General features: G+C 53.3%; 3 protein-coding genes across 3 annotated transcripts in view; 1 reads left to right on the forward strand and 2 right to left on the reverse strand.

Moving 5' to 3' along the window:
• The window catches only part of LOC119091484 (putative chitinase 10), a 6597-nt gene extending 3885 nt beyond the window's left edge, over positions 1 to 2712 (reverse strand). The window contains exons 1-4 of the mRNA XM_037214284.1: positions 2620 to 2712; positions 2296 to 2421; positions 1647 to 1798; positions 531 to 676 (exon numbers count right to left, since the gene is read on the reverse strand). Of these exons, the coding sequence (XP_037070179.1) occupies positions 531 to 676; positions 1647 to 1798; positions 2296 to 2421; positions 2620 to 2712 (517 nt within the window). The remainder of the gene's footprint in view (positions 1 to 530; positions 677 to 1646; positions 1799 to 2295; positions 2422 to 2619) is intronic.
• Positions 2502 to 4620, reverse strand: LOC119092607 (acidic mammalian chitinase). The gene is made up of 3 exons (XM_037215562.1): positions 4505 to 4620; positions 3425 to 3555; positions 2502 to 2983 (listed from the first exon to the last, which is right to left on the reverse strand). The coding sequence occupies exons 1-3, from the start codon at positions 4605 to 4607 to the stop codon at positions 2771 to 2773; spliced, it is 447 nt and encodes a 148-aa protein (XP_037071457.1). The 5' UTR covers positions 4608 to 4620; the 3' UTR covers positions 2502 to 2770.
• A 52356-nt stretch (positions 4621 to 56976) lies between these two features.
• LOC119091485 (uncharacterized) lies at positions 56977 to 104125 on the forward strand. The gene is made up of 10 exons (XM_037214286.1): positions 56977 to 56986; positions 57558 to 57695; positions 61977 to 62092; positions 62138 to 62189; positions 71025 to 71177; positions 73153 to 73251; positions 78784 to 78938; positions 88298 to 88451; positions 99857 to 99966; positions 101005 to 104125. Exons 1-10 carry the CDS (start codon positions 56977 to 56979, stop codon positions 102145 to 102147), a joined length of 2130 nt encoding a protein of 709 aa, XP_037070181.1. The 3' UTR covers positions 102148 to 104125.
• Positions 104126 to 143832: the final 39707 nt, after the last annotated feature.

Consider the following 143832-nt stretch of genomic DNA (forward strand, 5'->3'; position numbering starts at 1 on the left):
CTCGGGGTCAAAGACAGCGCGCAGGGCTGGGAGTTCAAGACAGTGGCGCATGACTCAGTGTCAGGAACAGCGGCGCAGGGCTCGGGGTACGAGACTGTAGCTCAGAGATCGCGTTCGAAAGTGCGGGCTAGGGCGCGGGAACACAACACCGGGCTAATTATTGACGCGTAAAACTGCTGGTACAATTGAGAATGTCGCCAGCCCCGGTGAGCACCAGGACCACTTAAAGGTTCCTATGACTGAGCCCAGATCTTTCAGTCATTGTCCCAAGGCCCTTAATACTCAGACACAGGTGCCCTCGCAATACGATTGGTCGGAATCATGCATACCGGCTAGGATGTGGATCCATACCGTGCACAATATCCGCAGCACGGGAATCGTTCAAATGCATCTGCTGGATCCCGTGACGAAAAGACCTCAGACTGCAGACCTTTGTGCTACCTTGGTCTTGCTGCTTACGACATTGTGTTCAAGCTGGTATGCAAGAGCACACAATATATACGCGACGCAGGAGTGCCGCCGCTACTTACAGGTGGCGGTAGGTCGGGCGGTGGTGACGGGTTTGGAGGTGGTGACCGGCCGGCCGGTGACACCGCTCGTCGTGCCTTCGCCGGCGGTATCCAGGTTGGCGTTGATCGCCGCCAGCAGCGGCCATCGTCCTCCGCCGCACACGCCTCTGCCGTCACGGCAAAACAAGCACGGACCGTTGCGATCAAGAGGAGCCAATGTTTGCTGGCAGGCGCAACGTAGAGCAATATCGTAGGATATTCAAACATTCTAGAACACGAATTTGGATACCTTTTCGGCATACGCTCAGTATTAGAATGCTAAGGAGAACTATTGTAATGATGGTTATCGCACCAACGAGAGCCGTTACATTTCCAATGCCAATTTTTTGCCTACAGATTTCAAAATGAAATTCGATGCCATGCCATGACCGCCTTGTTGACCTATATGCACATGCCTGCTTGCGGATTGAAGCATCAGATGAATGTGTAAAAGGTGTGAGGCCAAATCTACTGCTTGACTTTCCGCTGTAAATGACCTTTATGTAAAATAGTTGAGGGGCGGTAATCGCGTTGCTTACTGTGACGGAACAACAATTTCATTTGTTACACAACGTGTTTGCCTGTGATGCAGATTTTCAGTGGATTAGTTGGACATCGCTGACTTGCTGTTATTTGTCCCGAACGATGATATTTAAGAGACACACTGTGAATACCTTTGTGCCAATTTTTACCGTGTTTACCGCATGCACCCGCCCAATAATCACCTGCACCTGCCCGTAATATCACCACCTATTCGAGATCACAACACATGACACAATAAACACAACACGTAACAGGCCACGACTATAAACAATGACGACGCTGGCTTGTGCGGAACCCTGTCCACTTCCACGGTCACTTGTCGAGCTCCGTGCAATCCACCGCTCTCGTTTGGCCGCTGCCCGCTCGGACTGCCCGTGACTCGGGCAGTCCGAGTCAGCCTGTGAATCGAGCTGTTCGAGTCAGCCCATGACTCGAGCCGTCCGAGCTAGCCCGTGACTCGAGCCGCCCGAGTCAGCTCTTGACTCGACCCATCTGGGTCAGCCCTTGACTCGAGCCGTCCGAGTCAGCCGTGACTCCGACCGTTCGCCGACTCACCTGACGTCCTCCGAGCCGACGTCCCAGACCATGACGCCGCCGAGCCCGCGTCCCACGGCGTAGCGGGTCTTCTCCGCGGCCATGTCCGGGTCGTCGTAGCCGACCCACTGCTCGCCGGAGTAGGCGTACGGGCCGATCTTGGCACTCGGGTCCTGCGGCAAACAGGCGCGGATGGGGAGGTCAGACGGCCAGTTGCGGGTGCTGGGCAGGGTCTGGTGAGCGCGGGTCACAGCATTGCCGTGCATAGAGGGTGATGGTTCCCCATTTCAGCGGCCAAAACGGGCAGTTTGATTGGGAGGTCAGTTGTATTAGTTGTATAGTTGTATTGATAGTTAGTAGATTAGTTGGCGAGGGAGATGTAATTGGGAGATGGTAAGTTTAATTTAACTTTGTGTATTTTCTGTGCGTTCCATTTAAAGAAGACTATCAACAGTTGCCAGTTACAATAATACAATAGACTTGTCATATGATCATGAGCTATCATGATGCAGTGCCGACAGCCCAAACAACAAAAAAGTCCTATTATTACTGCTAACATCAACAACGCGGATTGTTAATTGAAACACTGTTTCTACTAATTACACAAATTATGATATAAACTGTAATGCTGCTATCGGCGTGGTGCTTTCGCACCCTATCTGCGCCTCACCGGTACTGAGGTCCAGCCGTCGGCGACCTTCTCGCAGATCTCCAGGTAGGTGAGCGTGCCGGCCTCGCCGCTGTAGGGGCCAGCCCGACCGCTGCCGGCCGCCGTCGCTGGCGGCCGCTTGCTCGGCCCCGGCACGCGCCACGAGCGGCCGTACGCCGGCACGCCCAGCGCCAGTTTGGCCGCCGGCGCGCCGCGCTGCAGCCAGTGCTCCACGGTGCTGCGCACGTCCAGGCCGCGGCCAGCGTCGGAGGCGCGCGGCCGCAGCGGCGCGTGGTGGTCGGCCGTACCCCACTCCCAGCTGCCGTGCAGGTCGTACGCCATTACGTGGATCATGTCGATGTCGGCGGCGATGGCCGGCACGTCGAAGCCCGCGTCGATCTTATCGCGCGTGGCCGGCGTCGCCGTGGAGAGCCACATGCCGTGCGGCCGGAAGGCCCGCTTCAGCTCGGCGACGAGCTGTGCGAAGTACGGCCGGTCAGGCGGCCGTCGGGTACTCGTAGTCCAGGTCCAGGCCGTCGAACCCGTGCTCGCGGAGGAAGGCGACGGCGCGCCGCACGAAGCGCGCTCGCTTGGACGCGCTGGAGAGCATGCTGGAGTACTTGGGTCCCGAGTCGTTGTAGCCACCGAGCGCCAGCAGCGTCCGCAGACGCGAGTTGCGCTTCTTCATCGCCACGAACTTCTCATAGCCCTGCCGGGATGGATGGGTGGTGCGTCGTCCCAAGTGTGTGGCTGCGTGATCATTGAGGCGGCCAAGTTCGTTATTGATGGCAGGCATTGATGGTTGATATAAAATTTTGACTGCAGATACAGCAGGTAGCAACAGGCACAGTGCCAGCACTATGTATACACAATTTATTGCAATGGGCCAGCGAGGCGTGGTGGGGTATCAATATATAAAGCAAAGAACCAATTACGTGGCCATTAAAGGTGATCGAGTCGAATTTGAACTGTAACATTAGGTGTAATAATGGTAAATGCAAAGTTTTACCCACACCCAAAAATTTATATAATTCGTTTTTTCATACCTTCCACCAGCAGGTTGTAGGGCACAGAACAATAATTACCCCCAAGTCAACTTCAGGTTTGGTCAAACATAGTGAAATTCAGCGAGGAACAGGCCGTATCGGACCTTCTTGTCGATGTCCAGGCTGGTGTCGAAAGGCTTCATGGTCAGCGTGTTCTCGTCCAGTGTTGCGAAGGCGTAGATGTAGATGGAGCATTTACTGGGATCTAGGTCATCTACAGTGACTTTGCCGTTTCCTGTTGGCGGAGCGCGATTTCAGACCTCGGCAAAACATCACAACATTTCGCCAACTTGACACAAACAGGCACACGAAGCCAATTTACTTCCGAAGCTCAACGTTTCCGGCCCTACGCAGGAACGTAACCAGTAAACACACATCAAAAGCACTGAAGTCCGAATCTGCTTTCAGGGTTGCTGTGTTGCCAAAACACGTAGATGGGCGATGCTGCCCAAGAGTTACTAGTGTTCAGCTCCAGATCTGCTGGCCGATGCTTTACTTACTTTCGTGCCTTCATGCAGAGCGTGCAAAAGGCGACAAATGGTACTACCTGTTCACTGCAATGCGCAATGTTACTGATTCGATTACGCGCTGCAGTTTAAGATGTTACCCGACATAGGCTAGGCTCGTGACCGGAAAGGTTCAGAAGCAGAGGTCAGAATGTAAACGGCCGTGTCAAGCTTTTGTGGCGGAACAGATGCGTGAGATGAGGTGTAACATGGAAAAAGTTTGCGACGGATATGGTTTCTATGTAAAGACATCTGTAACGGATAGGGTGTGGAGACCGAGACCAATTTCCAAGTGTTAGGTGTGAAACCTTATAGCGAGCTCCTTATGCCAGGAGCAAAGCTATTGTTTATTAACCGCATTAACAACTTTCTAACGTGGCCATTTTCCTTGTTACTTGTTCATTCCTTGCACCGCAATATATCTGCGAAGTTGTGTTTTTTAATGAGACCTAAGGGATGAGACAAAGTGTCACAGTCATACTTGAAAAAATCAAATAATACATCACAGTTATCTCCGATTGTAGCACAAATTAAGTCGGAATCGTTTTGATTGGGCTAACAGCTTCAAGCCAGATAATTCTCTCGGATTTCCCAACTTGGAGCGGCGCCTCTGCAGCCGAGCGGACGAGCGGACGAGCGGACGCGTCCTCTAGCTCCGTCAGGTCACCCGCCACTCACCGGTCCTGTATGAGGTCCAGGAGGCCCAGTAGCAGATGACCTCGGTGGCCAGGGCGCCCCCGAGCAGACCCAGCAGGACGGCGGCGGCTCCCAGGCACCGCATCGTGTCCTCTCCGGCGGGCTGTGACGCTGCGGGCGCCGGCGCGTCGCTTTTATGGTCCCCCTCCCCGGCGGAGCGCCGCAGGCGTACAGAGGCGCCGCACATTTGGGGCGCAGCCCGATTGACCTCGGCTCAAAGGCCGCCGGAGGTGGCGTGCTTGCTCGGCTGAGACGTGCGGTGGAGAGGACCCCGAAACACAGGGATCGTGGTCACCGCGGTTACCTCCAGGGCCGTTGGAGGTCGCCGACGTGGCGTACGATTCGAGCAGATCGCAGATGATTCGAATTAGTGGTCTTCACGGGCACATGTACCGGAACCATCCATTACCAACAGGCCGTCGCCTTACCCACCCGCTACCCAGTTCTGATCAGCTTGCAACAACCCATTACCCACCAGTTTTCATTCTTGTTCGGGCATTTTAGTTCTAAATTGTGCGAGAGTTTAAGGAATACTTACAACCAAACTACGTTTTTGCGTTGTCAGTAGTAGAAAGAGTGAATGGAGTCAATTATGACTAAACTAAACACAAACAGTAAAATTGTGAAGCAGTTTTTTAAGTTTTATCCTAGATTTCATGCACCCATACCCACATCTATACCCGTAGTTTTTCTGAAGCCTATACTCAGTCCGTCACGTGACCCATCCTTTGTGGGCACTCATTGCTTACCTAACCCATGAAGCCCTCAATTTCAATTGCACCAGAAGCATATGGACGGTAGTAGCTAGTATGTTCACGTATTCGTCTCCGTGAAAGGTGAGGAAAGCCGTCATACACGCCTACGCATTGAATCTACGCATATAGGCATACTTGTCGGGGGTGTCGAAAGTGTAGTGGTTAAGCTGGGTGTCGGGAAAATCAGGGGTGCGAGGCTTGATTCCTCGCGGTGCTCGCCTTCTCCTGCCAGGTTGAGAGGCAGACGAACGCCATAGCCTCAGCAGCATAGCCTCGGCATAGCCTCGGCAGCAGCCCAGCGCGTCGTTATGTCTCAATGGCACGCATGCGCATCGAAGATGTTTATCAGCGACTGATTCAATGACAGTTCATTATCTGATGGGTACATTTCAACAGTGCACCTCTATAGATTTTGATGAAACAGCGTGCAAGGGGAAATGTGGCCGTACAGCCGGTCCGGCAAGTTTCGGTGCGATCCGTGCATTGGGTCACAGACCGCGGCTTGACAGAATTTGCGAAGCTGTACAGAATTTTGCGACCACCGCAGTGGAAATTGTGATAAGATCAATGAACTGTTGCATGTAGACCATATCTGGTGAATGGGCACATCGGGCGCACCTTTGTGCGAAGCTCGCACAGCAAAGGCTGTGCAACTTTTCTGTCCTCATCTGCGATTTTTATTACGGCCCTTTCATAACTTGCTTCAGCACTAGCTTTGTCTTGGCTTACCATCCATTTCCACAGACCTCTTCTTCATCACAACCCACTTCCCTCTGTTCTTCTGGTCTTCAATCTGTTCTGACGTGTCTTGCCTCACATGTATTCAATCTGTCTTGATGCGTCCTGTCTTACATGTCATCAATTTGTCCTGATGTATCCTGTCTCACATGTATTCAATCTGTCTTGATGTGCCCTGTCTCACATGTCATCAATCTGTTCTGATGTGTCCTGTCTCACATCTCTTCAATCTGTTCAGTTCTGAAGTGTGTTGGGCGGGTTTTCATCTCGCGGCACGTAAGGACAATGCAGATCCGAGCAACTGCCGAGTGCTTCGGGCATGACGGGCAGATGCCAGATCTGGTCAAAACATCCTGGCGATATCTGGTGATGAATGGTAGAGATCTTTCATAAAGCATTTCTTCTGATAAGCTTTCTTCTCCACCATTGTCTTGCTGGGGATCAGCAGTGACGGTGGAAGACTCTAAAGGCTGTCTTGACTCGTCGCTGACCACACCATTATTTTTCGACGAAAGCAGGATCGCGAACAATCCATTCAAGAGTTTATTGGCATTGCTTGGAGTCTTCACATTGTCTGAAATATGGTGCCGAACAGCTCCAAGTTGTGTGAATGGCCGAATTAAAGCAACCCTCGTCGTCAGTTATAAACCTGATGTCCTGCTGTAGTCCCTGAAAAGTCCGGTTTGGGTTATATACGTGGGATCTGGCTCACTTGTCTCACTCTGGGAAGTGCTGGGGGTCTTCTGCTCCTTTCAGAAATTTTTGCTTACCCTATTTGATGACTAGCAACATATCGCCGACTAATTCGATATTTTCTGTCCGCCTGGGAGTGCTCACTCCCACCTTGGTCACATTTGCCCACGGTCGCTTACCAAAGAACATGTTCGTGGGAATTCGGTTGCGGGCAACTTTTTGTTTCGTGCTGTTTCGTGGTTCTACGCCAATTATCACACAACGAACAGTTCTTCAGCTCACTTCCATTTCCAAGGAAAAAGGAGCAGCGTATGCCTTTCCGATGTACTTTAAATGATCGTAAAAGGTTGCAATGCTTGCAGATACATATGCATCTTTGAACAATCCATGACTAACATATCAAAATAAAATGTAATAAGTCATAAACATAAACGCGCTTTTTCTACAAGACTTCTAACGAGACCGAAATAAGGGTGGCATGCGTTCCTTCCTTATAGCAATGCACTTGCGAACTTTGCCTCTTTTTATAACTGATCCCTTATCTAGGTAATGTGGAGTGATATGACGTTCCCGAACAATTCATTGCAGAGTTAAATTATGATATCTTGTACGAATGTCAGATTACATCTGACATCAGCGTACGGCTCACTAGTGGTGGCCCAATCGTGAGATCTCACCGAATTTGTTCAACAAAAGTACCGACCAGGTTTTGAAACCAGCACGTTCTCAAATGGCTCGTTTTGACGTAAGAGAAGTTTCAGATCTTAACGGGTTTGTATCGTTCTGCTGTGAACAAAGGTCATGGACACTGGTACAGCGCCCGTCGTAATTACGGCTGGACAGAAGTAAAAAAAAATGCTTGGTCTGCCACATACAATATAAAATGCCTGGCCTGACAAGTTGTGGATCGACCGAGGGTGCTTGATGCTGACAGCGCCATTAGTATGTACATTGGCATCATGCAGAGCAAGGCGGGCTTTGAGGAACACTGTATTTAAATATCATTCATTGCAACCTGGCCTAAGTAAGTAAGCTTTGTTACTGCTGCATACCTATTAACAGTGATACATACAGGCTATAGGAGTCTCAGTGATAGTACAGTAATCTCAGGTGTGATTGTACATAGTTGCGTACATACGAACACGCCAGACGGGGACTATAGCCGAAAATTTTTTCATATGTGATATGGGAACCTGTTTTGTCGCGTCTCAGAAAGGAATGCCACCGAACCTGTTCAAAATTTATTAAGCTTTCTGTGGAAAGAGATCTGAAACCTAAACTGCTTGCACACTTATGATCTTGGTCATAACCACTTGCTCATGATCATTGCTCATAACCAAACCCCAAATTTGTCAACATTTCTGTCTCAACACGCGCCCGGATGGCCGGTTGAATTTCCTTTGCTTGTAGGGGTATCTTAGATCCAAAAAACTAAGAGGTCAACATTCACGTAATTCACAGGATGTGTTGGCATCATTTACGTAAACTCACTTGTGTCAAAATTTGGGATTCCTACGTCATGAACTTTCGCTCAAATAAGGTCAAAAATGTCCACCTTCAGATTGATGTCCAAAGTGCCTATAGACCTTCTCAAGCAACCGCCGCGAACCGAGACACCTGTTCTAAGCAAAACGTCACTGGCGCTCATTCAAGATCGATGGCCTTGGTTGACCTTTCGAAGGTCATGGGGACCAAATTCATACCAGAATGTTTCGATTTCTGCATTTGAATAAGCGTCAAAGATTACGCAAGGCGGCAATGCCGCTAAAAATGAATTGTTGACCAGGGTCATTGTAAGTCAGTGACCTACTCTGATCTTTAAAAGTCCGTGGACAATTCAAGATGTGGTTCTTGCTACCAACAAATTAGAAATGATCACCAGAAGCTACACCATAAGGCAAGTTCAAGAGTTATAAAAACAGACATGGTTTTGACCTTGGTCTGAGCTTCATACTTGACCCTAGGTCAATGAATATGTTAACGTAATTGTTGGATTGCGTAAGAAACTCTCTCAGAGATGTATGGCTTCGTCTAACTCCGTTGTTGCATCAGATTGGATGCTTCCTTAGAAATGGTTTTTGCTGAATTTATGGCCTGATTTTGACCTGCCGTAGGTCAATGACCTTGCAGAGTACGTCTAATTTTGTCAAACAAACGATCCGCTGCTCAATTGTCTCCAATTATGCGACATTTGGCGCGGCTATGCCGCGCCGTAGCACCGCACCAGCGGGTGTTTAAATTTTTTAAATCCTTGCAAGGCATTTTTATCCTAACATCTACCATGCAAGTTATGTCTTTAAAAAATGACCTATAAACACTTTTTGAAATGTTTTAGAGAGTTGCAATCCTCCGTGAAAACGGCTTTTCTTTGTGGGTGAGTTTCGGCTAAATATTTCTAGCAGAGATTTAAACATGTTTGCAAAGGCTATATGTTGATAACATTGCGGTTTGTTGGCTACAAGCATGATACAGGCTTGTGAGATAATGCTAGATCTCATCCTACTGTAACTTTCCGAAACTTTTCTTAGGGATTCTATAGCATGTTTGACGCAAACGACAAAACAGGCTCCTTTATCCTGGCTGCGTCCCTAAATAGGCTCCTTTATCCTGAGGCGTGTTTCACTCAGGCTCAGTATACCGTTAACTATGATCAGCACAGATAAATGTTACTGACTTTCGACGAAGTAGCACCGCAATCCCTTGATGAATTGAGGACTAAAAGGCTAAGGGACGGTGACACAGAACTGTGTACAGTGAGCACGTCCTAGCAGTACAGTGAGCACGTCCAGATCTGCACTCCTTCGGGTGCAGATCTGGAGGCGTTCTGTCATGTCCCTGTAGAAGCTGCGGTATCCTTCCCATGAATGCGGACAATGGACCACGTATTTTGTAAAGGAAAAAAAACATCATAAGTTAAGCTTACGTTGCAGACTTTGAGACAAAACTCTATCCGTTAAAATTCCTCAAATGAATTTCAAAATCTCAGAGTGCAGAATCAGTTCCTCTTGATGATTTCAGATTAAATCAACTCCACGGAAATAAGGTGAACAATGCCATGGTCTTCTGAGAAAGAAAGGCATTCCAATGTTTCTAGGAGTCCAAAATAGTTAAAGATCTCGTAACCGCGTTGAGCCGTCACGGTGGTTATTCCATTTAGAATGGATAGTGAGTTCCAAGATCTCCAGAGCTCTGGCGCAATGAGGCTCCCAGTACAGTCAAGGGACCTCTAGCCTCTCTGCACCTTCGGGCCACGAGACGTCCTGAGACTTACAAGATGATCAGGGTGTTTCAAATGTTTTTACACTTCTTTCAAAAGAATGCTGTGTTTGGGCTTTTGAAGCAGTAAGGTTCCTGCGCTGTTCCGTTGTTCGCGAGCCAAGTCGCATAGAGAAGATCAATTAAGAGAAGAGGTAGCGGGCTGGCTTTACATGGCAGCGTGTCGAGCGAAAATGCGCATGGCGTCCGTGAAGTGCTTGCAAGATAGGTAGGTGCATTTGTATGTGTATCGGCTTATGGTGACAAATTCCGGTAATCCCCCTGTAATCCTCTGTTTCATTCGGAATGTTGTTTTTTCATTTGTGCACGTTGCTGGGCACGCGGCATGCTCACTTGGATCTCAATGGTTCGTAAACAATAAGTTCTACAAAAAATATCGCTGACTGCTATTTTCAAATGAAGTGCATGAGTTGCTACAATGAAATATTTGGAAAACGCGTACTTATGGAAACGTTTGAATAAAAGAGAAGAAATGGAGGAACCGAAAAACGTTCGCTCAGCTAGTGACGTAGAAAGCCTGACAATGCCTTTCCCACATGGTGTTTTTGCCTATTCCCTGCCCCTTACTCTTTATGTTGAAATATTTCTTGCAGAGTCTTGAAAGTTGTATTGGAAGCCAGTGCCCTATACCCACACTCACTCTAGGGTTGGACGTATGGCGGTAATGAAATTGGCATTGTGGCCCCTTGAACCAAAACCGAATGTGCATAAGTGCTGATACCTCAGCTAGCTCGACTTTTTCAGGAACTGTGTTTTAATGTCACAATTTTTGGTCCTGAGAAAGCGTTTTCGTTGGGTAAAATCCTTCAAAAAAAAAATGGCATGGGTTCATCGCGTTGGAAAGGCACACTATAGTGGTATGGTTGCGAGCCAGGCCGCAGCCAAACGCTTCGTATTTGATAAGTGAATAGATTCCTCCATGAGTTCCTGAGGGGCGAGGGAGCGGACCGTGGAACTGAAACAACTGTTGATCGACGGGCGCAGGTGGTCCCGAGTTCTCGACTGCAGACCATGAGTTCGCCCGCTCGGAGCCGTCTTAAAGACTGATGCCAGATGTGGGCAACTACAGCAGACGAAGGCGTTGTACATTCGACGTTGCAACGTCATACTCGTGTCGTTGTTTAAGGTTCGGCACCACCTCAGCCCCGATATCTGGACGCTTCTCGTCCGTGCACACGTCTTCCCAAACATGCAGGACTGTCTGCCCCGGTGGGGAGGCGCTGCCGACTGCCATCAGAGCTGGGTCCAAAAGGTCATCCACTTTGCCGCTAGTCTGGTGACCAGCATCCGCCGCTGCGACCATGTTACGCCTGTGTCAGAAACACTGAGATGGTACGGCGTGGCGGAGATGGTGCGCCGGCGTGACTGTGTCAACGTGTAGCGTGCATTGCGTGTCAGCGAGGCGCCCGCCGCTGCCCATCCACTTCTCTGTACGCGAGCGGAGGCCTCCTAACGCCATACCCGGGCCGTGGTCCGTAGTGACAGTTCGCTGCACCTCTGGCGCGTCAGATTAACTGCCACTCTGCGGTGGTTTCCGTACCGGGCGCCCGGTACGGAAACGCTCTGTTCCACGCTCTGGCTGTGTTATTCCAAAGGGCTATTGATGGTACGATATGAAGAACTACATTTGCCGTAATCCATTTCAGCTTGCTAACCGAGTGATGGCACCCGCAGTCACAGTGTGACGTATCGTAACATGTGATAAAGGAACACGCGACGCAAAGTTCGCCTCAAAACAAGTGAAACACACGTCTGGCTTTCATATGAGCCCTAACTGATGTTGCTATGGTAATTTATTGATGAGCTAGCGGTTTTGGCCATTTCTGAACTCGAAGTAACACAGTGTGCGCAGGCGGCTGCCGCGTGGAAATCCTTCACTCTTGCGGCCGCCAACGCTGCATCACCACGTGCGTTCTTGTCTGTTTTGAGACTGATTTTGTGACTGAGCAGTGTGGCTCTGTGTGTGCATGTGCTCTTATACCGACCTCAGAAATGCACTTCTCGCGTACTTTTGTATTTTGGTGTCCCTGTATAAAGCCGACTGAGTGCAAGATACCCACCACGTGGAAGCCACCCTACCCCCCTTAACAGACGAACTATGAACTATGAACTATGAATTATGGACAATGAACAATGAACTATGAACTATGAACTATGATTTATGAGCTATGAGCAAGATTTATTGATTTATGAGCCATGATTTATGGGCTATGAACAAGGGACTGTGACCTACGAAGGTGTGAGACCAATCGTGTGGGGAATGCAAATATGTTACCTTCAAACCACCGAGCGCTCTCCGTATGGCCGACCCATACGTACAACAGTAACCGACTCTGAAAACGGTCCGCGGTACCTTCCTTTTCCGAAGCCTGAAACTTTTATGAAACTTTTTTCCTGGTACACAACATGTTGCGGCTGTCCTCAACTTAAAGATATTAGCCTTGGAAAGTCTCCAGGTGAACAGTGCAGGTCACGCTGTCCGGAACCCGCCGACATGTTGCGTGTTGCCACAGGCAGACAGGCAACACAGCGCAAATGGTTAGTCAACTTTGTCGACTGTAGTGTCAAACAAACTAGTGTCAAAAAACCACTACATCAGCCAACCACTGGATGCCAAGCTCTCATGACGAGGCGACTGTCCAATGTACCAGTCGGACTCATTGTTATGGGTTCCGGAAGACCTCAGGCGCCATTAGCCCAGGCCTTTATTACATTTGCGTTAGTTCCACTAGCTTACATGACCATTAATCACAACTCTACCGCGTAACCACCTTACACATCCCACGTCGCGCAAGGCATCTCGCTGGTAACCACATACCAACCATTGATTTTAAGTGAATGTATCCTGTCGATCGGAGCAGGATTCCCACAGCAACGTGGTAATGCGTGGTACACAGTGGTACGCAAATCCCCTGCAATGCTGGGTGTGGCCGGCTCACCGACCGCAAAGGTCGACGGAAGCCGCGCGCTCAGAGTCTGGACGACGCCCATGCGTCTGCCCGGTCCTCTCTCCGTGCTGCAGCCAGGCTTCCGCGAGGGGCCTGCGTCTGTCCGGTCCTCTCTCCGTGCTGCAGCCAGGCTTTCGTGAGAGGCCTGCGTCTGTCTGGCCCTCTCTCCGTGCTGCAGCCAGTCTTCTGTGAGGGGCCTGCGTCTGTCCGGTCCTCTCTCCGTGCTGCAGCTAGGCTTCCGTCAGGGGCCTGCGTCAGCCCGGTCCTCTCTCCGTGCTGCAGCCGGGCCTCCGTGAGGGCGTGAAGCTCAGTAATGAATCCCCCGATCGGAATCCGAAGTCCTGTAACCAAGGTGCTCCGCGAGTCAATATCTATCTTACAATTTCTGAGAGATCTTCTGTAGGATATTGAACACACTCTGGACTTTTCCGGAGTTTCCACTACAATGCAAGAAGATTATTGGCGTACGTTGTTCTATAGCGTGGTTTTTTCTGAATGGCGTTCTCACACCTAGGCTTTTGAATTTAAGAAAAAGATATCTTTTGCATCCAGGATCAATTACTTAATTTCGGAATCCATCGTCTTGGATGAAATACATATTTCTAATTTTTACGGAAGATTCCTTGGGATCCAGAATCCAGTTTCGGGACTCATGCGTATGCATTCGTACGCATAAATGTTTGCGTGTTTGACCGTCCCGTCTGGTGTCACGCCCTCGACAGCCTCAGGTTACGCACGGGCAAGCCAGCGGACGTGACGACGTGGGACCTACCCTCGTGCCATGATGTCTATGATTTCCTGCATTCTACGTGTCCACACAGCACGGCGGATCCGCCTGAGAAACAGTGTTAATCGTTGCGTCTGAAGCGTGGCCGAGGTCACTCGTCAGTGGCGCATCAGATAAATGGGGGTGAGGAGGGGGAGGGGGCTGCCGTGCGCTTCCGGCCGAGTCATCCAGGATTTTTTTCCAGTCATTCGCTGTTGTGTCCAACCGCGAAACGACACATCTCGACCCCGTCACTCAGCCGGAAGGCAGGCGGACCACCGCTGGTGTCTCCTCTATGCCAGGTCAGCCGTGATCGTGCCATGGGCTGAGACTACGGCGTGGCGTTCCGGTTGTGTCCACATCGGCTCGAATCAAGTTACCTCAATTTTGTCATTTTCACCATAATTTTAATATACAGCACACTTGTTCGAGCACCTTTATCGCATCAAACTTCTTCGGCATTCTCCGCCCGTGGATCGCATGCGCGCTACGTTCGAGGCATTCAAGGGACGAACCTCGTGGCATTTAACATGGGATATTTCCGTTTACGGAAGTTTTTAGCTTCCCCCAAATACAGTATCCTGATTAATTATATGGCTGCTAATAATACGACTGTATTAATTATGTGACCTACCTCACCTGATTCATTGCGGCATGCGCGCTGGCGAGGGCCGTATCGCGGTAACGAGCGGAGCCCTCTATTACGTCACGTGGTATGAATGACGTCATCAAAGATGACTACTCGGAGGTGCGACTGCTCCCGCCGGCAGGGGGTGCTTCCCGCCGTAATGTGCTCGCGCCTGCCTTGGCCGCAACCGACAGGCCATTACATGCCCCCCGCAACGGTGAATGCACGTGGTTTACGGGTGACGGCCTCCTCAAGGTCACTGGTGCAGCACCACTCATGAGCGAACGCGGCGCGCGATCAAGTGGCGCGGCGGAAACAACGCACGGCGCCCAGCGGCGTCTGCCCGTCAGAGTGCTGTCACTCGGCCAGAGGGATCTGGGGTTGGGGGGGGGGGGGGGGGCTGGCGTGGCAGAGGGAACGCTCGCCGTTAGAGGGCTGTTACTCGACCAGAGGGATGCTGGGGCGGGGGGGGGGGGCTGGCGTGGCAGAGGAACGCTCGCCGTTAGAGGGCTGTTACTCGACCAGAGGGATGCTGGGTGGGGGGGGGGGGAGGGGGGGGGGGCGGGGAGGGGGCTGGGCGTGGCAGAGGGAACGCTCGCCGTTAGAGGGCTGTTACTCGACCAGAGGCATGATGGGGCGGGGGGGGGCTGGCGTGGCAGAGGGAACGCTCGCCGTTAGAGGGCTGTACTCGGCCAGAGGGATCTGGGGTGGGGGGGGGGGGGGGGGGGGGCTGGCGTGGCAGAGGGAACGCTCGCCGTTAGAGGGCTGTTACTCGGCCAGAGGCATGCTGGGGCGGGGGGGGGGGCTGGCGTGGCAGAGGGAACGCTCGCCGTTAGAGGGCTGTTACTCGACCAGAGGGATGCTGGGTTGAGGGGCTGGCGTGGCAGAGGAAACAACGCACGGTAGCCAGCGGCGTCTGCTCGCCGTCAGTGGTCACTCGGCCAGAGGGATCTGGGGTGGGGGCTGGCGTGGCAGAGGAGCTGCTGGCGAACAGTGCGAGCGATTTTCCTCAAAATGAAGGGTGCACAAATGGCAAGTGGTGGCAATGCAACGCTGTTATTCTTGTCTAGAATAGGCAAAAATGCATAGTCCAAACGTAATTTTGAACCTAAGCAGTCCCGAACATCCGAAATCTTGCCAGTTTTGCACAAGGTGTGCGGCCGTAACGCTGGTGACTACAGTTCTGCGACAAAGTTGGTTTCACTAAGTGGTATTGGGTTGAAAGGACACTAACCACGCGCCTCATGGTATATTATAGATCGGGGACAAAAGCAGGGTGTAAGTTTCGTCAGTGTCAGGCGCTTCACGAATGAACGCTGGTTGAACCTCAAAGGTAAAAGTTTGTTCTCCTTTCGGCCCGGATTTACAATTCACCACGACGTCTTAGGTTAGCATGATAACATTAACTATGACATTCAGTCATAGATTTTCGCTACAAATATGATGCTCTCCTTGCAATGACCTGAGTTAAAGCCAGAAACATGCAAAAATATCACAGTGTAAGGTGGAAACTGTCACCGAAATAGAAAATACGAATGGATAGGGAAGTATCGCGCAATCGTTTATAAGTTAATCTCATGTTTCAACGCACCACGCCCTTTCTTCTTGCCACAATGTGGCTATGGATGTCCTCCCTATATGCCCAAAACTAGTCACGCTCCGAGTACTTCAAATAACGTCTTCGGGTTTCGCTTGCTGCTTTGTGTACAGACGTCAGCCAGCATTTATAGGAAATGAAGCGATACGTCCTTGGGCTGAGTTCAGCTCATTCTGCAGCGACAGTATCTGGTGCTACGGCTGACTCAAGCCCCTGTCCTTCCCATTCCATTTGGATTCGCACACATATGCTTTGCCTGGATACCTGATTGTTTATTTAATTGCGTGCTTCTGTTTATCTAATTGCATGCTACCTGCCCTTCTGTTAGGCAATCATTCGGGACATGTCCGCGCTCGAGACAGGGAAGACGATGCATTGACCAGATACGCTTGATGCAGAGCAGATCTCAAATGACGTATCGCTCGCTGGCCATTGTGGTTCGGTCATTCATATCCATTTTCCAGTAAAAAATTCCTAACAAAGCTATCATAGCCTAGACGATCCCCGATGTCCGTGTTGTGAAGTCACCGCACCTAACGCACTACACGCCCCGCAAAGGACACGTCAACACCTACCCCATCTGGCTGTCAGGGCGGGCCCGCGTTACGCTGGGCGCGCAGAGAAACCCCAAGCCGAGGTGGCTGAGCGGCTATCCTGTCACACTTGGTCACCCACGCATGACACGCGACGACGTGAAGGCAGTTAGTCACAGGCTGGCCAGACCTGTGCGTGACTCCCAACACCAAATCACGTCTGCTACGTTTAACATGCACCTCGCATTGCGCAGCCTTGGGACATCGTCGATGAAAATATAATAATAATATTAATAAAAACATGTCCCGACAGCCATCGCATATGGACCGTGCAGGAATATTCAGCTGTCATCGAGTCAGGGGAGATTTTGAGGACGTGACCTCCAACCCCCCCCCCCTCCCGTTCCTCGGGGTAGTTGACCCCGTGGGAGTTCAAAGGGCAGCTTGTCTTTCGACATACCGGCAGATGCTTCCGCGGCAGAATCACTGTCGTCATACAAAATTATCGTCATTTATGTTAGTCTGGTCGAATCATGGACAGGGTAGTTTCTTCTGAGGGATCTTATTACCGAATCAACAGTCGTCGGGATCTCCCATCGTCATGCCCGTTCACTGAGAGGTAGCTGCCGGGGCGCGTGGGCTCGACCTCACGAGCCGCAATCGCTCCCAGATCCGTGGAAAGTCAGGCCATCGGACAGCTCACCACACTCGCTGTGGATGCTTCAACGTGCCATGCGAGGCCATGACATCGTGGCCTATCTTGGGGTATGAGTTATGGGAAACGACAGGGAATTATCTCCCGGCACTTTCTGGGAGAGATCGTGGGTACGCCACTTGTGTCAATCTGATTTTAATGACAATATTTTACCGAAAGTGACATAAAAACGCGAGTCCTCAAAAACCACCTGAGTGTATAAATCACACTGAACTTTAGGTATTCTCATCGAAGTTCCAGGTGGCCGATTCTCATTCCGTGTTGCGCCATAATGAACCAGCCACTTTATTCACATGCAATGATCTTTCACTTACTCGCCCAGTTTACATGAGTTCGTCAACTTCAACCGTAAATTTACGACTCAAATCATCAGCGGAAGTGGCGACAATTCGACACATTTGTATGAGCCAATCGCTAGATCAATCGTAAATTTATGATGAGCACCCGGCGTAAGGGACTTAATATATGCGATTTGTTTCCGTAAGTTCTACCCTTCTGGCGCAAGTGCGATGAAGAACGACGCAGTCAACCTCAAAAGAAACCGAGCGCTTAGGCGCCAGTCAGAGGGTTATGGAGACCAAGCTGAACTGAGAAACAAGATTGTACATGGTTCAAGCCGTACTTTTGGTATGGTTGTGTGGCAGATATCTGGTGGAATGTGAAAGAGCTGCTCATGTCACTGATGGAATGAATGGAAGTGGCGTAGGCTCTCACACAAACACAACTGAGGAGAAGACGCCATATCGTGAACTGCGCTCTGAACTAGTTCAGAGCCCGCAAGCTGTGGTTCCAACAAGAAGAAATGCAGGGCTGTTTATGTGCTGAGAGCTATCTACATGAATGTTCTTCCTGTCTGACTTAATGATGAAGTACTTCCAAAGACATACAAGTCCGAAACCTGTGGTGAAACGGCCGAAACTAGCGATGAGCCATGCACAAGTTTTGAAACGCAGTTTCTACTCAGAATGGTTCAGGTAAATAATTACCCAGTTCACATGAGTCGGTGAACTACAACCGTAAATGTACGATTCGAATCGTTCACGAAAATAACGGTAATTCGACACGTTTACATAGCGTCATCACAAACTTAATCGTAAATTTACGATGAACGCTAAGTGTGTTATCCTGGAATTATGCGGATGAATTCTGAATAACTAAGTCTGTCTTACTTTAGTGAACTTATTAGTCTATTAATATCTTATGTTGCCATTTATTCAAATCAGGCCTTAAAAGGAGTGTTCCACATCTAGGTGGGGTTTTGAACTGAAAAATCCATCTTGAAAACCTTTCGGTGCTGTTCGTAATCCTGCCATTCTGAAGACCTAAGCCCGTCTAGTTTCTTAGCTGCACGCCCGCGAAAATGGGGAAAGGTTTATCGGGGAAAGTATTTCAAAGTCACTTTGAGATTAATGACGTCAAAATAACGTCATTCAAATCCTGCCATTCCATTAGCCCTGTGGCGATCAAGACCAAGAACAATATAACTGTCTAGGCGTTTAATCTGGCGTTCGTGAGGGCGATTTACAGATATAACGGCCATCAATTGGCTCTCAATCAGTTTTTGCAATGTATGGTGATATAATCAAACCATGACGCAATCAGGAGCATATTTACTAAACAGCTGCGTAGAGCAGCTTTTCTACTCTAAAACTATACCAATATTTATAAATGAGCTTGCTTCACCTTATTTGATGCTTGATTCCATATATTTAAATGTGAAACATTCCCTTTCACAAATATCCTGAAAAAATCATGATGTGACAGCCTATACGTGCCGCAGTTTGTGAGAGCTTTACGCGAATTGTACATTCCCCACTTCCACCATCGTAGATTTGCGAAACAATATCTGATTGTTGTGGAGATGCTAACACCCTTGCATGAGCACAAAATGTTTATTTTTGGTAGCCGTTGCACATCCGTCAGTTTTGCCGACCCAAGAAATGGACAAGTGTTATTTTTTTAAAAAGTAATAATCAAACACACGCTAGTAATAAGAGGTCACCTGCATGAGCCGCGTCTATCAACGATTTTCTGTGGGCATCGGTGCAGGCATTGGAACGCAAAACCACACATTTTTAAAGACAAGATTCTTGGAGAGATAGTGGTGTGGACACCCCGAGCGAGACAAGGATGACGATACTGGCTAGCTGCACAGATGCCTGCACGTCGCCCAGGATGTCATACTAGGAACAACATTGGTCTGGTTTAATACCAATAACCTTTAAAATGCACCTGAGGTTTGGCATGCTTCCATATGCTGATATGTGATTTTGCTTTCAAAACCTTTACTTCAAAAATTCATATATACTAAACCTATGATGAGCCTGTTCATGAATCAGTTTTGAATCCCTTATATCAGTGAATGTATGGGAGCTGCATATAGAACGTAGACGTTGTGAGAAATATCCCCCGACGTTTAGTTAAGACCAGGGTGTATTGAAGTCCCCACGATAAGAAAGCTGTGGAGCAAATAATGGAATAAGGAGCTCTAGAATAGAGCTCGGGGTTCGGATCTACAGAAATTCGAATGCATTCGAACACACTTGGATCTCGCGAATCCCCGAATTCTGGAAACGGGTTTTCGAGCCATGACTATTACGATTTTGATTCTAAACACCAATATCGGGTCCCGAAACCCACGAGTTCAATATGCAATTAAATGCATTGCAATATGGTCTAGGCCCAAATTTTCTTCAAATAAGCAAGATGCTGTAAACAGATGTCACTACAAGTTCCGTGTCTCAAGGTCGCACCCTGCAAGTTCCGTGTTTAAAGTTGGTACCCTGGAAGTCCCGTGTCTCAAGTTCGTACCCTGCACGTTCCGTGTTTAAAGTTGGTACCCTGGAAGTCCCGTGTCTCAAGTTCGTACCCTGCACGTTCCGTGTTTAAAGTTGGTACCCTGGAAGTCCCGTGTCTCAAGTTCGTACCCTGCAAGTTCCGTGTCTCAAGTTCGTACCCTGCACGTTCCGTGTTTAAAGTTGGTACCCTGGAAGTCCCGTGTCTCAAGTTCGCACCCTGCAAGCTCCGTGTTCAAAATTTGTACCCTGCAAGTTCCGTGTCTCAAGTTCATACCTTGTAGGTTTCGTATCAATGGCTCTGACGATTTGTGAGATTGTAGGCAGAGGGAGGGGAGAATTTGACACCCCCAACCCCTCTTCAACGAATGTTTGTCACCACGGGATCTCGAATACGACGTTACAAGGTAGGAATATCAAATAACGGCGGCTCTCAGCCTAGTTTATAACCTTTCGAGACAATGGCACGATTGTGACGTGATCGTACGCCCAAAGCTTATAATAGAAACTACAAAACACTGATGCAAAACAAAACAGTCCGCCACTAAATGCGACTTTAATTAGGGGATTATGCAGAGGCTTCGTCAGAGTAGAGCTGCTTTGGCTTCCAGAGATCATTTTGAGCTGCAATATCAAGGGAGATGTGAGGTAATGGTGCGGCCGTTCCAACTCAGCTCAGACCCCGCGGCGTCTCCCACGGAAACCCGCCCTCCCAGGCAGTGCAGGAAGGGATGTGCAGATGCTCGGGCGGGGCCTGGGGGCCGGGGCCTTTCTCTCCTAGTGAAGGCCGCGTCAGAAGCCTGGAGCGGCGAAGCGTTCTACGATGCAAGACCACGCGCGAGGAGACTCCATGCAACGCTAGTATTTTTCAAACGTTTTAGTTGATCCCATAACATTTTATTATTTAAGCACTTCGAAGGTTGTTGACGTTGTTTAAACAGAACAAGCGACAAATGGAAACAGCCATCCGATGGGTTTCCGGAAAACTCCACCTCGGATGCTTGTGGATTTTAGTCTGCTGCCATCTATCGATGAGTGTAACACACGAAGCTTTTGTCGCTCAAACCAATGCTTGTAGGGGCGTTCACATATCGCATGCCCCAGGCTCAGGCATGACTGCATTGTCAGTAGGAAGCAAACTCTCCAGTGCATTAGTGATAGGTGACTACATTCACAATCACACATGGGTGTATTATGAACACATATGAGCACGCATGGGTGCATTATGATGCACATGAATGATTTCTGTTACAGGAATCATTCATACTCCCCTGTACAGCACAGGGATGTGTAAACCATGAAAAACTGAGAAAATGGCAATATCTGAATAATGTTTTTACCGTGGAGCACCACGCAACGCGAAAACGACGAAAGTAAATACATGCTTGGTTGGTAATTTTAGATCTAGGATCGAAGGGTCCTGCCTCATCCTCATGACATAAGGTCCTGCCATCTATCGGGAGACAGACAAGCGGAGCTTTTGTGAGTAGCCGAGCATACAATCTGTCGGCTTTAAGTCCCGCCGCGGTGGGTGCTGTGGGCGCAGCCAGAGCCAGAGGTGAGGTTTTTTACTGACTAGGTGGCGGGAAAAGGCTCTAACTCCCCGTCTCTTCAGCTTCGATAAGAATATGGTCCAAATCCGGAAATAAGTATATTTGATGGCTATTTTGAGGGCATCTTTCGTCATTTTTCACTGATCACCCTTCACATATAATGTTGAGAAACTACACCCATGGGTGAAACATCGTGCATCATGTAGACGGGCATAACTAATGGCAACGATTAAGCTTTATACCTTTCTGTGCACGTGTTGGCTCCACACAAGCGTAAGAAGCAAAAAACATTGGTTTTGAAGCCTTGCATGCGGTCTTCTTGCGTCGCCTTCTCGTTGGCTAATGCCAGATTCCTTCAAGAATAGAGGCAAACTGTAAGTTTTCCAACATTGCTCCCCATCGGTTCCCTGTCCGATAATACCCATCGGCACAATTTGCTCTTGCCATCGCCATCCACGTGTCGTTGCCATCTGACACCCCGTGTCATCGCCGTGCCATGACTTCTCGATAGACATCATAGGCGACGATCGCAACCAACAAGGCTGAATGCATGTCTTATGCTGTCACCGTTTGAGATGGTGGCGAAGTTTGTAACAGCTGACCTTCCGAAGTTATGTCTCCCGACTCTCACCCGTGAGATGCTGCCGGTACCGTCAATAACGCTTACAGATGACATCAGTAAACTGTAAACCATTCGTGATATGGGTGTGGACCGTTCTGTGATTATGACCAGTGTCATCATCTTGTTGGTGCTGGGCACATTAAGCCTTTCTTGATGATTTGTACAGATGAAGTACGCAGAGTTTTCGGTATCTAGGAGGGCATAGATGGTCACAGTTCTGTCTCGCGTCGCGGCTAGGAGCATATTAACCGGCACCGCACTCACGTGGCCACCGCCGCCCTCTTTATTGGCATGAGCGTGAAGACTAGGTCTCCCGTCGTTCGAGGCTGCATCGGTTTTTTTCTTTTCCATCTTAACAGAGAAGCATGGTGCGCCTTTTCTCGCAAATCCTGCAATCCTACCCCACGCGACAGTGGTGAGCCACAGGAGTTATACAGCCACAGCAGATTCTATCAACGTATGCAATTCTGTTTCTCGCCAGTCTCCTGGCTCAAAACTTCGCGGCACGTCGTGGCCTTCGCAGCGCAGACTATGACGCTCGTCGTCGCATTCTGACCTCTTGCGGCGGTGCTGGAGTCAGCAGTATTGCTGAAGCCAGACATACTTCTGCCGGCACTGCAGCTAGACTGGCTGCTAAAGTCCGATTGTCCTCCGTGGCAGCCTCAGCAGCCGTCTCCAGGCCTGACCTCAGACCTCCGAGGCATGCTTGTCGCGCTTCCTCGTGTCCCATTATTTCAGATAAAAAACAGGATCGCTGCTATGACCGCTTCTTCTATGAAATTCGCCGGGTCCTCGGAGCTGGCCTGTCTTCAGTCCTGCTCGACTACGCTGAAGGTCGTTCGATGCCACCAGTCTTGTGTGGCGGGCTGCACATGATTGGTCACTATTTGCATGCTCTGCAAGTCTTCCAGCTCGCGAAACCTCGGCGTGGCATGCGTGGCGCCCTTGCACGCCTTCAGACTTTTTCCAGAGCCTAAGTGGCGAACTGTCAGAGTCTCCCTCGCTTTCTCCAGACACGAGGTCGCCAAGGACGTTGCGCCGCCATGCCGGGCTTATAGCAGCTTTCGGGCTTCAGCGTGGCCACTGTCAACGGGCATACGGCCTCTTTGAATTTCATTTTGATTCACTTTCTGTTAATTGTTCCAGAAAATCCGGGTGCTCGTCGCCATCGCTCGTGCGGCTTACATTTTTGGTTGAAAGGAACGCATAGCTGCGTGATACTCAACGCGGTTCGCGCCAAAACCTGTAACACGTGCTGAGGAACGCAGCGTCCGTCTGATCTATTTTGCTGTCTGATCCATGCATTCGGTGTCCGTTCGAGTCGTTTGGTTCGTGTTGGCGCCTGGTGTGAGACTGACCGGTCGTTTGCCGTTGTCACAGCTGGCTACACTCGGTGGACGTGTTTTCTGGTAGCAACAGAGCGGTCGCGGCCACTTGCCTGAATGAAAATAGCACACTGCGCTGAGTACAGGGTGAGGGAAGTCACGCTGGGGAGACAGCCTGATCTTTAACCAAAAGTCTATTTCTTCCCGGATTTTGAACCCTTTTTGCTGGGATCTAGATCGATCGGCCGATGGTTTCAGTTCAGCACCTCTGTATGATTCCTACGTTTAAGAAGCAACCAGTTGGGGATGGCTTAAATTGCATTACAAGCCCATCGCCGAAAAGCTTGGAATTTCGGCTCTTTCTCAGACTCTTATGGCTCCCACTAAGCTCCCCACAAATCTGATTCCAATCAACTGTAGGTTGTAAACAAATCAGGAGGCAATCCGCCAAACTCCGTTCTCAGTGGTGACGTGTATAGCACTTCCTCCCGCAGCTGAGGTGAAAAGACTGCCTGTCTGAGTCGACTGGCCGCCTTGGCCGCTACCTGCGGTGGGCTGGCCGTCACGGTTGCTGCCGGAGGTGCTCGATATGCCGCCCTGTCTGAGCGACGTCATGATATTTTCGGCGGCGGCTGGCCCGGGCTCCCTGTGCCAATTTGGCGCCCGTCTGTCAGCGCAAGAGTTCGCCGCACTGGTTTGCCGCGGTGACCCTAAGGGTGCGCGGACCCTTAGACCCTGCGCACTTCCTGGAGGGCTGCCCACCGAACTAAGCACTCACTTATCGGAGGGTCGCTCCGTGTTTCCTATTCCCACGCTTGTCACAGGGGCTGTTTCTCTCCAGATCTACACAATCTAGTCGTCGTCCTTGTGGTCTTAGCCATCCACCCGCTACTCATTTATTATCGGTCTTAGCCACACACGTTACCCACCCGTTTGGACCACATCCAGAGGAGATTGAGTGAGCTTTGCATCTCAATTTTTATTTTCGTGCCTTACAGGTTGCGTAAATTCAGCCTGTGTATAACTATACAAAAGTGTTTGAAGTAAGACGGTGCAGCGTTGCATGCACTATTTAGCAAGCATTTCTTGTATATGCTGACTCCCTCTCACACGACCAGATTGCAGGCGAATTCCAGCGGTCATGACGGCCATGCAGTCTGGCTAGCGTGTTCAAACGCAACACTGCAGATTTAGGATTGGCTAACACGTGCCGGACTACGTAAGGCGCAGCCCAAGATATACCATAAAAGGCATAAGATAGCATCAGAATTTGTCTCCGTCTGTTGCGTCAGGCATCTTGAACAGGCTTTGTTTCGTAAATGTGGAGCTGACGGTTAGAGTCATGACAGCCCTGCGTGCATCAGATAGACTTATCAGGCGACCTCGTGTCGGGTGCATGCTATCTTTTTGTAGCGTATTACTCTTGGGACACCTTACACGCAGGTTTTAGCAAGCCGAACTCTTCTGCGTGTAACCCCGACAGTTTGAAGTTCAGGAATTTTGCATTTCACTTCGATTTACAGCCCGTTTGTGGGCTGCGAACTTTCGGTAAGGGGTGAGTTACTTCCATGTCTGACGTTGCAATGCCATGCCATGATCTATAACTAGTCATAGCTGAAGAAAATATCGAAGTCGGTTCAGCTGAATTGTATGACAATCCCAGATGCACCGAATCAACCCTGAGAAGACAGTGAGGCGACATTGCGGCATCGCATGCAACTCGGTTATCTAGAACCCAGTGCTTCCTCTTAACATTTAACGATGGGTACAGGACATACAATTTTAGGAGGCGTTCTGGAACTGGTGAAAGCTGGCCACTATCTGAACATTGCGAGCGTCTTCCTTCAAAACTTGCTGAGTCTTGCTGATGCGGCTATTTTTGTTGCATCATTGTTTGTAATCAGTGGCGGTTTTCGGAAACGATGTCGCAAACCGCTGGAGACTGCAAGCAGGCGGCTCTAGTTTGTCTCTGCGTTGTTTCATCCAAAGCAGATAGGTCGGAACCTTCCGTGAAAAACTGGCATGGACATATGCCTGCACTCCATTTTGGGCTATCCCGTTTGGTTCAGTCCCGTGAACTTTTGAGTATCAAAACTATTAGCTGCACAGCTATTTTTTACCTTCATGTGCAAATCACTACAGGTGTATGACAATAGCTGTACAGACTCGTCAGCAGATGCATCATTACAAATAAAGTTTATTTTTGGACATTTGGAGGACAGCGTAGTCGGCTTTTCGGCATTGAGTTTTGCTCTTGAATGCATGAACGTTTTTGCTCTTTTCCGGGCGATTTCTGATACATTCTGAATAAATTTGCCACTTCCTTGTAGACCACAATTTCATCCCAACTCGTTGTCCCCATTAAGTTAATCGCTCCAATTTGCTTCCTTGATGTCACCCCGTATCTGACTCCCGCGTCTCGAGCAACGGAATCTGATTGATTTCATTGGTCTTCATTGAACTTCAATGTCATGCTTTGAACACACTACCGAACCAGTTGTGATTATGCCAAGACGTCCTGAAAACGGTATTTTGATAATTTTGATATTGATGAAGGATGGTTTCTTATTTTGGACGTGACCTTTTGTATAGCATGCGGCTGATGTCAACATTTAAAACGTGTCCGATTCATGTTTCGTCCTGCAAAAGTGACAAGCCCGGTGAGAGGCTTCGCCCTGCATTACGCAAGGCTGTATTTGAGCTCCAAGTTATCACATCATAGGTGTAGGTGGGTCACTATTTCGCAGTGCTCATGAATCTGAGACGTCCTCGCCGGTAGCCACGGAAACTTTCTTTGGAAATTGTGGTATTGGTTGTTTTGGGAAATATCTTTGGAGCAAATTGACCAGGGTGTGCATTATAATGTTCAAAAATGATATCCTTTGTAAATAATAAGTACCATTCTTTGCTGAAGTTACGTTTAGTTGAGAAGTCGGTAACGTTTGCCAAGCGCACATGCCAGACAACAGTTTTCAGTAACCATGACGACGCGCTCACGTAATAGTAGATGAATTAGGTCATGTGCCCAAGTTTTCGGCTATCCGTTGTTCCCATCATAATGCACAACATTTTCAGCCACAGCTCAGACGTAGTGTATGATATTACCTCATAATCACAGGGGCGTAGCAAGCGGGGTACGGGTCACGCCCCCGCCCTGGATCGATGGGTTTACGCCAGATGTTGACCGATTGCTCAGGGGTTCTCTCCAAATTTCCCCGGGCTTGGGAAAATGTTGATATTTGACGCTGAGAAGACTTTTGATTGTTTGCCAACCTAGGGATACATACTGTCATTATCTAAAAACACTGATAGGTTTGTATATGAATAGACAAAAACTCCCACATGCTGCCTTAACTTTTTGCAACCAAGTAGTCCATACGACCGTACGCGTGGTATTAAAAGGACTAAGTGTGTAAACATGCGCAACATTTGCCACAAAGGAAAATGTCCCGGCCTGTCTGCCGCAGCGGCCGGCCGGGGCGGCGGCGCGGGCCCCGGCGTCGCTCGCGGGTACCAATCAGCCGTCGGTTTATCTCGCCTTATCCTTATCTCGTCTCAGCCTTCCGCACGCCGGGCGACTGGAAGGCGAGGGTAGGATGGGACGCGCTATGATGCCCAATTTGGATAAATGTGCCACGCGAAGACTTTCAGCGTGATTTACGGAGTGGTGTGGTGTGGTGCCGTGAAGAGGGGCAGGGTGAACGACGGACCAGAGAGCGGGGACGCTAACAGGTGGTAGATTTATCGTTTAGTGGAGCAGCCTCGATGGCGCACAGCCCACTCGCCCGAAGACGCTACTGTAGACCAAGCAGTGCTGCGCGAATCAGTGCCGTTTGAGGTTGCGGGAGATGTAGCATCACGCAATTGGGCGCAACCTGACCTCAGCAGTCGGCGCGCTTAAAAACCTTAATTAACAACAAGGGGCAAGGGCACGAGCTTCAGAGATTAGATACGGCCTTAGCAAATCTTCCGCTGCCAGTTCGGAAGAACTGGGTGAAGTTTGGTCACCGCCAAGGTCGTCTCCGTCAGATGGCTGACAAATTCATCGACATAAAGCAATCTGTTCGAGAGAAATAAGAGCTTTGAGGACGATCACTCAACGTCAGCAGGCGCTCAAACCGACCCTATCATAATTCTCTGCGCTAAGCAAGTAATCAGAATGCTATAGATCTATGGACGTCGCCAGTACAATGAATGTGAAAAGCTGGTAGGACGTGCAAGTCCACGAACACGAAACGAAAATGCACGGGATTTTACCTTCACTGCAAAAGAAGCACATGTGTTTCCTAATCCAACAGAAAATGTTCGCATGACATCGATGTAAAAAGGGGATTAGCGGTTACTCCAGATTGCGCTATGACACTGACAATTGATATTCCATACGACATGTCTGCAGAAGTGGAGCTGCTAATTGGTCCGCAGCATAACCCATGAAGCGGCCCACGTCAAAAGACACCCATCTCACGATCACGTGTTCGAATTGTGGGACGTTGCTTCTCTCTGGGATTGGCATGCACTGAGAGCTAGGGCCACGCCCTGCTGTTAAACTTAGTGGATGACAGCTGCAGAAGAAAGCTTTTCAGTGCTACGGAAGATCAAGGGCGAGGCCCTGTTGCAAGATTTAGAGGATGGTATGTGTAGAAGGCTATGGCGTGCAAATGAAGATCTCCTCCTCCCACCGGCCGTGATCCCCGATCATGGACTCACCACGCCAACTGCGCATGACTTCGACATCCACTGCTGTCCCTGCGGACTATCTCTATCGGTCAGCTGTCCGTCAAGTGGGAAGCAGATGACGAAACCAAGCAGCCTATCGCCAGAAAGAAGCAACGAACCTGCAGCTGAGAGAGTTATCTTCCCTTCCACAGAATGCGGAATCCAGTATCTTCTAACCAAAATATGGCTAAGGGTACGCCCCCTCCCAAAGTCCTTTGATAATCCCCAGGCGGGCAAGCAGGAGCACGACCAAGCTTGGCATGGATGCAGGCATCAATTTAACACAATTTATGGCAGAATAAGTTTCAAGTGAGGTCACAGAGGTCACAGAAGGTATGACATCACACCAATGTTAGGGTTCGCTAAATCTGACCCGCTAGTATGAGTTTCCTTCGAGCATTTTGAATGTTTTGAACGTATAGTTTTACTTAAATAACTTCCATGCCACTACCACTAAATTGTATGCCTCGTTTTCCCGCATCGAATGAGAAGTCAAACGGTCTTTGGTCAAGGTTATGCAAAGGTCACGCCAAGCCAAACCAGGGCAGTCGTTAGGCGAATTTGTTGCATTCAGCGACCCATAAATGGATTCGGTACAGAGGCCTGGCATGACAAAGTCGCTTTTAAGTAAAATTGAACAGGAACTTTTTCAGTGACGACTTCCCCAAACTGCAATCGTAATCCGGTATCATAATCCACAATAACGTCAAGACCGAACCGTAACCGAACCACCTCAGGTAACGTATGCGTATTTTCATGGTAAAGTGTCGGAAATGGTGTGGTGATTAAGCACTGAAAAGTTTATGTTAAACAGCTTAACTGATCAGTTGGCCCGTTTAAACTATATGGCACAAAACGCTTTCCAGAACGCCATGTGCAAATCTGCTAGAGCGTTTCTGTCCACTGCGCAATGTGGTCGAAGCGAAAATTAGCTTGAAGACATTAAGCACATGTGCTCTACGGAACATATGCGTGCCTGTAAGCCACATACTCATAAACCGCACATTTTATGCTTTGGTGAGCGATGTTATGATTGTGCGAGGCGTTCTCCCAGCCGAGGTCATTTGGCTTACTTTCCAGAGATGTGCATTTGAGGCAGAGGTTTTGCAACGTCTCCACGGCTTTAAACTGACATCCTTTCGAGAAAAACGAGAATCAAATCGCTGCACAGCTCTAAAAGCAACGAATCGAGCTACTTCAGGTGAGTAGTGTTTTGTAAGTGGTGCTTCAATACTACAATAAGTAGTGTTACTTCTTATGGCACTTCTTAGTACTACAATACGAAGTGTTTTATAACTAATCGTGACGTGGCCATCAATGTGTGGTATATATCTTTAGGAATGCTCAAAAGTAGAAAATGCATTATTTCCGCTGGAGGTAAAAGAACCCATGCCACTCAAAAGCGGACACATACACGAGGGCGGTGCAGAAGTGGGGGGGGGGGGGGGGAGGGACGGGTTATGGAGCAATTACCACCCTCCCTGCAGGAAGGAGTGGTAAGAGTGTGTTCCTACTCCCACAATGTTTTTGGGAGACCCATTTTCCCAAACAAAATGTTTTGCAGATGGATAACCATTAATATACCATAACCATAATCATGTTAACCATAATCATGGATAACCATTGTTCCGATCAGCGAGGCACGGTAACTGAGCCAGAGAGTAAGAAATGAGAAGCAGAAGGTTTTTTCTGCATCAGGAGACCGATTTTCTGGACCATGAGTCCCCCTTTTTGAATAAGCTCCTTAATTTAAATAGCTCCTGAAAGAACAAGAAGACCGCTTTCATGCATCGGATGGCCGCGGCTCCGGAGCAGGGTTTCCTGCTTGGGAATAATGAGACCTCTTGGTTGGTCTGGAGGTCCCATTTTGAAGCGGAAGGATCCTGTTTAGGATTATGGGGTTGATCTATGCATCAGGAGGCTCTGTTGTTCAACAGGATGCCCTGTTTTGTGATAGTGATGAGGCCCTTTGGCCCCGGTGTGGCATAGGTAGACCCTTTCCTAGCCCCTTTAGATTTTTCCACTGCCGACGTTTATTTACATGGATATGATGCCGGCAGCAATTTGATAAGGAGCTCGTGCCCCCGGTGCCCTCCTTCCCCCGAACACGACACTGCCCAGGAGCCCCCTGTGAGAAGACCCCCTTTTTCCAGCAGGACCCCTAAAAAATCCTGTCCCGCAACTCGAAATATGTGGCGCCACCATTGCACATACACTGGTTGTGCCGTTTGTGCACCGGATCTCCTCCTCTCCGGTGCTTTGTTCTGCCGTCGCTGCCAGCCTGGGTTTCCAATGCGTGGGCCCACTTTAAACATGTCTTCTGGGCGATATCCAAGCTACAAAATGTGCTTAAAGGAGTTGTGCTACCTTTTGGACATATTTCAAAAAACTATAATCTCGTCATACCTTAGGACCAGTTTGTCTAATTATGCCAATGGTAAATGTGGCACTGCAACACCAAAGGTGTAGTAAGAAACTTGATTTCAATGCCTTTAGAGTTCAAGTTAAGTAGCTAACGTTCGGCATAACGTTATGCTTCGCTTTCTTTGCTCACCTCAAATCTCCTTTTTCAAATGGACCATCTTGGGACGTCGAAGACATTCATGTGTGATATTTATCGAAGCCTTTGCGACTGTGCTTGGTGACTGCAGTCGATCGCGTTCCAAATCGGCATGACAATTGGCATAGTAGAGACAAAAGGCTACCTGGGAACGCCAGCCACCAGGCTCTTGGTACACCTGAGTGCTGAGATCCGAGTTCCCTACGCCAATTTTGGGTATGTATGACATCAGGATAGATGAACGTTTGTAATTGGTACAGTGGACTGCATCAGCCACTCAGCCAGCGTGATAAAATTCATCTAGTCGGATGCAAAGGAGGTACAAATGAGTTTGTACTATCAGGCTCCTGTATCCCCCGCCACCTCCACCCTCACCATGCTTCATTGCCCTTTAACCCCGAACCCTTACATTGTGAACTGTCCGCCCCATTTGCCTTGCCCGGGGCGCATAGAAGTTGGGTTGGCCGCCATCCAGATTCGTGCTGATTGGTTGATTCTGGGCGAGGGGGAGGAGCAACAGACTGTTCAGGCACGTGCACATTCACATCTTAGCAACCAAGTGACTGAACTTTATCACACTGCACTTAGCAAGAAGTGCATGTGCGCCATAAGACTGCGTGCCACGTCGCTGCTGTATGTCTGCTTTGTAAACCACCGTTCCAGCGATTTGACAATTCAAATAAACAGTCTTTGCCAAACCCAAAATAGCATTCGAAAGGAGTCACTGTGCTAAACGCTACAGGGGAGAAGCAAAAGTCGTCGTGTGACGTTTCGTTAAATTTGCATGATAATGACCTTAACTTTGTAAAAGTGTCCGTTCCCCCAAAAAGGGGGTTTGAGCCTGTCCCACCATTTATTCAACGAACATTCTGTGTAATAGCGCATTGCAAACATGGCGTAACACACATGTTGGGAAAAGCACAGCAAATGAAAGGTAATAACTTCATAGTGGAGAGCGTGAGTTTGATGGCGTTTCAACGACATTAAAATTGAACCCTGAGCTGCTCAAAATAATTTTGTGAAAACCGCCGTTACCAGACGAATCGGAGGCGTCTGACATATGAGTGATAAGTACAAGTAAGCTGGCAAACTCTCTTCAACATTTCCATCTCACACGCTGCACGTATTGCTTCAAAAATGAGCGGCCGTGCCAGCAACGCCATGATTGCACATCACCTCCCGAACTCACCCCCGGACATATCGTCTGGCCGAATCGGCGCGATGGGAAAGATTCAATAAGACAGTTTATATCGTCTGGCCGAACCAACCCGATGGGAAAGATTCGACAAGGCAGCTCATATCGTCTCACTTCAGCAGGTCATCAAATAATGATGAATAATGTGTGAACAGTCGACATATGGAAATCTACATGGCCCTTCTTAATTTGACGATATAACAGCGCTATGAATTCCGTCTTCGTGCAAATGACGGTCACCTTAAAGAGCGTGGTTTACATATGTATGGGGATTTCGAGCAAAGGCAGACATTTAAAAAAAAAAAACATTTAGTGCCAGGTCACAGCCGTGCCCTATTCAAGCCTGCAAACCCTCTTGTTTCTGAGGTTGGCGCTCGCGACCTTGCGCAGGCCATTTCGTGCAAACTATTTCGAGGCGACCCAGACATGCATGGCGTCATCCAGACGTCACGCGAATGCTGCCATCCCGCTGACCACGTCGCGCCCAAATGCCAGCACAAATATCAGCACCGAATTATTCATGTCTGGCGTACGTCAGCGCAATTCGTGCCTTCAGCGGACCTTAGCTAGCATTCAAATATTTGGAAGCGTTGTGTGCAAGGTTCGAACACGAATTACGTTTTGTGCCACAGAGTACGGCGATTTGAGCATAAATACGAGTTATGACGGAAGTAAGGCTGCGAATCGAAGAACTAAAGAATGACTTCCATAACCGAGTGAGAGGAGCCCCTGCGCAGGCTAAAGCTCGGCGGTTGACCCCTGGACGCATGTGGTCCTGCTCCACCGTTAATCATTCTCTCCCATCCGATAGGCCTGAAATGACCATTTCTGGTCGAAAGGGTTCTTATCCCAGTAATCAAACAACCAATCGTGATTGAAACATGCACAGCCTGCTCAACATCTATTTCTATGCGTCATGCATGCCTTAATAGCTTTGAATGGTCTGCACATATTCGCGGGCGTATGGCTGAGAAACTAATGGGGTTTAGGCCTTTGAAACGGCGGGGCTGTTCACTGCATCGAATTATCTTCAAGATGGTATCTTCAGTTCAAAATCCCAAACAGATGTAGAGCACTTCATTAAGGAAGCGTTCTTGAGTGTCATGCGGCGTTCAGAGCCAATGCGAAATCGTATAGCTGTTCATATCTGACGTTCGTGAGCACGATTTCCAGATGTGATGTACGGCACTGGATCTCAATCGATATTGAGCACGCTGTGCAAATTTCAATCACCAATAACGTTTTGTGCTACATAATATAAGAAGTATGTCATCGTTGCCAGCTATTGTGCAAATGAGGTTTGTAATCGAATAACTGAACAAAAGCGTCATAACCAAGTATGTGAATAAAATACAACACCTTAAACTCACGGATGGGTATGGGAGAACACCACGAGAGAGGGCCGAAACCCAAACACATGACGATATTTGGTTCAGCAAACACCCAGCACCGTCACGGCATCTATCGGGGGATTAAAGTACTACGAGTGGGTGTTGGGGTGGCATTTCGCAGGGTTAGGTTGCCTGCACTTGGTCGTCATATAAACGTTCCATGACGCAATGAGACAATGACATATCAAGGAGCATATTTTTGAAATAGACATTTGTTTGTCTAGAGAAGCATTTTCCACTTAAAAGTATACTTTTAAGTATAAGTGAGATTATTTCATCATATCTGATGCTTGCTTTAATGCCTTCGAACTTGGAGCATTTCTTTAAACCGCGCCCGGCCGGGGAAACTGACTTCCCCTACGGTTTTCGATCACAGGTGAAAAACAAAAGCTCACAGCAACAGGGAATTTACGGTGCCCGTTATCTATCAGCTTGAAATGTTTCGTGCAAATCTTAAATTTTTTTCGAACACGATGAGTGACCTAGGTCAGGTCAAAGAGGTTAACCTTTTAACATTTTTGACCATGCATAGCTTTTAGGGGTATGTACAAGTGTTGAAAATTCCTAAAGTAATTGAAAATGATGATACCTACGGTTTGTGCATTTTATATTTTTGACATTGCGAGATCAGTGACCTGAGGAGAGGTCAAGTTGTGTTATTTGGTTCATATTGGTAGGCATTTTTGTAGCATTTTCGTGTCTGTATATTAGAAAAAGAGTACTACCTCACATGCACAACCATCATATGACCACATAGTACATGACCTCGGCCCATGTCATGAACTGCCTCTACGGGTACCTTCTGCAAACACACGGTGAGCTAAAAATAGGCAGTTATGTTAGGAAGTTTGGACGCAGGATCCAAATATTCCACTCAAAATATGCTGTGATTACATTCGAATGCATAATGCAGCCACAGTAGGTCACATGAAGACTCAAATGGTCATATGAGGTCATCCAAGGTCAGTGACCCATGTTGCCAGTAACGAAGAGGCTAAATGAGCGCGTGCAACGCGTGTAACCGCCTCATTATCGTTTTTTGTGAAACTGATGACGTATAATTTCATCTACCAACGTACCTGTTCTCATTTTGCTACAAATGCGAAGCGTCGAAGCGACCATGTATAATGTGGACAACAGATATGCGATCCTGAGTACCTGCAGATGTACAACAAACTATTTCTATTTCTGACCACAAAAACAATGGTGCTGCTCACATAGACCCGGTTAGTATTTTTAATCTTTTATTTGGGGTGATTTTAAATTTGACATACGATAGCTTCAGGTTACCTCTAGGTCAGCCTAAGATGTTTTGTGTCTAGAATTTTTTTTTCAATAGCTGTGCCTAATAAAATAAACTCAGTCAGGAGCACTATGTGAAAAAGTACCGTTCTTGAACGCTACTGGCAGACCAATTTGGAACGGTGACCTGGTCTGACCTGACCCCTTCTGAGGAATATAAATGATCGGAATGGACTCTCCATAGTCTTGATACTTGTTACCGTGCCCTTGATATCCGACTTGAGATGGCAACATAGGTTTTAACCGCTTCTATAAGAACAGCCACTTTTGGCCTATCGTGACCTCTGGTAACCTCAAATTTGAACTTAAGTCGGAAATTGTAGCGCGTTCTTCATTATATGACGAAATCCTTTTTTAACAGGATCTTTGTTTTTCGTACGGCGTCTGAAAGTTGGAGAATCGAAGAGGAAGTCAAATCCCCCCCCCCCCCCTCCTTGGGCGGGCGCGGTTGTCTCAGAACCCCGGCCGGGCACAGGTTAAAGTGCACTTCTTTTGTTAAATGCAATTTGCCGCCAGAATGTTTTTTTTTAAACACAGTTCTTAAAGCTCCCGGCTAGCTGCAGGACACCGCCGGAAAAATAAAAAAAAAACATTGTGTCTGGAGTGCTGCTACACGCAATGAATGCACTTCAGCTGAGCCGGAGTTTAAGCCAACTCAACTGAAATCGTGTTAAGCACCACCTCGTCAACTTCTGGCGTCTCGGAGCGGCGGTCAAGGAGGTGATTGATGCCGTTCGAACAGACAACTGGTAATTAATGAATAGAGGCTGGACTAGTTTTTGTTCTTCTCCTTAGCGCTTATCTCGCCTTGGATAACATTCTTCATCCCGGGCAAAACAGAGGCTCAACTCATTTCAAGGTCCAGTCCCGCCAGCCGTTTGAACTCCAGCTCATGACTCAGTATTTCGTCATCGTCATATTTACCTATAGCATATACATATATATACACACTCACCTCCATATATATATATATATATATATATATATATATATATATACATTTGTATACATAAACATCACATTTTAGTTTCCCGGCTCCCACATTTCAACGAATACTGAGATCACGCGACGTCATAATATGTTGAATAACAAGATTAACTTCAAATGCTTCAAATGGTTTACACTAACATCCAGTTTTAAAGTAAGGCATTGTTATAGCATACACATGCATAAATACTAAGCCATCAAAATGTTTGAAACATACCTCATTGGAAACAAATTGATAAGATTTTCAGAAATGGAATTTAATTGTAAAATTGCATAGGATTGAAAGCTGTGATCTGATGGGGAATTTTTCCATAGCTGATTACATAAATTGCTGACAAAAAATTTCTATTTAAAGTCAAAAGGAACTGCGGGTAAATAATTACTTGGCATTTTGGCCAAGCTTCGAAATTGCCTGCCGCGAAGCGGCCTGAGTATGAATGGTGAGGCAGAGGATGACAAGTAGCGTTCTGCTGTCACGTAAAATCATAAATTCGCAACACGCACACTTTCGTTTTGTTCCTGACGGCAAATTTTTGCTAAAATATTGTGGCATTTGTTGTACCATCCACAAAAGTCATACTACGATTCTGAACTGTCGGCTTCTAAAAAAAGCACATTTATCTCTCATGATAACAGCCGGCATTGTTCGGGCACCCAACCATTTGCATAAAATTACGCGTGGGAATCTGAACAACCTTTAAAAGAATTTCCAATCTGGCGTGAGAAATTTAGATCGACCGCAAAATTCCTGGACCAGGTTCCAGCAGATATGACCGTAGCTATTTCATCCAAGAAACGAGACGTAACACGTTAGTTGTATACAGTTAGTAAAATCGTGCTTCATAGCCTGACATTTTAAATAAAAAGGTCATCCTTCTTTTCTCTTGACCAATGGAAACTTAGCTCCGGCTCTCGGCGGTCAAATAACACCTACCTACCTTAATGCGAGCGGCTGAAGGGATTTGGTAGCGAGGGCTGGTCATCGCACAGAAGCCGCTATGACGGCTGCTGTGAATCTCAACTGATAAAGAGGAAAGATGACTTACTTTTGATGGAACATGGCCATTTTTGGCGATATATAAGCAACGCATGTCGCGGTCACAGCTTACCTTGCGTGAACACGACATTGTTGCAGCCTTTGATCGTGCGACGTCACTTTTAACCTGACCAGGGATGACCTGGGTCCTACAGTAACATCTGTGAGCTCCTAACGCAAACCGGTGTTTATTGATAAGACCGTGGCTAGCAACTTAGGATGAACTGACATTCTGAATCGATGATCATGACCACATAGCAAGTATAGGAGGCCATACATCACCTACAGCCAAAGCATCGGAGACCTCTGAAACAACTGGGTCTATTTTGAAAACCGTATCGGAGAAATCAGCAAAACGGACTGCCGAGGGAGAGGTTATCCATCCCTACGTGTCTGGAATAGCACAACACTTACTACATTACTTCCCGTGCATATCTATGGAATGCTATTGCTGCATTACATCATATGCAAATTATGTGTATATATATATATATATATATATAATATATATATGCATATATTTTTTACGCGTGTTTTGTCCATTTTCCATCCCCTTTCTCTTTGGGTACGCACTAGCCGCGCGGGGCGGAAAACCTGCTCCCTCGCTTACTCTGTGATAACCGTGACGTCCCCATAAGGAAACGTCTGTTTGTTCTTTAATTAATCTGGAGTTGCAAAACAGGGAGGTGTTGGGTTTCTAATCTCCCTAGGAAGTGAACGGCATCCGGCTTTGAGGTTTTGAAATATGAAACGACTTTAGAATGATTTTCAACTTTACCTCAGCGCATTGCTACCCTACCTAATCCTTCCCTTGTTACACTTCGGTTACTCTCCATCAAAACCCTCCTACCCCTTCATGTGTGATGTGATATGTGGGCGACACTTGGGTATAAATGACGAATGTTTAAAATTGGCCCATTCGCGCACATTTAAGGCATTATGAAAGATTAGCACCCTGATGACCGTCTGGTTTTGTAAACGGATGAACAGCATGATTGGGCTGGCCCGTTTCATGCAAAACTGATAATCTGCGTGAGAGGAATGCTCTCAGTGTCGTCTGCAAGGTAAGAAAGAGGCACTTTTCAAGGAGTTTCTGGGAGGGACGACGTCACCGGGAAAAGACGGTAGTCGAGTCCTCCCAATAATATTGAAGCTCGATATCACGCCAATGGTGCTGCATGACGAGAATAACCACAGAGTGCTTTGCGTCCCCCAATCTTGGGCCAGCGCCCCTGCGTTCAGGAATAGCAGAACGAGCTCTCATGTTAATTAGACGTAAAAAGACGAACGAAGAACTTTACGACTACCGGGGCACTTGCCGTTGAGCTGCTGCGAGATCAACTTGCCCCCAGGACCCCGCGTCCGCCTCTCGCCGTGAGATGTCGCCGTAATCCGCAATTATCGTCATCGCCGCCAAATCGCGCGGCACGCCGGCCATCATATCGATTTTCGATGGTCGTAATGGCATGCCGCGTCTGTTTGAATTGGGCCCGGCTGGCTTCGCGGCTGGGGTGGTGACAGTGACGGGTGCGACGGCCGAGTGGCCGAGTGACGGCCGTTGGGACGAAGTCCGAAAGTGTCTGCGTCCCGGAGGGGGGGGGGGGGGCACACACCCGACGCCCCGCGAGCGAGCGTCCCGCCACCACGGGGCGGGGCACGTCATCAGGGGCATTGAGTGACGTCACAGCCGCTGACGGCCACGTCGCGCCCGGTCCGGCCGCGCGGTTTTTGCAGCGGTGCAAAAATCGCGGTTGTAGTGAGGTACGGCGATGGGAGCTGAGATTCGGCTGGTGATCATGTGCGGACACGGGCAGCGCGGACGCCACGGGGCTGAGCTGGTCCGCCGAAACATCCGCACCCATATTGTCTCTCTAAACAAACCTGACTCCACCGCCTGCATAGCCGGCAGTGCCACCGGTTTCGCAATAGTTGCATGGGACATTACGCAAGCGCTGAGATCACGACGCGAACTTTCTGACGCAACTTTACTACACGCCCGTGACCTTCACAAGGGCCGTCGTCGTCGCCACGACTCCACCTGCCCACAGCGGTGCGCCGAGGCGGCCACAGCGCCGTTTCATCATCCCGCCTCGTCCTATACGGCCGGTCTGGGGCCGCGCCGCTTCCTCGCTCGTATCGGCTAGTCTTCAATCAATAGCGGAGCGACGGCGGCGGTCCGGACGTGTCGGGCGGGCTGCGCCGCGCCGCCGCGCTAACTTTAGGCCGCGCCGCGGTCACATGTGCGGCGCGCCGGGCCGGGCCGAGGGCGCGCGCGTCGGCCCGCCAGAGGTGGAGGAGCCGCGCTACCGAGCGCGTGTGGCCGCAGCCCGCTCCCGCCGCCGCCGCTGCCGCCGCCTCCCCCGCCTCGACGCCGACCGCCGTGTGCGCTGTCCGGTCATGGTGGCGTGACGACATGGGCAAAAAGACCAAGAAACGGCCACGCTGGAGGAAGTTGTCGCTCGGTGAGTAACGTGGTGGCAGAGCAAGCGGCGGCTGTGCTTCCCGGGGCCCAGGGATGACACTGGACTTTTTCGGCCGATGTGGACACCGAGGATAACATCGATTTTGCTTCATATCGTTTTGGTCGGGTGCATGGGCAGCACAAGAGACAGTCAAGTTGGTTAGCATTGGCAAACGCGTCTGATTATAGGACTGGAACATGAGAAGCTGGCTACACCCGGGCGGTTGTCGGATAGGAAAGGAGACTGCACCACCTCTTTGACATTTTCTCATGGTATATGGTTTCGCATGGTATTACATTTCTCATCAGCATCAGTCCAAATGCAGCCATATCATCAGCTGTTGCGTTATGCAATGTATTCGTTACTTTAGATTTGAGAAGGCTTCACCCACATGGCATAATCACATGGGTATCTTTTTGACGCTCATGATCGAACTTATCTATTTTGATTTCTTTGCATTTTCAGATTTGGCACATTGTTGATATTCGTAAGATGTGATGGGAGGATGGAACAGTACGTTATTATGCGTGCAGTTTTGTTGGTCTCATTCTTCTTTATAAAAGATAATGGCAGATATGTTTTTACTTTTTGGTCGTTCATTTCTCTTACGTGTTCCTGGACGCATGGCTAGATGAACCCTGACGTCAGCACACTTGTGCGAGACTTGTGATTTTTTTCTTCATTGCGGGCCGCTGTACCGGTGTCCTGGACAAAATCATTGTCCAGCAAAAAAAAAAACTGCTGAAGTCACGAGCGAGCCTCATGCTCTCCGAGAGCAGATGTTAAAATCGACGATGCCGCGCACCGCCAGCAACTGGTCATTACTTGGCCGGCGAATATGATGTATTTGGCAGCTCACACTGTCGAAGGACAGAAAGGCGATTTGGCGCTGAAGCTGTCGACGACTGGACTTTGCACTGGGCAGATGGCTAAATCCTTTTCTCACGAGTGACATTTATTCGTTTAAATCACAAATTATTCATACAAAAATCACGTTGGAAAACCCGTAACAGCCCTCCTTACGTGCGCAGCCCAGATTCACTTGCCGCATCCCCCGATTCGTCCATTGGTGGGCTTCTGGAGATAACCGGTCAGGGGGCGATTATCGTATCGATCCTGCGCGACCCGCCCCCCGCGGGCCGGCCGGACCACGAGGTGCGCCGTCAGCTGAGCAGTCAGCTGACTGCCGCGGCGTCACGTGCGCGGCCGGCACCACCTGGCGGGGGCGTTGCGTCAGCGCCGAGGCACGGCGGCCGTGCGTGTGCGATGGTAATGGAGGGACCGGGATTAAGGCCCGACATTACGGCGGGATTGATCGGGAAGGGTCTGTTGACGGTGGGCGTAAGCCGTAAGTGGTCAGTTTCATAAGACAGCAGCATGTCCCTCAGTGGCATAGTTTCCTACTATTTAGCTGTGGAGAGGGCTCCATCCGGGCTCCCCTCTCCCCAATTTCGAAGGGAAAATATGGGAAATCTGGGAAGAAACACATTTTAGTGCAGTTTGAGGGTTGGTGTGGTCATTTTCCTCCTCAGCCCCCCCCCCTCCAACCTTTTTCCGGAATGCGCCCTGGCACCCTCGCTCGTTTGTGTGGGATATGTGCGCAGGGGCCATGAACTGTTCTATTGAACGACTCCGGCATCAAAACCTTACATGGAATTGACCTTTTGTGACACATATTCTGGGACTGTACGAAAATGAGGCAGTGTGATGTGTACCTTCACCGTTTCAAATCGGCTGCAGGTGGTCCCTCGCGTGGCCCTCTGGCCCCTCGCGAAACTATCGTCACATGCCCGATTTCTGACAAGCCAGCTGTTCATCGATCAGCCGCGTGCCAACAGGGTGTCGCTGATTTAAATGACCCTGTTTGCGAAAGACAATTAAGCAGTCTTTGGAAGGATATGCCAGGTATGTCAAATGCCTGCATGGACTGCTCCTCAGAGGGTTCGAATATAATGTTCGCTTCTGGAAGTCGTTTTAATGTATCATCATTATTCTTTGGCACCACGTTACACCACAGCGGCGTCTCATACAGATCTTTGGCGCAGATGCTAGACTCTTAACACATCCAGGTCTTTCCCATTCAAGTACAGTCGACAGTCGGCGAGATGTCAGATGTCCGTGAAAGCGACGCGTCACTAGGTAATGAACGCCTGGAGGGCGTGTTTGTCCTAGCACGGACACAGCCACCGGCGCCGTGGTACGTCGTTCTCCCAGCCATTCTAAAACCTGTTTTCGTGTGTTGACGATCGCGGCCGACCGCGGCTCTCGGGAGTGTTTCGTCACGCGGTGGATAGACAGCGTAACAGTCTCAGTTTTATTACGCAGAGGGTCCCGCACTTCTTGTGCACGATCCTGATGCAGTTGCACGACAACAGCAGCTCCAGATGTCATGCTTCCTCTTAGAGGATGCTTTTGAGCCATAAGAACGTCCCCAGTTGCCCCTCTTGCGCGGAAATACGTTCCTGTTAGAGAGACTGAACACCTTTGTGCGAATGGATCCACTGGAATCGATTTAACAGACTGGGCTCATCTAAACTAATAATTTTTCCTGGAACCAACTTAAAACTTTGATTTCAAACAGCAGGCCATCAGTCCAAGAACTTGCTTAAAGAGAGTGTTTCACATTTGTATGGGGCTTTGGACTGAAATAGCCATCTTGAAAATCATTCGGTGCAGTTTACAGTTTTGCCCTATTTTAAGTTCACGAAGGCATCCATGACGCCACAATAACGTAAGTCAAATTCTGTCATTCCACCAGCCATGGGGCGATCAAAGCCAAGAAAAAATGTGATTGTTGAGTCCATATCTGGAGCTGATGAGCACGATTTGACGTAACCAAACAATGGCGTATTGAGGAGCATATTTACCGAACAGAGAAATCGTGCTGTCCGGAGCAGTTTTCCACTTAAAAGTATGCCAATAGTTACAAGTGAGCTTATTTCACCATATCTGATACTCGCTTCAATATCTTCAAGCGTGAAATACACCCCTACAATACCATATCTATTTCAACAGCTTTTGCCTTATATGTAGTATACCATGTGCTGTGGCGTGGACAGCAGCGCTATAGGAAAACGTTATAATGAAGGTACAACCGCGGCGTACCAACACCGGCTGTTGTAAAACCACGTTGGTATTTGGCGTGTTGTTATCTAATCTCAGTAGAAGCACATTTCAATTGGACATTTCGCAAAACCCGCACACATGTTGAGCGCAACTACAGGCCATCTTTCGAAGTCGTCTAGCTTTAGGAGAAATTCAAATAATTCGGGTAGGTCTTAAGGAAATTCTGCGCGATTCTTTGTAGCTGTGCTGGATATATATTGCGCTATCACATGCGGTGTACGTTCCTAGCAAAAACGCCGTGATGTCGTAAAAGTGTGGTGCATGTTTGCATCTACCACTGCACACTGCGGGTAATGCCGAAGAGCAAGTGAGTTGTAACGTGAACTAGCCGCAGCGATGTAATCTCAGCGACCCGGCCCGACCCATTCAGTTTTGTCGTGCTCATATCTGTGGAACCGTTGGTCGCGCCGCCACGGCAATTATTAGCAAGAAATATAACAATTTTTCGAAAGTTGTGCCATCATGTTTAGCCATTTGCATGCTACCTGCCTACTTATTAAGAAGCTCCAATAGCGTTGCGACACCACCGGCATTTTACCTCCCCATTGGCTTGACATGGAAAACAAAACGTACGCTTGCAAAAAGGTGGCAAAAGCATATTGACCTGACTGATTGAGGCTCGGCGACCCGGCGTCACAAAGCGGCGGACCAGCGCGTCTTGACGGAGGAGAGAACGAACAATCGCTTGGGCAGAAGTGCCGCTGATGTGCGCAGGCAGCCGCGCGCCTTGAACAAAAACCAATGATCCGCTCATCTGGGGCGTTTGTGAGGACCGATGAGTTCTGCAGCGGAGCAAATAAAGACGTGAAGCCCGCTGCACGGGTTGACGAGTGTATCGACCTCAAATCGTTGGGTGGTCTCAAAATCCTGCCGGTAATCGGCAGGAAGACGATAATCCTGATCTTTTCGACAAAATCCGGTCTCGAAAAGCACATGTTGAGAGTTAAACATAGCCAATATTCATCAAAAATATTTGTATTTTTGCAATGCGTTGGTTGCCGTCACCAAAAACTCATGTCAGTAGAAGCTGATAGCTATGGCGGACTAAGTTGAGTTAAACTTGGCTAGTCCCATAGCCGGCCAGTTTATAAGTAATCCGTGGTGAAAGCGCCGAGCATCACGTCAGTAAACCTCTGTCTACCAAATTCTCAGGAAAGACAGACTTTCCAAGGCACTGCTCAAACAGAATGTATAAGTGCTTGCTGGCATGCTTCGTTGAACGACGGAGCCGATCAGTTTTGCCGCTGCGATTTTATGTGCAAGTGAACTCTAGTATATTGACGTTTTAGTATATTGACGTTTTGCTTTGACCAACAGTCTTCTCAAGTTTGTTTTCCTTGAATCAAATTTCACAGCTTTTATCAGCAAAACTGTGAACGTTATATTGACTCCGGTCTATAAAGCCTAAAACAATCATACATGGTGGATTCGTTTTGTTGCGATCTATCGTAGCACACGATGCCAGACGAATAGCGAAAGAACAGTCCTGACGCACGACCATTAGCACTAGCAGCACCAGCGTACCATGTGATAGCTGTACTCGGAGGTCCGTGTATGGGCCTGGCGCCCAGACGTCGATCTCACTCGGATGGAGGAATGTTGACTGCGTATATAAATATGGCGGATAGGAAAAGCCAACAGCAGGGGGCGGTATTCTATCTCAGACGGCTCAGAAAATGCAGCCGGAAAACGTAAGGGAGTGGCTGTTCCAACCGTGGTCCCACAGGAATAGGGTTAAAGGAGGCTCATTTATAAATCCACTCTCCAGTGTTCGCTAGGGTCCATTATGCATAAGATCTATTCCAGTTTGATCACGCTATCTGGCAACAAAACAGCAGGCAATTCTGAGACATGACCGGTAAGATATTAGGTTTTATAAGACTGCCTCCACTAGGGGTTGGTTTGGGTCACTGACCACGAATAAAGGTAAGCTTGAAATGACACCAGCGAACTTAAGCTGAACGAAGAGGACAAATGAAATACAAATTAAGTGCTTCGTCGTTTGGATGTACTCCCCTAGACCCACGGATGTAGGCGCGTATTTTTGGAATCTTATCCCCGATGCAATTGGATATGATTTTGTCAAAGTACATCATTCAGACTCGCTTGTTAACCAATAAACGAAAACGTGAAAATTACACAAAGCATGTCTCATCAGCTTAACACGTGGACACGTCTTGCCTGTTTCATTTGACTTGAAAACAAAATAATGGAAGCTTGACCCAGCTTTACAGCTCAGCCCAGCCGTCTTTGATTTATCATTTCCGCGCCACTTATGTCGCTTACGGCTCACGACAGTCATTCCGACATGCAACTCAAAGTAATTCAGGGAACCTGTTCATCAAATGAACATAATCCCTAGTTGACTGAATTACGTCAGAACCGATATCAATAGGCTCCGCCTTCGCTGCTTTGCCTGCCAGCGGAGGCCAGAGGTCGTAAGACACGTAGGGTTTCGATCGTGCGCAGGTGTTATGTTCTAACATTTCACTTGAAATTACAGACAGGTTAAAATATCTGTTTGCATATACCAATTACCGAAAAAAGTATTTTTTAAAACCCTGCTTTGCCATAAAAATACCACCAACTGTCCTCATCGATCTGTCCCATTTTGTGATCATTTTGTCAAGCGGTTACGGAAGGCGCGACATACAGAATAAGGGGAAGAAGAGAAAGAGTGGGTGGCTGCGAGTGGGATGTAAAGCAGTCAATGGAGTCGGAGAGAACGGAGGAGGGGAGGGGTAGCTCAGGAAGGAGCTGAGGAAGTGCGGAAGAGCGAGAACGGACCGCCTCTCCGTCGGAGCCGGCGGCCGGGCGGGGGGGGGGGGGGGGGAGGGGGCGGCCGTGGGCGGCGGGCGGTGGGTGGGCGGCTCCAGCCGTATTGATCAGCCCGGCGCTGAATGTCAGGAGTCGCTGGGGCCGGAGCCGGGTCGGCTCCTGAGCTGCCGTCGGCCTCCCCCTGACCCGGGCGGCGGCCCGACGGCCGGGCGGGGCCCAGGTCGTCGCTGCCGCCGACCGGAGCCCCTCCACGAGCTCCTCCGCCCAAGAGGAGCCCGCCGTCTGGCCGCCGTCGAGCCTCCCGCCCTTCGATCGGCGCCTGCAGCGTTGCACGCGCTGCAACAGCAGGACGAGCGGGCCGGGCAGCGCCGCCGTCCGCTGCAATATTCAGCCGAGCCGGTGCCGCGCTGATCAAGTGGGCGGCGCGCCAGGCTCGCCGGCAATGCAAACGGTGGGCAGCGCAACACCGCGAGGAGCGCTGATATCCAGACCGAAGCGGAATGTACGGAGACGGCTACTTCACATCGCGCACGGAAGCCCACCTGGTCCGCGAGTGTTGAATCAGGGGCGAGGTTTGGGGGGCAGGCCACCGCTCTTCAGATGAAGCTCATGATTATCTCTAGTTCACGACTAGGCAGGTGAGATGCTTTCGGTGACAGCTTTAATACCAGGCGCGTGAAAACGCGTAGAGAGAATTAACGTTAGCGGAGGGACTTGGGACCACCGGTTGCCCAAGAAAGAGAAATACACAAGAAAGTAGTCACTTATGGTGACCACTTTATTGAATTGGCGGAATGCTTGCTTATTATCGCGGTTTAAGTTATGCTGAAAAAGCCGTACGACCGGCAAGTCCTAAATGCAAAAACGCTATTGGGGAAACTCGGGCTCAGATGTGGTGGACTCGCACGGATTATCCTGGGTGACATTTTTGCCACGGCGTGTCGAACGAGATCAGACTTGGGGAGCGTTGAGAAAGGCTGAGTGGTAGGTGGAATGAATCTTAAATTGCGGGGCTGAATTGAACTGAGCTGAAACATTCAGATCATGAAGCAGTGGCGTAGCCAGGATTTCGTCCGGGAAGGAACCAAATCGGGCCGCAGAGTGTCTTTCAACGAAGGGGTCCCCGCTTCGCCGCTAAAGGAGGTCTGTGTTTTTTAAGAGCTTTTTTGGTCTGGGATCTTATTTTTTGCTTCCAGACCGATTGCTCTGCTTAAGCACCATTCAAGAGTTTAAACCGCCATGACTACTTGGGCCTTCGGTTCCAGGGGCCCACCACCTCTTGCGGAAGACATGAATGCAAAAGGCCACCTCATCTGTTATGAAAAGACATTTTGGTTATGCATGTTAGTCGTCTATTCTGGAAATTTGCGTTTATTGCAAGATGTATCGCAGAATGGTAACGTTTTGTGTTTCCCCAACTCCGTTAAAGAGAGATGGAGCCGATTTCCCTGTCATGTTTTCACCTTGGCAGCAGCTCAGGCATGTGTTAAGGGTCAGCACGATAGATGCAACTTTCTGGTACAGGGTCGGCACTTGCATGTGCTATCTTTCGTCACGTTTGCGCGGACTTTCCGTTTCTTCACTGTTGCGACCCACCAGGGTGCAGGCTTCAGACGATTAAGCGTACCGAAAAACAGGTGGCATTGAAATCTGGGTAAAATGGCATCATTCTGTTCTGATTCACTTATTTATAGCCTTTTTTCTTGCATCATATTATTTTTTTCATTGCACTATAACATGGCTGTAAGTGGTGGCTTTGAGATGAGTTTAGTGGGAGGCGAGCATCACCCAGCAGGGCCTCAATCGCGGCAGTGTGGGCAGCGCCCGCGGCGTGAAGGCCGAAGGCGGAGTACAAAAGTGGTAGTACTTCGGCTACTGTGAGTGTCATTGGCTGTAAAGCCGCTTGGGAGAAATAATGTGTTCGTTCCACGAAAACAAGGGAATTGGGAAGCCTTTCTGGACAGACCAGTCCTTCAAAACGTCGCACGTCGCGATCTCACGTCGGCAAACGTGGTTAAAGCTGCTGCTACAAACTGGCTCTATCCCTGTGAAAAGCGGCCAGAAAATGCGTGTTCACCCAGTGTAGCCGAAGGTTATGTTGCGTTGCTCAGGGGCCTGGCCTGAAGCGCTGGCAGCTGGTCCATGGAGCGCCCGAAGGTTAAGTTGCGTTGCTCAGGGGCCTGGCCTGAAGCGCTGCCAGCTGGTCCATGGAGCGCCCGAAGGTTAAGTTGCGTTGCTCAGGGGCCTGGCCTGAAGCGCTGGCAGCTGGTCCATGGAACGCCAGACGACCGCCGTTTGTTTGCCTTTCCGGGGTGTTGGCCGGGGCCTGTTCACTCCGGCGTGGCCAGCACTTGGGTCGCGCTGTCAGCTCGCTAATATCCAGGACGTGCTGATGGATTCCTGGTCCACTGCGCTTGGGTACATCAATCACAGTCCGCGTAAACATTCGTGAAGAGATGCATGTGTGACGCAGGTGCTCTTGTGAATGAATGTGTGCAATTTCGGAGCTCCATGAGCGTCGCGTATTTATTGCAACTGTCACGCTGCGACAAATGTCGGCTGAGCTATCGTCCGCGACCCGGCGCGGCCGCGTCCCGCTCCCTCCGAACCGCCGCCGCGCGCGGGCGCTCGGCGGGCGCGGCCACTCCCCTCCCATCCCGCCGCGCCGCCTCTGCTGCGGCGACCGGTCCGGCCCCAGCACATGGTCCACAAACACGGGCGGCCGGCCGGCCTATCTGACGATCGCTGGCGGTACGCAGATACGGCGGAACCGCCGCGTCACCGTGGCCCGGCGCCTGGAACGTGCGCCGTCTCGGTGGCCTGGGTGGCGCCGAAGGCGCGGCGGCGTCCCGGCGCCGCCGTCAACAGCCGGCCGATCAGACGTGGCCTACACTGGGGAAGTGGGGCGAGAGGGCCTGCGGGACGTGCATAGGCGGTGCGGTGACCTGTTCCGAGGAGAGATGCCCGGAGAACGGGTGGCTGCATGGGAGTGTGTCGGCTCAGCGACTCACAAGTGAGCTCCTCGCCGGGGCGATGCGGTGTGACAACTGCGGACCCCCCTTAGCGGGAGCTAATTCGACTCAGCTTTTAAACGTGCCAGATTAGGGCTGCGCGGCCCAGCAGGGAGCCGTGTCTTTAAAGAGGAACATCGTGGCAGAGCGGCAGAGCAGGCAGAGCAGTGGGTCGCGTCCCGATAGGAGGACGGTGACGGCGCATGACACCAGGCTTGCCCACCCGACCCGATCCGAACCCCCGACCCGACCCGGCTCGGTTCGGCTCGGTTCGGCTAAGCTTGGCCCGACTTAACCCGACCCGACCCGACCCGGCTCGGTTCGGCCCAACTCGACCCGACCCGACCCGACCCGACCCGGCTCGTCTCGGCTCGGCTATACGTGGCCCGACCCGACCCGACCCGGCTCGGTTCTGCCCGGCGATCAGGCCCGTCTCGGCCCGGCTCGGCTCAGCGAAGTTTGGCCTGACCCGATCCGACCCGACCCGGCTCGGTTCGCTCCGGTCCCAGCGGCACGACCCGACCTGAACCGGCCCGGCCCACCCCGACCCGGCTCGGCTCGGCTCGACTAAGCTTGGCCAGGCCTGCCCGGCCTGGCCCGCCCGTCCCGGTAGCGGCCGGCCGGCTGCCGACTTGTTTGTGAGGCCGGCCCGTCGGTCGTTATCGGACTGGCGGCCGGGCGCCAGTGCGTGCCGCGCGCCGGCCCCCGGCCAGATACCCTAGCGCGCGCAGAGCCAGAGTCGCAGGTGGTACGCCGGGAATCTGCACTCTCTGATGCTCGCTGGATTCGTGCTGGAGCGACTCGCAACCGATTTTAGTGCGCAAATAAATACACAAACGCTGCAATTTGGTTGTTTTCAAAGCAGGGGTGTAGTTGGAAATACGCACAATCGCATTATGTGATGAAAAGGATGTAGCGTCCTCTTAATGTTATTGGATGAAGTCATAAAGTGTGGTGTAAAACCAGCATTTGCCATTCATTTGTAAAACGGCCTTCGTAGACCTTAATTATTTCCACAAACGCATATTCTGAGAGCCGGGGGTGGGTGCTAGAGGAGGGTGTCAGGGATATCCACTGGGCTGAATATTAAAATTAATCGTGGGCTTCCATATCCTTCATATATTGGACCCGAAAATCTCTGTGCCTCTCCGTGCGCTGAGTAGAGATTATTTGTGAATATTTTTGGACAGGTTATACCGCGCATGGAGAAGCGTCGATCCCGTTTTGTTATCGAATTTAAAAGACCTGCCTCCATGCATCTTGAGGGCATTCATTTAACGGTTGTTATCATGGAAAACTTTCGGACTTTTTAAAATCTAACGGGCTTCGACGTGATTTTCAAAACGGCTAATAAAAGCTTAGAGGGAGTGGCTTCCCAAGCCGATGTTCAACTTACTGCTAAAAAACGTGCCTTGGTGCAAAACAGATAAAACAGAGGTGCGTCATGATCAACACGGTTAGATGCAGTTTGTGACTGAAGAATATTTACATCAGAGTGCTCTTCAAGAAATGTGGCGATTACTCAGCAGATACATGCCTGTGTGGGCCATGGGGGCTTAACTACGCACTCAGCTACTGAAGCTATATGCAGCCTGTCAGAAAGGGCGGACACCGCGGGGAATCAAGTCCCGTACCTTGATCTCACATACGCGCAGCATAACGGCCACACCGCCGGCGAACCAGCTACATCCATGTTGCCAGTGTAAAAATGTCGCTTCGGCGTACTTACGAAACACGGTTGGTTTCGTTTTCGCTGACCTGTGTACTCGGGGAGCTCCCCCAGCAGCCAGATGGCTCGGCTGTGTGTGGTCACGAGCCCGCTCCAGTACCAGCGCAGCTCTCGAACCCCAGCGGCCTCAGCACAAACATCAGGAGCCGGCGCGGACACGCCCGGGTAGCCTGGCCCAGCTGCCGTGACAGCCCACCTCTGGCGCCGCTCAGTCTTTCATCGCACGAATGATAGGAGCTGGCTTAATCGGCTCTGGTGTAGAGATGCGCAGCTTATCCCGACTTCATCCCCACGAACCGAAGGAGCTGGTCAAACCCGTTGTTAATGTTACTGGTCGAAGGCAGAAGTTAGACCATCAAGAATGAAATGACACGTATTGATTCATCCAAAGCACTCCCGGTGAGGAAATGTGTTGCGGAACACCACGGACGGCCGCGTCTAGATTCAGGCCACACTAGCAGCGGGGAAAACTTGTCCGCCCTCCAACAGTCTGTCAACATTTGGACAGGGCGATTGGCACAGCGCCGTCGAGACCCACCGAGGCCGCGGCCATGCCATGCTGTCGGCTCCTCTCAGCCGCGAGAGATCGTGCAGAGCATGCCACGCCGATGGCCGCACTGCGTATGCGCCACAAATCGCCAGGATGGAGTTTTTCAGATCGCTGGAGTGTTCGGGCTGCTGTTTCGCCGTACGTTTATTGTGCCGGATGGCTTGGGTCGTGCGGTCGGTGGTACAGGGCGTTGCCAATCTTAAGCATGGGCGTGTATCAGCGAGCTCAGTGGTTTAAGCGTGCCAGCGGGGTGATAACTGAAAGCGTCAAGAATACGGCAGGGCACGATTTCGATTGCGGTGCGGTACGATTGCGATTTTTCAGCGTGTGAATTTGATAATAAATCATTTAGAACTGGCCTAATGACAGGGCGTGGAGTGTGTGATAGGCTGGATCAGCCGTTAACTCGAACTTTCGGCGGGCGTAATGGCTAAGTCCCTCGCCGCGGCCGCGCTCCAGGGCGGTGTGTCGCCTGTGGTCAATATCAGAGTCGCCGAGCGCTGGCTGCTGATCGCCGCTGGCATCAGCGCTGTACGTGACCGGATTAGCCGGCTGACCCGGCCTGCGCTACAGACCGCCGGCTGGCTGACCTGATCTGCGCTACAGACCGCAGACTGGCTGGCCCGGCCTGCGCTACAGACCGCCGGCTGGCTGGCCCGACCTGTGCTGCAGACTGCCGGCTGGCTGGCCCGGCCTGCGCTACAGACCGCCGGCTGGCTGGCCCGGCCTGCGCTACAGACCGCCGGCTGGCTGGCCCGACCTGTGCTGCAGACCGCCGGCTGGCTGGCCCGGCGTGCGCCACAGACCGCCGGCTGGCTGGCCCGGCTTGCGCTACAGACCGCAGGCTGGCTGGCCCGACCTGTGCTACAGACCGCCGGCTGGCTGGCCCGGCCTGCGCTACACACCGCAGGCTGGCTGACCTGATCTGCGCTACAGACCGCAGACTGGCTGGCCCGGCCTGCGCCACAGACCGCAGGCTGGCTGGCCTGATCTGCGCTACAGACCGCCGGCCGGCTGGCCCGGCCTGCGATACAGACCGCAGGCTGGCTGGTCTGACCTGTGGCGCAGACCGCCGGCTGGCTGGCCCGACCTGTGCTGCAGACCGCCGGCTAACTGGCCAGGCCTGTGCTGCAGAGCGCCGGCTCCCCGGCCCTGTGCGGACCCCACCAGACAGCCCCGCATCCGCTGACCGCTGACGGCGCCTCACCCCTGATTGGTGGCTCTCCGGCGCGGCCGATCAGTCGTCTGGTCGATGAGCCGAGCCGGACGAGCTCACGCAGGTGCCGGTGCCAAGCGGCGGCCCCTCCCTCGGCAGCGGGCCGCCCACACCGCCGGCCAGGCTGCCGCGCGGTCGATACCCAAAGCGCCTGTGGACGCACCGTTTTCAATCGCACGGCGGCGCGCCGCCCGAACCCCGCTCCCTCCTCGGAGCCGGCGTGAGATCCCCACGCCGCTACCCACGCCCCCTCCCCGGTCGGCGGGCCGCCGTCGCCGCGACACGGGCGGCGGCGGCGGAGCCGCTGCCAGGCGGCCCGTGCAGCGCCGAGTATTTTCGGCCGGTCCCGTGATCGGAGGAATCCGGCGCCGCGGTTCGTCGGAAATAGGCGCGTCGGTCTCGGTGACACGGCGTGCCGCGACGGCGCCGATGGGCGGGGCGTGCCCCCGGCGGCGTGTGCAGGCGGTGCGGCGGGCCGGCTGAACGGGGCACACTGTCATTGCGTCAGTCAGGAGAGCTGTGCTGCTCCTGTCAGCCGGTCGCTCCGTCATTTCAGGCGAGCTGTGTAAACAGCACAAGCTCTAGTTTGATGCCTCTAGCATAATGAAGGAATGGATTGGTCTGTAGCTGCACTGCCTACGTTTAACCGAAGAGGTATGTGTCTCAGCGTGGGGACCGCCGGTGCAGCCGTACCCTGACGTGGGAGACCCGCCGTAGGGCAGGTAGATCACCCATGCACGCTCCATCAGCCAGCCGACCATCCCGCTCCAGGGCGGGGGATGTCGTCCCGACTGCGCCCTCGGCTGCGGGGGGGGGGGGGGGGGTAGGGGGGGGGGGGCGTGGCATGACGTGACGTGGTGTGCCGGCTGCGGCGAGTCGGGTGCTTCCCCGCGAGGGCGGTCAGCACCGAGACTGGACGCTGATGCAACACGGTGGCAGGAAACTCTGGCCGCCAAACATATCAGCCGCATTGGGCAAACAGTGAGGAAACAGATGTGTTGTGAAACTCATGTTTGCGAGTTGTTTCGAGCGCTCAGCACCAATGCCACATTTCTTCATTATTGCTGTTTTGTTTGCAAGCTTGAATGAACTCGAAAACCCATTAATTTGCCAGATGCTAGTACCGGTGGGGATGAATCATTCTCGGGCCCACTCCCGATATCAGTTACATAAAGCCACAACACTAGGTACTGACCACTCCATACTAACGACGGTGGGGAACGACCGAGAGCGACACTACAGGACTGACTGGGAGCAAAAACTTTAAACAGTGCATTGCTTCTCCACGTGATTCATCTATCCGGGGCTTTTGCGGAGCGGGCCCGCCTGTCCGGACTGGGACCGCCTGTCCAGAGTAGGACCACCTGTCCGGAGCGGGACCGCCTGTCCGGAGCGGGCTCGCCTGTCCGAAGCGGGGCCACCTATCCGGAGTGGGACCGCCTGTCCGGAGCAGGACCGCCTATCCGGAGTGGGACCGCCTGTCTGAAGCAGGACCGCCTGTCCGGAGCGGGACCGCCTGTCCGGAGCGGGGCCGCCTGTCCGGAGCGGGACGGCCTGCCCGGAGTGGGACCGCCTATCCGGAGCGGGCCCACCTGTCCGGAGCGGGACCGCCTGTCCAGAGTGGGACCGCCTATCCGGAGTGGGACCGCCTGCCTGAAGCAGGACCGCCTGTCTGGAGCGGGACCGCCTGTCCGGAGCGGGACAGCCTGCCCGGAGTGGGACCGCCTATCCGAAGCGGGCCCACCTGTCCGAAGCGGGGCCACCTATCCGGAGTGGGACCGCCTATCCGGAGCAGGACCGCCTGGCCGGAGCGGGACCGCCTGCCCGGAGCAAGACCGCCTGCCTGTCCGGAGTGGGACCGCCTCTGAGCAGGCTGACGCGGTCAGGCCGTCGCCACCTGAGCGAAACGACCGGCCGGCCGGGCGGGCTGGCAGGCGAGCAGGCGAGCGCGCCCTGGCCGGAGGCGGCCGGGATGGCCGGGCATCAGCTGATGAGCCGCCGCCGCCGCCGGCGCGTCCAGGCCGGTCGGCGCTCCCGACGCTCGGCAACAGCGACCGGCGCCGCTGGACGCGGCCGGGGGGCGGTGCTGTTCCCGGAACACGCGGTGTCAGCGGCTGCGGCTGCGCCTGCCGGCCGAGGCGCAGCTGGACAGCCGGACTCGGGGGACGCCTCGTCGGGCTGAGGGGACACGGGTGAGACCGCCGGTAGGTCCCTGCTGGTGGAGGGCATGGCGTGATCTTATCCCGCTGGGGAGATATTTGCCCCCCACTAGGCCGAGAGGGTGGACTTGCGGCTATGGGAACCCCAGGCTAGCCTGATAGCATGGCCCCTCACACCCTGTCGAACCGGTGGGAAGGTCGTCCTAGATAGGCCGCGGCGGCGAGCCATGCACCCCCGGGTCATCTGGCGCAGCCTTCACCGATTATGCGGAACCTTTCCATTGGAATTGCATCGTTCAGCAGAAACGATGCGATCACGACATGGCTTGGCATGTAAACTTGGCGCTTTTAGATTAGTCCGCTACATGCATGCTGCAGTGATCCTCAACATAACACTCAACATAAGCGCCTGTGACGCTTGTGACCGTAGTAGGCCGCTGAAAGCAAACTCGTGGCTGTTTGCGTCAAAGCATGCCACTTTTCGCAGCTGCTTCCACCTCGCATTTATGAGCATCATGTACAAAGATAAGCTATGACGGCATTGGTCTTGGAACAGACCCGTCACAATTTTTGCAAGCGGGGAAGTTCCCAGGGGTTGCTCGCGCCGATAAAGCCACTCGCGTAATCGTCTGCAGGGCTTTGGGGCGATGTAACACTCCTCTCACCGGTCTGTATGGCTTTAGCTCATCATTAATTCACTCTACGGAGACTAAGATTGATGAGGTGTAAATATACGCGTCAATTATCCACACATCAGACTTCCGCAAGCTAGAAGGTTGGTGTGCTTGGTTCCGTTGCTTTTTGTGGATCGCTTATCTGCTAATGCATACATACTCAGCACACACATATTGCATCGTGCTAATACACACGCATGCATTTAAGGCAGCACACAGCCTGCTCTTGTTCAAACTCCCGAGATAACGACGTAGGCCGACTGATTCGTCATCATCTTCCGCTTTAAATCTGCGGCCTAACCACACGTAGTGCAGGAGGTGATATCTTTATCGTTAAGCGCAGGCGTGCAGGCGCCGGCCCTTCTTTTCTAAGCTCCGGACTCGTGGCATCACCGGATAAGAGTGCACGGCGATCGTGGAAGGCAGACGGGACGAGGTTACGACGGCGGTCGTAATCTCCGACGTGACCGTCGGACGAGGTTACGACGGCGGCAGTAACCTACGACGTGACCGTCGGACGAGGTTACGCCGGCGGCAGTAACCTGCGACGTGACCGTCGGACGAGGTTACACCGGCGGCAGTAACCTGCGACGTGACCGTCGGACGAGGTTACGACGGCGGTCGTAATCTCCGACGTGACCGTCGGACGAGGTTACGCCGGCGGCAGTAACCTGCGACGTGACCGTCGGACGAGGTTACCGCGCTAGGTGCATCCTCGTATCACGCCAATTGGTGGGTCCTTCCTTCCCGCTCCGTAAGAACGCTGCTAGAAACCACACATCTCGGGACCGACTGTTGGATGATCGACGACCCGGCTGAGGAGGGGGACGGGGGGTTGATATGCCCAGCCCACCCCCACCCACGCACCAGCCCGTGCGCGTCGCCGCCGCCCGGCTGCGCCTCGAGGCTCGTCGTCGGCGACGGACGGCCCCGTCGGCCTCGACGCTGGCATTCTGCTGACGCGACGCCCGAGGCTGCCAAGCGCTGCAGTATAAATAACGTCGCGAAAGCGAAATGAACGAGCCGGGATAATGCCGGGCCGGGTGACAGATAAATGAACGGTGTTCGGTGTCGGCGGCAGTATTTGCTCAAGAGCGCGCGGGGCCTGTTACGCGCTGGGCACGCGTTGTACCCAGCCCACACGGCTATCGGCAGCGGCGGCGGTGGCAACGGGCGGGGACTTCGGGCGCCCTGGATGCCCCTGGGGCCACTGGGGACGCCCTGGGACTTAAGCTCTCCGGCGCTGCGCCCCACCCGAATCAGAGCGGCTGGTGGTCCACTCCCCCCGGGCCTGAGTGGCTGGAAACCGGGCCCCGGGCCGGGCCAGAGCGGCTGGTGACCCACTCCCCCCGGGCCTGAGTGGCTGGTGGCCGGGCCCCGGGCCGGGCCAGAGTGGCTGGTGACCCACTCGCCCCGGGCCAGCCCGCACGCGGTCCTCGCGCTGTGAGGGCCGGACGTGATGATGACTGTGATAAATGACAGACGTCGCTTTGATTAATTGGGAGCGGAATGGCTCTGAGCACGCTTTTGAGGATGAGGCTCATTTCGGGCGTTGCATACAGCTGCAGGCAGTTAACCTACGTTTCGGTATCGCGGGATCAGTTAATTTTCGAGTCATGTGGAGCCTTCCAGGGTGTTCACGGCTGTTGCTGTGCGTTATTTGGCCGCATTTTGTTTTGAAATGTCAGTTGTGCACAACATTGCCCTTCCATCCCACTCACCTTTGCCGTGCGGTGTGGAGATTGAAAATGCAGAATATCAAAGATTGTATTTGTTGCTGATTCGAGAGTACTAGCAAGTAATTTCGTGCGTGGCCGAGAGAGGGCAACGCACACATTCGTTGCATTTAATTTCCAAATTATACGCCTCTCAACAGTACCATGTACCACGTCTTCCTACAGCCAAGGCCACATATATCTGGAAGCTGATGACTCTTCGTCTTCTCCAAGCCGTTGGCTGTTTGTTTAGGAATTTTTTGTGTCGGCTGAATGACATTTGTTTGAGGCAGTGAAAAGCTTTTTTTGCTGGCGGGACGTCTGGTGAGACCAGTCCGCTGGCGGATAATGGCGTCGACACAAGTCATCTCGAGACAATATCGACCATGGTTGCGACCTGTGAACAGGGCGCAAGTGTGACCGTCTGATATCGCGTTATCGACAGCCCAGTCGAAAAACGAATCTGGTCTTCATTTCACACCTCGACAGATTCTTTGATGGCATGGTCGTCTGAACAGATAATACTTTATATATGCTATATACATGTTTGTATGTGTGTGTGCATGTATGTACACACACACACACACACACACACACACACACACACACATATATATATATATATATATATATATATATATATATATATATATATATATTTATTTATTTATTAACCACTCCAAACAGACTCAATGGGCCCTGCTGATAACCATGATAGGATTTGTTGACACAGAACTGAGGAGAATCAGCCAAACGTGCACATGGCATGGGTGTCTCTTCTGAGAAGTCCAAGGAAAACAGGCAACTGAGCACAGATCTCTGGGATCTAGACTTTTTCAGTGGTTCTCACGACCGAGGGAATCCTAAGCAAGTTTCTCAGCAGACTGCCGTGTTTGGAGCAAGATGGCGGTCGGTGTGTGGCCCGGAGGTCCGTGTCGGGCCGAGAGGTGTGCGTGGGGCGTGGAGGTCTGTGTGGGATCTGGGGTCTGTGTGGGGCCCGGAGGTCTGTGTGGGGTCTGTGAGTCTGTGCGGGGTCCCGAAGTCTGTGTGGGGCCCGGGGTCTGTGTGAGGTATGGAGGTCTATGCGAGGCCCGGAAGACTGCATGGGCCCGGTCCCGGCCTCAGATTCCACCGCAGCGGGGGTCTGTGTCCCGTGGCTGGAGACGGGGCCGTGGCAGGCATCGGGACCGGGTCAGTCACGTGTCGGTACCGTTAGTCGCATCTGTTTGTGGCCGGCTGGCTCGAGCCGCTGACGGGCGGTCGCCGGCTGGAATAAGGAGCCGGGACTCTGCCTCAATGGCTGATCCTGGGCGAAACCTTGAGGGCTTGCCCTAGGGCCCCAGGGGTCCTGCGTTTTGAAGACTTATGATGTGATCACAAAGTCGGGTTCGCCTGTATGCTCTGAAGCGCGTCGCGGGCTAAGACGGACCGTGCAGTCCGCACGCACGCGCCCGCCGCTGACGACGCCTCCGGTCCGTTGGCAGAGGATGCAGAGGAGCGGCGATCCCCCTCTCCGGGCGGCCACAGCGAGGGCGCAGGATCGGCGCGGGACAAGTACCGGCCCCGCTCTCGGCACAGCTTCTCACGATCACATTCCGTCACCACCTACGTCTTCGATGAGGGTGAGTATAGAGCGGCCGCCGGCCGCGCTCCCGGCGCAGCGCGCCGCGAGGCGGGCCATGCGTCTTCATATCCTGTTGAAGAGACATGTAAACATTTATTTCCGCCGTGCGGCTCAGATGTTTGGCGGTATCTGACAACCGGGAGGAAATTTGCAGCTTGTGCGCCCCACGTTTTGGTGGTGGAACTGTTTGGCTATCTATAACGGACGTCTGAACGGTGCTTTACGTGACGCTTTCAGACCTCGCACGCGATCAGCATGTCACCGAAATATTCACCGCCTGCAGCCGAGCAGCCACATGACAGATACTCAGGATGCCACATGATGGCGCTGTCAGCATCCAATCTTCCAAAAGGGTGACATTTCATTCTGCCGCACAGCTGCGGTAGATGGCTCGCGCTGGCGGTGTGGCCGCGCCGGGAACACGACACCACCCCGCACGGCAGCCGGCCGGCCGGTTCGTCGCCAGCCCTGAAACGCGCCGTCCGTGCCGGGAGCCGGACTTTGGCCGCGCTGTCTCCAGGCGCCGCGGCGCTCCGGAGGGTCGCCGCACGCGTACCACGCGGCGTCGGTTGCCGGGCGGCTCCGCGCCGGCGACCGGGCCAGTTCGGCGGCTCGGGTGGCGGCGAGGGTGTCCGCGCGGCGGCCGGCGGCGTCGCTCGAGACGGGTGTGGCCGCGTACCCGCTGACCTAGTCGACGGCGGGCCGCCTGCCGCCGGCCGGCTGCGACTGGCGAGGCGTCGGCGTCGGCGGCCGCCGGCGCGCGCTGAGAGAGGCGCAAGCAGTGGTCTGTACCGCCGCCTCGGTGCACACCGGGGCGCGGAGCGGTGCCGGAGTCGCGAGCACACCCCTCCTCCCCACGCTCCCCCGCCCCCAGCCTGTACACACCGCCGCGACGATATGAAGCGGCCTCCGACCCCGCAGATAGCGGCGTATTGCCAGCCCTTCATTTTGCAACATGCAGCGTCATGTCACACCGGCGGCGCGATATGCAGGCGCCGACTTTTCATTAGTTTATTTGCGTGCACCGCTTCTGACAACAATCACTGCCAGATCGGCAACTAATGGGTTTGGTGTTCAGCTGGGCGGCGGTGTTTCATCGCGTGGTGATCTGCTGGTTTAGCCGGCGGTGATCTGCTAGTTAGCCGCCACGCTGGCTGCGAAGCATGCGCTGACGACATGTACCCATTCGGCCAGGGATTCACAGAAGCCAATGCTGTTTCAACCACAGGCATGATAACACCAGCTTACCATGAACAACATCCTGCGGAATATCCATTGAACCCGTTGCGCAATGATGGGCGGCGGGAGCCAAACTGCGGAGTCACTGCAACAGTGCAGATTGCAGAAGGGGCGGCTGGTGGTATATCTGCAGATGTTGCGACGAGACAAAACCAATAAGCGCTCGCGATCGGTCCGTTTTGGCACAGAAAGAGTTAGACAGCTCTCATAATGGCACACGAATCCCCGTGCCAATCCTCATGTCCATCGGCATGCCCTATCTGTGGAGGTTTACTGTCAGCAGTGGCTCACCCAAGGGCCTGGTGTTCTACCTCCCGAAGCCCGTCCCCTCCTTATCGTCGGTGTCGTGCCGTCCGGTCAAAGGGAGTGTCTCACGTTTGGGGCATATTTCAAAAACACTCCATTGGAACTCAGGACTGGTTACGTCCCATGACACCATTGGGAAGTGGCAATGCAGCACCGTCAGGACATAAGGATATCAATTATAATTATTTTCGAGTCCGAATTACGCTGTCAGCGCTTGATAACAGTCCTTCCCTGCTGTCGCGACCACCGTCGCTATGGCAACCGCCGTACACCTTCGTTGGTTAGAATAAAAGAATGTTTGTGATAGGCTAGGCGTGCGGCAGGGATCTGTTTCTAAAAACCGCATTGGTCGAAGTTTGAACCAGCGCGTCACTTTGGACTATGCTATGCTCCCATTCCTACAGCCAATGTGCACCTCGTAAAGAGCTACTTTGGTAAACGCAATAGGGAAGAAATCAAAGGATTAGCTTAACGTTTCGTTGAATTCGCGGTGTAATAGTTTCATGTTTGTTCATCTTTTGATCTAAACAGAACGTTTCAAGCTTTAGAAGCATGCATTACACAAACATTTTGAAAATTATTGTTTCGCTGGCAAAAACACGTTACACGAAAAAACACGAAAAACACGGAACAAAAATACGTTGGAAAAGCAAGGCAGACTAAATATACTACTGTCATAGAGGTCAGCGGGGAGTCCATTGATATTGCTCGCGCGGGAGCGACTATTTAAAACAAAAACTGAGCTATTCGGAAGGATTATGAGAAAACTGATATCACTGATCAAATCGTGCACGTCGGATCTGTCAAGAAGTGAAAAGTAGGAAAAGGTGGCATACTCCCTTCAGACACGCCGTGTTACACGAAGCCGTAACACGAGAGAGAACCCTCACAAATCGCAAGGAGAGCGTTACGCCTAAGCCCAGGCATATGGGCAACACTGAGCCCGGTGGAGGGGGGGGGGGGGCGCCCTAAACCCAGACAGAAGGCTTTCCAAGCCCGCGTAGGGTGACATCCCCTAATCCTAGACAGAACTATGCACCAGGCTTAGGCAGAATGGTTCCATGCCTTAGTAGGGGGATTCCAGAGGATTTCAAGGAGAATGGCGCCCCCAACTCTGGTAGAGAAGCACCCAAAAGTCCTAACTGAGGAGCGCCAAAAAATCCTGGTAGAGCGACACAGCCGAAACGATGCCAAGGAGCGTCTCCAGGCTCAAAGGGAGACTTGACTCCCAAATCCAACCTTAAGTTCTGGAAACTATACTTAAAAACAGCATTTCCACTCATGTACGAAAGAGTGGGGCTTTCCAGCTCTGAGTACGGCGATGCGCGAGCAAAGGTGGGCAAACAACCACAAGGGGTACCTCATGCCAAGTTAGAATGAATTATCAGCTCCAGGCAGTGTGCACGCCTACGGTAAATGAGTGATGCCCTAAATACTGGAAATTTGGACATTTTTATAAGTGAGTTTCAAAGTTATGGTGACGAGTAAGGGTCAGAAATATAACTTTGCCTTTACGCCTACCCAGTTCCTCAGGAGGATGGAGGGAGGAGAACGTAGAACAGCGGAGAGAGACAAACAAGAACGGCGGAGTAGGAGAGAGTAGGGGAGAAGTGATAGCTAGGTAAGTTAGTCTTGAGTATTTCTCCACATTTTAAGAAGGCATAATGTTTTTACATTGCGAGTTGAGAGAAAGCATTTTGCCAACAACTGGCCTTCATTATTCCGAGAGGTGCTGGCTGAACGGCTTCATCAAGAAAACATCTGCTGTATTGACAAAATCCGACGTTTCAAGTTGTGCTCATGTTCACGATTCAGTTATTCGTGACCAACGAATCAGTCAATCGTGACAATGTCGGAACAAAATTTTCAGCTCGCCATGCCCAAGAGTTGCGAGCATTTCTCGCTTATACCGAGCAATGTTCGTGCACGCTTCATTTGCTACTTTTGGTTCAAACTGGGCTGAAGGAGGACAAATTGATATGGATTGTTTCAAACCATTTCTTGGTCTCCTGGATCGGACCGGATGAAATTTGGGATTTCCGAAAAGAGCGAAAAACAGCTGAGTGAATTCAAAGACATGGGAGTGCTTTGGAATGGACTCTAGAAATTAGATGCCTGAAAAGTTGCCTCCAGTAGGAGGGAAGGGGTGGTAGATCTTCGGTCCAGACACGGTTATTTCAGTGTTACAACGGTTACAGCTCTGCGTTGGAATGGGACGGAACTGTTTTCAACTTCAGACAGGCGGATAGGTTTAATATGGTCTTTGAGAGCCCTGATTTCCTTGAACATGAGTAAAGCCTCGTGCCACTTGCGAGTGGCTTTATCTCATGTTACCATCTAAAGCCACCAGAACTTGCAGCTACAAAAAACAACAACAAAGGCTTTCTTATTGCCTAGAAAATGACCCCTCGGCGCTCCAAGAAACTGGTGTGAGACTTTGCTTTTGTCCTCTGGAGGAATCTGTCCTCCTAGGGCGCAGCATGATCTTAGTGGTTGGCGGGCCCTAAGGCTCCAATCATTATCATTAGGTGCGATCATCTCCTGCGATCCTTCCCTCTCCTCATGATAACCCTGGCTACCTGCCTGCGGTCACCGACCGCCCTAAGCATCATTGCCCGCTGCCGGGGCCGCTCGCCTCCCCGAAGGCTCCGTACCTCCCGGGGACCCCGGCTGCCCCCCCCCCCCTGCCAGTCGTCCCCCAGTCCGGCGCTTGACCGACCGACCTCGCCGGCAGACGAGTACACCAAGATCCAGACGCCGCGCCAGGACATGATCTTCAAGAAGAGCGCGTTCACGCGGCGCCGGCCGCCGGCCGAGGGCAGCCTCTCCGAGGAGACGGAGACCCAGAGCGTGGGCGGCGCCAGCTCGGAGCCGCCGCCGCCGCCGCCGGAGCAGACGGCCACGCCCGAGCTCTCCGAGGCGTCCAGCGACGGCAAGCCCAACAGCGGTGAGTGTGCCGAGCCACCGCTGGACGGGAGAGGGGTAGGGGGCGCATTTTTTGGACATGCTGTTTTTGCGCAGGGCATATGGTGGCGTTCGTGTTTGTAAGACCGTGGTTAGTGCTGTTTGATGAAGAGTCGTTTGACAGAAGTTGTGCGTAATGGCCAACTGCGGTGCCAATGGCGCTTCCCAAATGATATTTTAGTCCCGTAGATGGCCCCTGCGTGCAATAATTAACGCTTCTCACGTCTTCCAATCTCATCTTTCCACGTCAGCTGTGCTTGCATCAGCCGGACCCACGGCCCAAAGCCGTGAAGCTGTAGACCGGTCATAATTTCCAACGCCCAAGTCTTGAGAAGCCCCTTCAAGGCGTAGCAAAGCCGGTCTAATGGTCCTCGGCCGACCGCCTCAGGCGAGTGCTAGGTCGCCGGCGTGCGCGCGGACACCACCGGCAAAGACATTCAGTCCGGTGCTAAGGACGCACAGTTCGTCTCGCCAGAGTCAACTCGACGGAAAATAAGGGCCGCCTAGCTCGAAATAGCAGCGGTAGGAATTCCAGATGCGTTCTGTTGGACGCCCACGACAAAACGCATTTGTGTGGCCGCGCGTTGCTTGGAATTCTGCCCGTGGCGCCGTTACGTAATGGTAACTACGGGCAGGGAGAATGCAGAGAAATCCCAGCCGCGCATCTCGTGCCTCTGTGGGCAGTTTCTGTCGGGACCAGCCCAGGTTTCGGCGGCTGAGGCTCATTTATCCAAGGTCTCAGTTTAATAGTCCATTGATTCGTCGATGCATTGATCTCCCGTCCGTGACGTCAATCGGGGTCCTGAGGCTTCTGCATCATCTGTTCGAAAACAAGAAAATGGTTCAGCGGTGGCGCTGGTGGCCAACTCGACGTGACCTTTAGTTTCGTGCACATCCGACCGACGTCTCCCCAGATTCGTCCGGTCAACAAACATTTCTTTTTCGTTCCGACGCAGCTTTGTTGGGCGGAATGTCCGCATATCCGAGCGCAGCGCAAACACCCAGGCATCCGCCTGGCGTTCAGCGTACCGGGGCCGACGAGGCGTCTCGGTCCAGTCAGGCGTGTCACGGGGCCGTCACGTCACTGTCCCCGCTCCCCCCGTCGCGCGTCTCGCCTCTTCGGCGTCACGGGCCTGCCGGACAGCTGGCGCCTCACCCGGGGCGGACGCCCCCCCCCCCCTCAACAGGTCATGCTCTCGCGCGTATCTCAGGTCCCGCGCGCTCGCAGTGTGTGGAAAGTCAGCAGGCAGCGAAATAGCTGACAGTGTGACGAGTATCCACGGTTGCTGGGCGAGGCTGGTGAGCACGCCGCCTCCGTCTGGCGGTTTTTTTGACGGGCTTGCGGCCGGTCTGGAGGCCGGAGGGAGGCGGTTGCTGGGCGGTGGTGCCTCGCGCGGGGGGCCGAGCTGCTCATTAACGCACCCCGGCTGTCTGCCCCCGCCGAGCTATGCCCGCTCTTCCCCCACGACTGTGCCGAGGGACACATGGCGTCTGGGGGCTGCGTCGCCCCGCCACCGCCAGCGGAATGGGTGTGATGTGTTGTTTTCGGTAAGGTGAACCCCGGCCTGTCAATATCTGTGAGTTATTGGCTTTGCGGGTGACCATCCTCGGCGTTAATTTGAGAAGAGATATTTTGAGACCACGTGTGACCACTACGTGAGCCGGCGGAACATTACACCGTCAGAGCTATTTGTGTCTTAAATTTATATTAGAGTCTTGACGCTGGCCAGGCACGCACACGTGGTCAGGCCAATTCGCTTGTTCGAACGTTCCAGTTTTTTTTTTGCATCGAGCAAGATGTTTTTTGCGTATCCGTGTACTAACTTACAGGGCTCTAAGTTGAAACACCCGCGCAAGTTCTTTTTCGCGTGTTGCTCGCGTGTACGCCGTGTCGTAACTAGCCAACCTTACGCTCGCTTACGTCGCGTCCGCCCGTCTACTGGATTACCGAGGGCTCCGAGACACGCCACGGTCTCCTATTGGGAGCCGCCGGGACCTCCCACCTGGACCCGGAGCCATCTCCTGTCGGCAGTGTTGCGGTGTCTTGTGTGCATCCACAGTGGCTGCCTGCCGACAGCCAGTACAGTCCCGTTCGGGAGTCGCCGCGGTCTCCTGTCGAGAATCGGCACGGTTTTCTGTCGGTAGCCGCTGTGGTCTCTTTCCTCTTGGGAGCCACTGTGGTCTCTTGTAATGAGCCGCTGCGGTCTCATGTCGTGAGCCGCTGAGGTCTCCTGTCGGGAGCCGCTGCAGTCTCCTGTCGGTAGCCGCTGAGGTCTCCTGTCGGAAGCTGCTGGGGTCTCTTTCCTATCGAGAGCCGCTGCGGTCTCCTGTCGGTAGCCGCTGAGGTCTCTTGTTTGTAGCCGCTGAGGTCTCCTGTCGGAAGCCGCTGGGGTCTCCTGTCGGAAGCCGCTGGGGTCTCTTTCCCATCGAGAGCCGCTGCGGTCTCCTGCCGGTGGCCGCTGCGGTCTCCTGTCGAGAGCCGCTGCGGTCTCCTGTCGAGAGCCTCTGCGGTCTCCTGTCGAGAGCCGCTGCGGTCTCCTGTTGAGAGCCGCAGCGGTCTCCTGTCGAGAGCCGCTGCGGTCTCCTGTCGGTAGCCGCTGTGGTCTCCTGTCGGGAGCCGCTGCGGTCTTCTGTCGGTAGCCGTTGCGGTCTCCTGCCGGTAGCCGCTGCGGTCTCCTGTCGGGAGCCGCTACGGTCTCCTGCCGGTAGCCGCTGCGGTCTCCTATCGAGAGCCGCCGCGGTCTCCTGTCGGGAGCCGCTGTGGTCTCCTGTCGTGAGCCGCAGCGGTCTCCTGTCGGTAGCCGGCCGTCCGCAGGAAGCCTCAGGGATGCGGACCGGCCGCCGTATTGATCCCGTCCTCGGCAGCCGGCCGGCCGCCGTCTAACCGTCGCCGCCTCCTCCTCCGGCCTCGCCGCGCGGAAGCACGGCGGGCTGCCAACCCGGGATGCGCTTGGCACCGTCCGCGAGCGCTGCCGAGAGTTGTCACTCTGCAGCGCTGCCGAGAGTTGTCACTCTGCAGTGATTCGATACGGCCGAGTGATGACGGCGAAGCAGCGGACGGCTTTCGTCTGCTCCCGCCGAGATCGCCGCCGGCTGTTTCAGCGGAGGGCGGCGATCGGAATCGACCGACACGAGTCGGCTGTGTTTCGACCGATCGGCGCTCGGGTTTGACAGGCGGCTGCCGATGATCACGCCACACGTGTGGCAGACCGGGCTGTGACAGGGTTTCCCTCTGGTATGCGCTCTCAACAGTGTCGGTTATGTAAGATCCTGCGCCGTGCTTACGTAACGCTTCGATTTGCTTTAGGCTAGGTGGGCAGGACATGACCACGCTGAGCGCAACAAACGAAATGTTTCAATCCAGGCGCAACGTAACCTTTCCTCATGCGGTAGCAGGCCATTTCCATGGCAATATTGACTCTGAGCAAATTTGAAGTCAAGAAAGGCCCGCTGTCCGCGTCTCCTGTGATCTAACGAAGCCCAAAACTGGCGCGCCCTCTTCTACGTGACCTGGCTGCAAGAATCGAGACGGCCCAGCGGTCATGCTGCCGTGTTCGTCCCTGCTCCTGAGCGCCAGCCGCGTCCGCCGATATTTCAGTCGGGATGAGGCGCTGCGATGGGGTCGGCCATGCCGTTCACCAGCGCTTCCCCGAGCGAGGTGCTATATTGCCAGGGAACGGGAGCTCACAGTGGGGCCGCACTGAGGCGCGCGAACAGGCGGTAAATCAGTGGCAAAGGCGCCGTGTTGAACCTAAACGGGCCCAGGGCGGGCGGCTTCTTCGTGGTCTTGCGGTCAAGTTGTGAGAACGACACCGTTTCATTCATTATCGAAGTATGCAACCGCCGCGTCCGTTAGTGCCGGGACCCCAAACGTCAGTCGAAGGACAGATTCGTTTGCAGTGCACGGGATTTTGATCCCGGTATCACGATCTGCACCAGATCGTGATACCGGAGTCTTATGCGATCTTATGCGACCCCGAACAGATGTTTGAATAGCAAACTGGGAAGTTCGTGAGCGGAGGGCAGACTGTAAGCCTTTCAAATCTGGACATATCGTTCACCTTTATCATAAGTGGAACTTTCCACATGTTTGGAGGGTTTGCCCCTCACGCTTCTCCCTTCCAAAGGGAAGGAACGGGGTAGGGAATAGGGGGATCGCAGCCCTTCTTTCTGTTTAATATTGAACATTTACGCCAAGATGTGACATGAAAGGAGCATCTTCTTAAGAGAGGTGCGACCCATTTCTTTTTGAGCGCGTTCTTACGTCTCTAACATTACGCAATAATTCCAAACTTTGATATAAGGCCTGGGCGTTGCGCAGAAACAGTTAACTTGAACCTTGTATTGTTCCATTTGCAAATGTCGAGAAAAGCTCACCTTGGCCGGTCATATTAGCAACCCTCTTCCGCAGAAGAGGGCTTTTAGTCCCGCCAAGGTAGTATCAGCAATCCTGTTCCGCAGGAGACGGCTTTTAGTCCCGCCAAGGTAGTATCAGCAACCCTCTTCCGCAGAAGAGGGCTTTTAGTCCCGCCAAGGTAGTATCAGCAATCCTGTTCCGCAGGAGACGGCTTTTAGTCCCGCCAAGGTAGTATTAGCAACCCTCTTCCGCAGAAGAGGGCTTTTAGTCCCGCCAAGGTAGTATCAGCAATCCTGTTCCGCAGGAGACGGCTTTTAGTCCCGCCAAGGAAGTCATTTCATTAGTGGGGATGCTAACCACCATGCGTCGCCAAGTTTACCAGCTCTTCGCCGTATCATGCGTGACCGGCGCGTGGGGCAGCATTGATCCTTCTGTCGCTGTTCGTTGTCCGGCCACCCTTTTGATTCGCTTCTGGTCAGCAGCGCGGCGATGACCTCTGCTGGGTCAGCTTGGACCAAAGCCGTTCCTGTCGGATGGGCAATGGTCTCCACTAGGTCATCTGTCCGGTGGTGGTCGCCGCGGGATCATCTGTCCGACGTTGGTCCCCGCTGGATCATCTGTCCGACGTTGGACCCCGCTGGGTCATTTGTCCGGTGGTGGTCTACGTTGGGTGTTCAGCTTTCCAGCGGCTGTCCTTGCCAGGTTAACTGTCAGGCAGTGGTCCCTGCAAGGCCGTCTGTCAGGCGGTGGTTCCGCTGGGTCGGCTGTCCGGCGGTGATACCCTCTGGGCCAGCTGTCAGGCGACAGTCCCTGACAGGCTAGTTTCAGGCGACAGTCCCTGACCGGCTAGTTTCAGGTGACAGTCCCTGACGGGCTAGTTTTAGGCGATAGCCTCTGACGGGCTAGCCTCAGGCGACAGTCCCTGACGGGCTAGTTTCAGGCGATAGTCCCTGACGGGCTAGTTTCAGGCGACAGTCCCTGACGGGCTAGCCTCAGGCGACAGTCCCTGACGGCCTAGTTTCAGGCGACAGTCCCTGACGGGCTAGCTTCAGGCGGCAGTCCCTGATGGGCTAGTTTCAGGTGACAGTCCCTGACGGGCTAGCCTCAGGCGACAGTCCCTGACGGCCTAGTTTCAGGCGACAGTCCCTGACGGGCTAGCCTCAGGCGACAGTCCCTGACGGGCTAGCTTCAGGCGGCAGTCCCTGACGGGCTAGTTTCAGGCGACAGTCCCTGACGGGCTAGCCTCAGGCGACAGTCCCTGACGGGGTAGCTCCTCGGAGGCGAGCACTGCCGGGTCAGCTGTCCCAGAATCGCCGGCTGGCTGCCACCCGGACGCCAATGGTGCGTTGCGCGGGTCACGGAATGCCACGCGGCGCGGTCCGTTTGGCCGGCCGCTCTGACCGGCCGTGACGCCCGTCCCGTCGGGTCAGACCGCGTCGCGTCTGTCGAAGCGCCGGCGGCGCGCTGCCAGCGCGGCACGCCCCCTGGGCTTTGCGCCGGCCGTCGAGCAGGCGGCGAGCGCACAGCTTGAGTGGGCCGTTGGCAACTGTCAGGTATTGCGGATTTCGAGGCCGTTAAGATCGGCCGCCGGATTAGAGGACAGCCGCTCGCGGGACGGCGCCAGCGGCGGACGGAAGGCGAGCGTCGTCGCGCGCCGCCGCGCCGCGTCGCGCCGCGCACACCCGCCCAGCCGGCGCCCTTTCCACAGCTGCGCCGCCGCCTGCTGATGGCGCTCCTCCACGCCGGCGCCGCACTCGGCGCAATCAGTCGCCTCGTGGGGTCTGTCGCGTCGCTAATGAGAGAAGCACGGCCGATCAAAATAGCTCTTGCTATGCGAGCGATGCGACGGACGGAGGGGATCCGCCGGCGGCAGCGAGCGGGCCGCCCGCCGCCACATCGCGGTACCGTTTGGCGCTCCCGCGCCGCCACGTGGCCGCGGCACGCCACATTGCTCGCCAGTCGAATCCGACGGTTATGCGCCTAAAAACGGGACGGTGGCTCGCGCCGGTGCCACTTGCCTTCAGAGCACCCGTGGGATGCGGCCAAAGACCTGTCCTCTCCCCAGCTCCCCCGCGTGGTCGCGCGGGCAGGCGATGGGCGGGCTCGAACGGCAGCGGGGAGGGGAGGAGGGTGACCGATAGGCAAGATGGAGGAGCTTGTTGTTGCGTGTTAAAATAAAGTTTCCGGTGGTGTTTGCTGACTGGCATGTCAGAAAGACCCTGCTATTAAGGCGAAAGCCGGTGAGGACTCTATTTTGGTCTTCAATTATACGTGCCTTGTGCCTAAAGCCTCCGGGTGCGACGATGAGACGGCTGGGCCTTGCATCTGACGGCGTGGACAGTATGGTTCAGATTTGAGATGCACACGACTGTGACAGCTGTGTTTGCATTATAAAAGTTCCATGGTTGTTGAGGAGCTCGTTTCTGATTAAGGTTAGACGACCTATTACGCTCTGTTTGCATACGCGTCATGTAGCGTTTGTTCAACGCATTCCAATTGGTTTAAGATGCTTTAATACTATAGCATGACCTGATTTGATTGGCGGGCCATGCTGCGTATGCAGAAAAAAGGATTGTCATGTTTTTACGGAAGAAATCGGGCACGTCCAATAATTATGTTGAGCCGCTTACATTCTCCGAGAGTCTGCACTCAACACTTTAACGTCGGAATTGTCAATATTTTAATGCGATTAAACTGCAATGTAAAAGACACTACTTTTCTACTACCAGAACCGGTTGGCAAAACCGGGTGGTGTCGAAATGGGCTTATGTTGCTATCGATCCTAGCAAGCACACTCATCCGCAATTCCTGTTCCTTTAAAATGACGGCATGTCGAAATATGCTAGCAAACCAGCCCCCCCCCCCCCCCCCCGGCCTTCCCGGAGACGACTCAGTCGCCGCTCGCCAGCGTCTCCCTCACGGTGAGCACCTCCCCGGCGTTGTCTCACTGTGACTCCGCCGGCTGACATGAGACCGCGTCTGTTACGGACGGCTTCGGCGGAGCTCACTGGGTCGGTCGCAGAGGTCCTCATTTGGCAGCGGCGCTGCTAACGGCGCCCTGGAGCGCGGTGCATGTTGATGCGCCGGTCCTGTGATGGCCTCATAAAACTCGCAGGACGACAGGGACGCGACAGTCTTAGTTCAATAAGCACGAGTGTGATGGTGATTGGGGGGCCGACCAATGAATTCAGCCGGACTGTTTTTGTAGGGTTTGATGAGTTGACGGTTGGTGGATGTGCCATGCAATCGTATTTGATGCGCACACATTAGCTAAGTGGCAAATGCCGTCACTCTGCTGGACATTCGCTTAAATGTCGCCGTTATGGGGCGCCGTAAACGGATTGTCGGTCCGCATGATATAGAGCGTGTGGCGATCTGAACCATATGACCCAAGTATTTCCTTCTCAATATAGTCATCACAACATTACCTACAGCAAGCAGTCAGCGTTCATTCAGTTCCAATGGAATTTCACTGACTGCCCAGGAGTTCTGTATGCAAACAACCTCGGTGTTTGACGCGACTCGTAAACTCCATCGTGCTCAAGGCTTATTGGTTGCTATGGTCAGGTCTTGTGAACCAGCAGATTCCATCATGGTAGCAACGCTCAATGTTTTGCAAGTTTACTTAGTTTGGTCACCCGCATGGGACCAAAGCTCGGTGGACCTTTTGCCCTGCCCTCATGCCCCGGCGCCTTTGGTCCAGACGCGTGCACTGGACCCCGGGATCCTTTGGTGAGCTATAATCCAGATTCCATGGGCCGTTTGGGCAGAGGTAACTAAAACTTCCGTTCTGAGTTGCCGTTGAATGTGAGCCGCATCGGAGTTCTCCGGATGCGGAAGCTTCTCCGATGACGATGCAGCAGCGCTTGCGGACACTTCCGGAGAATGCGGAGCCTCTCTCGAGAACCCTAGCGCGGCGGTCGTGCGCTCACTGGAGCCGCCGTGCCCAGCTCACCACGCCTCGACCCCTCTTCCGACGCGCTGGGTCGGTCTCGGATGTCCCGCGCCGGGAGACCCCCTCCGCACGGGTCGCCGAGCGTCGGGTGGAGGTGGCGTCCCCGGCGGACCGCGGCGCCGAGGATGCGACTCGTCGCGTGGGAGTCCCGACGGCCGTCCCTCGTGTGTCGCCGCCGGCTCGGCGGGGGTCTCCCCAACAGCGGCGCGGCGGGAGCGGCGACGGAACGCGGGCTTCTCATCCATGCGCGGGGCATGCCGGCAGACATCCGGCCCGGCCCGACCCGGCCGGCGCGGGTCCGCCTCACGTTACAGCGCGTCATGGAGACGCGTCGGAAGCCGTTGGCCATCGGCGGCGGCGGCGGCGGCGGCGGCGGCGGAGGCGGAGTCCGACGGCGGCATATCGACCCTGGTAACTGCCGGCGCCGGCCGAAATCAGGCCCGACACGAGAGGAGCGGCCGGAGAGGGCCGGTGCAATCACACTGATCAACAGGCAATGCCCGCAGTCAGGCTGATTGGCAATGCATTAGAGGGCGGCGAGGCGCAGGAGGAGTCCAGCGAGGTGCAGGAGTTTGGCGAGGAGAAGGAAGAGTTCGGCCATGCGCAGGAGGAGTCCGATAATGAGAAGGACCAGTCCGGCGAAGAGGAGGGGGAGTCCGGTGAGACGCAGGAGGAGTCCGGCGAGGAAGAGGAAGATTCCGGCGAAGCGCATGAGAAGTCCGGCGATGAGTTTGACAGCAGGTAGCTGAGGAAGGTGTTGCCGGCTGCCGACGACCTTCAGCATTTCTGACGCTAGTGGACTGACTCCAAGAGAATGCCAAGTCAGCGCGTCCATTGTTTCCGCCCCGGTTGAGCGAGCCCCTTCCCTGCTGACGGACAAATCACCCGTCTGCATCATGCGCGCTGTTTCGGTCGGATCCGGCTCGGGATTGGCCGATGTCGCACCGTCGTCTGTCAACCTGTCACCTCGTCCCCGCCGCCCCATCTGTCTCGGCGGAACTGCACAATGCGTGCACCTCAGACGATGCCGAGTTCATTAGTGGCGAGGCCGCCAGGTTCGGCCGCATGTTGGCAGATGCTCCCGTCCACGAGCGGCGTGCGCGGGGACGGCGTAGCAACCCCGCGATACACCGGCGGGGCGTATTTGCATCAGCGCTGTGGACAGAGGCAATGCGACGCGCCGGGTGATGTTGACGGACACCGTGCCATCACGAATGGTTTGCTGCCTCTGATGACGGCCCTGGAGTAGTTGTACTTGACTGGGGCCCACTGTCTCCAGGGTTGCACTTGACATAGCTCCGTATGTAAGGTACAATTGATGCCGTCCAATAAATGTGTGGTACAAGGCAAAACGTATTAATTTGCCTTGGTATATTTTGCTCGCTTTTTGCGAGGATTAATTGCGATGCGACCTTTGAATGACGAGCATCCGCCTTCACATCGTGCTTCTTACCCTTCGGACCGCCATCCACTTCCGCCACTACCTAACAATTACCAGCGGATGACGTTGCATCGCTCGGTCTCCGGCACAGCGGCGGCGTGTGGCGTGCCGCCGCGCTGACCTCCATCGATGGGTGACACCTGGCCGGGCCGTGACCCGGGCCGCCCCGAGCCGGCCGGGCGCCGTCAGACCCGCCTGGCACGCTCTGTTTGGACGTGACGCCGTTCGCTGCGTGCCGCTGGCGCCAGCTCGCCGCCAGCTGTTGCCCTTGGCGGCGGAGACCCAGGCGGGCCGGGGAGAGGCGACAAAAGGGCGACCCCTGGGGACGTGCTCCTCTCGAGGCGGCCGTCACCGCTCGTTAGGCAGCGCCGGCTGTCCCATCCCCGCTTGTAATGCTTGTGTCTCGGGAAAGCTTTTTAAGACCGCATCAACATGCAGGTTACGTAAATGGGTGTGATTCATTGTTGTGGCGCGTCCCTGTAATGCCCTCTTTCCTCAGAAATGGCTTAAATGTTTTGTCAAATGGCGGGTGATATAAGTCCGTGTGCCGGTCCATTATGCATCGCATGTTTTCAGTCGGTTTGCCCCAGTAGGCGCGGGTTGAAGCTGTCAAAATAACTGATAGGCATAATTGCCTCGCGACTCTGATGGGGTACTCGACGCTGCTGCCTCAAGCCGGTGGCATTGACATTTCAGCATTGCAGCATATATGGCCTGTGATGCAACACGTCGCGCCATCCGTTGCCTGGCTTCCGTTTTTTCGATTATATATTTCTGGCCGTTATGGAACCCAAGTGTTTTTCGCGACGCCAGAGTGCCTTTCATTTGTTTCCATTCGCGGTCTGGTGATCGTTTAATGGCCTGTCAGAGCAGACTGGGATCAAAATGCATAAAGAAGGAGGATTTTCAAAAAACCGGATGCTGGTTGAAGCCGTATGGACTAGGTCACTGCTACTTGGGCTTGTTTGTTAAGCCCTAAGGGAAGAAAATAGTTATGAACCACAAGTAGTGTAGCATTCGAGGGCGACAATCCTTGATGCGAAAAGCATTTCCCACGGTCTTAGAATTTATACATCTACGGAGACATAAGATGATGTCCATGAAATAGTTCGCGTGACGCTGGCGTGTGTTCGTGAGTCTCAGAGTGAGCTGCCTGCGTGGCCCTATGTCACGTTAATCCGCTCCTGTTGCAGAGTGCGGGGAGGCGCCAGAGACGCGCGACCCACTAGCGGCGCTAGCCTCCCAGATCCAGTACGCTTTCATCGACCCTCAGGGCAACGTCTTCTTCAACGGTGAGTGCACACGCCGTGCGGATGCGACGCACACCCGATCTTCTCCACGGCATCAATGATTCCCAGCGGGTGGGCGGTGCAGAGCTTGGTCGTGTTGTCGCAGCGGTGCAGACATAACAATTAAATCTATATTGGGATGCTGTTGTAGCCCGAGCGGGTTCTTTGAAAAAGTATTCTGCCGATGTGACACGGACTAGGCCACCGAGTTTTCATCTCGCGACCGTGCTATTTATGGTGGGACGGCAGGTCTTGCAGCGACAGCCCCCCGGCGCAGTCGTGTGCAGACGTCGGCTCCATGGTCTGGTATGGCAGTGTATACGCCTCGACTGGTCTCTCCCTGCAGAACGGCTGCTTGTTGAGGCAGGGAAACCGTTACACGTGTGACTCGCGACTGGTTTGTACATTTTGCAAGGACGACGAATCTTGGCAGGCGTCGACCTGCTTGCAGTTTTCTTGCTGGTTGTCCATGCTGCAGGGAGGATTCTGGCACGACAAGCTGTGTCTTTTGGCTTACCTTTCATCGGCTGGAAGGGCTCTTTTTCATTTGTAACCAAACGCTACCTTTGACGGTGACAATGTGGTGGATTTGTCAGATATTCTCGCCTTATCGCTAGGGGACTTTATATGAGCCATAAGTGACTAAATTACCTTTTGTTGGCTCAGCACAATTGCGGAATGCTTTGTTAAGTTGAAAGAGGTAGTTTTAGCAGACAATGACTGTGTGAAGCGCTTTAAAGCATGTTTTAACGCAGACATCGGTTAATTTACGATAATCTCGAATTATATGAGTTTCGAACCATGAAGAATTTAAGCTTCAAATGTTGTAGCTCGTGTAAGCCGTCTGAAGAGCTTTTGTGCCGGTACAGTTCGAACAGTGAATTTTCAAACACATGTTTCCAAACGATATTGAAGTTAATATGAAAAGTTTTACCCAAAATGCTGTCGTGAAATCACAATAAACGTTGCAGTTTGGGAGCGTTTTATCCCAGGAAAAGTTAGACATGTTCAAGGGTTATTATCCAGCTCGCAGATGAGATCAGAGCCCGGTGGACGTATTTCGGTGCGCTTAACTTGATGATGGCTGTCAACCATGGGCGAAATACGTTGTTGCATAGATAATACCGGTGTTGCTCCAGTAAGAATCGCATAAGACCTGGAAAGTTTCATTAACCGTTCCCTTAAAATTAGTTACAATGCAAGCATGATGAACATGGCGTATACAAATCTGATCACAAACAATGAGTTAACTACATCAAGCGGGGTGGGTCAAGGGATGATCACACACTGAGGGCATAAGGTGACAATTCAATTTTTTTACTCTCCATTTGCTGCCATGGTTTGAAGACATTCACATAAAGCCCAGGAGCGGATCCAGGTGCAGTATACGGGGTACGAGAAGTGAAATGAGCATTGATCACTGATCCTCTAAAATAAGATTCGAGCATTTGGAAATTATGTTAAAATATTTAGAAATTACAACAGCATATGTTATCGTTGTTTTCCAACAAAGCTGGGCTGTGCTACAGAGTGCGTGGTAATCTGGAGCCCTTTACCATTCCGACTCTTGGAGCCTCAGCGTCATTATGAGTAGGCTTTGTTTGTCTCTTGGGCGCCACGGACATCGTAAAGAGTTATTATCCACATCCCAAATGAGATCAGGTCCCCAGTGGACATGTTTCGTTGCATTTAACTACCCTGATGATGGCTGGCAACCGCGCGCGAAATACGCTGTTTCAATAGATTATACTCACGTCGCTCTAAAAAGAACGGCAAAGGACCCGGAAAGTTCTATTAACTGCTTCCTTAAAGCCAATTACATTGCAATTATCCTAAACATCAAGTACGCGAACCCGATCACGAACAATCGAAGCAGCATTCCCTGGCATATCATCATCTTTTCCAGCCCGTAATGTGCGCAGCGGGAGTGATCCACCCTGATCGCCATCTTGCGTGTCCAGACGCTACCTGTGCCGCCACGGCCTCTGATACCGACTGCCGGTGTGATAGCGGGCCGAACGGCGCAGCCGCGGCATCTGGCGGCGGAAACAAACTGTGGGGCGCTCGCAAGTGGCCGATAAACCAAGCACCGGGCGGCGATCTGAGCCGCGCCAACGGCGGGGCGAAATAAACCCGGCGGCGTAAATATTACCTGGACTCACCAACGGCTGCACACACACACACACACACTCACCACACACACACACACACACACACAACACACACACACACACACTCACACCACAACTCACACTCACACCACACACACTCACACTCACACCACACACACACACACACACACACACACACACCCACACACACACACACACACACCACACACACACACACACACACACACACCACACACCCCACACACACACACACACACACACACACACACACACCACACCACACCACACGCACACCACACGCACACGCACACGCACAGCACACGCACACGCACACTCACACGCACAACACACCCACCCACACACCACACACACACCGCACACGCCAACACAGCACACCACACCACACGCACACCCACACGCACCACACCACACCACACACACACACACACACACACACACACACACACACACTCACACTCACACTCACACTCACACTCACACTCACACTCACACTCAGGGTCTCGCACAGAGACGCCGCGGAAGAGCAGAAGCGGGCCTGTCCGGCACGTGAACTTTGCGTGTGCCCGCGGACACCGACCGAGACGGTATCAGGATTAGGGCACCTTTGTTCTGACTCCGAACTACACATTGACGACTCGGAATGCTTGCCAGAACCACCGTGGGCGACAGACTCACAAAGATAGTCTGCTCTTCCCTGTGCCGGGAGCACTCGATGCAAATGAGCCGTCCTCGCAGCAAGGTTGACAGCAATGCCAGCTAGCGCAAATGTCTGGGGGGAGGGGGAGGGGGGAGCATTCAAATGTGTACACAGTGCTGCATTTCAACTTCAACGTCCACTGGGTAGCCTTGGACACCATTGGGGAGCTTGCTGCAAGCTGGCGCGCTGAGTGACTGCCTAGACTACCCAGCAATCTCAGAGATAGTGGAGGATAATGACGAGTTGGATGGTAAGAGGTTGGCATCATGTTATGCTGCCTAATCTAGAGAGCTTTCCTGTCTCAACCATGACCTACTCTCTGACTTCCGAGTGCACAGCTCAGGATCACCTGATCTGTGCGAGAATGGGACCTCGAAAACCGAATAACAAATAGCGAGTAAATAACAATAACAATCAGCGAATAACAAATAAGAGATCGCAAAACAGTCGTTTACTTGTGGTTTGCTGCTTAACGCGGGAGAGACAGCTGTTCTCACCCGATCCGCTCGCTTGGCGTCTGAATTAATCGAGAAGAAGATGAGTGAAAAGGAACATTTTATTTTACCAACCAAATTCAAAACGTGTAAATTTTTGCCTGTCGCCAGATTAGCTAATAAGCATTACTACATTATGCTATTCTGGCACCCATAAGCACGATAGAATTTCCTTGCTACAGTTATCAGCAAATCAGCGCCTGATAAAGATGACCACTTGGGCTTTAGGAGGCACCGGCAGCTGAGGTGTTTTCTCGCCCACCTTTTAGTGCCCGACCTGGAAAATGAAACCAGACTTTGGAAATGAGCTTATGACTGGCTGATGAACTGTTGGTAGCTAGAGCTGGCCGCGGCAGGCTGCTGACGCTGCTGGTGGTGGGGCCGTTGGCCAGCAAGTGACTCATCGGGCAGCTGGAAATGTGGAAGGCGGCCACAGACTGGTGGCAGATCAGCCTCATCGTCTGGTATCTTGCTGGTGTCACGCGCAATCGAGCGACAGGTTACTTGCTTCTCAAAGAAGTTCACTGGGCATCAATTGTCCTGTATTTGGATAAAGTGTGGCTCCAACAGGGAAACCACCTGCCCTCTCAATGAGGGCTGAATGAAGGTCAGAGAGCAATATGGCTTTAGACCACTTTGGCGGCGCAAATTATGTGACGGAGACGATATGTCAGTAGTTGATTTTTTGAAACCTTGAAGGACCCCGGAACCCTACGGATTTCCGGTGTCTGAATTTTGGTTTTGCGTCTTAATGGATGTGATAGTTTCCCAATACTTGATTAAGGCCAAGCAGCTTTTTGACAATTACTTTTGGTTTTTCTGATTGCTAAATTCGACAGCCATAAACTAGCATAAACGACATTGTTGTCTTCAACTTCATCGATTTGATCATGACGCAAGCGACGGATTCAATGTTCGGTCATTTTCAGTGTGTATTTTTTGAGAGTTGGATGACGTAAGTCAAAAAAGTAAATGTTTAAATTGAACAGAGTGAAGACCCTGTCATGTTAAGTAGCTATGTCAGCTTCCCATTTCTTCCTGCGATTCCCACCAAATAACGTTCATCCTGTGCAGGCCACCTATCTCCATCTCAATCTGTTACCTTACTTTTCCATTACCTCCATCCCATTAATAATAGCTTTCTCCTTGTAAGATAGCCGCGGTGGCGAGACCTGACAGGAACACGACTTGCAAATGCCGCACCGACGTCAAATCTCTCGAATAATTTGCTTCCGAATATGCAATTGTGGTCCTTGCAGCAGCAGTTACACGTTCAGCAATGATATTAGTCGTTTAGTCCCGCCTTTTTTATATTAGTTGTTTAGTCCCGCCTTTTCTATATTAGTTGTTTAGTCCAGCTTGTGTCGTCCATAAGCAGCGGAAATGATGTACTTGTGTTTTCTACACTTACGAGCTGCGTTGTCTGGATCACTCGAAAGCTTTGATTTCACTCTTCTCCACTTTCGAGTTTCTCACCAAACAGCTGGAAAAAGGCCTATTTTTCAATGATCATACGTAGTTAATTGGAACTTTTCATTTCTGCCAAGTGCTGCAAATTCCACGCCCAACCCAAAAAGACCCCCCAGTTTCGCGTTTTATTTTGTTTACGGGCTTCGTACCGTTCACAGAGACGATCACTAAGCGTAACAACATGGGGTCTGTCTGATTTGCGACACCTGCAGTCTTTTCTCACGTCACGGGATGATTGATGTCCATAAATGTCTTAGCTCCAGCAGACCTATGTAGCGCGCATTTTACCATCGATTATCACACTGGACCGCCCCTCTGCCCCAGCCGCATCAGACCTCCCTTGACATGACCTGGTGTCCCTGTGCCACTTGACGTCCCGTGACAAGACCTGATGTTCCTGCATCACTAGACCTCCCCTGACGTGGCCCGGTGTCCCCGCATTACCGGACCTCCCCCTTGCGTGGCCTGGTGTCCCTGCATTACTGGACCTCCCCCCTTGCGTGGCGTGGTGTGCCTGCGTCACTTGACCTCCCCTGACACGACCTGGTGTTCCTGCATCACTAGACCTGCCCTGACATGGCCCGGTGTCCCTGCATCGCTGGACCTCCCGTGACGTGACGTGGTGTCGATGCCTCACCGGATCGCCAGCGCCGGTGTCCCTGTGTCGCTGTGTCTCTTCCGCCCCGGACCGGTCTTGACAGCCTCCGTGTCCGTGCCGCAGTGATGGACGAGTCGGGCATCATCCACCTGCCGCCGGTGGCCGGGTACTACATGGCTGAGTCGTACCCGGGCGGCCCGATGATCGCCACGCCCGTGCCGTGGCAAGCGGTGCCGATCGCGCCGCTCAACTCGCCCGAGTACCAGGCGCTCATGCAGGCCGAGCGCGAGAAACGGCAGCGCCAGCTGGACCAGCAGGCCGAGCCGCAGCAGCAGCAGCCGCAGCAGCCGCCGCAGTCGCCGTCGGCGCAGCAGCAGCCGACGCAGCAGCAGCCGGCGGCGCAGCAGCCGGCGCAGGAGGTGAGGGGACGCCGCTGGCGCGCCGCTGTGTGCATCAGGGGCATCTCGGCCGGTAGGGGCGACGGGCGGCCGGGTGAGCGCCCGGCAACCGAACTCCGGATCAGATCGCATTGTAAATGGGCTGTCCGCACCGGGGAGGCTTCGGACAAGCCGGCTGCGGTGATTCACGGAATCCGCGGTGGGTGCGGCGCTCTGGGTGTCGCTGTGTCAACGGAGGCGATCGGTGGGAATGAGTCGACCGGAGCCTTACGTCACATGTCGTGCGGCAGGACAAACAGATGCTGCTCCCCACAGCAGGCCAAGCAAAGCAGAGCTCCCTCACCAGCCGCTGCTAAACACCAGCTGAACGTAGCCATTGATCCCGGGCAATGGCCCGCCTCAGTAGACAGCCACGGCCAATTTCGCGCTATCCCACGGCGTACCCGTCGACCGAGGTTCCGTGCCAAAACACCCGCATCGTTCCTGTTGTCATGGTGGCAGGTGTTCTTCCCTGTACCCTCCACCCACGGCTGTTGTTCAGCAGCGTCTCATAGCCGGCCGGCTGAGACGAGCCCCGGCCTTGCACCGACGCGGTGCAGCCCGGGCGCCACCCACCGCCGTTTGGCGTCGGTTCAGCGCTCCTGCGCCGGCATTGCGTGTGAAGCTCGTTCATCCGCCGCCAAGTCGAGCCCGGCCGGCTTTGGCTGCCATGGCTGCCGTTGGCAGCGCTCCACGCGATCTCACAACCGCCGCAGCGCGCCGCGCCGCTGAGATAACGATGAGCACATGACCGGCACCCCGTGGCCGGCGAGTCCAACGCGTGCCACGTGACCGCCTGCCTCCGCCGCCCCGCCGGCACCTGGCCGAGTTGGCAGCGCTCGACGGCGCCCTCGTGACGGCTACCAAATGCGGCGAGCCGCCTCGCCGGAGCATTGGGCCGCCCACCGATAAGATCAGCTGATCGGCCGGCCAGCGCGCGCGCCAAGCGGTCGGCGGGGGGAGGCTGGGCTCGAGGGTGGACCGCGGTGGACGGGCGGGGCGTCCACGGAGCGCCCACATCCACAGACCACTCACGTCCGCAGGATGCCAGCAGGGGAGATAAGTTGTACCGCAACATCATGAGTTCGAAAACGGTGCCGACAGGAAAGAGAGAGAGCACTGTTCGGACTCAGAGCTTATCAGATATCAGTGATCATGATTTGCCAACTCACAAGAGGGATTATTATTTTTGTATTTATGCAGCTCAGGAGCCTGGGAATATGACAATGTAGAGTTGAAATTAGGAGATTGGGGTCAAACGCGAATGACGTGTCGCCGTTGGGATTGTCTACTGCTACTCTGCCGTGACTTGTCTGTCACTTGGGACGCTTGTCGCTGGAGAAAACTCATCTGTTAACAGACAACGGTTTTCACGATTTCATTAATCTTGGAAATTATACAGACATCGAGTAATACGGCGCTCCCATGATCGTATATATATATATATATATATATATATATATATATATGTATATGTATATGTATATGTATATGTATATATATAGCTTTCTCTATCGCTTTATAATTAATTATTGATATAAATAGCAATGGTAACTTAAAGCTGAAATCAGAAAACCGCAGGCCGCGGCCAGGCTTAGCTGATCGATGGATAGCGAAGATCAATGATCGATTGCAATGAGACCTCGTGAGCCCGTTTTAAAAATGGGCCGCTCTTTTTCGTCTGCCAATATTTTTATCGCCGCCGCTCTCGAGTGCTCCCCCGCGTGTCACATAAACCGCTCGTTCGGAGCGTCGCTCGCGCCGAGCCGCCCCGACGGCGGAGCACGCTTCCCCGTCCCGGCGCCTCCCCGGCCCGGCGCCTCCCGCGTCCGGCCGGCGATGGGCCCATCACCGCTCCGTCCACCGCCGGCCCGCGGCCGGTCCGGGGCGCGGACACCACTTCATCAGCGCCGCGCCCCGGGCGCCGGGCGCGCTCTCGGCACCCGCCGCTAACAGGGTCGGCCATGTATCATCGGCGATCGTCGCCGGCGCCGGGCCGCGCCGGCGCTATGTTTAGCCGCGCCGTCCTGCCAGATTGTCACCTGTGAGGAGGACGGTCGGGGCGGGCCGGCGGCACGCGACCGACTGTCAGGCCCGGCCGAGGAGCGGCCACAGCGATGTCAGAACGGACCGAGGAGGGATGTACGGGCGTCAGCCCCAGCCGGGGGACGGCCGCAGGGATAGCAGAACGGACCGAGGAGGGATGTACGGGTGTCAGCCCCAGCCGGAAAGGGGCGGGAGGGATGTCAGAACGGACCGAGGATGGAACTACGGGTGTCAGCCCCAGCCGGAGAGGGACCGGAGGGATGTCAGAACGGACCGAGGATGGAACTACGGGTGTCAGCCCCAGCCGGAGGTGGGCGCAGGAGTGCCGGGGAGGGGTGGCAAGGATGCTGAAACGTGCCGAGGAGGTCAGAACGGATCAAAGAGAGAAGCGGGAGTGTCAAGACTGGTCGGGAGGAACGAAGGGGTGCCAGGGATGGGCGGGGGGATGGGTGCTCCGCCAGAGAGTCGGAGGGTGAGCGAAGGACGATTGTGGGAACTGACGATAGGGGGCGGGGAGGGGGGGGGGCAGAGTGGGTCAGAGATGAACAGGGGGAGGTAGCAGTGCCAGAGATAGACGGACAAGGGATTATGGGGACTGGGCCAGAAAGGGTCACAGAAATGTTGCAAATATGCCGTGGGCGTTCCATGGGTGTTAGAAATGAATCGGAAGTGTGCGCGAGTGTGTCGAAAATGAACAAGACGCGAGTGTAAGTAATTAACGGCAGGAGAATGAGGGATGTCAGGAATGCACAATGAGGTGACCGAAGGGCAATGTTGGGAGCAGCTTAGGTGACGGTTTTAGGGTGCAGCTAAGGAGTGTGAGGTTTCAGACCGGAAAGGAGCGTCAGACTCTGGTCGACGCGAGCGTGCATTGATTCATTCGGCAGGAGTCAAAGTGCGCGGTGCGGTGGCTGAAAAGACACAAAGATGTTACCGGAGTGGCAGCGGGAGTTCCGATATGGCAGCATTCACCCTGGAGGTCTCCTGAAGCCATTCTCGTCCTGGCATCAGTGCGATGGCCAGGGGAGGGGTTATGGCATCGAACCGTCGGGTTGTGGCGGGATGTAGCAGCGTCGGCGGTGTCAAGGAGCCACGTCAGTCCTGGCATTGGTCCGATGGCCAAGGAGGGGCCATCGGGGTGTGGCGAGGTCGGCGGGCCACGTCAGTCCTGGCATCAGTCCGATGGCCGGGCAGGGGCCATTGGGGTGTGGCGGGGTCGGCGGGCCACGTCAGTCCTGGCAGCAATCCGATGGCCGGGCAGGGGCCATCGGGGTGTGGCGGAGTCGGCGGGCCACGTCAGTCCTGACATCAGTCCGATGGCCGGGAAGGGGGGGGGCATCGGGGTGTGGCGGGGTCGGCGGACCACGTCAGACCTGGCATCGGTCCGATGGCCGGGGAGGGGCCATCGGGGTGTGGCGGGATCGACGTGAGACGTCAGACCCGGCATCGGTCCGATGGCCTGGGGAGGGGATATCGGGGTGTGGCAGGGTCGGCGTGAGACGTCAGACCTGGCATCGGTCCGATGGCTCGGGGGGTGGGAGGGGCCATCGGGGTGTGGCGGGGTCGGCGTGCGACGTCAGCCGCCCAGCCGGCCGGGCGCCGCCGTCGGCCGCGGCCGGGCCTTCGCCGCTGTTTGTTTGGCTTGTGTTGGCTGCGCAGCTGGTCGGTGCGACGTGACGGTGGTCGGACGGGGTTTGGCGACCCTCCGACCGGCGCCGCTGGGCGACTGGGCCGCCAGTGCTGTTTTAGCGGCGGGCGGGGGACCCCGCGTCGTCTGGCACGTGACGACGCGCTAAAACTGGCAGCTAGACGAGCTCCTGGAACGACACTGAAGCCGTGACACCTGAGGTTATCGGATCGATGGGTTCAGACTTACCTCAAGGGGAGGGTGCAGGGGGTTTCGTTGTTTTAACGCTGCAGGGTTCAGAACTTGCTTTGCTCCTACATCGGGCCGCGGAAATTTTCCGCGCGTGAATGTTGATCAAAGGTTATTTCAGACGACATTGCGATGAGACTGCAAGCCGTCGGAACTAATTCAATCTTTCCAAAGTTGTCCGTCAATGATGATGTGTCGCCACCTTTCCGGCCTCTGTCATCAGCGGCTCCTGGTTCGATCCTCCTCAGATCTCCCAGCAGCTCCTTAGGTCAGCTCCCCCCCCCCCCCCAGATGTCATCATCAGCAGTTCGCAGGCTTCATCAGCGGTCCCCTGGCCAGTCCTCTGCACGCCGACGCCAGCTGTCGGTCCTCCGGACGCCTTCCCCAGCCCCCGTCCTCCGCGCGCTGTCGCCAGCAGTACTCCTCCACCGTCCGTGATCGCTCTCGCCGGGCGCTGCGGGTCCCACTTAATCTGGCGGGGCGAGCGTCCTCCGGGGAGGGCTGGCCGCACCCTCGCGCCGCGTGCTCCTCCGTGTCTCTGTCCGTGGTGCCGGGACCGCTGTCGCCCGAGTGCTATCGACCGGAACGGGCCGAGTGGTGGTCAGGCCGCCGCGCGCTGGGGTCCTCGCCGGTGGCGTCCCTGGCACGCCACGTGTGCCCCTGTAACCCAGCCGCTGGAGAGTGACCCCTGACGGGCCAAAAGAAGCTTATTTTAGTTCTGATGTGCTCGGTGTTTCAGAGGCATGTTTTATTTTCGCCAAAAGATGGCCATCGATTGGAAGTACACGGCTCGTCGATGGACGGTTTGCTCTAGGCCTCCTAGCTAGGTGGATGGGTTTGTATGCGTGTTTGAATGCATGGAACTTATTGAGACGGCTGTAAGATTTGGAGCTTTGGCACATGGCATGCCTCTGATGTATTTGTACCCAGTTTTGTACTTATCCCGCCATGCATCAGTTTCGAAACATATTTACAGCGTTCCACCGCCCATCTATTATTCCACCTCAGGTAACTTGAAATGGTTCAAACTTTTACTCTTTACTCTCGGACCTGTGTTGGAGCGTAATTTTTCAGCGTACGAAGCACCGTCCATATTCGTTCCCACGAAAGGCAGGTAGGCTGATTTTTACCGCCCGAAGGCTTCTTACAGATACTTAGAAACGTTCTGCGCGTTTCTCCAACAGCGAGACGAATGTGAACATTCGTCGAAGCGAAACGACTGCAGTAGTGCAGCGAGCTCATTTATCTTTCCATCTGCTCTGTTGTGGCTGGCTGCGGTCCAGCCGGCCTGGTCCACGTCTCCCGTTATGCAATCTGTCGTCAGTCGCGTATAAATTCAGTCCTGGCCCGGCTCCAGTCCTTTACCGAACCGCATTGGATGTCAACTTGTTTCCATAGCAACGAAATGCGCCCTCGCCAACGCTGGGCGGCACGGCTGTGACGTCGGGAGTCAACTTAAGCAGTCCAAGTTTGGAAGTTGCGTTTGTCTCGCCACGTCCAGGCTCCCGGATCGGTTCAAGGAGGCTCTGTGACCGCGCTCGCGGACCGGTGCAACATTGGCCTACTTCTTGGCTCTCAGAACCCGATCCAACCGAGCTTTTCTGCTCGCGTCCGCGATCCGCAGGGCCGCGGGCCTGTCGCTGAGCTGCGCGGTCGGCCAGATCCTCCCAATCGCTCGATCCGTCTGAGCCGGCCCAATCCGGCGGACGAACGGGTGGCTTCTGCCGGAGAGAAGGCCCGCTGTTCCGGACCGACTGATTGATGCGTGTCTAACTCGGCCTCCTGCAAGGCCGCCGCCGACAGCTCGCCTCGCGCGCGGAATCGGCACAATCAGCACGCCCGGCATTGCGCAGGAATGCATAAATAGGGCGGGAGTCCGGCTGGCTGGCAGCGCAAGATGGAAGACGCTGAGGGTTGAGCTGCCTCGCGTCCTGGGGACATATCGCGGTTGTTTGATAGGTTTGTTTGCGTTCTTGTGATATGGGTGCCCGGCTGACGGCAGAGGCAAGGCTTTCTCGGCGGCTGGGTATCACCGCAGCCTGTGTGTCTGATTAGCATGACCGCCATCAGACTTCCTTGTCTGCGTCCGTCCCGCCGTCTGGCATATCTGGCGTGGCCACGTCCCGCGGAGGCAACCGTAGACCTCTCATGCGATGACCATCGCAGCGATAGGAAGACCGATGCCGCCCGCAAACACACTTATCACGGCTGATCACACGATTGGCGTCCACACTGATGGCTACGCGATGTCGGGAGTCACGCCCCCCCTCCCCCCTCCTCGGAAAGCACGCGGGCTGCGCTTCGGGGCGCCCCCGTGCTTGTGCGCCGAAACCATTTGGTTGTTGGACGAGTAAAAACAGTCGCCCGTAAACGCTGAAGTGCAAAAGTTCGGATTAGACGTGGATGACCTACAGCTTTAAAAGTGAAAACTTAGTTGGAAATTCATGAAAATCCCTGGTAACAGATTTCCTGGCCAAGCTCATCTCAGGCTGATGGTTAAGAACCGGGTGAGGGAATGTTAGTGGGGGCGTGCGAGCGGTTTCCATGGCAACACAGAGCCGGCTGGATGGCGTGCCAATCCTGGCGTTTGAATACACGGCCGCCGGGTCGGGTGGTTGAAAACGCAGCGTCGGTAGAGGGTGCGCCAGCACTTGAGGTGGCTTCTTCGAGGCACTGATGATAGCCCGAGTGTGGGCTCGGTTTGTGGCCTTCAGACGCTGCCTTTTAAGAGAAGGGCCTCAAGACGCTGCCTGGTATGAGAAGGGCCTCAAGTATCTTGTGGTCGGCTTCGCCTTGTCCAGTGCCGGGATGATCCGGGATGGTCAAAGGCCGCGGCACTGCAAATGATATGGCTTACCAAATCACTTGCAAATGCTCTGTGGCGGGATCCGTTGGAGAAGCAAAACGATGCGTATTGCCTCGTTGAACGAGCATATTCAGGGCTCCAATCAAAAGGCTTCATCACGCTCCTAAGAGATGGCGGTATTCAGACCCACCAAGACGAGCAGAGCCTCAATTTTGGCGTCGCCATACTGCGCTAATGTGCTGACGGAACTGACTGAGAGGTCTCTCAGAACCTTGAAAGGCTCCGAGACGCTCGTCAAAACCAACACGCTGAAAACCCAAGATCCAATGAGCAGACGAGGTGAACACCAAAGCAGCGGCTGGCCGGCCGTCGGTGCCTCAAAATTACCGCTACATGATTCTGGTCCATCACATACCGGCGAGTGCGGTCCCAGACACCAACCGATGACCGATCATTCCATCACCGAGGTTTCACTGTGACTCAGATAGGTCAGGTCTGCCACTGGACTCGCTCGCTCGCTCTCACCAGCACCCCTCACCAGACTCGCTCGCTCGCTCTCACCAGCACCCCTCACCATTGGCGCGAAGGTGGCAAGCCTGGACATTCGTCATGCACAGTTTTTACTAATCGTCTCTGCTCTTTTCGTCTGTAAGTTAACGTCAGTCTCGAATGCACCCGGACTTATGCGTTACAGGGGCTGCTAGTCACAACATTTATTCCCGCAACATAACGGCCAATATACAAGCCGCGTCCCGCCGGCATCACCATCTGATTGTTGCCTTTCCTTCCAACGGTCAAATATTATGGCGAAAGAGCTCGTGCCTGCGCGGAACTCGGGCCCAACTTGTTCCATCACAGCGCTCCTGTTCCCGTCTCCCATGCACATCCGTGGTTGCGCCGCCTTTAAGAATGCATCTGAATCACACATCAGCGTCCTGAAGATCGCCTTGGCACTTTGAACCGCCTCGGCGCTCTCGAACAGAAGCTGGAGAGGGGGATTTTCGGCGGGATTCGGTGAGATCCCGGCCGGCATGAGTCGCCCGCCAATTGGTCCAGATTGGGGCTCTCCGCCACCGTTTGAGCCGGCTCGAGTTTGGACCGGTTTGAGCGGACGTTATCAGGGTCTCATGAGCGCTCCCCGCCACAGAGTTCAGGCTCGTGAGGGAGAAGGGTATTGCGTGGATGGGCGCGGGAAGGTACAGCACATACTCGGACGCACGCGAGTCCGACAGGCGGTGTTTGGTGCCGTCGTGTTGATCAGAGGGCGTGCACGGACTTTGCGACGATGACAGAGTCGTACCTTGGGCGTCACACGTCACGAGCACGGATGGGCGGTGCGGACCATTTGCTGGCGAACGCATGCCACTCAAGCACACGCCCCTGGCAGCATGAACCCAGTGATAAAATGTCTCGTGACCAAGCTTTCCGCTCTGCCACCAAACGAGGAATGCATGAAATGTTTTTTATGAATATTGACGTAGCGCCGATTTTAATTTTAAGGAACTATTTTCCCGAGAGAATTTACTCTTACTAGTCTGATGAAATGGACGGGGATTTCAAGTAACTGTAATGGTGATACATTTATTAGCATAATGCTGGTTGACTTCTGCCGAACAGAAGTACTTTTGACTGTCAGCTTCCACTCATGTTGAGACGAGCGATAATCTCTGTACGATAGCATTGTCTCCATGTCAAGACTTCGTGACGGGGCGGCAAAATATATTTTCGAAAGAGAGGATGACATGATAATTCTTGTTTAGCCAGGTGGTGCTATGATAAACATGAAGAGATATCAAACAATGTCAGACAAAATCAATGGTAACCTTTCGTGTACGGAAATATAAAATTTCAAGCATTTAAGTCCCTCCTTCAAAGGTAATCATCTTTAATTACCTCCCTTCAAAGGGAAGTAATCAAAGGCCCCCGAATTTCCTGCTACATGAGCATCCAAAAATTCCACACACTTCAGCTTCTGAATACTTAAAATGATGCCCATATCACATTTTCGTAAGTGGTTTCTCAGGCTACGGCGCCCTCATGATTTATGAAGCCATTTTGGACAAAAAAGTATAAGGCATGGTGGTGTCCGATATCGAACGATCTGTCCTGAATCCTGCTACAGGCAATTTGTCCGCGAAATAAAGCTGACAATATCCACTGGCACATATATTAGTGGCCGACAACGTTGTCAGCAGAGGCTCCTGATCTATATCCTGAGTAGAAGCCCTCGGCCGTCTGGCCTGGTCTACCGTGGGCATCAACGATCCGTCTTCCGCGAAGTGCCCCCTGAACTACAGCCTTCCGCCCAACGTGTGAACCGTCGGAGCTATCATTTGAGTGATTTGAACCTCTGGCTCTCGGACTGACCGTTGTCTGAGCGCCGCCCGCTGAGCGGTGTGCCGTGTCTGAGTGCGCTGGCCAGGGCTCTGAGCGTGACCGGACGTATGTGACCGGTATTCGCTGTGCCCTCAGGAGCTGGCGGACGGCGAGGGCAGCAGCCCGTCGGGCAGCCGGCCGCGCTCGGCCATGTCGGACGCCAACTCAGCGCCGGCCACCAGCGGCGCCGGCTCACGGCCGCACACACCCACCCCTCCGGGCCGACACAGCAGCTCCGGACACGAGCACGGTGAGTCCCGCCACTCCTCCGGGCCGACACAGCAGCTCCGGACACGAGCACGGTGAGTCCCGCCACCACTCCGGGTCGATTTAGGAGCTCCGGACACGAGTACGGTGAGTCCCGCCACCCCTCCAGGCCGACACAGCAGCTCGGGGACACGAGCACGGTGAGTCCCGCCACTCATCCGGGCCGACACAGCAGCTCCGGACACGAGCACGGTGAGTCCCGCCACTCATCCGGGCTGACACAGCAGCTCCGGACACAAGCACGGTGAGTCCCGCCACCCTTCCGGGCTGACACAGCAGCAGCGGACACAAGCGGGGCGCGTTATACTTTTCACCCTTCTCCGGGTCGGCGCAGCATCTCTGGGCATGAGCACAGCGCCACCCTGCCGCTTTCCGGGGTGACGCAGCCGATGCTGGTGAATCCTCGGATCTGAGGCCGCCGCCGCACTCCGGAATAGAAAGATAAGAAGGCACCAGCGCTGTGCTCCGCGTCTTTCGCGGACATGGGCGCTCCTCCCGCGTGGAATTGGCTCGGGATTTCTTGCCGTGGGCACGACCTGGACCGGTTTCCAGTGAGCGCCCGGCTTCCCAGCTGTCCTGTCCTGTCCTGTCCAGCTGTCCTGTCCTGTCCAGCTGTCCTGTCCAGCTGCCCTGTCCTGTGTCGTGCTCTGGGGGGTACCAACACAGCTGTGCGGGACCCGCTTCACGGAGCCTCGCAGAGCTCTTACGCACGAGTATATAAAGGTGCCTGCTGCTTTTGGCCACGTGCACGCTTGCCCCGCACACCGCGGCGAAACAGAACAGGAAAACAACGCCCACCTTGGCGTGTCACGGCCGTCACGCCCGAACGTCACACGGTGGATACTGACGAAAGACGCGGCGGTGCGTTCGCCGGGCTGGTGATGTCACGGAATGGGCAAGGACGAAGGCGAAAGCAGCTCGCCGCACTCGATCAGAATCTGCTCAGCGGATGCGGAGCGGACCAACTTTACGATCTAAAGCTCTTGGAGTCGATTATTGTGGCGAGCCTGAGTCTCTAGGGTTTAGTACGGACTTCGTGATCCGTGATAGTGTCCCAGTGCTGGAGCGTGTCAAATATGCTCCAGCAAGCGATGGTGCGCGGACCCGAGCGCTGGGTCCGCGCTCGGGTCCGCGTCATTAAGTGGTTAGAAGGCCAATATGGTAAAACTTTTTACGCCTACATCAAGCCATTTGTCTAGCGGCTTGAAAATATGGTGATTGAAGACGGCAATCACGAGATACGGCTTGGACGTGGATTCCCCAGATTGTAGAACGAAAGCTTGCGTTTCCACAACCAAACCATGGAAATGGTCTTACTGTCGTGCGGCTCCGCGGATTCGTATGACGGCGATCCGTTTGGCCCCGGTCCCCGGGCCCTGTGCTCCGGGCCCCGGGCTCCGCGCCCCGGCCTCCGGGCTCTGGGCTCCAGTATCCAAGTGAGCTCCGGGTTCCGGGCTCTGGCTCCGGCCTCTTGGCTCAGGGCCCCGGGCTCCGGGCTCTGGCTCCGGGCTCTTGGCTCCGGGCCCCGGGCTCTGGGCTTCGCGTCACGGGCTCCGGACTCTGGGGTCCGGACTCCGAGTGAGCTCCGGGTTCCGGACTCCGAGTGAGCTCCGGGCTCCGGGCTCCGGGATCCGGGCTCAGGGTTCCGGCCTCCGGGTTCTGGACTCTGGATTCTGGACTCCGAATGAGTTCCGGGCTCTGGCTCCGGGTTCTTGGCTCCGGGCTCCGGGCTCCGGACCCTGGCCCCCTGACTCCGAGTGAGGTTCAGGCTCCGGGCCCTGGGCTCCGGGCTCCGGGCTCCGTTCCTCGGGCCTCGGGCTCCGGATGGAGAGCGGAGGTCCCCGCAGCGCGGTATTCATCGGACGTGCCATCAGCGACGCGCGCGGGGCGTGCTCCCGCCCCCGACGCCCCGCTGACGGAGAGCAGCCGTCGCGCGACGCGGCGGGCCTGGATGGCGGCACGCGCGACCCGAGCAGGTATTTCGGTGACGCGTGGGCTCGCGTCTGTCCTGGCTGATGGGCGCGCGCAGGTGGGGCGGTGGCGCTCCTTGTGAGCCGTGCTCGAGTTACATTGCCCACGAGACATAAATGTTTTCTTCAATTTGTTTGCAAACTTGTTAGACTATCTGCTGCGCATGTTTGACAACAAGGGAGATTAGTGCTGGCTGACTACTTTGCGTGTTGTTTGTGATAGTCTCGCCCTTGAGACACGCTACGAAAGTCTCACATCTGATATCTAAATGATACTGTTGATCGAGCAGGGACCAGCCCAAACGATGGGAAAGACATGGCTATCACTGCTCGGGCCCCTCCCGTCTCCTCAGCCCGGGGCCTACACGCGGCTGGCCTGGAGCGTGCGCTGGGCTGCGGCCTCCACCCGGGGCGTGACAGGGTTAAGAATAGACCGTCCGGCGGCGGCGCGCGCCATCCACCGAATTCGTTGCAGCCTCGGGTGCTCGTAAAGCGGTGACACCGTTATCACCTGTCGGTGCGCGGGAGAGTCGCGAGGGCCAACGGCGTCGCGAAGTTCCCAGGCCGGCGACGGCGTCGTCGCCGGCCGCCATAAATGCTTCCGGCCCGTCCCTCGCCGGCGGCCTACGCGCGACCGACCCTGCTGACGTCACGCCGACGCCGCTGACGTCACAGCGGCGTAACGTCGGGTCGCCGGAGTGGTCTCGTGATGCGCTGGCTGGGAATAGCCGGTCGCCCGGCAACAGCGGAGAGTGCGGGGCCGGCCGGCCGGCGGACGGCGGCGGGCAGACTCCGTGGCGGATCGATCCGGCGACGGCCGGTGACGCCGCGCCGGGCCTCCGATGACGCGCCTCATTTGAGCCGGCGGCCGCGTCAGCAGCGCGCAGAATGCTGCCGCCCGCAGCGGGGGCGGCGGGCCCCGGCCCCGCCCCGTCTCGCCCGCACGCCGCGGCGACGCTGGTGTCGGGTGACAGTCCGACACAAGCTGCAGACGGCGGTCAGACTAGCGGATGTTCGGTTGTCAGTACCCCCGACAAGCGACGGCGGTCTGGTTTGATCAATGGCGAGGTGGTCTGTGAGGGGCTTTGCGGTTCCATGTTCAGTGTCAGTCCAGCTTACAGACGGGCGTCTCCGCGCGACATTCTCGTCAGCATTGGTTTGGCGCCGCGTGGCTGCTGCGCGACTATGTCCGTCTTCAGTGGAGTCTGGGCGTGGCCGGAGTTCGCTGACTGGTTTCTCATTGTACCTCACGACCGACTACCTGGCGAAGGTTAAAACTGCTTGACCTGGCAACTTAATCGTTGTAGTTTTGTTCGATGATTATGTTCGGCGACCATGATTATGGTCGTATCGTGTACGGCGATGTTGGTCTATGAATAGCAGCGGATAACGTCATTATTTGTGCACTGTGGCGCGTATGCATCATGTCGTTAGCTTTCATCGTGCATCACGGCGCTTCAAAAGCTCGAGATATTGACGTCAAGCACATCTTTCGGGAAATCACTCGGGACGTTTTCATTCATCGCCGCCACCGTTCGTAAACCCAGTGTGCCGGCCGCAGCCGACCGGCCTCAACACCCTGGGTAAATACGGCGGCCGCTCTCACTGAGTCTGCAACCCGCTGCTGCTTGCAGTGCACAGAGTGCAGGTCATCCCGTTCGCAGACCAGGAAGTTGGTGGACACTCCGGATGGGCCTGGCCCCAGCCGAACCGCTGCCAGACCCGGCACAGACCCGAGCAGACGCCAATCCCACTCGGTGTGCGCTGGCCTGGTCCGCCCTGACTAGCGGAGCACGCGTCACGAGAGGTCAGACTTTTAAGTCGCGGCCCTGGAGGGAGTACTGGCTGTCGCAGACTGGAGCAGTGTCGAGCCATCCGCCAGAGACGAGGCGGGTCAAGTGGTCCAGACACAGAGAGGGAGACAGCAGAAATCACGGCTCTAGTCACTACGCGACACTCAGGTTTTTCAACAACAACATGACAACCGAATTTGGACGATTTACGTATTTCAAATTACTTTTACTTAGGGCATACGTTTGTGGCGCTGTGTGATGGGTACCATAAAACACGGAGCGTAACTGTTCGGCAGGAAAATTCAACCCCAAAACATTTACTGGATTGTTTGCCGCGGGGCTCAATTTCGGCAGTCTTGGTTGCCAATCACCCTGCGGTCATAAACAACTGCACTGCCCTTGACGAGAGAAAGGCGGTCGATCTTGGTTTTTCCTGTTAGAATGTCGTGCAAGGACTGGTATGTCAGAAAATCGCACGGTTCAGTCACGGAATATTTGAGACCTTGTATTTATGTCGTGACATAATTCTCCGTGGCGTAATTCTCGTGACGTAATCAGCTTTTGGTCCTCTTGTTTTAATGTTGAGTGTCTTGCGCGATTCGATGTGGTTATGTAATAATAGGGTGCGAAAACTGCTGAGCTGCACGTTGTTTTTACTTACTAGTTCTGCAGCCTGCAACTTCTGTGATGTCTGAGGAAACAAACACTACACGTGTTAAGCTCAGGTGGAAACGACCTCTCCTGGAGTTATCATAGGGCTAATTTGGTAGTTGAGGTAAGCTGATAGACTGGCCGAAACGAAACATATGGCATTCATCATCTGCTGCGTGGAAATGATTTCGTTGTCAGAATATAACGTACATTTATATATATATGTATATATATATATATATATATATATATATAGGCTACAAATATATTGATTAAGAAAAATAAATATTTTGATAGCACAGGCACTCAACGGCTTTAGTCACGATTCCTCGTTGGCAGCCGCTTTCGCTTGGGATGCGCGAGTCTCGCTCGGAGGGCATTCCTCTGCGGCCCTGCATAGCGTGCAGGGGCCGCGTGCCAAGGTCACAAGGTTAGAATGACGTCACGTCGCGCCAACTGGCACCCTTCACGCAGTTAGACACCGCGCTGATTAAGTGATAACAGCTGCAGAATCCTTTCGGTTCTTGTCCAAAGGCGAATCCAAGATGTTGCCACTGAATCCTGAAGTGCTCAGGAGCTAGCCTTCTCTGGTCCGGTTTGTTGGTGACCACGCTAATGACCTCAACAATGTTTTGTGTCAACACACAGCCCGGCCGTTGTTACGTCTTCTTTGGTGCACCGCCATTCTTCGTGCAGCCTTTCCCGGAGCGGGGCCTCCGGTACCGCCGGGTAACAGGCAGTGTAGCCGTGCTATTAGCACGTCAAACAGTGCCGCCCGCCGGACGTGCCGCCGCCTGGAGGGGGTGGCTCGTGGCCTGTGTATCTACGCTGCAGCGCGCGCTGCCGCCTCTCGGGCCACCTCGCCCTCCGCCGGCGGTGACGAGTCACATGCTGCTTGTTGCTCTCGGGTGGATTCCCCCAATTAGCATAGAAGTCAGCGTAAAACTTGGTTGCGTTGGGAGGCATGCAGTCGAAAAGCGTGCCTGGCGGGTTGTGCTAGGGAGAAAGGGGGGGGGGGCACCGTGAAGCCTCCGTCACCTGCCGCAGGGCCAGCCGAGAGAGCTCTGACTGCGGGCGGTGATCTGACCGCGGTGCTCTACCCTGACCTGATTGGGCTCTGCGAAGCTGCGACGCGGCACGCTGCAGAAACAGGGACCCCGGGGCCCCGCCGGGGCCAACGCGTTACTCTTCGGGGGCCTCCAACCCGCGTCCGCCTCCGGAATTGGCCGGAAGGCCCATTTCCCGCCGGCTTGTCGACGGCCGTTTTTCTCGCCACAGACGAAAGAAGCGCCAACGTCCGGCGTCTCTGAAAGGATTCGTCGCGGCGCTGTCACGCTTCCGAAACGCATCGCCAGCCGGTATCATGGGAACCGGCGCAAGTCAGTCACACTTTCAGACCACTTTGTTGCAAATTTCAAGTCGTTTCAAATTCGTAGGCAGAGGGTAAACTAAAGGGTTTTAAACCGCGCGTCTTGCGTCGCATGCCAACGCTTCATCACACAGTTTAAGTGCATGCCTTCGTTGCAATTAATTCCAAGTCGGCTACAGAAAACTCAACGCGCGGTGAAAATTCTACGCGTGTTCAGCTCCGTCTGAACAAAACTCGCCATGCTGGCAATGCTCTCATCATCTAGATTTGTGTGCCACGTTGCCCATGTGACGCCGCCCACTCTGACCTCGTGCCGGCCGTCGGCCGCCTCCTCCGTGGGTCGGAGAAGCCATCACGCTGAGGGCCGAGTTTCGTGGGTACGCCGGCCAATCCATTAAGGACGCGCTGCTGAGCACGGCCGGTGCTGGCCTCGAAGGCACGTGGTAATGCCTGCACTGCGTGTTTTCAGGGCAATCATTCTGATACCCTGCGTTGCCATGTCACAGTTTTCGATTGAAATGACATGGTCATGTACCGACAGGCTTGTAAATGAAAAACAAGTTGTTTTTCATGAGGAACGTCACAATTCCGTGCTTTTTGCACGGGTCCTTGCTGGATTGGCGGTTCATCTAATCATGTGATGTTCCCACTCCGAGGCACCGTGAGGGGTCGCGTCGCCGGGGCCTCCGAGCCCACGCGGGGGCCACGTGGAAGGCATCTCCTGCCTGCACGCACTAACTGAGCCACTGGAGCCGCCGCCAGAGCGTAACCTAGCTGTCACAGGTGCGGCTGCGGCAGAACCGGTCGGGCGAGGCGACCGCCAAAAAACGGCACGTTCGGGTGACCCGCTCTGGCTTTTTGCGGCCCGGGGTGGCAGCGCCGCCAAATTGAGCTGAGGACAAATGTGACAAGTGTGTGTGCGCTTGTCGTCGGGCGGGTCGTTTAGCCAGGTGTGTCTGGCGGGGCCGCGGCGCGGAGGCACGGCTGCGAGGGAGGGGCGCCGCAGGTGTCGCGCGACCGTCCGAGACGGCCCTCACGTGCGGCGCAGACTCGGGCCGGTCGTGGTGACCACCCACGCGCAGCCGTGGGCCGTGGCGGCGACGATTCGGGCAACGAACAGCGCCGAATGGATCCTCCGCGCGGCGGGGAGCGTCGCGGTGTCTGTCGGTGGCCGTTTGGGGGCAGAGGTTGCTGGGGCTGGGGATCGTTTTGAAGCGTCATCCTCAGCGAGGCGCCAGCTGCCGGGATGCGCGGCGAGCATATGCATGTCGGCGATCCCGGTAACCCAGCCGCCAGACCCATTTTGGATCTCATTTTGGCACGGGCGTTCCGCATGCACCGGGAGTTATGAGCACTAACTTTGGGAGACTGTCCGAAAACTTCTCGAATGAGGTCGTCTATTGAATAGCGGACCAACGTGCGCCATCGATTACACGACCAGAATTGAAGGAATTAGTTAATTTTTCATTGCAGCGACTTGGCCTGACACCCAGGACATGATCCTGGGCTTGACAGGATCTGAGGCCCATAACCTAATGCTGACTCTGCAGATATCTTCGAAGCTGACTGCGTTCTCCAGCTTGCTCGGATTTTGTTTGATCTCCGGCACGCTCCGACGTCAGCACGCTCGGACACGTGCTGACATCAGCGTGCGCCTCATTCCCACACATGGAATTGGCACGGTTGTTTGCCGATACCCCGGGTGGTAACGTCGCGCCCCTCTGACCGCTAGGAGCCGGCCTCTGGCTGTCCCTCTGACCGCTGGAAGCCGGCCTCTGGCTGACCCTCCGACGCCGGGCGCACGCAGACACGAGTGCAGATACATGTCTGGATAAGCTGGGCGCGTATCGTCTCACACGCCTGGCCTCCGTATAAACACCCGCTCTGGGAGATCGGACGGTGACAGCGACCAGGCGTGTGACGTCACTGCAGGCCAGGAGGCCCCACCCCCGGCGGTCTGGAGAGGTCAGGGGTCGGCGGCGCACGGAAGGCTGCGGGGGGGGGGGGAGGGGCGCCACGGGACAGCTGGGCTGCAGCGCGGGCACGCCTGAGAGTGTCTGACTTCAGGGCGGCTGCTGAAGAGGATCGCACCAGGTCGCCTGCCTCGGATAACGTCACATAGTCGAATGGATCGGCTTGTGGTTGTAACACCCGCGCCTGAATGCCGTGTTCGGACAGACCTATGTTATACGCACGTACCTCGTGAATTACCGCACTATTACCATTTTTACCGAAATCGGTTTTGGGGTGCCTCCCCTCGATTGGAGTTTCATTGGATTGTGGTGTTTTACGGTTTGCAAGACGAAGTTATACTGGGCCAGCAGTGTTCGTAGTTTCCTGAGAGGTTGCATGTCGAGTGTTTTATTGGCGCACTCGAGCCATTACACCATTCAAACCGAGCTCAACCCGCAACTTTGCGCTTGTAATGGCGTTCAGTTCGCTAATTGAAGCAAGGATGATTGTATCACCTGAAAACGTGCGATGTCTCAAGCCTCAGGGATATGCCCAGACACCTGCGCCGTAAAACCTGGCGACCGGGACATGATGTACTCGGGAGGTCACCTGTCTGGCGGGGCATGTACTTATCCCTTTCTGATGGAGCGGAGCGGTCGGGTAGCTGGAGGCCTAGCTTCGCCTACGATATATGGGTATGGTAAATTCTAAGCGCAGGCCATATGTTGCTGGATGTAAAGAATATGCAGAATAGAAATGGGTGGAACATGTATGGCCTATGAATTACGTGGCTATAGGAAATGTGTAGATCAAAAACAAAGCGTGTGTTGCTTGTTGTTTTTGTCAAAACTTTGCTTGAAAGGCGTCTCTGAGATAAAAAAAAACAGTGTTACTGCTCAAAGGCGATTGGTGTTATTCCGTAAGACTCCCGCTGTTCTCATTGGCACAATGCTTGTTTTGCCTCGAGGCCAAATTAGGTTAGCTCGCACGTGCGTTTGTGGCCGAAGTGACGCGGCCTGTACTCATTGATTTTGACGGTCCTGCTGGTGATAAACGAGTCCCGGGAGAAGTCCGAGATGAGAGCAGTGCTCGTCTTCAAGGCCGGAATTCTGCAAACTGTTGCCGGCCTAAAAGTTCCGTAATATGCCGCATCCCAACTGCGGTAAGTGGCAATCTCGACCTACCGCAATGCCTGCCGGGACTGCGCACAGAGACATCTAGTGTCAGATTTGACAACTTGGTGTTCCCTAGTTTAACGCGGAGGTAGTTCAGCGCGTCGGCGCGGCGCTGCAAATGATGTGAGTCCGTGTGAAAAGCAGCATTGATTGCTGACGGTGGCTGGAGCTAAGGAACCACATTTTTAGCCTGGCAATGGCCGATGGAAATGAGCGCGCGACGGAGAACTGGCGCAAACAGTTTCCGTAGACGATTTTTCACTTGGCTGCTCGGCACGCCCAGTTGCATTTCCGCTAGTCTCAGCAGCTGACTGCGAGTTGGGCAAGTTCGGCCCACAACTTAACGAACGACATACCGATAGTTCTGCAAATTTGCGATTAAGTACCACTCGTTAGACGTAACCTGTAGATCCCATTACATGGCTGTTGCTCGAAATTATGGTTACATGCAACCAACTCGGTAAAATGGGGTAGTCGTAGCCCGTACTTAATGTTGCTAAAATCGAGCTGATTTCAACTTAAGAGCCTGGGTAGGAGGCACCACCGACCGTCTCGCTGGCTGTTTGGTGTGTGCCAGCTGTCTCTTTGTGTGCTTGATATACAATCGTCGTCAAATCACGCGTCCTTTCCTGTTGTCATCGGGAGGCTAGAGCAAACTTAAGTTTCGCTCAAATCGGTCCAGATCACCAGATTGCAGACTTCACGCCATTATTCTTTTATCAGTCGCGCACTGGCCCAGTATTTGCTGTGGGAGGAGGAGAAGGACCCCGGAGCCGTCGGCAAAGTTGTACGACTTCGTGTCTCCCTAAGCTTCTCACGAGCCCGGAGCTGAATCGACCGCTCCCGGGGGGCTCTTGAGCTGGAGTGTGTGATCTGCCGGCCGTGACCTATCTCCCCCAAGCCTCTGTTCTGAAACGGGATCGGATCTGACCGAGTCTGAAATGCAGACCAGATGGTTGGTGGGTTTTGGATCGACTTGACTTGTGAGTCGACGAGGGAGGGGTAGGCCACTGATGGAGCCGCGGCTCAGAGCTGGCCGCTGGTGCGCCTACCCTAGCGGCTCGTCTCGAAACCACCACGGACTTCGATTGTGGGACGGGACGCGCGGGCAGGGACGGGACTCCCACGGAGGCCCGCTGACGGCTCTCAAGAAGGCTCAATGGATTTAAGCCGTTTTCTGCAGTGTCGGCATAAATGAACACGCTGATTTGAACGTTCTCCCCAGTCGTCAGCTGGACCTAGATCTGAGGAGATCTGAGCACAAACTGAGACGAATTCAGCGCGGGATATTTTGACTAGTGCCTCTTTGTGCGCTCTCACGGGTCACGATCAAGCGCGCACTTTATCAGATATTTCCTGGGTTCAGCCCTCATCGCTAGCACTCTACAGTCCTGCTGCTGGACTTTAAGCTGGACGGGCTTCCTGATCGATCACCTCAAAGCCATCCCACCCGCGGCCGGACCGCCTGACCCGGTGCCTGAGCTGCGGGCGGGCTGGCCCCTGGACGCCGTGGACCTCGCCCCGGCCGCCAGCCGGACGGACTGGGATCGGTCGGCCGTCCCGCCTCCGGCGAGCGGCGTGGGCGGGCTAGGGCTGACTTGGCAGCCGGGGAGGGGCCGGCCGCGCTGCCAGCCGGGGCCGGTGGCCGGGACGCGCGCGCGGCCAATATTAGCCCGCTGGCCGGTGGCGAGCGCCGCACCTTATCGGAGCGCCGGCGCCGCGCGCGTGCTGCCCCTAGTGCTGACCGTGCCGGCTGCTGACGGCCGCTCGTCCGTGCTGTGTCCTGTGCTGGGCGGCTGTGGCGAGGCCCGCGACAGAGCCGGTCGGTTGGCGTGAGTTGTGAGACGGGCGGGCGGGCGCTCCGCCGGCCCGCTGTGGTCGTGACGGACGTCGGTGTGCCCCCAGACTCGATGACCCTGACTGTCTGTATGTGTGTGTGTGGTGGGGGGGGGGACTGTAGACGATTAGAGATGGGATGAAGGGGGGGGGGGCTGGCTCTTACTGCGGGTTATTTCCCGGATCTCATCTTTAGAGATGGAAACATGGTATGGCATTCCATACCCTCGTCCCTGCAAGACATCTCCACGTCATTCGGTATCGGCCGTCGAAATCTGATCGTGTCACGCATTCCTGTCTCAACATGTCTTCATCACGTTGTCACGTGTCAACATGTCTCCATCACGTCTTCATCATCGCATATGTCTTCATCACGTCACGTCACGTTTGGCACGCTTGCGCGGCGGAGTGTGGCGGCAGCCGTGCACGCCAGACACCGCGTCCGCGCGAGCCGGGCGACTTCCTGCCATGCTGCGGCCGTGCGGTCAATGATAGCGGGTCTGCACCGAGCCGGCGGCGGGGCCGCAGCGGAGCGACGCCGCGCCGCGAGCGTGTCGCGCCGCGCTGACGCCGCGCCACGATTGTGGCACGCGGCGCCGACGCCGCGCCGCTGTGCTGACACCGCACGCGGCTTGTTTCAGCAGACGCTGAACCGGAGAACCAAGACACGGCCGCGGAGGAGGGCAAGACCAGGCGCGTGAAGAAGAAGAAGAAGAAGCAGAAGAAGAAGACCAACAGCGTCGATAGCGGGGTAAGTCCCAAGGCAAGTCCTCTGATGGAATGTTTGTGTGTTCCTTGCATGAGACATCACGTGGGCTTCAGCTCCGAGATGTGCCTGGTTGCAGATCAGGTGTCAGTAATGTAGTTACTGAGCATTGGTAAAGCTTTATAGTTGTTTGGAGAGCCCCTAAGCCTGAACCCACTCCACCCCACCCCACCCTCCGACGCTGTGTCTCGGTTTCATCCGCGTTAAACACAAATCTCCAAAAAGTTTCAAAAGCGTCCACATATAAAAAATCTCTGCTTTTTTCCAAATCTGGTGTTTTCAATGCATTTACAAAGCTTAGCTGCTAGCACTAAGCAATTCATAATCAACGGTTCTGTAAAAAATACCAAAATGAGAAAAAGGCGTATACTCTGCGACTGCGCTTACATAATCGGGTCAGCCAAAGTTTAAAATTGCTGAACAGTAGGAAACGTCGCCGCTCAGGAATATGTATGAGTTAAGCAGGGATGGTAGCGGAGTACAGGTGCCTGTGTGCATGTTGCTGTGTATAGCCGGGGTGGGACCCGTTCCACGCTCAGCCGACGGGGCTGCCATTGGTGCGTCCGACTTTCGACACGAACCATTTAATTGTAATTACGATAATTGCATGTGTTCGAGCAGAATGTGCAAAATTATTTGAACTGTATCACCGATGCACAGCATTGGCAAAAAGTGTGCAGGTGTAATCTGACATTATTGCCGACTATATTAGTAATGCATTGGACAGGGACAGTGACCAGGTCGGGGAAGTATACAGTGCTGCAGTAGGGTAAAAAGCGAATTATATTTAGAAGCCACCCATGCTGAGTTTCCGCAGACTTGCTGAACCACCCGTTCATTTTTTATTTTTGGTCTTTTATGCGTAAAAAATCCCACCTCTACCAACTTTCAAGATGCCGTGATTCAATTAATTTTTGGCAAGATGGCGGTCACGTTGCATTGCCTTTGAGGCTGCCAGCCGTATCCAACCTATTTGTGGGACGGCCGTGGCCCGTGTGGGGCTAATGTCGGGTATCCCTGCAGGTGACCGACGAAGGTTCGGACGGGTGCCGGGACGTGCCGCCGACGCCCGACTGTGCTGTCATCTGCCTGTCCGACTCGAGCGCCTCTGGCGGCCGCGTGCGGCCCGAGCCCAAGTCGGAGCGCTCGCCGAGCGAGCAGACGTCGGGCGTGCAGAGCGACGTCTCGCTACCGGACTCGCCGCAGCGGCGACCCTCGGGCGACTGCGTCCACGTGACCAGTGTCGCGCCGCCACGTGACAGCAAGCTGCTCCACAGCGCTGCCAGGGTGCTGGGCCACGTGACCGACGCGGTGGCGTCACGTGACAGCAGGCCGCAGGACGGCGCCGTCAGTGTGCTGTGCTGCGAGCGGGATTCTCAGCCGGCCATGCAGTCGGCTCCGCCGTCGTCCGGCGACTCAGCGGCGTTGCCGCGCCCTGGCAGCCAGCCAAAAAACGATCGCGCGGCCGCCTCAGCGTCTGAGGCGGCCATTTTGTCCCCAGTCCAGCCTGCCGCCGAGTCCGGCGCCAGCGACGCTCGTGTCGGCTCGTCCGTGGCGCACGAGGCGAACGCTATCGTTTTAGACGAACGTGACGCGGCAGGCGCCGATGCGTCTGACGATAACGACGAGGGCGATGTTGATTCTGAGTCTCCGGAGCGAGTGGATGGTGACGACGGCGTCGAGGGAGGTGATGGTGACGACGGCGTCGAGGGAGGTGATGGTGATGGTGACGCAGAGAGCTGCGACTCCTTCGTTTACGAGGATAAGTCTGCGGCTGACTTGGCCGCCTCCCCTCCGCCCACCGACGACGCTTTTTTAGGCCTGCCCAATGATCACCCACCGCCACAGTGCGAGCCCGATCCATGCGGTGAAGACGCCTCAAGCAGCGCGTCTCGTGAGGGCTCCTGCACGTCGCAAGGCTCGGAGGTGGTGCCGGAGTTTGAGGACGAGGCGCAGGCGCCGCCGTCCTTCACCGACCTGTCCGTGCCAGTCGACCTGCGGAGGACGGTCATCCTGGAGGAGACGGAGAGCGAGAGAGACCGGGAGAGCTCGCCTGGGTCCGCTACCTCGGAGGAGTCGGCCGGCCCGCCGGACCGGGCAGCCTCAGTCGGGGCTTCGCGTCAAAGTTCGGCACCGCCTCAGCGCGTCACGGAAGGCGCTACTTGAGCCGAGCATGCGCCCGCTGACCGCAGCCACCGTCGCCACCGAACCACATGTGGATCTTCCCGTCACGCGTGCGACGGTACGCAGCGGCTCTGACGAGAAAACAGGCGACCTTCCCTCGGAAGCGGCTGCCGCTGGGGCTGAGCGCGCCCCGGAGGAAGTCGCTAGCGCTTCCAGCGTCAGAATGGCGCAGCCGTTACTGGAAACGGCTCCTCTGCAGGGCCAGGCGACGGCCGAGTCCTCGCCGCCGTCCAGCCTCTCCGACGGTGCCATCAGCATGGCAGTGCGCGGCTGGCTCAAGGAGCAGTCCCCCGAGGCGGTGTTCGTCGTCGCCGCCGACGACAGCGACGCGTCCGACCTCGACGGCGGCGACTGGGAGAGTGACGCCGAGGCGGAGCCGGTCGAGTCACACCCAACAACCGCGGCACGGCCAAAAAACGCGCCAGGCAACCCTTCCCCTGCGCCGTGCAGTAGCGCTCACGCGCTGCTGGACGGCGCGGGGGACAGGGTTGCCATGCGCGCGGAGGCGGCGTCGGCGGGCCGCCACATAACGCCCGCCTACTACAGCCTGACGGCGGCGCTGGATGATCCGGCCGACGCCGTGCTCGACCTCGTCGACCTCGGCGACGAGTCGGCGTCGGCGGGGCCGCGGCGCGAGCCGCCGCCGGCCACCACCGTCGATGTCATCTGGTTCAAGCCGGAGGGGGCTGGGTGCGGGCGCTGCGCCGGCCTCCGAGCTGGAGAAGCTCGGCTCCGTCCAGGCGGCCGGCGCCGCCGCCGACGACGCCGACGAGGGTTACGGTGGCAGCCCTCTGGCGTCGCCGGAGGTGCGTCGACCGACGGCGGCGCGTCCGCGGCTAGTGGCGCATCCGCTGCGCCACGCGGCACCTGAGACAAACGCCCCTTGGGGGGTATGTTGCTCATTGCAATAATTGCACAACGCTCACACCGCACGCTTGAAAACACGGCGTCGCGTCCGCGCGCCGCGCCCGCCCACCCCTGCAGACACACACGCATACACACCACATAATAATTCATCCGGCTCCTCTGGCTACGAAAGTTGTTATGTTTTTAAGTGCGGTTATACGTGCTTGAGTGTATATGTGTACCATTCGATGTGCTTTTTTCTAGATTAGACTCGTGTTTTATAATCGCTCATCGCCGTGTTGATTGTTGTATATTCGTCTAGGCGGTGTTATTATGTATCAATTGTGCATCCATTACCCGGTAGACAGGAAACACTAATCAAACTTCAGCCCGTGACTAACCGACCCGCCAAATTTCCGACTGACCCAAACAGACTTGATTTTATGTAATGTGATTATTTTTGTGCCTTTGATCTGTTGGTCGTCCAAGAGATGTGTTATTCGGACGGCCGCTGCGGGGGCGTCCACGGCCGGCTGTGGCTTTGGCCGGCCTCATGCGGGGTTCGTGGCCGGCTGCGGCTTTCGGGCGTGTCGGCCGTCTGCAGCGCGCGCGGCAGTTTTCTCCTCCCTTCCGTAGCTGTCCTCCGGGTGCGATCGGCGCCCTCCCCGCCCCTCCCCTCCTAGTGTCCACACGCTGTCCTTTCGTCTGTCTGCGGCGCATCTCCGTGCATTTGACCGCATCCTAGCGTCCCCGCCCGCCGCCCACTGCTGCCGCCGCGGCCGCCGGCGTCCCCCCCCCCCCCGCACGTGATAGCTGCCACGCCGGCATTGTGATGCGCCGCGAGCCCCCCTCCCCTCCGGCCCTCAGGCGAAATGCAATGTCAGCCCGGGCTGGAGATTATGCAGCGCCCACGGCTCGAGAGGAAAACACCTTAGTTTAAGCTGTTATGGACTGTTGAAATAAAGGAGCCGAATTCGAGACGGAGTGACGTTTTTGCGCTTTTCGGGTGTTTATTTAGGAACTAATTGGGCGAAGAAGTGTTAGAATGTGAAAGAAGCAATGGTCAAACATGTCGATATGTTCCATACAACTAATACAAGAGTGAACCAATCGATCCGCTGCAGTAAATGTGGACTACAGAAAGCACGCTAAGCGACGATGATATCTACCATCCTTATCTTGCACTAACGATACAGTAAATGTGACGACCACGCCGCCGTTTTTGTCGTTGTTTTACTCGTTATCCATGGTCCGGCCTATGAAATAGCGTTAGCCGTGTAGTGTGAACGTTCATCCAAATGAGTCTTATATTCACCGCGTCCGGTCGCTTTGGGCTCGGAAGAGCTAAAGCTAAGTGGTGTCATGGACCTCATAGCCGTTTTTAAGAGTAATAAAGCCTTGTGTTTTGGTTACGGTGATACCTTGTCTCACCCAAACATACCACATGCGTTTTGTGCGCGCACTTCAGATGTTAAAAGGTCTGGGGAAACTGACGTGTACCCCCGGCACCAGCCAGCAGCGAGCAGGGAACTGCAACACAGTTCTGAGGTAGCTCCTGCAGCGCGACCGCTCTCACAGATGGCGCCGCTATCGAGCCGCGAGCGACGCTAGCAGCGTCCCCCGAGCTTGTTGGCCTCATCTCCCGCATGACTTGGGCCGGCCGGTGGAGCTGTAGCGCTTCCCCGGCGCCGATGTCACCGAGTATGCCGCAGCGCCGCCGCCGCCGCCGCCGCTAGGGTGCGGCGCGTCTGGTTGTCTGGGGAGGCGCCACGGCCGTCAGCGAGGCAACGCTGGTGGTGGAAGCGCCGCCGCAAGGACCTGACCCAACGGTGGACCATAGGCCCAAGGGGTTTTAGATTGAGAACCGCACACGGAGCCGGCGCCAGCGCCACTGACTCACTGCGGACACGCGGACGAAAGCCCCCCCCCCCCCCCCTGAAGTCAATCTATCCCAATTTAAGATATCAACCATGAGGGAGTGACACGTCATTCAACGTGGAATGCAGGAGCGATAGGCGACGTCTCGATTATGTTCGGCGTGTGAGAGGATAGCTGTCAGATTGTGGCAGGCACACAGCAAGTGCGAGGAGAAGAAATACGACTAACGCGCTCCTCTGTTCAACAGACTACACTGTTACCGTGCAGTGACGCTTTTTGTTTGCACGCAGCACGAACTTAAGGTCGATAGCCATCTTTGCAGCAATAAAAAGTACAAAAATAAATGTGGGACACCAATGCAGCAATTCAAAAAATTCAATTCATCTGCGATCGCTTGTGCATCAAACCACGCCACACGACGCATTTCCTCTCATGAAGCCTGTCCAAAAACCAGCATGCAGAATAATGCCAGCGGCCCTCCACAGCGGCGTCACAACATGAGTGCTGCGGCAAGAACTCATACCGACAGGAGTGCTACGAGATCAGATGGATGGCGGCGTCACAACATGAGTGCTGCGGCAGGAACTCATGCGGAGAGGAGTGCTACGAGATCAATTGGATCCAACATTTCTTCCACCGCATAAACTCACCATACAAAATTTATTTATAGGCGACACGCAACTCTGCTGCAAAAACTCAAACGTGATATGAGTGCTAGCCGGCAAAATTTATGCTTTAAAAACTAATGTATGTCATTGCATCTGCTGCGAAAAAAATATACAGTCTTTACTTATACGCGAAATCATTTAAACTGCAAAAAACTCATACGCGACATGGGCCAGTACTTATATGCCACACTTGTGCAATAAAATATGGGCCATAATCAACAAATTGCAGCCGTCAGCACTCAAACACATGGCTTAAGCCTCGCCAAAATCCTGAAAGAAACGAGGACATGGGAGTAATTAGATGCGCAACATCAGACTGCAGATGCTCACTCTAGGGCATCGATACAGTATTGCTGCTGCAATCATCGCGATGGACAGACCCCCGACGGTTATGGTTCTACACGATATTTTTGTACTGAAAAGCGTGTGGTGCACTGTCGTAGTGTTGCAAGACAGGTTTGGACCCAAGCGAGGAAAACGGCCAAGCCTGCTCCAATATCGGCGTGCAAAACGGCGTTTGCTCTAAATGTGACACATCTTCCTATCACAGATAGGGGCGGAGGGGTCACCGACTGTCTACGAAATTTCACGCCTGGTTTGGTGTTCACTGAAACGCCTCAATGCCTCTATCCTAAAAGTAATGCCCATAATTGGGATTTTGCCATCCAGACAACAGCTCCTGCTCATACGTCAAGCACTACAAATTGACAAAGTCACGTGACGCAACAAGTCAATAACTTGTATCAGCACCGCCAACGACTAATTCAATGTTTTGCCAGTTCGAGTTTCCTACTAGCCTGTGAATAGTCCCTACTCATCTGCCAGCTGTTCACGCATTTGACACTCCACGGCAGGCATTATCAGGAGAAATAATGCTGCTCATACGTAATGACTATATAAGTTCGTGCAGTAAAATTCATGACTATTATTCATATTGAAGGATAGGCCTTGCCGCGTAGTTCTAGTGTCGTGCGTAAGTGCTGTCAGTAGAAATAATGTCGCCGCACTCGTGTCGGCGGAGTTTTTGTTGTGACGCTGAAGCCGTGAATCCTCCCGAGCAGGCAAAGTATATATAGCGCTATTTCACTGAGACGACGCAGCATGTACTCCAGCGGCTGCCGTCATCCCGTCTGAGCTGGCCAATCAGCGCCCAGGTGTCAGTCTGTGCCACTATGGCAGCAGCCAGCTCATCATAACGGATGTTAGCACTTATTGACTCAATTTTACCATCCAATGCGTAGTTTGGTTGATGCTGATGCAGGGTTGTCCCGTTCGAAGGTGGATCTTTCCGGGTGGGAGTTGTGCGTGCTCTCCCAGTGAGACACTGCGCCGCACCAAGACTTCAGTGAGCTCTCCGCGAGTCCGTTGTGATGCGCTTCTGGTAATGCATTCCTTCCGGCAGTATGTTAAATGTTCTCTGAAGGTTGATGGCAAGAATAGTGGTTACAGAGGGCCAGGAAACGTGTGCTCTTTGCAGGACTGCTGTTGAAACTGAAAAAACTGTGGGAGGCATATGTGTATCAGGCACGTTGTTCGTCACCAGAGTGTTACCTTTGTATGTTGACTTCATAGCAGACAACACACCACTTTACCAATGAAAACATTTTAATGTCATGAACACCATGAGTTGGAGAGGGTCTTGAGTGGAACGCTGTGGAAAACCCAACCTTATCCCACATCAATGGCTTTTGTCTCTCAGGCTTCTGACTAACAGAAGGACAATCTATCCAATTTGGAGACTATTTCAGTACATGGATCAACGGAAAGATGCTGATTGTAAAGGGAGCGGTAACCACAAGTCTCATGGCAAAGATGAAAACGAACTCAGAACAGGACAGCCGTTTCACCTCACCCGGTTACTCTGTGCCAGTTGTTCAAAATAAAGATATTTCGCAGGTAAGTAAATTATATACCGGGTGTTTCCAGTGTTCAGAACAATTTCAGCGGAAAGCAACTTTCGGCTTTAAACAATGTTTACCTGCACCCAAGGCTAGCCTGCGCCATATAAGTGATGACAGAACAATGACAGATGACGTGTGATGAGCACACAGTATGGTGAGTGGCCTCCAGGATGAATATAGCATAAAAGACGAACGCTAGGCATGGAGTATTGGTACTAGCTACCGTGTTGAAACAAGTGTTTATGACTTCTCTGTGACGAGAAATGGTCATTTATTTGTTTTTTAGCGTACCCACATCTTTGCAAGAATGCAGAATTTCTTAAATTCGTTTTACCAGTGGTATGGGTCTTGTCGGGCGTTTCTTTGAAATGCAATCAGCGAGCTAAGTTCCAAAAGCTTTGTTTTTCACCTTCTGGACACGCTGATTGCATCTTGTTTGTACAGGACGTGTCGTCTCACCGATATATATATTTTTTTTACCAAGGGTGCGCATCTGGTATGTGATGTGGTAAATGGCGTTGCGCATGTGCTTGCCCACCTCGCCCGCCTGAAAAGCTTGACGCGAGTAGTTACAAGCTATTAATCGCACGAGTCATGGGGATGGTCGAGACAATCCGAACATGCTCACATTTTTGTATATTGTACTTGCATTTACATGTATCGTTAAAGTGCAATTTCTTATGTTGTTCTATTTCCAGCCTCTTTTCCGTCATAAGTGCCGAAATAACTGACACTGCCGAAATTCCTGTACTTTGCAGCGCAGTATGTGACGTACGCCAGGCACGAATAATTCGATGATCGCAATTCCTTTTTACCTTCAGCACTACATAGACATTGAGGTGACGGTATTTACGTTGCTTTTCTGTGACGTCATTTAGTTCGGCACGTAACTTTCAAAAAGGCTACACGCAATAGTCCGCACAAGTTTGCGAGAGTAAAGCTCAGAAACAAGAAGGTTTAAAGTCGTTTAAAAGGCTTGGCTGTGAATTACATTTAATACTCTTTAAAGCAGTTATGTACATTCAAAGCCTGACACAAATGTGGAACATTTGTATTTATATATTTAATACTATTATTTATTTTTTTATTTATTATTAGCATTAGCCAGGTGGTCATCTATAAATAAAATGTTGTTTTACCGTTCGGTGGAGGCGGGACGATATTATTGTCATTTTGTTTTCTTTAAATATTTTTTAATTGATGGATTTCTGCGATCAGAGGTCACGCTTAGCTTTGCTTGTTGTGTGAGCACTGACCTGACCTGACTATTCAACCACGTAATCCCAGGCCAACGGCAGACTTTGGTGGCGAAAGTCAAACGTGCCCCAAAGGTCGGCACAACCTGACCCGTCCTCTGACGGCACCTGACCTTTAGCGCGGCTGCTGCCACTGGTCGCACAACATTCATGCCAAGGGCAGGCAGCGAGCACCTAAAGCGGTTCCGACTCACCCCGCCACGGATGAGCGAATCTAAACGCAGGAGATCTAACCAACAGGCCCATTGGGACGGACGTCATGATATTGATGGCTATCGTTCATTTCATAAGCGCTGTCTCTCAGGTTCCAGATCTGGGGTTTCCGCTGTGCGCTCGATCGGAAGGATTTCGTTTGAGCAGTATGTTTGCATTGCAATGTACTCTTTTAATGGGGCTGGTTCACATCTGTGTGGAGTTTCGAACCGAGATCTCGTTTTCAAGGTCATTCGCTGCAGGTTGCAGTCAAGCATTTTTAAGACTTGCAAATTCTCTTACTGTTTAGCCAGGCGCACGCAAACTTATGCAGCATATTTCGTGCCGCCTTTTTAACCATCACCAATACATTTATGACGTCATAGGAATGCCACGTAAATATCCCACTTGATTTTTTTCTTGGTCTCATTTTTTCATTGGTCAAGAACAATATGACCACTGCAGCATTCACGTTTGTAGTGATTCAGTATCAGGAGTACTTAGGATAGCAGTAATTGGCTAACAGTCGAGCTGCGCTGCTGAAAGCATGCCTTGATCATGAACCACGTTTTGTGATAAATGGCGTAGGCAATGCATCACAAGGTAACAAGGCTAACTTATGTTTTGGTAAGATCAGCTAGTGCTTTTTAAATAGCATTTGGGAAGCTTCTAGGTATGGCCATGTTTGTCTTGGCCATGAGCAGAACATAGCCAATGAGGTGGGGTATTTACGTGACGTTTCTATGGCGACATGGATGATTAGGTAACTTTTAAGTAGGCGGCGCGAAACAGCCTGCACAAGATGGCGTGCGTCAAGCTAAAAAAACAAAACAAGAAGGCTTGAGGCTTTAAAAGGGATGACTGCGAACTACAGACAATTCCCTTGAAAATGAATTTCTCACTTTAAGGCCTCTTACAAATGTGGAACACCTTAATGTGGAACACCCTGTGTGAAGCCCTTCAACTCGCATCAGGATTCTCTGCTGACATCGGAGCCACATAGCTATCGTCTTGAAGCCCTCACCCGTCCCCGGAGCCCCTTGCCTTTCTCTATGGTCTTCTCCGTCTCAATGAACTCATGAATGGTTGACTGTTTTAGAACGTTTGGTCGCCTTCACCGTTTCACGCCCTTCGTTATGCCAGGGGTCACAATACTTCGCAGCCTGAATTTGAAACTCGGGTTGCCAGTTTGGGTTACTTTCGTCACTGCTGTACAAGTGCCGCGCACGTCACGTCTTCGGCGACGACAGATAAGAGGTGACAGTGATTGCCCTTTGTTTTCTTCAGTTGACAACGCGAGCCCCGTGCAGTGCGACACAAGCGTTATCACCCGCACCTCAGGACTCGGGCTGTCAGCCGGCTGGTTGCGGCCGAGTGGCCGGGACTAGCACTGTTGCGTTGGTCGTGCTGGTCCGGTTCGAAACTTCGGTGCCGGCATCGAGGTGATGCCGGCCCGGACTGACAGACAGGGAAGCGCGTCCAGAGAGGGACGGATCACGAAGAGCAAAGAACCCCGCGTTATCAGGTTGCACAAAATATATTATCGGTAGGTTTGGTTTTTGGATTAGAGCCCTTTCGGCCAGACATTATAATTTCAGGGCTATGGGATGAAGGAAAATGGCTAACGATGGGACAGACGTGCATGCGCCTGGGGGGCCAACCGCCGAGCTTTAACCCGCGCATACGCGGGCACCCGGTCGGGGTCCCCCTTCCCACGGGGCTCTCGGCCCACTCGCGACTGACACATACAGCCTACCCCGGACAAATGGGGTGTCGCAAGGACGCAGGATGAAGCAAGATTCAGGATAAGAGGGACGGATGTTATTATCGATATGGCTCGGTTCGTCTATATCACTTGACAGCAGCAAACATCTGCCTAGTTATGGCAGTCAATATGCCATTAGCGGCCGAACAGGTATGCTGGCAACCGTTCTTTGGCACGGATATCACTAATATCATTACCCAACATTAGCAACGCAGCGAAGCTATAGGGACGCACACAGTTCTCACCCGACGCACAATGTCACACACACAACAACAGTACTCGTTGGCGCCACGTATTGGTGACCCACACGACTAGGTGTTGACCTCGTGCCGCTACACCAGGGCCGTGTCCTGCGTCTCTTGAAAAAAAAATACTGCTTTGGCCGATGTGGGTATTCGTGTGGCAGATAATTTGCAGTACAGTCTTCAAACAATGGCAACAGCCTCTGTTCGCTTCTCCTTTTGTTTGGCTGCTTTCGTTACCTTTACTGGTTTAGTTACACTTATTTTCAAGTGTTTAGTTGTTTCTTGGAAGCCAAAAAAGTATTGTGCAAGTTCAGGACGTACAGGGCGAATCCATGGAAATTTTGGAAAATGGTTCAGTAAATATATGTATGAGCATCAAGTCACGCTCTACGTCAAATTATATTTAGCTTACTTATGTCCAACGTACATTGAGATAACCACGTGTCTCATCTTTTTTTGGTATGGAGCGTAGTCAGACTAGGTATCGCATGCAAGCATATATATTTTTTTGGGTGGGGAAGGGTGATTAACTTATATTGTAAGCATCCGCGTATGGGGCTATTTAAGGTAGCTTGTATCCAATAAATAGTTATGCCTTGTACGTGTGATCACTTTAAAGACGAAAAGACCTTCACCTTAATCACAAAAAACAAAACCAAAATAGCAAAGACAATATAAATTCCTGGTACACTCGGAACGACGGAATCGTTAGGGGTGTTCGCCAATAATTGGCAGGTGTGAAAGTGAAGGCGATGTCAGCGACGCGCCGGTCTGCGAACAACGAAGGGCACCGGATGATTTGTCACCATTAAGCCGCCAACAGCAGTCAGCTGTCTGGCGCCGGGTCAAGCCCCTCCACACGAGAGCGTCCACAGCGTCAGCCGCGTCTCCATCGGCCAGCGGCGCCCAGCGGCTCTGTTGAACACGTGGCTGCATCCGGCGGCGCCATGTTGTGCGTCGACTTAACGTTAAGTCGCGGTGGTGGCAGGGCTTTGTTTCATGCTCGTGAGGAGCTGCATGTGGACAGCGCAAGTTAAGAAAACGCTACGCTCGCTCTGAGAAAGTACCGCTTTTGCCCACCAGTGGAATAAAAGGGCGTTTTTATTATGGTGGTCGGTTAAGGCATCGGATGCACTTGCATTGTCGGCCCTAAATAAGGCATCAGACTCTCACACGAAGTATCAACCAACCAAAGAAATTTGCATTTCAAATCAAGCATGAACTAATAACCCTGCCCTGGTGCCCTGCCCAGACTGTCCCGACTCCGCTCAGACTCCAGGCTGATAAAACAAGGAGAAGCGTGTAGAAAAGAAAACGGTCAGGCCAACAGATGACGCAGCGACGCCTGAGTGTTGATTTTTATTCGTCCTTTTTCCCTTAATGTTCATACTAAGGTATGTTTCCTCGCCTAGCGTATCCTCAATGCATTTGTTGAATGCAGCATGAATCCTGGCGGAAAGTGACTCCAACTGAGTTATCCGCATGCTATACCTTGCCCCACGGGCCACATGCCATCCTTCTTCATGCCCACGGAGTTTCCCTTTTTCCTGCGGTGGCCTCTCTCGTGTTATTTTTGTCGTTTTAACTCCACGGCACACGTTCAGGCACCGCTAAGCGTGAATATGCCGGCATATACTTACAGTAAGGGGTAAACGAGCGCAAAGGAACAGACAGAACTTATTCTTCCTGAAAGCATAACAGGCTATTCGAGTGTGTTCTCATACCAACGCAACGTTCCTTTACCTTGGCTTTGTTAATGGTGAGATGGAGTCGGAATCTTGCAAAATCAAGCACGCATATGTTTGGATCACAAGTCTTCAAATTTACGGGCTTCGGTGAGTCTAGTACTGTTATAAACTTACCGGTAAATGTCTCCCCATAGGTACTCATATGAAGTGAGTAAGGATTTGATTGGGATAAATATTTTTAGGAAAAATTGTAGGTATGGCTGCGGCGCTTACGAGCGTACACCCTGGGCTTGGCCCCAATTTTTTGAAACGTTCCTACGCCTATGACTCTAATAAATATTCAACATTGCTGCCGCTTGCACTTACTTTAACCACAATTGGCTCCATTCCAACTACTTCCGTAATAAATTATTAAGATAAAGGGTAAGTTTCATTGACAGTTGCCTTGAAACTTTCTCAAATTTAGAACCAAAATATCTACCATAAAAACACGAACGGGTAGGCAACGTGCCGGTACAACAGATAAGGAATGGTTAGCAGGCGGGTACGGTCACAGCCACGTGAGTACCGGGTGGGTAGAGCGTGCCTATTTCACCAGTGATGTTAGGCGAGCGTTGCGAATAGTGTCAGAGGCATGTTACCGGCGGAATCAGGCTCGCCTCACCAGTGAGGCCAGGTGTCTCAGCCCGTCTCTCCAGTGAGATGTGTCTCACCAGTGGCAACAGATTGTTGCTAGTAAGACCGGCCGTTTCTCACTATAGTGAGACGAAGTTGATGTCACGAATGATACCAGGCAATCACCATCGTCTCCTTGCGTAGCTCGGCAGCAGGACCAAGGGCCTCGCACGTGCGATCGTTCGAGTCTCATCAGGAACACTGAGCTTGCTTCACCAGCAAGATCAGCTCACGGCACCGACGTGACGCGGCGATTCTCACCGGTGAGTCCTGCGTCAGTTTAACGCGCCGGCTGTGGCCAGCTCACCGGCGCCGTGACGCACCTGGGCGATGATTTACGGCGCCGGCCGCGCACGCGGCCAGACCCGGCGCGGCTGGCACGGCCCCGGCGCGCCGCGATCGTATCCGCCGCGCCACCTGGCGGCGGCCGCTCTCAGCAGCCGCGCACGGCCGCCGCCGCCGCCGCCGCCGCCGCCGGCTATTTTGGGCCAGCCTCGCTCGTGGGTGGCTGCGGGGCGAGGATCAGCCGCGAAGCCGCGGCTCGGGTTTCCCTCCAGCGACGTCCCTGCCGGCTCAGCGGCGCGGCGGAGAGGGGCCCCGCGAGCTGCGTCGCCCCGAGGCTGGTGCTCATGGAGCCGCTACGGCGCCTCACTCATCCAGTCCCCCACTGCATTCAGAGATTCCATTGTTTCAAATTTATCTAATTTGAAATGTCTAGAAGTGATGCGAAAGGGCTCTGTGTCACTCCCGAGAGCGCCGGCTGGGTACCTCGCAGGCAACAAGAGTCCTGTCTCTCCTTAATCGAGATCTCATCCCACAGCGTACAGCCCCCTCGGTCGTAGCCGCTAGCAACGCTCCCGTCGCTGGCCGCCAGCCCCTCTGACCTCCTCCCTGCCCACTCCCCCTGCCCCCGAGCGGTGCTCGATCGCCGTCACTTGGCGTCTGCGGCCCGGCAGCCCCCTGATCGGCCGCTGGCAGACTGTGCCGCCACGCTCTACTCGCGGCGTCGGCCCGGCGCGGCCGGCCGGTCGGCGGCCCGCGGCGGCGGCGTCGGCCCCGTCGCGTCCCTGGAACCCGCCGCGCGCGCGGCCCCCTGGCGGCGGTGCCGGCCGGCGCTCAGTCGGCCGCGCGAGCCGGTCTCCCTGAGCGCGCCGCGCGACGCCCTGCGGCCGGATCAGCGTCCGAGCGAGCAGCGGCGTCCTGACGGCCACAGTGTGTGAGCGAGCAGGCTAGTGCGTGGCCCGGCGGCATCGGAGGGACAGAGTGTCGCAGAGGTGTTGCGTGCTTTGGCAGGCCGGCGCCCGGCGCTCTGAGGCCTGCGTCCACGCTGTCGAGGAAAGACCGACAGCTGCTGAGGTCAGTGAGGGAGAACATTTGTGTTTTTATTGTTCGGCGTGGCGTCTCACTGGCATCACCGGGGGCGTTTGTTTGTTCTTGGAAAGAGACAGTAATAGAGCTGGAAGGTTGTGGTTGCTGCCAAACGCTATTGGCAACAAACAGGGGCTATTTCTCTCATGTGAAAACGCAAGGCAACTGCTCGAACTGTCGCGCACAATTCTTATGCAACCGATGACTGATCTATTCGTTACGTGCATTTTAAGGTTATGTTTCATGTTGTCCAATGAATGGCGTTTTACTTCCCAAAACTTATAAGGATTCCTTGCCCCGCTCCGGCGTAATGAGGGGGGCAAAGGAATTGTGTCCTTAAATGAGCTGAAAGATACAGCTTTGCTGTGGTTAGAATCCCTGTTCGTGCGTTTGACACAGCATTTGCAGGTTGGCCTCAAAGACTTGATGCTTGGTCCGCTTTCGCTGCTACCGTTTTAGTCTGCCGTGTAATGTGCATGCATTTTATCAGGCTTGCAAGACAAAGTTTTCCACATTAATGCATGCACCACGGATACTCAGATTGGACTCATTGTATGGTCATTGTGTTACGTCTATCTACGATGATAATGATGATTTGGGGTTTTAAGGCGCATCGACTGCTGTAGTTCGTGCAGCACCAAATGTGTTACGTCCATCAAACATGATGTTCACCCCCCCAAAAATTAAACTAACTTCACGATCAGACGGGGAGAGCCCGACCCAAAGCAAACCTACAGCAGCGGCTTGTTTGCTCAGTGAATCGCACTGTTGGCTGAAAAAGAGCGCATTGATTATTTTTTCAGGATATAAAGCGCTCTTTTGCGTAATCTTCACTTGGGCCTGTTTCCAGGTCAAGGTTATTTTTGTTCGACTGTTTCAACGTGTTCACTGATCTTCTAGTCAGTGCAAAGCAAAGCCTGCCACGCAGGCACCGATTCTGCGATGGAACTCTTCAAGTTAAGCAAGAAAAAGATTAGTGCAGGTGCCAACTAAGACATTCAGAACAATACCCAACGCGATGCGATGCTGGAGCTGCTCGTGTCATTACTTCCCGATGTTACGCACCCAACAAAGCAGCATAGGTTAGCAGCTGCGTTCTAGATGAAACCATTTAAGTATGTGAAGAGAATGAAGCTATTATAGGGTCATCACATTATTACTTTAAACCTTGTGGTCAAAGAAAGGAATTTCGTTAAAGCGATGAAGAGTCAGGTGCAATGAATCGCGCACCTCAACAATTCTAATAAAAACGGCAAGCGTGATCAGTAATGGCGAGTTCACCTAGGCAAATTCGATAACCTTTTCCAGACAGAAAGCTTCCTTTCCTAAAATTTTAAGCTGTTGCTGTTTTTGAAACATGCTTGACTTTCTTGGGAGTGGTAAATTTTTCAACTCCCCTTTCAATGAATAAAGAGTCAGCCTGTCACACATATGCGCACACTAAATTGTTGGTGGAAACGCTTTGACTGCCCACAAAGGCGGCCCCAGGTGCCAACCCAGGTAACGATAAAAAGTAATTGGCGTGCAGATTAGTTAACTGTGGTGAGGTAAGTCACAAGGCTGTAAGCAAGTGGTAGTTTCACACGAGGCCGTACTAGCGGGTTTTTCATAAATAAGTTCCTTACAGCATGTTTTAGGCTTGGGTCGTCATTCTTATTCATATAATCAGGAACTTAACTGACTACGCGACAGCTGATAATGTGTCATATATCGAGTATCAGCGGCATATATTTTTAGATAGAGGCAGATATAACATACACGGGATAGATTGAGCCATTTCGGCCGTTCGGGCCTAATGGTTCGCGCGCACAGTCCCCATAATGCGGTAGTCTTACTCATAATGGCAAAAGATCTGGCATTTCAAAGTATCAAATAACCCGACTTCACCGTAGGCTATCCGCGGAAGCAAAGCACACGTTTTAAGAGTGGAGGCTGACTGTTGGGGGAGAGCAGTCTTCCTCGTGTTATGTTTTTATATCGAAGTTCTCGCAGATTCGGAGAATGCCTCAACTGATCGAAGTTAAGACGAATTACAAGCAAATCATGTTTTGCTACGTGTTTTTGTTTAGATACATGCACAGTTTAATCCATTACTCGTTCCTAGGCCGCCAAATCGCCCGGCAGCCCTACAGCCAACGCCAGCCATCTCTTTGCTGCCCCGCGGCGACGCTGGGATGCAGGAGGGAGGGGGGGGGGGAGGGGGAGCTCTTGGGAGAGAGGCCATTCCCGAGGTGACGGTGGCGACTAAGGCATTTCCCCTTTTTTTTAGCTATGAATGTTCTGGAAATGGTGTCATCTCTGCAGCCCGGTTGCCTCCAAGTAGTTGTTTTTATAAGTATTTACTGTATTTGACTCTAACCGCACTGCGTCTTTTCCGAGACCTCTGACGAGTCTGCCGGTCCTGGATAGTATGTCTGGATTAGAGCTGAGCACACTGTAGGTTCACTTATGTTGGGTTTTGTAAACAGCAGAGATGAAAACGAAATGTTTCGTACAATGTCGTATATCATTTTTTAAAACTTGAATGTGTGATACGTTTGCCTCATATTTTACTATATTTCGCAACCATGTGATTGTATTAAACGACGAGCTGACCCACGCCCAGCACATTTCAGAGTGCTCTACTGAAACAACAGCCCGACCCGTGTTGAAAATGTTTTCAATGCAAGTCTAAATCACATTTCTTAATAGCCACCAATCTAATCAAAGCTTATTTCGTATACTTGGCAGCATAAAACATGTGACTTAACCCAAATTTGAGGTTGACTCGGTACGCATTGCGGTACGCGGTGACGCGTTCTACCCCAGCTGTGCTTCGGCTGTCGAATTTCGGTTGCAGCTCTATTCATTTAAAGAGGCATATTTATATATTTATGTTGATCTGTTTAATCTGTATCAGTGTATCAATCCCATGCATTAAATGTTCGACTGAATCGGGGGGGCATAAGAGCCTGTACATTCTTTCCGCCGCCACGAGCGAATCCAAACCCGAAGGATATCACTATCACGATTCAGTGGCATACCCCATCCAGTAATCGAATGGTGCTGTCACCCAAATGAACCACAATGTTTGTAAAGAAAGCATGGACGGCGGGAGAAACAAGCTGTTACCTGATAATTTTTGTAAGCATTGGGCCGTTGGTTTCCCGAATTAGTATTACGGCGTTAGCCACCAGATGTATGAGGGACAGCGATTTCATTATTCAATCATTTTGGTTATCACTTAACTCAGCAACATTGATGCCAGTCTTAAGGTGCATGAGGATCGCCGGTGTTAATCATCAGGCACCAGGAGCATCTGTGATCACCAACACAAGCGTCGATGATGGCCATCAGGTGCATGAATAGCGTTGGTTTTAGCCATCGGAAGTATTCGGAACGCTGTTATTTATACGAAACACACATGGAACGACGGCTTTGGTCATCAGGTGCGTATGGAATGCCGGTGTCGGTCTTCGGGTGCACCAGGAGCAATTGTGTTAATCACCAGACGCGTACCACCATCGACGTCGGCTATCAGGTGTACCAGGAAGCTTGGTAATGGTCATGGGACTCATCAGCAACGAACGCGTTTGCAATCAAAGGCGTCTGGTATATCCGTTTTGGTCATAACGGTCATATCCGCATACCAAAACCAAAATCAAGATAGATCTGGACAAATGAGAGCACCTTAAACCAATCCTGAACAACAGATTGGCCATCAGGGGGCACAGGTGTCACCCGCCGCCGGGATTTCTCGGGCCGGTGAGACTCCACCGGATGTCAACCATTTCGTCAATGGCGTTAACTGTTCTGAACCACCGCAGTCGGCATGGGTCGTGAACCTCCTCGGCTAAGCATGAGCAGGACAGGCAGTGGCCAGCGACCTGCGCACAGCGGCAAACAGGCCACTTCACCCCGGCCCGGAGCCTTCACTGGCCTCGCTGACCGGACCGGAGGGCCTTCACACGGCCTCGATGACGGGCCGGAGCCTTCACCGGCCTTACTGATGGACGTCCGTCGGGTGCGCCTGGCCGACTTCTCACCCGCAAAACAGTGCAAGGACGTGCCAGCGACGCGGCCACCGGCAGCAGCGCCACTTCACGGGACCGGAGCCTCAATCGGCCCCGCTGGACTGGACGTTCGGTCTGGTGCGCCTGTCCCGACTTCTCCCCGGTCAGAGGGCACCACGTCCTCGCCGTCAGAGCACCTGGCCACTGCAGTCTCCATCGATGCCAGTGGCGCTTCACATACCGACATCACCTGATCTGTTCAATATTCTTCAACAACCGTGGAGCTGCCTGCAAAGCCACGCTGGCTGAGCAGAAAGATAGTGCCATGAAATGTGGCCGGATTATCCTGTCTGGCTTGATGGCACTCGGCATCGAAGTCGTCGGCGTTAGTTACCGGGCGCAACAGCAGGAGGCATCGTTGTGGGTCAGTTGTCAGCAGGCGCATCAGGGTGGCACTGCCTTGTACTTCGACCGAGTCACTGTGCCAAAGGAAGAGCCGCTTTTCAGGCGCCGTTCAAACTGAGCTGATGTTCGCCTATGTCCCGGATCGCATGACCGTCTGTCTTCCATTGCCACGGAGGTTTGAGTCTGATCGCATTGCTCGTTATATATTCGTATGTACTATATTTGTTGTCACCATGGAAATAACGGCAGCCGCCGAGTCTAGGGCAAGGCGGGGCAACGCGATCCCTCGGCGTAATGGATAGCCTTGACGTTGAATGTCAGAAGGCGAGACAGCTAAAAGCGTATATCGCCTCACTTAAGGTTTATTTCTGGGCGCCGGTGACGGAAAGAGGATGCGGGCAAAGCAAATTTGTAGCACTTATGATTGTATTCGGAGCCGACGTTGGAGTCCCGCATGCAGGTTTCATTCCTACGTTGTTGCCAAATATGTCAACGAGCCAACTAAAACGTCTTCCACCAAGGGAGCGATGTCGCAAAAGAGGCAACTATTGCTTTGATGAAGTTGTCTTCTTAATACAAGAACGAAGGGCCCTTGAACTCATGTTTTTCTCTCAGCATTATGACTTTGAAGTTTTTACGCTGACCCTGATCAACATTCATTACACCAGGACGTGTTGGTAAAATGATGTCATCAAGGAAATATGGACAATATTGTCAACGTCTGACGCTTAAAGTTGTGCTCATTGCTACAAAGTTAAGCAAAAACCAACATTTAAAACCTAAGACAGATTGGCTTGCATCCAGCCACGTTTATACACTCACACTCGAGTCATACACTCCGAAAAAACGAAACAATGTCTCGTACCAAATATGTTATACAATAAGTGTTTACCTTACCAATCGTATACGGCATCAGAAACCCTAAGAGTAGTTCATACGGCACCAAAACTTGGCCTTCAGTCAATTGTGATTTATTTCAGTTTTTTATCACCTAAATCAAATCGTGCGTTGCACTGATTTCGCGTCCTTATCGCACACCTAAGATGGGTAAGCATCGTAATCTCACTGCCTACCATGCTCACATTATTTTAGTGTACACGAGTGTAGTAACTCTGTTTGAACTCTGGCGGCGTGACGTTGAAGGCCCGTATGAGTGCTCGTGCTTTCATGCCAATCTCATGGTTTAGATTAGGCACCACACACACTGACATTGATCGCCTCCAAACTGCACTGGGGGCACCATCTACGCTGAAAGACGGGGTTGACTTCGTTGATTAACTGAAAAGACCCGGCCGTGTCCAAACCCCCAGCCCAGCGACGCATCCAGGATTTTCTTAAAGGGTGGCGTGGGTGGGACGGGATGAAAGCCCGCCACGCCTATTTTTGGCTTTCTGTTGGGAACCATCCTTCGTGCCAAAATAAAAGGGCGGGCCTGAGAAGGACGGGGGCGCCCGGCCTTCCCCGGCTGCGCCCATATAGGTCACGACCACACGTGGCTCGATCCGTGGACATCGCAAAAGCGATGTTCTCCACACCGACCACATGACCCGAGCACACAAACCTACGCAACGCTACGCCTTCAAAAGCAGCACCGTATTACCGACGGCTCGCCGAGTTTGCGGTCTGACAGCGGGGCGGGGCCGGTGGTCTAGCCCCCGCGCAGCGGCGGCCGCCCGTAAGCTGTCTCGTACGCGCCGTTGAGCGCGCGATAGGCCGCAGGGGCGGCTGTCGCCGACGGCAGCGCGCGGCGTGCGTGACAACCGAGGTGACGGATAGAGACGTCACGGGCGCGGCGACCGGCCACGGAATGTGACCCGGGGTCGGGCCAAGCGTCACTGCAAATTAGAACCGCCATCGGTTTTGGCGTGATGAGAATTTCGGGGTAAGCAGTCGTCGTCATCAACGCAGTGGAACGTGGAAATGACGAGCGTGGAGTTCAGTCGGAGGCTGTGAGCTCATTTTTGTGTTCGACATCTGGAGGACACGGAAATCGGGCTCATGCGCGTTGACGCCAACCAGAAATTTTGTTATTTCAACGGCCCGGCCAGGCACGTCTTTGACAGATTTATATCTGTCCTGCCACTGATCATGCCAACCGTTGCAAAGCTGTCCTCATCGTGAAGCACGATTTTGCAAAAGCTCTGTTGCCGTATGCTAAGCATTGAAATGCTGGCTATTTATCAGGTGCCGTGCGTCTGCAATGTTGCAATATCCCCCCTATGTCAACTCCCCATTCAGTTAACATGGGAAGCAGGTAATTTTACAACAGTAAGGAAGTTGTAGAACGGGGAACGAAAACAGGCCCAGATTTCGGCGACCGTGCGTCGCAGCGACGCGAGGCTTACCAGTGATGACGGGGGAGAAAATGGCTGGAATGGAAATAGAAACGGTGAGTCGGCAGACCTGTAAATCAATGCTCGCACACGCACACGTCAAGCGGGTGCCAGTCATGGATACCCTGTTCTTGGACGTTTTGGGAGGATATTTGCGAATCGATCAGATCTCAGCACTCAGAGCTGGCAGAAACGTGAAATCGGCTGCACAGTGTAGGTCAACATACTGTCCACGAATGCCTCAGCAATCTTAGGCACTGTGTAGTCTATGAACGCGTCAGTTAAAGACGGGAGCAGCCGATGTTACATTCTCCGAAATCCGCCAAGACTGTAACATATCGGTTAAGGAGTCGGATCTGCCCGAAAGGCTATATAAGGCCATAGTTCATTTTTGTGACCAGTAGTTACCCAGGAAATTAAAACACGGTCTAATACTTTCGCCACAGTCGCCAAAAACGTAAACTACGCAAACGTGTTCGCCGCATCGAGTGAAACTGACAGATCTCAAAGCCAAACTTGGCCAATTAATTTCGGTCGTATCAAGCCGACCAGTACTCCAGCAATTCCATTTGTAGATGTGTGAATGGGCGCCAAACCTCTGCGCACCTCCGTCTGCTATGCTCATGACAGGAGGGCCTTCCCATGTATCGATAAACCATCTGCTGTGCTGATTATGCCATACGCTGCGCTGAATGCTGACTATATTCCATATACTATGTACTATATATATGATTATATTACATGGTATGAAAGGCTGCGGGAGCAAGCCACAATTAATCATGCATAACAAACTTGGAATGAAAAGTGCAGTCTAAGACCAAAAGGCAGCTATGTTCAATTTTCTTCCGGAATACAATTAATCTTTCTTTATTGGTGCATTTTACAACATAGCAACGTAGGCATCCTAGAGGGGAAATAATTTCAAGTGGCATCAGCTCGTCAGGGTGTGATTTCAAAATGAGAGCGATGACAAGTCTCAAGACGCCAAAGATGTCGTGAGTTGCTGCGAGTTCTGATACATAGTTTTGTACCATTGTAGCTTACCCACATTTACTTGCAGGACACCAAAGACTTCCGTGCTTGGTAACTAATCAAGGACATCCGAGGCTGTAACTCCCCAACCGTCATCCGAACCGGTGTGAAAAATTGGACAACTCGATTCCGGAAACGCCAAAATCTCACACACGTGTTACCATAATAATGTGAGGTGTGTGCTATTGTGTTGTTCATTCACTTGTCGATCTGTCTTAGAACGAGGCAGCTGACAACTTCGAGATCTAAATTACCCTAACCCTACACTTTACCTTTATAATCATTCATCGTACATCTATTCCTGTTTACTGATCAAGGTACTTTTCTTTCACACGCATGATGCAAAAAGCTACGCAAGACTTGCGTTGATGTATGTGGATACTTCGGCTTCTGACACAACCGTTATAGGCACGTGTCACGGCGTTGCTAGCGGACTGTGACAATTTCGTCCATTCCGTGCTCCCAACCGCACGATCACAAATGCTTGGAACGCGGAAACACCCGCGATGCCCCCAGCAGCACGTTTATTCTTAGCACGTCCGCCAATAGAGGAATTCCCGTTCCCGCTCAGCGCCGGAACGCGAGCGGAGCCCGTTCAAAAAGGCAAGCGGGGCGTGGTATAAAGCCCGCCACGCTCAGTGACAAGATTCAGTGGTTGTGCCGGATTTATGAGCTTTGAGTTTGACATTAAATGCGAGTTGGCAGCTTTCAGGGTGGTATAAAACCGTGGTATTTGGACTGGCCCGGGCTGTATTTTCGAGTCATCTCTGAGCGGTCCGTCTGTCGGAGAGGCACCGCCCACACCATGCGATCATGGCAGACATGGGTCAAGCTGCTCCAGTCATCAGCGAGCCTCGCCAATACCAGACCTTACCGAATTTTGATTTGATCCCTTTAACTAGCGTCGGAGGACCCATCCATCACGGCTTCCCGCTACAGCGTCCAGCTCATCACTCGGTTACCTGTTGGCGCGATTCCAGCCGTGCATAGCTCGCTGGGGGTCCTAATGATTTGGCAGACCTCATATAGAACGTGGACGAGTGCCAGACAACCGCCAATGAAGCATATTGCGGCAAACAGCGGCCCTTCAGCAACAAATATGTTGTGACATAACGAGGTGAGATGTCAGCAAATGAATTACAGAGCGGTGTTCGTTTCTAAACCACTTTCAAACATGAATGAGCTGTTTCGTCTGGCGGGTCAAGCATGTATTCGATCGGGGTTTCCAAGGGGCGACCTGTGCGGTCACGCCTTTTCATGAGGTGAATCTTTGCCGGCCAAAGCACCAGAACTGCAGCATCCAACAATACCGGGTCCAATCAATTCAACCTTTCAAGGACAGCATGACACCTTAAGTTCTCTCCTAGCCCCTCCACGGAGGACACCCTCTGGAGTTCTGAAATTGAAGGACTGCGAGTCCTTCGATGAGGAACGGATTTCTAACGTGATGAGCCCTGTGCATTACTTTGACCTGTCTTTCCTCATCGCACGTTGGCTGGTTTCGGGAACGGTCCACAACGCTTCTTTTCGGACCACGCCTCCGTCATAGGTTAGATGGCAACGTTTCTTGACGGGCCCCCTTTTTGTGATGCAAAGGATTGACTCGCCTCCTAAAGGAGTGCATCTCTCACATGAGCTGCGTACGCATCTCTCCATCAAATCACTGGGCAGCTACAACCATGAAACAAAGAGACATGCGTGAATCGCTAAACACCGCAGGCCGTCACCTGTGTTGCGAAATGGTGACGGCATTCAACGCTACAGCGGCCGGCTGATGCAAGGCTGAGTGCCGAGGTCGAGGCGCCCCGTGTATACACAGTCAGCCCTGGGCCCCAGAGCACGCCGGGCCCGCCCGCCTGCCAAGCCACGACTGCGGATCTGTGCTGCTGAGAACCGTCCCCGGTGAATCAGCGGCTCCCTGTTGTGGTGTAACTGTCTCTTCCCCGTAGTCTCCCAGCCAGACAGTCCAAATCGGGCTTCAGGTGGTGTCAGAGGGGCGCTCTGTCGGCTTGGTGATTACAGCCAGGGCCAGTCTGACCTTCTCTAGCCCTCCAAACTGAGATCCGCAGGCAGGGGTCCGGTCTATCGGATCATTTAGGACTTGTCTGCTTCCAGGCGATAGTTTGATACTGGTTTTTCAGGCACATATATGCGTGTTACGGTAAACAGGAGACAGTTTCGCTGACGTTTTCTTACCAAAAAGGTGCGCATCTTTTATGATCAAGGCCTTTGGCAGATCGTTTTATGTCATCAATTTGGTGTGACGGTGTTGCTCTGCGCCGTGCTGATGTTGCACGTCCGGTCTTAGACCATCTCAAAACTGAACTCAAACTCGAGATGTTTTGTGGTCAGAAGAACATTTAAAAGACGAGGCTCTCAAATATGAAAAGGCTGACATTGGTGGGCCTAATGAAAGCTACGGTGTCACATCAGATGGTCCCAGGTCAGAGAGAATGATTGGAAGTGCAGCTAAATGTCAGTGGAACAATCGCTCTACTGTTTCATTGAGCTGCGCAGTGCACATTTCCAGGCGATCTGAAAAGAGCACCTTTGTCCTCCTCGTGTTTATTGTCGAAGACAGAGATAGACAGGCTTCTTTACATTGAGGTTTACTTTGAAATGAAAAAGCGTGCTGACCTCAAATGCGAGAAACGTATGCTTTTAGCTGAAGTCTACGCAAATAATGCGAAGAAGTGAAACGAAATGCCGAAGCAATGAAATAAAAGCGTGATGTACTTCGAAAGCATTACGTCCCAACGCGCTCTGAATATTTTTGCACGAATGTGCCCCGAACACTTAAGCATCCGGATGCCTGATCAAATCAAAAGTCCATCAGATGTTTGACCTAACATAAATACATTTCCCCGACGTTCTTCAGCGGTCAGACCAGTTGCCCTCGTCGGTCTCCCGACAACGGCATTCGCCGACATGAATTTCAAGCCCTTGTCTCATGGTCATGTGTTTCCTGCCGGACGAAATGTTAGGAATTGGCCGGACACATGCCGGAAGACGTCAATTTCCTTGGTCTTTGCGGCCCTTTTATTTCTCGCCGACCCGCTTAACCTCCAGCCGCGCCTGCAGTTGGAGGATTGAGCCGTGCGGCGGTCTTACGGCGTCATATTGACGTCACGACTCTCGTTCCGGCCGCCCCGGCTCATGTTACGCAGAACGTAAACCTGGTGCGATGACGTCACGCCAGGCGCGCACATCGTTTATCTCCTAGGACACCCAATCAGTTCTGGCGATACCGCCCGTGTGGTTCTCTGCAATTGTATGTTTTGTCTGGGCCATTACGACTCAGACGTAGATGGCCGTCTGGGGCTGTTGGGTATCGCACACCTGTTCCAGGAGAAAACTAAGCGGTCGCCAACTGCAGCAATTACCAGCCGAAGGGACGGCTAGCGTTTGTTTGTTTTCAACATGGGCTAGTCTTGCTTACCAAAAAAGCACGAAGGCCGGCCAAAGTTTACAAATCATCCGCCGTCGCGCCAGCACAAGCCGAGGATGGTTTGGACTGAGACACTGAGTTGCGCACGGGCGAACAGGAAGCAGCCAGGACGCGCTGCTGTGGTGGGACGCGCTGCTGTGGTGGGACACGCCGCTGTGGTGTGGCACGCCGCTGTGGTGGGGCACGCTGCTGTGGTGGGACGCGTTGCTGTGGTGGGACGCGCTGCTGTGGTGGGACACGATGCTGTGGTGGGACGCGCTGCTGTGGTGGGACGTGCCGCTGTGGGTGGAGCGCTGATGTGGTGGGACACGCTGCTGTGGTGGGACGCGCTGCTGTGGTGGGACACGCTGCTGTGGTGGGACACGCCGGTGGGGGCACTGCTGTGTGGTGGGACGCGATGCTGTGGTGGGACGCGTTGCTGTGGTGGGACGTGCCGCTGTGGGTGGAGCGCTGCTGTGGTGGGACACGCTGCTGTGGTGGGACGCGCTGCTGTGGTGGGGCACGCTGCTGTGGGGGGCACGCTGCTGTGGTGGGACGCGCTGCTGTGGTGGGACACGCTGCTGTGGTGGGACGCGCTGCTGTGGTGGGGCACGCTGCTGTGGGGGGGGGGGGGGGCACGCTGCTGTGGTGGGACGCGCTGCTGTGGTGGGACACGAAGCTGAGCCGCTGGCGTCTTCGTGTCTATGTCGCATCGACTTTAAGCATTGTGTCCGCTTGCAAAAATTCAGGCTGAACCGCTGTTGTAAGTTATGATAGTCGGCCCCCTTGCAGTCAGTTTTGTTCCTCTTCGGCTGCTGTTTTCGCTGTGTGTTACTGCCAACAGATGATACCACGTCGGCCATTTTCCGCAGCCTGGCAGCAGTGTTAGTTGCGTCCGGGACGTCTTGCAGTCAGACAAGATCTGTCAGCTCCAGATGATTGCTTGCCGTGATTCTCGAGATAAGAAGCGTTCCTGCTGTAATACCGGGGCCGCTGACATTGACACCATGACACCATGACAGTGTGTTTTTCTCACCATTTCGGGGTCCATGGACCGTGTTACACACTTTGAGGCTGTCAGAGAATTGCTGCTCTCCTTGACGCTGAGGTGGTGACGAGTTCTTTGGCAATTCTAGACCACGTAAACGCCCCCCCCCCCCCCCCTCCATTCTTCTCCAAGACGCACAACCGAGGCGATGGGAAGGTCCCGAAATAATCTGCCTTCCAAAAGGCCTCATGCATGGAGAAAGCTTTGAAATCCAAGGCGACTCGCACGTCGTACGGCCCCCAAGAAGGGTCAAACAGACCGCTTGGTAACCCAGATTCTCGACCATGCCAGAGTTAGGTGTGTGAGCCGCCCCGGCGCTCGTGATTGCCTCACGAGCCAGGTGCCGCAGCACTTGCATTTCCATTGGGATATATGCATTGAATATTCCAGTCTGCTGGCAATCTGGTGAGCTCCCGGACGACCGCATGCGGAATGAATGACCTGATCAACAGTCCCTGCATCATATCACGGTTTATTTTCCTCCTTCAGCCATGTCACGTCATGTTTTCCACTCCTAACAGGGCCTACTGAACAGGATCCCTGGTTTTTGTTGCATTGCGACCATCACACGTGGGCCTCTCTTCCGCTCGAGGCAAGCGGTGTATCCGTATCGTAACCAGGCGGTAAGCACGTAATGTGTACCCCTGCTACACCTCTGTACGAGTGGCCGAGCATTTTCGGTGATTTCGATCCGCAACCGAGCCCATCAAGATACCCTTGCACGGGGCCTCACCGCTGACCTGGCTGCAGGAGTACCCGCTAACAGCCCCGCTCAGGCTGCTGTCTCCCCGGCCGTGACGTAGCCCATCAAGATGCCCTTGCACGGAGCCTCACTGCTGACCTGGCTGCAGGAGTACCCGCTAACAGCCCCGCTCAGGCCGCTGTCTCCCCGGCCGTGACGTAGCCCGTGAGTGAGATGCCCTTGCACGGGGCCTCACCGCTGACCTGGCTGCAGGAGTACCCGCTAACAGCCCCGCTCAGGCCGCTGTCTCCCCGGCCGTCGGCACACTTCCCGGGAGACCGGCTATTTTAAACTTGAAGAGGGTGACGTAGATTGCTCAGCCATGGAGGGAAGCCAAGGGAAACTGCTCTCGTCTACGCGTCTTTTTCTGAGATAAACGATCAAACAGGGCCGATGGTGACGACAGACTTCACAGCAGTGGTGGCGGGCTCCCCCACGTGACCACCGCCGTCACGCCCCTTCCCCGGCAGACTCAGCCACGTGACGTCCGACCTACCGCTGGCTTTTGTTTGCCCACGCGCCCAGTGACTTACGGCACTTCCCCGGCAGGCTTAGCCACATGACGACTGACTTGACAGCACCTCCGCCTCCCCCGGCATCGTCATGAGACGTCACCACGAGCTTCTCAGCGTTCCTGAGACGATGGGCAGGCGTCGTTGGGGAACACCGGCTTCTCATTCATCTTGGTTCGGCGAACACGGTCCTCTTGATCTCAGAGAACGTGACGACGATCTTGTCGGCCTTAACATCTCGCGTGATGGGATTTTCACGGCCCGATCATCAACCATGATGGCGATCTTAACGGTGCGATGAATCTATGTGAAGTGATCTTCGCAGCCTGATCATCATGCATGATGGCGATCCTGAGTCTGATCATAGCACGCGATGGTGATTTCTACATTGGGCATTCCAAGCGCTCTGAAGCTTCGGTGCATCGTTCAAACGTTGGTTGGGTGTCTTGCTCCCCTTCCCCCACTGAATCTATTCTCATCGTTGTTTTCCCCATTTCTTAGTTTTCTGTGAGGCACAAAATACAAAACAAACATTGAAAAAACGCTACAAAAGGAGAACACCTATGCGTTCATGACTACTGGTCGTGTCGTATCACATTTCACGACCACATCGCATTGCATGGCAACATATCATCTTCCAAAAGGCGTGGCATCTTTTCACATCGAATTGCTGTCATTTTTAGGGATTACCCAATGGAGCTCCATGGAAATGAAAACACTCGTGTTGAATTCCTTCTAACTTCTAAGAGGATACGCTCCGATTGCTTGATACATGACGTGCCCACACATGATCATATATGGCGACAGGTGTGGTCATGGCTATATCCAATCTGTACTTGAGATGTGCTCATTGATCAACGCCCAAGGGTCGGCGGTCAACGCCTGAAGACGATCTCTAAATGAATGGTCTTGGGTTTTCGGACAGCTTTCAAGATGTTGTCAGCTTCCCTGTTCACTGTGTTGTCAGGAGAGTCAAAACATTCTGTGATAGAGCAATGTATGTAAAACAGGAACAGAGCGGCATAAGTCGCCCAAGCGAAGAATATTGTTATGTTGCAGAGTGGCCAGAGAATCCTGGCAAAGCTGGAGATATTGCATAAAAAAACACGCATCCGTGCCATTATTTTCTCCTCTCTTTTTTAGTTGCGAATAGCTGCTTCACCATCTTGACGTGTTCCGCAAAGTGTATTTCAATGACAGGGTTGTGTGCTGGGGGGGGGGGGGGGTCGTTGTTAATCAAGGGGTTCGGTGATCATCGGTGGGGACCCCCCCCCCCCCCTACCTGAGTTAACATGTTTGGATATGCTCTGTCGCTCGGTGCATCGGGTAGGGTAGGACTATTTGAAAAGCGCGAAATAAGAGGCAAAAATGCAGCAGGGGCAGCTATCGAGCGCCTGCTTCTGACCTGGGCTGACGCCGACCTTAGCTTACCCGACGTTTTCGCAAGATGAAAGCCGTACGGTTACGAAGTTTCGCTGATTAAATACAATGTGCTGATTGTCTTTGTAAAAAATCTGACTGGTATTAAGCTCTACACAACTCAGACTGAACTAATCCACTTATGATTTGCCCACTTTCCACGCAAACCATGGTGTTCTGCTGAGCTGCAAACCCACCAGTTCGTGGGGCGGTTCCGCTTGACACCGCGGACCAGCGAAATCGACCTGCGCGCATGTTGATTTCAGTGGGCACCGGATGATCCTCAAATGCTTAGTTAAGCATCAACATGGCTCTCATTGGAGGGTCAAAGGCAAGTTTTAAACGCTGATAGCGACATGCAGAAAGCGGCAGCCTTAGTGAAGACGTACTGGCCCCTGGCGGCAAGCGCGTTAAGCACAAGATGGCATGGTGGCGCTCTAGTAGCGGCCTTCGACAGGTAGCGCCGCCTGGTGTTGGGCAGACGAACTAGGAACATTTAGGCATCCTGCGGCCTCTGACATCCTGGCCGGGAAACGAAGCTCCACACGTCGTCACGACGCCCTTGCTGGCGCTACAATCGGGAACGGCGCCGCCGAGACGGCATCGACGTCGACTGTGTGATGGAGCCAAGTCAGGCTCAGGCGAGGCAATGCCCCTTTTATTGTTTCCTTACCTTTCCATATTGTTTCATCCCCTCCGCCCTTGCGAGACCCAACCGTGCGTGCAGTAGTTACCATATGTTCCAGTGCCAGAGCCGGCGAGGTTTGCTGCAGATCGAGCAACCCCGACAGATTATCACAAGCCGATCTGTGGCCTTTTGCGACATCTCGTGTCAGGACCATCGGCGGATCCAGAGAGGGTGCCACAGGGTCACGTTCCCCTCCTCTCCCTGTGCTCCGATTCTGTGCCCCTGTCCTCCGATTGGGTCGGCAGGCTTCGAGGGGACCATATTCGACACAGAGGAGGTAAGTTTTAACGCAAGGCGCAAAAATGGACTTCTTTGGGCTTGCAGGCGCCCAGGAAAAGCTGCAAGCGAGAATGGAAGGCCTCAAGCACAGGAAATAATCTTTGTTGATTGAGAGGTTGGTGGCAGGAGACGTTTCAGGGCTCATTGTTCTGTCCATGGGCATTGCACTGTTTCCGGGTATCCCGTCGATATGCCCACTTGCTGGGGCACTCCGATCACTAGAAGCCATTCCACGTTGCCTTTGATTTCTTCGCATTCGCTCGGAGGACCCTAAGGTGTCGTCGGGGCCCCACACGCTAACCCGCCGGACACTCTCGATCGATCAGACCCCTCCGCGGACTCTTCCCACTCGCCTGAAAGGCTCAATGCGCTATTGTCGGGGCGTCATATGTTAACCTGCCGGGACACGCTCGGCTACTCAGAGGATCTTCACCTTGGTCTCGGGTTCTTTCCACCCGCTTGAGGGACCTTGCGGTGTTCCTGATGACCATGTAAGTTAAGCTACCGAGATACTCGATGCTTAGGGGCTTTCTGCATTGGTGCAGGACTCCATTCATTTGCTCTCATCTGTGGACAACCCTGTGCTCTTGTTCGAGCTCTTTCTGCTAACCTACCCGGGCACTCTCGATCGCTCGCGGGTCCGCGACAATGGTCTGAGATATTTCATATTTGCTCGGAGGACCCTGCACAGCTGTCGGGGGGGGGGGGGGGTTATGTTCAACTGCCAAGGCACTGCCGATCACTCAAGAGGCCTTCTTCAATGATTTTGGGCTCCCTTTTTGACCGGAGGGTCGTGCGTTCTGGTGGAACACTATGTGTTAACCTGCCGGGGCACTACCGATTGCAAAGGTCGTGTGTCTTTTGGTCTTGGCCTTTCCCATTTTCTCGGAGGGCATTCGTTGCTGACGGAAGCCCTACATGTAAATCGGCCGGGCAGTCTTGATTGCTCTGAGGCCCTCCTTATTGAGTTTGGACACTTCCCATGCAGTGAGAAGGACCTTACTCTGTTGCCGATAGCTCCACATGTACTTGCGAGCGTCCGTAGTTCCGTCGCTCCTGGCGCTTCACGTACTTGTGTTTGCGGGCCTGGGTAAATGCAGTATTTTACACAAGTTCGATATCTGTGCGTTGAGGATTTTTCTCGGCGCTTTAACAGCATGCAGCCGCAGCTACATATGTTCCGATTATTTTTTACGCGCAATTACCAAGATAATTTACGTGCCGGCGACGCCATACACGTAATTTCCCCCGGTAATTGAACTTGTGACACGCAGTATACTTGTACATCACATTCTTAGCACAGCTTGAATGCTAGCATATGGCGTATTTCCTTTGCTGTAGGCCAAACAAAAACTCTGCGTTGGTCATTAGCCGTCAGCTGAACACAACATTGACTAGCCGCAACCAGCGTTGGGATCAAGTGCTGTGCTTGATTTGTATGAGTTAGCATCAAAATGGCAGGGTCCGCCATGCTGTGGAGGAAATCAAAGAGCTGCATGTTTACCTTCGTGTTACGTCTAGTTTCCTAGGGTTGCGCACATCAATATCGTTTGCGATAAAACAAAAAGCAAACTGGAGAATCTTAAAAACGCAATGCTCGAAATCCGAGGTTATTGTGCCATTCAGTGTAATTTCATTTCCCTTTCACATAATCCGTCCCTCGTTTCTCACTCGCAGCTCGCCTTCAGTTCCCTCAGCGTCCTGTTCGTTGATCCATGATTATGTTTTATCAGGTTGTGTGTCCGCTGGCGGGACCCCCACCCCAGCGCTCACACACAGCTCAAAGATGGATCCGTCTGAGATCTGTGTAATATTGTCCTTATCTTTGGCGGGACGAAATCCCACTGTAGGTGTTCGTTTATATGTGTCATGGTGGATAGCTTTTGTCTTTAGTTTTTTTACGCACGTATCAATGGGAACGCAACATGTAGTTAAACAGAATGTTGAAACCAAGGAAAGGTTTCGAAGATGTGTGGCAACACATTTTCTGTCTTCAATTAGTGTTCTTCACGCTACTGACATTTGCTTACTAAACTTCTTTCTCGCAATCAAGACGGAAACAGTCAAGGACTGTCGACAACCAACAGGTTTTCTCCGTAGCGCTTACACAAGTCATTTTCAAATATATTAGTTGGTCGTGATTTGAGGCCGCAGTAAATGTGATTCATTTAAGTCGCATTCGTTACATCCGATACAAACCGGCCTTTATCTGTGAGGTAGCGATATTTCAGGTCCGCCTATGATAACAATTATATTTCAGGGCTCGACCGACATGACCGGAGGCCACCTTGATGTTCACTAGCACTGCACTCTCAGCCGTCAGCTAACCCCTCACTGCTGTGGCAAACCAGTTCTGCTGCCAGTTTTATCGAAGCAAACAACTCCAGGCTCGCATATGCCAGGTGGTCCAGCTTAACTTCCAGAACCGTGTTCAAAAAAAGCTCTTGCTCGCATAAAATCGTCACTCACCCTCAAACTTTAAGGAACGTGCCGTTACGAACCATACAGTGCAGTAGTTCTCAACACCACGTCGATCTAGCGCCGAACACACGCATGAAAAGCTCGTCCTCACCCCCAGACAGGCATCCCGTGATGTGGCTGGCCGCAAGGCGCCAGCCCGTCCCGCCGCGTCTAACGGCGACTGCGGCACCCGGGAATCGCGGCAACAATCGGTTGTAAAGCGCGGCGGGTCGGACGGCCGGCGGCAGGTCGCCGCCGGCAATCGGCAGCCGCCGTGTTGGTTTTGGCGGCGCCGGCGCCGGCCCGGCGCGGCCGACGCTGAGCGCTAGGCGCGGCGGTGCCGGTGTCGGTGCCGACGACGGCCCGGCCGCGGAGAGGCGGCGCCGCTGGAACCGGGCGGGGAAGCGGCCGACACAGGCGACCAGCCCTGCTGTTCAAAAGCACCGGGGGTTGTTTTGCGTTGCGGGGCTAATGTAGGGCATATCGAAAACGGTAGTGTCTAAAGAGCAAAAATCAGGCTTGGAATATTTTGTGTAAGTCATTTTATTGCGCTTTACTAATGGTTCGCATGCATATGTTCGGGTTCAGAGCACTCGCTATGCAAAGCTCGTTGCATGTAGCCTGAGCTCACCATACAAGCTGCGCCGGCCAGTTCAATGATAAATTTTGCTTTCGTCCCTCGCGGAGCAAGGCTGTGGATGTTTTTATGTGTCGCACAGTGCCGTAACAAGGCTGCCCGCGCCTGGATTGACTCTCCTTAGCAAGAACCTTGGAAATGGGGGAAGACAGTGGGGGCAGCTCGCCGCCCTTCCCAACGTGAAGGCTGTGGGGGGAAGGGGCTTATTCAAGCCTGTAGACGGCCCATTCTGGCCTAACGGTTGCCTATTCTGACCCGTAGAGGTCCCATTCCGACCTATAGCAGGCTCATGCTAGCCTGCAGAGAGCCTTTATCGACTGTGGAGTGCCTATGATGTTTTTCTTAGGACCGATTCTGGTCTGTAGAAGTTCCATTATGGGCGACAAAGGGCTCATTCTGGCTTTTAGGTGCCCCTATCTAACCTAAAGGCCCATTTTGGCATTTTGAAGTTTGTTCCCCAGCTTGAACATAGTTCCAGCGCCCCTGATTCTTTGCCAGTTGCCAGCTGACCTTTCCGTGTAAGTCGAGTCAAATGATGCACCTGCTCTGTGCCTCGTCCCCAATTTCAATGGGCAACGAATGGAATTCCGATGGAGTCATGGAGCACCAAACTAACAAATGGAGTGCCAACTGAATCACGTCTTCAACGCTTTAATTAACACAGTGCCTGCCCAAGGTGATATGAGGCTGGATGGCGGGCGGACCATGCTAGGCATTTCGACACGTTAAACGTTTGCCTTAACACGCGCTCGGGTGGGGGTCAAATTGATCCCCCCGAAGGTTTTTCCAAAATGGTCTTCGAACGGCTCGGCTACACCGTGCCAAATGGTACATTGCTGTAGACAATTAAATATATTTTTTACATAAAAAATGGATGTACCTTGCAAGGTCGCTGACCTGTGGCAGGTCAAAGTCAGGCCGTGGTTTCAACGAAGACAGTTTCTAGAGAATCGTTCGATCTGATGTAACACCGGGGTGTTTGAAGAAGCCATACATATCTGAGATGCCTTTTTTGGGCAAAACGAGTATTGAACGAGCAAATTACGTTGACCTAAGGCCAGGTATGAAGGTCAGACCAAGGTCAAAATCAACCTGTTTTATTACCTTAGGGCTTGCTGTATGGGATAGCTTCTGGTGCTCATTTGGAATTTGTTGATAGCAGCAGCCGCATTATATATATATTTAATTGACTTGTAAGAGGTCAGAATAGATCATTGACCTAAGATGTCTGTGTCGCTTATTCAAATGCAAAACCCAATGTATGATTTTGTCACCATGACCTTCAAAAGGTCAAAAAAAGTTCGCTGACCTTAATGAGTTTGTGACCTTTTGCTCAGAAATAGTGATCTAGGCTTTGGGGCCACTTTGGAGACCAACCTAAAATTTAACCTTGTTTGACCTTATTTGACCTGAAGGCCGTCACCTAGGGATCTCAAACTTTAACTTCAGTGAGCTCACGTACAGGTGAACACACCCTGTAAGTTTCGTGTCTTTAGCTCTCTTAGTTCCCGAGATCTCAGGGGGTCTATTTGACCCCCACCCGAGCGAGGGGTATCTAGCCGGCCACCCGGACGCTTGTTAAAATTGTGCCGTTGGACTGAAGTTGCATCTTGGGATGGTGGATCGAGACTTGCACAACAAAAACTGTCTAACGTTAGCTCCGATCACACAAATCCAACCCTCGCAAAAGAGCGTACCGAATTCAAAGAAAGTGAAAAAAGTTGAAGACCCAACCCGACATGGTAGCTTTTCACGTGTGCTGTTCTTGTGTACTGTGCATTGGTATATGCACTGTTGTTGTCAATACACGATACATCACGCAGGTCTCGCGTCACACAGCGATGCTATCATATCATCGTCGCCTCGCTTCTATCACGTCGCACCAGACGTGTTTCTTGTTTTACAAATCACATTGTTCTCCAGTTTCCGTGCTACAAAGTATTAGCATCAGCATTCAACTTCGATTTTATGTTATATTGTATGCCTCGGTTAACACCAAATCCAAATCTGGCGCAAGTCCTGAAATGCCGGCTAGGACTAGAAAATAACGTCTGCCATTGGAGCACTTCGCTGAGCACGACTTAAGCACGACTTGCACCCCTGTGTTGCGCCTCCTCGCTGCGTGGCTCCGTCCTTCGCACCTATAGCGCCGCCACCAGCTGTGTCATCAGCGGCGTAACATTGCCTCGTGAAGAGTGTAAGGGAAATCTTACTCAGCATTTGTATGATGTTTAACACTCATGGATCGCTTGGACCTGCTGCCTGTGTAGGACTGTTCCGCGCTCCTGGGACGTCGAATGAGTATCATGACCAGAATGAATCGGTAGTCCCCTGCAATGGGGCGTCGAATGCTTTTAGCTACCGGCATGAATGCGGAGCCTCTAAGCATATGGGAATCTCTAAGAAATGGTAATCTCTACAGGTATCTCCAGCGCCCAGGTATGTTACTTTTATCGCCGCTGAAGATTTCCAGAAATGATGCAATCGCAAGAGGAAAATATCTCGAGATCTTAAATATATGACAAATTTCGCCCTGGGAAGTGACAAAAGGTGTTTTTTCTCGCACGTGTTCTGGCTAACAACGATGCCGGACGGGCATGAGTGTGTGCCGCTGATCGCCACAAAGATAAACGTCTGCGCTGTGCACCTAAGAAATGTAGTGAGGACGGATGAACAGGCATACGCTCTGCATGTTATGTTGTCTGTCTGCACTTAAAACGTAATGATTGAGAGGCACTGCAACTGACCTCTGAGTGTTATTTACTGTAACGAAAGATCTTAAACAGTAATAGTGAGTATGTTGGTCAATTGTTGTTTTAATGTATTTCTGCAGTAAGTCGGCACGCATTTGTAATTTAGTTCCACAAATCATTAATCTACGCGTTGTATCATATGCATAGTAATGAGGGCACAGGTGTGCCAAAAACAAATTATTACTAACACGAACTTTTTGACGCTATGGACAGCGAACATTTGCTAGGCCTACGATATGTATCGGCTGTCTCTCATCCATGGGCCAAGTGGTATACTTATGACAGAATACAGTGAACGCTCAGGCTCCTTGAAATCTGTATGCGTTGGCTATTTTCATGATGCATTGGTAACTGCATCACGATAGCGTTGTGTAATTCTTTCTCAACCTTAGTCGTCAAGCATAATGACGATTGCTCTTATGTTAATCAAGTTCCGCTTGCAAACAAATTATTATTAAAAACGATGCAAAGAACATGTAAGTCTCACCACTGATGCTTTCCAAGAAAATGTGAGAGTATCATTCAAGTTGTCTACCTTCTTGTCACACACAGATCATTCCAGAATTTATAGATTATTCTAGGGCTAGAAGTGTTTGCCGAGCCAAATATCGTTACGTGCTCGTGTTTTTGTCCTTCTTTGTAGCATTCTTGCAAATTTATCCGTGGGCTTAAGATGTTTACTTGCTCTCACATACTCTGTGATGGCGTTAATTCTAAGTCATTCGTGTACAGGTCTTATTTCCGTGATAACTATCAAGTGAAGCAGTCATTTTTTAACATCTAGAATTATGTGGCACAAAGCGCGATCGTGATTTAAGCCTGCACAGCTTGATGAACATTGATTGAGAGACAACTGACGTCTCCTATATTTGGAGATTGCGCTTACGGGTGCCAGATCTGAACAGCTGGACGATAATGGCCTTCCTAGCCTTGAACACCGCCTGGCTTGTGGGGTGGCAGGATTTGAATGGCGTTGCTATGGCATCGTGCATGTTTAAATGGCCTTGCAATAGTTTGCACATTTTGTGGTTGTATAGCTCAGAAAGTTGAGGGTTTTAGGCTTTAAGGAGGGCAAGACTATGAACCGCGCCGAATGATCTTCAAATGGCTATTTCACCTCAAAACCCGAAAGAAATGTGGGGCACTCCCCTTACATCTTAGGAATATTATTGTTGTCATGTGGTTCATTGTGGCAAATAAAAGGACCCAGAAAAATAAAGGTTGCATGTACGTTAAATATTTTTGGTCGGAAGTCAATCAGACCAAAGAGGAATGGAGCACTTCTCAACATACATCATGCTTTCTAGCATGATAACCGGACAACAAGAGCATTATGAAATAGCACCCAGCCCAACTAAACCAGAACGGTCAGGGGGGGGGGGGGGTTGGGTCAACATAATAACCTTAGCAGCGAAGTCAGTGTGCCTAATAGCTTAAGTCATATACACAGCATCTTTCTGTGAATCGTGTTCTAGAGCGCCTTCAGCACGGTTCAGTGAGTTCCCCGGAAATCCAGGTCCCTGCTGCATGCCTCTGTCGCACCTGCAGCATAAAAAACATGCTCCATCCTATTACAAACATTTATCTATAATATAAACATTTGGTAAATGTTTGCAGCCCTGCTAGTGAGAGAGTAACCTTAACATCGAAATTGAAAAGTTCGTCATGTATATTTTTTAAGCACACATACATGTCGGTTAAACAAAGCGCTCGTGGCGGACTGCCCTTGGTGCTCCCACCTCCGCGAATGTCAGTTTCGCAGAACATCTGACGGGAACACGAAAAATGGGATCGTCTCATCGCGAAACCAGCAAAGACTTGCGAAACGTCGTGTGACTGTCGGTCTGAAAGCTTATACGCCAGCGTTGACAGCGGAGCAAAATGAGAAATTTCTAACCACCGTACGCACGCGGACGCCGCGACCTCGCGCACTTGCAGCGTTTCCCGCCTGCCACCAATGGGCCTATTGTTAGATTTTAATGGGCTGCCAGGCCTGGTGGCGGCGGTGTATAGGACAAAGCTCGTACTGGCCGCTGGCAGCGCGGCCCGGTAGCTATTCTCAGCGCTCTCGGCGGTAAACGCTAGGCCAAGTGGCGTGGCCGTGTCGCGTGCCGCCGGCGGCAGGGGGCGCCGCCGGCAGTCGGAGTCGACAGGTGAGCTGGCCGGGCGCGCCGCGCGCCGCCGCCGGGCCGCCGCGCGCGCCGCCATGGCCTCCAAGGAGAAGCCGGCGCGGCGCGACGGCGAGCGCTGGCTGCTGACGCGCAAGACATGGCGCTACATGGCGGACGCCGGCCGACGGCTGATCCCCGAGGGCTGGGCGCCCGAGCCGGGCCCGGCCTCCTACCAGCCGCTGGAGGAGAACTTCCAGCAGGTGTGCAAGAAGGAGAAGAGCTTCCTGCTGTGGCCGCGCAAGAAGAAGGAGGACGGCGGCGCCGACGAGGCGGACGCGCTGACGTGCTCGTCGGAGCCGCTGACGCCGCTCGGCGCCGGCAGCCTGACCGGCTCCGAGGACGAGGCGACCGTGGTCGAAGACCAGCAGCTGCCGCTGGCGGCGGCGGCGCCCATGTTCGGCCTGACCGAGGCGTACGGCGCCAGCGCCGAGGCGTACCAGCGGCCGACGGCCGGCTGGCGCGCCTTCTCGGCCGGCAGCCGTGTCACCCCGGTCGGCTTCGATGCGGTCGCCGCCGAGGAGCTGAAGCAGCGGTTGCGGCAGCGGCAGCAGCAGGAGCGGCTGGTCAGCGTCGGCGACGTGGTGGAGGCGCTGCAGGACGGCGTCAGCCGCCTGGTGCGCAGCGTCGGCGTGCAAACGGACGTGCGGCTGCAGCCGGAGCCGCTGCCGCCCGTCGAGACGGACAGCGGCAAGGGCACCGAGGCAGAGGTCAGCACGCCCGAGACGCCGCTCAGCCCGCTCTCGGTGGTCGACTCGCGCTCCGAGCCGTACAAGTCGACCACGTCCGTCACGTCCGGCGTCGGCGGCGTCGGCGTGTTTGGCGACCTGGCGCCCCACGGCGCCGCGCTGCGCAAGGACTCGATGACGCAGGCCAGCGGCCCGGCCGAGGCGGACCCGAAATTGCGGCACGTCCAGGGCGAGGCCGCCAAGGCCGACGGCGACGCGGAGAAGAAGGAAGCCTCTGAGCAGCCGTCGCCCATGCTGGACCGGTTCGGTGATAAACTGTCGCGGTACCTGAAGATGGCTCGTCGAGATTCGGCCACCCGTGATAAGGACAAAAAGGACCGCTTCAAAACGGTCAACTATGATAAAACGCTGCGAAATATCAAGTCGAAGCGGATCAATCCGGACACGTTGGAGGACATGGGGGAGGACGTCAAGCCACTGGACTTGGATGACCCCCCGAAGTCGGCCCTGAGCGCCCCGAGCGTCCCACGGCCGGCGGAAACCAAGAAGAAAAAGCGGAGAGGAATCCAAGTCGGCGAGCCGCTACCTCAGTACATTCTCGACTCGCTGCGGGGAGCCTTCGCCGGCTTTCGGCCGACGCGAAAGCTCTCGAAGGCCGAGAGCGAGGTGTCGGCGTGCGCGGACGAAAAATACAGTGACCCGCTCAGTCCGCGATATTCCATAACTGTCAGTGATGACCTGGGCACCCGCGACCTGACCTTATCGGACATCGAGTCGTCCACGATGGCGCCGTTTAGCGTGTACAGCAGTGCGCGGACTAGCCTAGACGTGACAGGGGAGTACGCGGCGGACGAATTTTTCGCGTCCCGCCCGCAGGCGGCGGACCAGCCTCCCACGCCCTCCGGCTGGGGTCCGCAGCCCTGCCGGGGAGGCGGCGCCGCGCCGCCGGGACAGGGTTCGGCGGCCGACCTGCGGCATCCCCTCTCCTCCCCACAGGCCCACACATCGAACCCCAAGGCCGGCTTTTTCGCGCGCCGGCTGTCCAGTGTGAAGTCGCCGACGGCTCAGTCGCAGCAGTCGCTGCAGCAGCCGGCAGGCTCTAAACGCGGCTTGTTCTCCTCAGTGATGCAGAAGACGGGCAAGACCGGCAACCATGGCAGCCGCGTCGTCGCCAAGAAGCTCTGGAAATCCAGGTCGAAATCTCAGTCGCGGACCAGCTTGTCTTCAGCGTGCGTTTGGACCCCTCAGGTAAGTGGCTCCTCGCCTGCATCACAGGGGCACGCCGACCGGTCCATATGTTGAACCTGATCGCATATGGAATGCTGTCAATTGTCTTCGTCAACAAAAGCGTGTTGTCTGCCCCTTTGCAGCGTGAAATTGTTACTGTGATATTTGGCTTGGAGCATCAAAGACTTAACCCGCTGTTCGCCGGTAACAACACCTTACGCCATTACCGCCGAGCTTCAATGGGAGCGGAGACTGGTGAACGCTGTGACCTTGCTTACAGTCGGAGGAACCGGGTGTATATATATATATATATATATATATATATATATATATATATATATATATAGTATGGCCCAGACAGCTAATAACGGCTGGTTCGAACCATTCGGAAGTGTCAGCCAGGTCCCTAGAAATGAGGGCGGAAACATAATGACTTCAATTTAAAACACGTGACATCAGAGACGTGACGTGAGCAATAAACCAAGATATTGGGCAGGATTAGGTCCTGGATTTTGGCAGAGAATGAACTATTTGGAGTTCAGTCTACCAATTCTGCCGCAGAAGTGGCCCTTCTGGAGGACCGTGGAGGCTCTGATTACAAAAGTGGTATGTTTCAACATATTCCTCAAAAATTTTGATTTCTCTGTAATGTCATCTGAAGGTGGCTACACTTCCGTATTTCGCACGATGGCCCGAAGTTTCAGGGACATTTGGAAGTCCAGGTCGTTGGATACGTCTAACCCTCAGCATCCAGGAGTTTATGTCATGGGATGGCTTAGCGCTGATTATGAGATCCTCGGATCGGCATCTGAACTGGAGATAAGGAAGAGGCCGGCTCAGAAACTGCGCGCTCTTCCTTGAATGAATGAGCAGTGGGACATAAAAATAAGCGCTGCCTGTTCCCGGTGTTAGTGCTGTGGTCGTTGGCCGGGTCTGGCGCTTTTTGCATGCATGCAGCTGCGTCGGATCGCCATTCTGATAACCGTCTACGAGCTCCGCGCCTGGCTCTAGAAAACCTCTCTCGCTCTCTGGCACTGTTTGCTGATTCAGTCACCACAAACAGTGTCACGTTACACATTCATGGGATTTCTGAGACTGGGCGACACTTTTTAACGGTTTCAGTGAAAGCTATCGATACCATTGTTCCCTAACGAACAAATGTAGATGAGAGATGTCGTCTTCTTTGTTGCCAGGCTTTCGGATATTATCATCCACTAAATCACTCCGTTCATGTTGTCCTGCCGGGAGACGTTTAGGACATTTCAATAGCACTCCAAATGATCAATCATGCTACACACTGCTGCGCCGCTCAAATTGGTCCATGAAAAATATATGGGCCAGGCGGAGCACACTTACAGTTAGCATATCTGCTTACCGTTGGGAGATCATTAGCCCGATTCAATGGAACAGATCCATGGTCTTTGGCTGGTCTTCAACCGACTGAAGAAACGCTGATATGATTAATGTCCACAGCTCCGTACGACGCCAGCACGCCGCGCCAACATTGCTCTGCTGTGTGGGCGAGGTGCAAACGCTGGTCTCCACGGGCATGGCTAGAGACTGTGGGATACCTGAGGGGTGAAGTCAACGCTGTCTGATAAACCAAGAGTCAATCCGCCAACATTGCTCTGCTGTGTGGGCGAGGTGCAAACGCTGGTCTCCACGGGCATGGCCAGAGACTGTCGGATACCTGAGGGGTGAAGTCAACGCTGTCCGATGAACCAAGCGCACCAAATTAGACAATGGTCCATTATGCTGGAAAACGATGTCTCTTGAGTTTCCTTCGTTATAGTTACAGCTAGGGGAATGGGAACGTGCAGGGAAATGTGCACAGCCTTGCGGACCGACGCACTTGCATCCCCTTCTATTTGAGGGGCCCGCACGGTGTGCGTCGAAGCTTATGTAAATAAACATACCTGATATACGCGCACTTCGATCCATGTGCGTGGAAAACCCGGAGGCCCAAACAACTTCTTGGGTGTGGGAAGGACCATCAGTACGCAAAAAGCCAAAAGGCCCTTGGAACTGCCCAGTGGACAAGTAGATGAATGAAACTTTGCGCCCACCATAACCAGCAACACCAGTAACTTGGCCGTCACCCATAGGTTGGAGTTTTTGTTTGCTTGCCCGCTGTCCCTATAGAACTTTGTCATTTCAAAAATGACGAATGAGGGCTTCGAACAGGCCGGTCAAATAAGCCATTCCATGCTCAATTGTCACAGATTGGGCTATTTATTAATGGGATTTGGACAAAGTTGAAATTAGGTCATTTGAGGCCAAGTTGGAGTTTTTGGTATGAAAAAATCACCTTATACCTATGTTTCTGTCTTACTTCATGATGACAGGACGTTTGAAGTACGATAATTAACACCCTTACGCTCTTAACACCCTTGCCAAATCACCCTTAATTAACACAGCCGCGTTTTAGGTGAGAGTCACGAAGTAAGCCTACTGGCAAAAACCGTCCTTGGACTTGGCGAAGTGTGCCTTCACTTGTTTGGTGACACGAACCAGAAATGTGGGTTGTAAAAGTGTTTTTTCTAACGTATTCCATACAAAGAGGAATGTGAGGATTGGATACAAACACACCTCTTCGGTGCACTGATGGGAATAGAATCCCCAAATCTGTAGGGGAGGGGGTTGTAGAAATCCCGAGCAAACTCCAGAAACGTTTATTTGGTGTAAAAGTGATCACGCGCGCGACGTACGACAATGCCGGAGGTGGCACTGAAAGCAAATACCTCTTAAATCGGTCGTAATTTTTCCCGCGCTCGTTAACGTGTTCCATGCATACTACTTCACTTTGATATCTGAGTGCACTTGGCTATCACATTTTGCTCAAAAACATGCTCAGATGTGCTTACATTAAGAGCGCCTGAAAGAAATATGTTGGTTCGACGCGTCGGACATCGAAAAAAGTTTTCGTCAACACCAGACAGCATTGAAAGGACTTAACACCCGCCCGTTTGGCCGGTTGGATACCCTTCGCTCGGGTGACGGTCAATTTGAGCACCCGAGATCTAAAGAAATTAAGAGAGTCAGAGACATCAAATTCACAGGGTGTGTTAAACTGTTTTACTTACTTAGGAACTCACTTAGGCTGAAGTTTGAGGTCCATAGGTCATGCCCTTCGCGTCAAATAAGGCCAAACAAGTTCTAATTCCAGGTTGGTCTTCAAAGGGCCCTAGACACTGGACAACTATTTTAAGCAAAATTTCACATAATCATTAAGGTTAGTGACCTTGTTTGACCTCCGGAAGGTCATGATGGCCAAAATCACACAAGAATGCTTTGTGTTTTGCAATTGAATAAACGACAAAGACTACGCTAGGCAGTGTGTTCCTAAAAACAAAATGCTGAACTGGGTCAGTTTA

The sequence above is a fragment of the Pollicipes pollicipes genome, unplaced genomic scaffold (assembly GCF_011947565.3).
Source record: "Pollicipes pollicipes isolate AB1234 unplaced genomic scaffold, Ppol_2.1 Scaffold_3447;HRSCAF=4054_pilon_pilon_pilon, whole genome shotgun sequence".
NCBI classification, from domain to species: Eukaryota; Metazoa; Arthropoda; class Thecostraca; order Pollicipedomorpha; family Pollicipedidae; genus Pollicipes; species Pollicipes pollicipes.

Bases quoted from the DNA above. Each gene is read 5' to 3' on its own strand.
- LOC119092607 (XM_037215562.1), bottom strand. From the start codon at position 4,607: ATGCGGTGCCTGGGAGCCGCCGCCGTCCTGCTGGGTCTGCTCGGGGGC. The intron at 3,556-4,504 runs GTGAGTGGCGGG...CTCCGCCAACAG, and splicing joins CTGGACCTCATACAGGACCG to GAAACGGCAAAGTCACTGTA. The intron at 2,984-3,424 runs GTCCGATACGGC...CCATCCCGGCAG, and splicing joins GCCTGGACATCGACAAGAAG to GGCTATGAGAAGTTCGTGGC.
- LOC119091485 (XM_037214286.1), top strand. The intron at 57,696-61,976 runs GTGAGTATAGAG...CCTCGCCGGCAG, and splicing joins CACCTACGTCTTCGATGAGG to ACGAGTACACCAAGATCCAG. The intron at 99,967-101,004 runs GTAAGTCCCAAG...GTATCCCTGCAG, and splicing joins CCAACAGCGTCGATAGCGGG to GTGACCGACGAAGGTTCGGA.